The 136,183-nt window shown below is 33.7% G+C and overlaps 20 protein-coding genes, 1 long non-coding RNA gene and 1 pseudogene across 28 annotated transcripts; 13 read left to right on the plus strand and 9 right to left on the minus strand.

Moving 5' to 3' along the window:
• The first annotated feature begins 6,411 nt into the window (after positions 1-6,411).
• On the plus strand, positions 6,412-8,988 carry LOC125420408 (uncharacterized). Its single transcript, XM_060811502.1, has 6 exons — positions 6,412-7,155; positions 7,249-7,392; positions 7,558-7,908; positions 7,981-8,610; positions 8,709-8,804; positions 8,876-8,988. Exons 1-4 carry the CDS (start codon positions 6,451-6,453, stop codon positions 8,482-8,484), a joined length of 1,704 nt encoding a protein of 567 aa, XP_060667485.1. The 5' UTR covers positions 6,412-6,450; the 3' UTR covers positions 8,485-8,610; positions 8,709-8,804; positions 8,876-8,988.
• Positions 8,989-9,108: 120 nt separating this feature from the next.
• On the plus strand, positions 9,109-9,785 carry LOC132799546 (uncharacterized). The gene is made up of 2 exons (XM_060811628.1): positions 9,109-9,362; positions 9,465-9,785. Exons 1-2 carry the CDS (start codon positions 9,175-9,177, stop codon positions 9,601-9,603), a joined length of 327 nt encoding a protein of 108 aa, XP_060667611.1. The 5' UTR covers positions 9,109-9,174; the 3' UTR covers positions 9,604-9,785.
• Positions 9,786-16,170: 6,385 nt separating this feature from the next.
• LOC107426328 (ethylene response sensor 1) lies at positions 16,171-20,932 on the plus strand. Of its 2 annotated transcripts, XM_048480046.2 has the most exons (6): positions 16,171-16,466; positions 17,321-18,241; positions 18,900-19,268; positions 19,364-19,630; positions 19,830-19,957; positions 20,201-20,932. In XM_048480046.2, exons 2-6 carry the CDS (start codon positions 17,336-17,338, stop codon positions 20,427-20,429), a joined length of 1,899 nt encoding a protein of 632 aa, XP_048336003.1. In that variant the 5' UTR covers positions 16,171-16,466; positions 17,321-17,335; the 3' UTR covers positions 20,430-20,932.
• Positions 20,933-21,656: 724 nt separating this feature from the next.
• LOC107426273 (large ribosomal subunit protein eL19x) lies at positions 21,657-24,076 on the minus strand. The gene is made up of 5 exons (XM_016036396.4): positions 23,914-24,076; positions 23,024-23,146; positions 22,292-22,605; positions 21,952-22,025; positions 21,657-21,870 (listed from the first exon to the last, which is right to left on the minus strand). The coding sequence occupies exons 1-5, from the start codon at positions 24,023-24,025 to the stop codon at positions 21,846-21,848; spliced, it is 648 nt and encodes a 215-aa protein (XP_015891882.3). The 5' UTR covers positions 24,026-24,076; the 3' UTR covers positions 21,657-21,845.
• A 1,514-nt stretch (positions 24,077-25,590) lies between these two features.
• Positions 25,591-28,035, minus strand: LOC107426240 (subtilisin-like protease SBT1.5). The gene has a single exon (XM_016036360.4). It carries the CDS (start codon positions 27,994-27,996, stop codon positions 25,666-25,668), a length of 2,331 nt encoding a protein of 776 aa, XP_015891846.3. The 5' UTR covers positions 27,997-28,035; the 3' UTR covers positions 25,591-25,665.
• Positions 28,036-32,968: 4,933 nt separating this feature from the next.
• On the minus strand, positions 32,969-34,488 carry LOC107426263 (ethylene-responsive transcription factor ERF071). Its single transcript, XM_016036383.4, has 2 exons — positions 34,047-34,488; positions 32,969-33,949 (listed from the first exon to the last, which is right to left on the minus strand). The coding sequence occupies exons 1-2, from the start codon at positions 34,225-34,227 to the stop codon at positions 33,153-33,155; spliced, it is 978 nt and encodes a 325-aa protein (XP_015891869.3). The 5' UTR covers positions 34,228-34,488; the 3' UTR covers positions 32,969-33,152.
• A 2,961-nt stretch (positions 34,489-37,449) lies between these two features.
• LOC107426241 (protein SEED AND ROOT HAIR PROTECTIVE PROTEIN) lies at positions 37,450-38,756 on the plus strand. Its single transcript, XM_016036361.4, has 2 exons — positions 37,450-38,046; positions 38,179-38,756. Exons 1-2 carry the CDS (start codon positions 37,815-37,817, stop codon positions 38,517-38,519), a joined length of 573 nt encoding a protein of 190 aa, XP_015891847.3. The 5' UTR covers positions 37,450-37,814; the 3' UTR covers positions 38,520-38,756.
• Positions 38,757-40,362: 1,606 nt separating this feature from the next.
• On the plus strand, positions 40,363-41,426 carry LOC112492741 (protein SEED AND ROOT HAIR PROTECTIVE PROTEIN). Its single transcript, XM_060811627.1, has 2 exons — positions 40,363-40,717; positions 40,819-41,426. The coding sequence occupies exons 1-2, from the start codon at positions 40,399-40,401 to the stop codon at positions 41,175-41,177; spliced, it is 678 nt and encodes a 225-aa protein (XP_060667610.1). The 5' UTR covers positions 40,363-40,398; the 3' UTR covers positions 41,178-41,426.
• Positions 41,427-42,848: 1,422 nt separating this feature from the next.
• On the plus strand, positions 42,849-43,548 carry LOC107426242 (protein SEED AND ROOT HAIR PROTECTIVE PROTEIN). The gene is made up of 2 exons (XM_048480407.1): positions 42,849-43,047; positions 43,199-43,548. The coding sequence occupies exons 1-2, from the start codon at positions 42,849-42,851 to the stop codon at positions 43,546-43,548; spliced, it is 549 nt and encodes a 182-aa protein (XP_048336364.1).
• Positions 43,549-44,214: 666 nt separating this feature from the next.
• LOC107426353 (uncharacterized) lies at positions 44,215-45,939 on the plus strand. 2 transcript variants are annotated; one of them, XM_016036503.4, is made up of 2 exons: positions 44,215-45,018; positions 45,093-45,939. In XM_016036503.4, exons 1-2 carry the CDS (start codon positions 44,641-44,643, stop codon positions 45,822-45,824), a joined length of 1,110 nt encoding a protein of 369 aa, XP_015891989.3. In that variant the 5' UTR covers positions 44,215-44,640; the 3' UTR covers positions 45,825-45,939. The 2 variants fall into 2 exon arrangements, with proteins under 2 accessions (XP_015891989.3, XP_015891990.3); XM_016036504.4 differs by having other exon boundaries at positions 44,226-45,018; positions 45,102-45,939.
• Positions 45,825-53,045, minus strand: LOC107426352 (putative GTP diphosphokinase RSH1, chloroplastic). 2 transcript variants are annotated; one of them, XR_009640842.1, is made up of 25 exons: positions 52,653-53,045; positions 52,111-52,304; positions 51,340-51,519; positions 51,161-51,226; positions 50,959-51,051; positions 50,741-50,872; positions 50,556-50,657; positions 50,392-50,469; positions 50,236-50,307; positions 49,916-50,023; positions 49,669-49,766; positions 49,137-49,197; positions 48,968-49,030; positions 48,833-48,889; positions 48,658-48,759; positions 48,341-48,499; positions 48,115-48,246; positions 47,927-48,013; positions 47,778-47,849; positions 47,615-47,701; positions 47,111-47,543; positions 46,786-46,847; positions 46,625-46,693; positions 46,152-46,535; positions 45,825-45,948 (listed from the first exon to the last, which is right to left on the minus strand). XR_009640842.1 is itself a non-coding variant. In XM_016036502.4 (24 exons), exons 1-24 carry the CDS (start codon positions 52,675-52,677, stop codon positions 46,431-46,433), a joined length of 2,637 nt encoding a protein of 878 aa, XP_015891988.3. In that variant the 5' UTR covers positions 52,678-53,045; the 3' UTR covers positions 46,102-46,430. The 2 variants fall into 2 exon arrangements, 1 of the variants encoding a protein (XP_015891988.3); XM_016036502.4 differs by lacking the exon at positions 45,825-45,948 and having other exon boundaries at positions 46,102-46,535.
• A 3,688-nt stretch (positions 53,046-56,733) lies between these two features.
• LOC107426322 (exopolygalacturonase) lies at positions 56,734-59,424 on the minus strand. The gene is made up of 6 exons (XM_016036457.4): positions 59,420-59,424; positions 58,874-59,010; positions 58,261-58,575; positions 57,855-58,144; positions 57,519-57,735; positions 56,734-57,381 (listed from the first exon to the last, which is right to left on the minus strand). Exons 2-6 carry the CDS (start codon positions 58,877-58,879, stop codon positions 57,025-57,027), a joined length of 1,185 nt encoding a protein of 394 aa, XP_015891943.3. The 5' UTR covers positions 58,880-59,010; positions 59,420-59,424; the 3' UTR covers positions 56,734-57,024.
• A 3,426-nt stretch (positions 59,425-62,850) lies between these two features.
• On the plus strand, positions 62,851-69,874 carry LOC107426335 (sucrose synthase 2). Its single transcript, XM_016036481.4, has 15 exons — positions 62,851-63,135; positions 63,283-63,415; positions 64,333-64,484; positions 64,628-64,820; positions 65,118-65,236; positions 65,352-65,568; positions 65,791-65,886; positions 66,000-66,173; positions 66,770-66,886; positions 66,976-67,142; positions 67,381-67,605; positions 68,142-68,463; positions 68,545-68,789; positions 68,868-69,006; positions 69,493-69,874. The coding sequence occupies exons 1-15, from the start codon at positions 63,032-63,034 to the stop codon at positions 69,529-69,531; spliced, it is 2,442 nt and encodes an 813-aa protein (XP_015891967.3). The 5' UTR covers positions 62,851-63,031; the 3' UTR covers positions 69,532-69,874.
• Positions 69,875-70,567: 693 nt separating this feature from the next.
• LOC107426281 (endoglucanase 17) lies at positions 70,568-73,475 on the minus strand. Its single transcript, XM_016036407.4, has 8 exons — positions 72,972-73,475; positions 72,606-72,812; positions 72,310-72,510; positions 72,086-72,178; positions 71,830-71,991; positions 71,627-71,738; positions 71,348-71,511; positions 70,568-71,238 (listed from the first exon to the last, which is right to left on the minus strand). The coding sequence occupies exons 1-8, from the start codon at positions 73,215-73,217 to the stop codon at positions 70,906-70,908; spliced, it is 1,518 nt and encodes a 505-aa protein (XP_015891893.1). The 5' UTR covers positions 73,218-73,475; the 3' UTR covers positions 70,568-70,905.
• Positions 73,476-76,542: 3,067 nt separating this feature from the next.
• LOC107405035 (pectinesterase) lies at positions 76,543-80,963 on the minus strand. Its single transcript, XM_016012039.4, has 3 exons — positions 79,865-80,963; positions 79,558-79,718; positions 76,543-77,397 (listed from the first exon to the last, which is right to left on the minus strand). The coding sequence occupies exons 1-3, from the start codon at positions 80,707-80,709 to the stop codon at positions 76,703-76,705; spliced, it is 1,701 nt and encodes a 566-aa protein (XP_015867525.3). The 5' UTR covers positions 80,710-80,963; the 3' UTR covers positions 76,543-76,702.
• Positions 80,964-86,183: 5,220 nt separating this feature from the next.
• On the plus strand, positions 86,184-88,914 carry LOC107426316 (probable pectinesterase/pectinesterase inhibitor 41). The gene is made up of 2 exons (XM_016036452.4): positions 86,184-87,226; positions 87,948-88,914. The coding sequence occupies exons 1-2, from the start codon at positions 86,248-86,250 to the stop codon at positions 88,637-88,639; spliced, it is 1,671 nt and encodes a 556-aa protein (XP_015891938.3). The 5' UTR covers positions 86,184-86,247; the 3' UTR covers positions 88,640-88,914.
• A 3,682-nt stretch (positions 88,915-92,596) lies between these two features.
• Positions 92,597-94,720, plus strand: LOC107426244 (probable pectinesterase/pectinesterase inhibitor 41). The gene is made up of 2 exons (XM_016036365.4): positions 92,597-93,711; positions 93,815-94,720. The coding sequence occupies exons 1-2, from the start codon at positions 92,709-92,711 to the stop codon at positions 94,504-94,506; spliced, it is 1,695 nt and encodes a 564-aa protein (XP_015891851.3). The 5' UTR covers positions 92,597-92,708; the 3' UTR covers positions 94,507-94,720.
• Positions 94,721-104,589: 9,869 nt separating this feature from the next.
• On the minus strand, positions 104,590-105,135 carry LOC107426245 (putative invertase inhibitor). Its single transcript, XM_016036366.3, has one exon. It carries the CDS (start codon positions 105,133-105,135, stop codon positions 104,590-104,592), a length of 546 nt encoding a protein of 181 aa, XP_015891852.1.
• Positions 105,136-106,425: 1,290 nt separating this feature from the next.
• On the minus strand, positions 106,426-107,661 carry LOC107426317 (RING-H2 finger protein ATL64). Its single transcript, XM_016036453.4, has one exon. The coding sequence runs from the start codon at positions 107,423-107,425 to the stop codon at positions 106,643-106,645; it is 783 nt and encodes a 260-aa protein (XP_015891939.3). The 5' UTR covers positions 107,426-107,661; the 3' UTR covers positions 106,426-106,642.
• A 3,371-nt stretch (positions 107,662-111,032) lies between these two features.
• LOC107405034 (uncharacterized) lies at positions 111,033-112,869 on the plus strand. Of its 5 annotated transcripts, XR_009634126.1 has the most exons (4): positions 111,073-111,695; positions 112,159-112,397; positions 112,522-112,550; positions 112,651-112,869. It is a non-coding gene; the product is annotated as an uncharacterized LOC107405034 (long non-coding RNA). The 5 variants fall into 5 exon arrangements; XR_009634124.1 differs by having other exon boundaries at positions 111,074-111,695; positions 112,159-112,550; XR_009634123.1 differs by having other exon boundaries at positions 111,076-111,695; positions 112,522-112,869.
• A 3,592-nt stretch (positions 112,870-116,461) lies between these two features.
• Positions 116,462-118,805, plus strand: LOC107426249 (uncharacterized; annotated as a pseudogene).
• A 2,351-nt stretch (positions 118,806-121,156) lies between these two features.
• Positions 121,157-123,008, plus strand: LOC107426290 (uncharacterized). Its single transcript, XM_048481609.2, has 3 exons — positions 121,157-121,786; positions 122,099-122,337; positions 122,536-123,008. Exons 1-3 carry the CDS (start codon positions 121,322-121,324, stop codon positions 122,780-122,782), a joined length of 951 nt encoding a protein of 316 aa, XP_048337566.1. The 5' UTR covers positions 121,157-121,321; the 3' UTR covers positions 122,783-123,008.
• The last annotated feature ends 13,175 nt before the right edge of the window (positions 123,009-136,183 follow it).

Genomic DNA, 136,183 nt, shown 5'->3' on the forward strand with positions numbered 1-136,183 from the left:
CATGCAAGAAAGCGGTCTTCACATCTAGTTGCTCCAACTCTAAATCATGCATAGCAACTAGCGCTAACAAAGCACGAATAGAAGTATGTTTAATGACAGGGGAAAATATATCATTAAAATCAACTCCCTGTACCTGTGAATACCTCTTCGCTACTAGACGTGCTTTGTACCTCGCATCTTCAACACCAGGAATGCCTTCTTTCTTTTTGTAGACCCACTTGCATCCCACAATCTTCTTACCCTCTGGAGGTAATGCCAACTCCCAAGTGTGGTTCTTATGAAGCGACTCCACCTCTTCCTGCATAGCAATTAACCACTTTGCAGAATCCTCACATGAAATGGCTTCATAATAGTTGCAAGGATCACTGGGACTCTCGATCTCCTGTGCTGCAACACAAGCAAAAGTGACATAGTCAGCTAAACTAGAGGGCTTCTTGATCTCCCTGCGAGGTCTATCCTTGGCAATCGAATGCTCCTGCACCTCCTCAATTCTCTCTTCTTCCACATGAGTGGGTGTCTCAAATGGGCCTGAAACTGAACCATTCTGTGAAGTACTTACTTCCTCCACCCTAAACTCCACCTGCTTTGGCATACTGTCTGAAACAACGAGCTCCTTTTTCGGATGCAGCATTGCCATCTCATCAAACACAACATCCCTGCTAATCACAACCTTAGATGACTTTGGATCAGGAAGCCAAACTCTGTATCCTTTTACACCCTGCGGGTAACCAAGAAATATGCCCTTCTTCGATCTAGGCTCAAGCTTACCATCATTAACATGAACATAGGCAGGGCATCCAAACACCTTCAAATCTAAATAATTAGCAGGTTTTCCAGACCATACCTCTTCAGGAGTCTTGCAATCGATTGCTGCCGATGGAGAACGATTCACTAAGTAGCAAGCTGTAGCAGCTGCTTCTGCCCAAAATTCCTGTGCTAACCCAGAATTCGACAGCATGCATCGGACTTTCTCCATAAGAGTTCTGTTCATCCGCTCAGCCACACCATTTTGCTGCGGAGTTCCTCTAACTGTGAGATGTCTAACAATCCCTTCGTTTCTACAAAACTCATTGAAAACACCATCACAGAACTCCAATCCATTATCTGTACGAAGGCGCTTCACCCTTCTTTCCGTCTGCTTCTCTACCAAAGCTTTCCATTGCTTGAAGATAGCAAATACGTCATTCTTGTGCTTCAAAAAATATACCCAGACCTTCCTGGAGAAATCATCAATGAAGGTCAACATATATCTGCCACCGCCTTTAGAAGCAGTACGTGCGGGTCCCCAAAGATCTGAATGAATGTAGTCTAGAGTACCTTTGGTTTTGTGAATTCCAGTACTGAAGCTAACTCTCTTCTGCTTCCCAAACACACAATGTTCACAAAACTCCAACTTCGAGATACTCCAATCACCAAGCAAACTCCGTTTGCTCAACATCGCCAAACCTTTCTCACTCATATGGTCCAATCTCATATGCCACAAACGAGTAACATCCGAATCTGACATGGACATTGAAACAGCAGCCGACCCCATTACCACAGAACCCTGTAGCCTGTATAATGTACCAACCAGGATAGCTTTCATCACCACCAAAGCACCCTTCAGAACCCTCAAAACTCCACCTCCACCAGAAAAAGAACAACCAGACTTGTCCAAAGCAGATAAAGAAATTAAATTTTTAGACATATTTGGAACGTGACGTACCTCAAATAGTGTTCTGATAATTCCATCATGCATCTTCACCCTTACAGTTCCAATGCCGATGACACAGCAAGGATGATCATCTCCCATCAGCACAACACCTTTATCCACCGGAACATAAGAAGAGAACCAATCCCTATGGAGACAGATGTGAAATGAACAGGCTGAATCCAAAATCCATCCCTGCTTGCCCGAACTATCCTCAGTCACTGAATAAACATCTCCATCTTCAATTTCCTCATGTGCGACACTGGCTTCGGCATGTTCCTTACTCTTTTCATTATTTTTATTCTGAAGCTTACGACATTCAGTTTTGATGTGCCCCTTTTTCTTACAGTAGTGACAAATAAGGTTTCTGAACCTTGACTTCGATCTTGGCCGACTACCACCATTGTTATTTTGATCTCTAGATGATGTTCTACCTCTAACAATCAAACCCTCTCCTCCGGAACTCCCAAAATTATTGTTATCCGAACTGCTGGTCAACTCCTTATCAAACAACTCCTTAGAATATAAAGAAGCTTTCACGTCCTCCAATTTTAGGGTTTTATTACTGTAAATCAAAGTCTCCCTAAAATTTTTATACGATGGAGGTAAAGAACGCAGTAGCATTAGGGCCTGGTCTTCATCATCATATTTAATGTCCATGTTCGCCAGATCCAACAAAATAGTAGAAAAGTCATCTATGTATGTTTTAATAGATGTACCTTCAACCATAGAAAAGGTGTATAGACGGTGCTTCGCAATCAGTTTCGTTGTGAGATTCTTTATGATGTACAAAGATTCCAACTTGTCCCATAAGTCCTTTGTTGTCTTCTGATCAAGGACCTCCCTCAAAACTTCATTGGACAAGCATAGCTGAATGGTGGATAGGGCACGCTCATCAACCTCGGCTTTCTTTTCGGCATCCCACGAAGACGGCATCTGCTCCTTGCCAACCAACGCCTTGTGTAAACCGTTCTGTGTCAAAATCGCCTTCATCTTGACTTGCCACATGGAGAAACTCATGTTGCGCTCAAATTTCTCAATGTCGAACTTTGTTACCATGATCGAAAGAAAAAAAAAATTTCCCAAATAGATAGACGCGGCTCTGATACCACTTGTTACGGAATTGGGAGAAAAACAAATAGCAACGGAAACAAAGAAAACGAAGAACAAACACACAATTTACATGGAAACCCTTGACGGGAAAAACCACGGGCAGGGAGAAGCAAATCCAATATCGAAGGATTGGTACAAAGGTGAGCCAAATTTTGAGATACCCTAAAAACCCCAATTACAGCCGAACAAAAATATATATATATATATATAGTACGGAAGAAACCCTAAAATTGAACAGGTCCATACCTCGGCCCGAGACCGTAGCCCACCACTGAGCCCCAAATTTTTCTCCAAAATTAGTTTCACCAAATGGGTCGCACCGCGAGCTTTTCGGGTCGGGTCAACAAGAATTCGGGTCACTAACTCTAACATATATATATATATATATATGAAATATGAAGCACGTAAGGATAAGGATGGATGCTTATAATTTGCCAGCCAAGCGCCTCCACATAGGAACTAGTCAAACAGAACAAGTTTACATCCATCCGTGAGGCTGTATAATTAGCTAGATAGCTGCATATATATTCCATGATAGTTGCAACATACCAACCACTGTATCATTTATTTATCTTTCCCTAGGATAATATTTACATTCATGCCAATTTGGCCGACAAGAATTTCCTTAAGGAGATAGGATGGGATAGTCAGACATTGAAGGAAAAACAAGAGGTAAAGATTTAGGCCTTAAATGAAACATTTTTTGTATGGTTTTCTTTAATGTAAAGGAGAATTTTAACATATATTGCCAGAAAAATACTGGAATATGGCTAAGCACTCTGTCTTGTCAAAAATTAAGTCCATATATTAAAGAGCTTCTTGGTGCTATAATATTCAAAAGACAGCCTTTAGAATTGGTTGTGGGTGACCTACCACATGGTTTGTGATCAAGGTTTTTTTCTTTTCTTTTTTTTTAAACTATAATTGAATGATTTATTTGCATTTAGAGCATATTCAGCACTAAAATAAAATCAAAATAAGTTTACCGACATTAATCAAAAACTAATTATATCTATGAAAAGGACTCAACTCAAAAGTATTATTGGGTCTAAGGCCGTAAGCTACATATCTCGTGTGGCTCCAGATCGGGCTGGATGTCTTCGCTTATTGGACAAGGCTTAAAAATCTACCAAAGTTATAGGAGCCCAACTACAACACCTAACAGGCCCAAGACTAATGGGTGATCCAACCCAAGGAACGCTCTCTTTGTTTTAACTTGGTAACTAGCGCATCTAACAGGGGACCAAAATGTGACAAGGTTGCTAGATTTTTGGGCCCAAAAGATCAGAAAAACTAGTAGACGAAAAGAAAAGGGTTTTTTTCAAAAATAACCACCTTATAAATCATTTGTTGAAGAATAGCAAATTTTTTTTTTTTTTAAAAAGTAACCCACTTTTAAAATATCCGGACTAAAATACCCTCTATTACTAATTTTTCTTTTTATTTTTATTTTATTTTTTATCTCTTTTCGTCGACCAAAACACTTTTTCTGCTTTCCCTTTCCCTATTCTTTTTTGAAACACAGGAAGGTGCAGCGAACTGAGTAGAGGAAGAAGGATGTCGTTGAAGCTTCACACCGGTGAAAACCCTAGAAAATGGCGTTTCGCTTGGGAAGTCCAGTCTACATCCCAACCCTCCGATTGTTCCTCTTCGATTCGCACACTAACCCTTCGACTCAGTGTTAGAACCTCAAGGTCGGTGTAAGTCTCTCGCAGTCCTCGGTTCTGGTCAGCTGGTGCCAAGAAACCCAAATCTCGCTTAGGGTTCCAATACCAAGCATTTTGGTCGATTCCGAATCCCCTGTGAGTTTCAAGCTTCAATTCCATTTTGAATTTGCCTGACGACGTAGAAAATGCATCCTTCGATGCTTCGTCGAAGCTGATCTCTATGGATTCCGGTCGGATTGAAATTATTGCTCATTCTGTTTTGTTAAGTTCTTTGTTTGATTGCTGATAGCTGCGTGCTTTTTTATTACAGTTTTAGATGTTTAAATTGGCAAGTTAATGTGTGATAGTGTTTTTGACACTTTTACCATATTCTGTGTTTATCGATCTTTAGTGGTCTGTGGAAGAACAACCACCCGTCCTTTTTTTCCTTTTTTTCTTTTTTTTGTAATTTTCTTTTTTTTTCTTTTTTTTTTTCACATACTATGTATAATAAAGTGTATTCTTTTATCTTAAGGTTTGCTGGTTGGTTTGTTGGTTGGTTGGTTCAGATATAAAGAGTCTTTCGTCTTGTGGAGGACTTGACTTTTACTGCAGAAGTTGCTCCGTTAAATTGACCAGAAGTCCTCTCCGATTCGATCTTTGTCACTCTTTTAAATAAATGTGTTATAAAAAATAACGCGGGTATCTGAAATATCTATATGTATATCTATATATTTGTTGAAGGTTTTATGTGTTTTTGAGAATGTGTTAGTTTAATTACTTTATCATTAGGAGTTTAGTTAATAATATGGCTAGTAAATAAGAAAGTCAATAGCTGGCCATTCGGAAACAGGCTGCTTCAGTATTGGGAGTCTCATAAGAACAATATAAGTAGCAGCAGCAACTGAAGTTGGTATCTTAGCAAGCAAAAAAAAATTTTGGATTCCTTTGGTAAGAGAACCACAGTGGAAATTGCTTTTATTTGTACCAGCATAAAAAATTTCCGCACTGGCGGTCCATTGCCTGAACAACCAATTTCTTGTTGATGTCTTGTATCACCAGTTCACCACAATTGTTGCAATTTCACTTCCCATATGAATATATGAAATTGCCACCCATAATCAATCATTTGGAGATGGTGGATGATTTAGAGTATTTATGTGAACTTACGTGTAGGGAGGTTGATTTTTCTTTCTTGCAAGGCTATTGATTCACTTGTATCTAGGCTGCATTATTGTGATACTGATAGGTCATATTTAGGCAACCAGAACAGAGATTTTAACTGGAGTGTTAGTTGTTTTTCTTGGTGTTCATGTTGAGATCTGGCTTATGACTGGTTAGACATAACTAATTGTATGGATTATATTTGTTTAAAAGGGTTTATGCTTCTTGTGGTTTTTTTCTGTTGGTGGAAAATTTCCAAATTTCTCATATGCTCTTGTTCATATGCACATCTTACACATATAATATGCTAAATTTGATTGCTGCATGGTTACTAATATTGTGAAGTTGTGTTTTTGTTTGAATATAATGGGAGGTTTGAATGTGAAACCATAATATATCTATAGGTTATCTTTACGAAGCAATGTATAATGTACACTACTAATGTATAATGTATTATGCGCTGGTTTGAAAATCCCGTTAGGTGTATGTTATTTTGGTTCTGAAAAATTTTCCACCCCGAGGAAAATATTTTCTCTTTTTTTCCTCCTGGCGGGAATTTTTTTACTTCTGGAGGAAAAAATTTCCTCCAGGCGGAAAATGTTTTCCTCCTGGAGGAAATTTTTTCCGCCAGGCGAATTTCCTCCAAGAGGAAAACATTTTCCTCCTGGAGGAAATTTTTTCCTCCAGGCGGAAAACCTTTTCCTCCTGGAGGAAATGTTTTCCTCCAAGCGGAAAACCTTTTCCTCCAGGCGGAAAAATTGTCCTTCAGGCTTTTCTCGTGTCAGAAAAAACGTTTCCTCCATCTGTTATGTTTTGTTGTATTTGATTTGCAGATAAATGGATTCAGATTACCAACGAAGGTTTTGGGACTCGGAGATATCGAGGGCAAAGGTTAATTGTAGATCGAACTTCTGGAAAGCCGTGTCGGATATTAAGTTCAAACTGACTCCAACCCAAATAAAGAAGTTTGAGGATAGCTGTTTTGGCCACTTTTTGAAGGCCAACGAGATACAATTTAGTGGCCACATCGTCAACAGCATGCTGTATAGGCAATGTGTTTGCGACGACAAGGACTCTATGGTATTCAATTTTGGAGGGCGTGGTGCTAGATTTACACAGAGGGACTTCACCATAATTACAGGTCTACGGTTTGGTTACGAACCCAATAGGCAGGTTAACATCTCTACTCGTATTAGTGACACGTATTTTGGCGGAAAGCGAAAGGTCACTAATTCGGAGATAACCGAAGCTTTCCTGACTGCACAGTGTCAAGACAATGATGAAGCCGATGATGATAGATTGAAGTTGGCTTTATTATATTTCCTAGAGACGGTTCTTCTAGGCAAAGAAAGCATGGCCACCGCACCTCATAATCACTTGGAGATGGTGGACGATTTAGAGTACTTCAATAACTATCCATGGGGTACTTTATCGTATACTACCACCATTAGATCGTTGAAGAGTGCTTTTGAGCATAGAGAGTCCATCGCTTTAAAGAAGTCAAAGAGTTATAGTTTTTGTGGGTTTCCTTTGGCTTTCATGGTAAGTTTGTTACACTATTATTTAAAGTTTGTTACACTTGTATGTATGGTGTATATTTCGTTACTTATTGATTACTAATTAATTGTTTGACAGATTTGGGGTTTTGAGACAATTCCTTCGTTGGGTCAAGCATTCGGAAAGAAGTTGCCGGACATGGCATTCCCTCGAATTCTTAATTGGCATTTTTCACAAGTGCCAAGATTTGAGAAGGCCACTGAACTCTTCGATCATCGTGATGTAAGTCTATGAGTTCTTCCACTTATATGTACAAATATATATATATATATATATATAAATATACATTCCAACATAATAATATTATTTATACACTTTTGCAGTATTTGTATGAATATTAGTATTACTTGCTAATCACTTGATTATAATCCCTTTTGTCTTTTGCAGTATCCCGTTCATGGCTTAATGAATGTGACTGAAGTTGAGCATGCATATATCGGCAACTTGGCATTGGATGTACATCATGACAGTACTCCATACAATGTTGCACCTGCTGTTCGAGACAAGCCACCACAGGCAAGTCATGATGAAAAAGATGAAGGTATTCCACTTACAAGAAGTGGAATAAGTAAGAAACGGAAAGAGGCGTCTGTGGAAATTATGGGAAAAGGAGGGAGGCGGCGAATGGGACATAAGCCGACAGACCAGCCTTCTTCATCGACTGCAGGAGTTGCTGCTCATGTTCATGTTGAACCAACGACTCCATCCCAACCTCCAACGACTCCATCCCATGATGAGGTTTGAATAAATTGTATGAATGTTTATCTTTTTTTCATTATTGCAAGTATTAATAATTATTATTTCTTTTAGGTACCTTTGAGAGAGAGATTAACAATCCTTGAAGGCGAAGTGGCTAGTGTACGGCAAGACGTTAAGGATTTACGAATCGCCATGCTTAGAGAGTTTGCAAGTTTGGACACCAAGCTTGATAAGTTAATGAAGCACCAAGGAGTGGGAGTTAGTGCTGACGGGTTGGGAGATGGGATGGACGGTCAAGGGGATGAAAATAAAGGAGAGTATGGTCCCGATGCGACCCCCGTTGATAGACAGTCACAGCCATATGTTGACGACGATGCAGGACCAAGTGTTACGATTATTGAGAAAGTGTCTCCATCAAAGTTTCCTGCCGGGAGACGTGCAAGAAAGGTAGCAGCTGCTAAGCAAAACATAGATATTGGGAGGAGGGATAGGAAGGCGGCAGCAGCTATTACAACTCCTTATAGTGTCGGAGGCTTGCGAAAAAAACTACAGCGCACTTTACCTGGTGCATCTTCTACTTTGAAGTTCGACCCATACAAACCAGTACCTACGTGACTTGTAAAAAATTTTGACAAATTTATGAAGTCTGGTTGGGCATCAAAGGTTGATATGGACATTTTGACTGCGGGTAAAGACTTTTTCCAGTTGCTTATAAACAGTGAGAAGTGGCTGAATCACGATGTAAGTATCAAGATTTTTATTTTATAATTTGATAAATTCCATAGATAGTTGTTCAACTGCATGGATGTAATTTAAAATTAACTCGTCTTTCAATGCAGCATATGGAAGTCCTGCCTTACCTATTTCGTGTACGTGCCAATCAATTTCCTGATATTTTTTATCCTAGTTTTGAGGTGCTAGATGGAGGATTTTGGGTAAGTAACGGCCAGGTGTCCTATATGTGGCTATTGTGATTTTAGATAACTAATAAATTATTTTGTTGTAGGTATACATTGAGCAATGTCATGGAAAGTTCATCGACAATCCATCTAAGTTCCAATTCTCATACGCAATGCAAGAATATGTGCTGGGGATTCGAATGAAGAAGTCCAAGCCATGGAAATACGTAAATCATGTAATATATACATGTCCAAATTGTGTAATGTTAACTATTCATTTATTCATGTGCCTTCCTTTATTTATTGTGCTAACTGAAATTCTGTAATGTATTGACAATTGTTGATTCCACTAAACAAGCGCAACATACATTGGGTGGTAGGGCACGTGGACTTAAAAGAGCGTCGCATGACTGTATATGATTCAGATAAGGCTGGTAACCGATACAAGGGACAAATTTATTTCCAGAAATTATGCATAATGTTACCATATTTACTGCGGTCTGCATCCTTTTATGAGCAGCGGCCGGATCTTGTAGACTCCGTTGACGAGTTTACATGTGAATTGGCACAAAATACCCCTCAGCAAAGTAACGGGTAAAACCTCTTAATACTTACATGTTTGTTGAATAAATATTAACTATTGAATATGGTTCTAATAATACTAATATATGTTATAATAATTGTTTGTTTTTGTAGTGGTGACTGTGGCATATTTACACTCAAGACCATCGAATTCTTACATGCTAGATTACCATTGACATTCACACAAGATAACATGGAGTTCTTTAGGAAGAAGTATGCATATGAGGTTTACAACAAAAAACTTAGCATATGAGCTGCGTGGTGATGCTTTTTTCTTTCCTTTTTTCATGTTTATAGATGCATATTATTTATTATATTTGACTTTTAATTGTAAATATAATGGTGGCTTATAATGTTCATTTAACAAAGATAACAATGTGGTATTGATGTAATGATAAGTAATTGACCTTATAGGAAATGTGCCATGTTTATTTATTAGAATTCCGTTATGCACAAACGCCTTAAGAGCTCAATTTCAAATTTTAAAAAATTTTCCGCTTGTCGGAAATATTTCCTATAGGCCGAAAAATTTTCCTACTGGAGGAAAAATGGAGGAAAAACATTCCTCCAGTCGGAAATCCCATATGAAGAAAAATTGAAGCCTCTTGATAAATTTCCGCCAGGTGGAAAAATTTTCCTCCAAGCGGAAATAGTTTTCCTTCTGTTGGAAAACATTTCCTCCAAGCGGAAATCGTTGAATAATTTTTACTCCTATTAGAAACTAATTTCCTCCACTTGGAAAATCAATTTCTAATAGATTATATAAGTTAATAGTAGGGTAAAAAAAATTGGAAGTGGAGACAAATATTATATAAGATGAAGATGGAATTAACAAAAAATGTAGTGACATTTAAAATCAATAACCATTTTAAATAAAAATAAAATTGATATATGTTTGTTTTTATTTTCAAAATCATTTGGACATTTCATAAAATGATATGTAAACTAAAGATTGAAAATCAATTCCAGAAAGCATCTTTTCATTTAGGATTAAATTCAAAAAAAAAAAAAGATATGAAATAATTATCAAAACATATTAAACCATAACACTAAATTAAAACTTTCTAATTCGAAACATAAGACAATGGATTCGTACATCTCTGCCTATAATGTCCAACACCACCGCATCGGCTACATCTACGTCCAATAACATCTTCACCTTCGGATGGTATGCGTTGCATCCTCGGTCTACCGGCTCGCCTACGTGTCCATCTTGGTGGAAGAATAATGCGACTTGCCACGTCATCCGGGACATGCCACTGTTTTTCATCTAACAAATGATAAATGGACTCAGCATAAGCTGCACGATATGCATCCGCGGTGTAGTAATGAGAACACATGCCATAAGGAGCAATTTTTCGGTCTCTGCAAGCGGCAATACAATGATCACAAGGATATTGATCAAGATTGAAGACTTTGCATGAGCATGTTTTTGATTGGAGATTAACTGTACCCCTCAAACTCCCACCTTCCACAAGAAATTCATGCATATTAATGGCTTTCACACGTAGTCCGATGGACTCCAAATTTCGTAGTTTGAGTTGCTCTTCCATATGGTCAGTCACAGGCTTTGTCAATTTTGCACCTGCAGTACGTCGCTCATAAAACCACCTTTGCAGTAAATCCCGTATGTGCTCTATTAATGCTACTATTGGCATCTCTCTAGCATCTAGCAGAATGCCATTCAAGCTTTCTGCAATATTGGTGGTCATGATAGTGTACCTTCTACATGGACAAAGAGAACGTGCCCACCTTGTAGGGTCACATGATCGAATGTACTGGGCAGCCCTACTGTTTTTTGCCTCAATTTGCCCCATATAAAACTCAAAATCTTCAACCAAATATGCACTAGCTGCGAGCATGAAACATTGTATTATTGATTCATCTTTCGCATGTCCATTTGCTTTAATATTTCTGCTTATATGGTACGTGCACAACGCATGGTATGCATTGGGAAAAACTTTGCGTAATGCCCTTTCAATAGCGGGGTGTCTATCACTCACAAACACCAAATCTGGAAAATCTCCGATGGCATCCTTCAGGTTTTGGAAAAACCATGTATATGCTTGCTCGTTCTCTCCATCTCCAATGCCGAAAGCCAAAGGATATATTTGCTTATTGCCATCCATGCCCGATGCAATATACATGTACCCTTTGTATTTCCCTTTCAATGTAGTTGCATCAACAGCCAATACGGGTCTTATGTGGGATTTAAATCCCCTAATGCTTGCTCCAATCGCCATAAAGAAATATACAAAATTGTTATTATCGTCTGTTTTGATACGTGTAACAGTCCCAGGGTTCTTCGACACTAACTCAAAACAGTAGGCAGGTAACTTAGCAAAATTCTCCTCTGGAGATCCCCTAACACTGTTAAGTGCATACTCTTTACCTCTCCATGCTTTGTTGTAGCTTATATTCACCCCATATTTCTACAAAAAATCATGTTGAATTTCTTTGGGTTTGTAAACACGTGCAATACCTTCATATTTAGATTTGATACATTGCCCGATAACCCGGCTACTGGCTTGCTTGTGTTCTCGATGCACGATATCTAAGGAGCAACTGTGTACATTATCAAAAATTCTCACAACAAATATTTCTCCATTTTTAAATGTGGTTGCACATAGTCGCCATTTACAAGTATTTTCCAAGCATACAACCTCATACCGTTGTGTAGTTGATCGTGTCACCTTGAACTCCTTATTTTCTCGCATGCAATAGATACTCAGTTTATTCTGTAGGTCACGTTTGTTGCGAAATAATTGTCCAACTACTATGCTCTCACAGCCAGTGAACTTTGACGAAAATATGGCCATAGAACCACTTCTGTTGCTCGATGATATGTGGTCACTTGTAGCACGATGAACCCTAACATCATCAACTCCTTCATTGTTCATTTCAGGATGCATATCATTATCATTATCCGGTAACTCATGATCAAAATCTACATCATTATGACCAACATCATCCCCTGCTGCATTGTAATTCTCATCATGATCAATATGATGCAACTACTCATACTCCTCGTCGTTAGGAAACCGTTCAGCATAGTCACCTCCAACATCAACTCCTTCGTGAATGTTAAATGATGTCCGGGCCCCCCCACGAACATCAACTTGATCTCTAAACTGAGTTTCTTGAACCATAATTTCCTGAGATGTAGCCTGAATTGGTTCAGTACCGGAAGCTTGTGGTAGACGACCGCCAATTGGAGGACAAGAAAAAGAATGAAGATTACTCCCACTATCCGAAGCAAATGCTGTTTGATGAACATTTCTACATACATGTTCAACTTTTGAAATCACCTCAACATACAATGAAGGCCGCATCATTGTCATCCCTCCATTCCTCACTTCTTGAAGAAAGCATTTCACATCCCTATCACATCGTATTTCTGTAGGATCCAACTTTTCTGCACATCGTCCATATATCCATTTTAGCTTTAGCAAATATTCATTTCGATTTATCTCAATACAATTGAAAATCTCATCCTCTAACTCTGATTTTGTGCATCTCTTGCCGACGGAAACCATTACATTTTTACCATTTCGATATTCCCAATCACCACTATCATTTTGTACCAATGTTCCATTGTATAAAATCGCAATTACAATGTCATCATCTTCCATTTGACTACAAAATTAAATGAATAACGTTAAACTAAATCAATAAATATATAAAATTTTGAATAATATTAAACAAACATATTAACTGTATTAAAAAAGTTGATTCTGTTTTTTTTTTGGGGCCAAATATAGCTTTTTCCTACTGGCGGAAAATTGGCGGAAATTTGCGAAAACTGACAAACTGGAGGAAATTGGCGGAAATTCATCTTTTTCGCCAAATTTCCTCCGTTTTTACTGTTTTTCGCGATTTTTCAGTTTTACACAAAATTTCTCCCATTTTCAAACCATATGCCACCTAAAGTATCTTTAAAATCACATAGAACATCTCATAAATCAATTTCTTGCATACCCATATCAAATAAAAAGCTTAAAAAACCCTAAACTAATAAAACTTACAAGAAAAAATAGAAAGAGAAAAAACAAAAAAAACACATATTTCCTTACTTTCATCTAATAAGAAAAAAGACAAAATTTTTACCTGATTTTAGTTTGAGATATGAGAAAATACAAAAAAATGAGAGTGAGAGGCGATGAGATGCAAAGAGTTTAGAGAAACCCCACGAACAGTTTTGTATAAACCCCACCCCCACGAACGAACGGCTGTGTAGAAGAAAGGAAAGCTTTTGTGTAATTTTCAATTTTATCAAGGGTATTTTTGTCCCAAGGTGGCTAGTTTTTAAAAAAAAAAAAAAATTTTGCTATTTTTCTAAAATGGAGTTGTAAGGTGGCTATTCATGGGAAAAACCCCAAAAGAAAACTTGAGAAGGAACAAGGAAACAGCGGAAGGAAGCACCATGATCCATGGGAAAAAAGGCATTATCCTACAACAGCCAACAGCATCCTAACTGTGCTGCAGCTTTGGGCAGATATATGGGCGACCAAATGTTTTAGAAGTTCAGGGTCATAGCAAAAGAAGCTAAGGAAGCACATGCAGTTGAGTATTAAGCTAGCATGGTTAAGGAAACTTTGTTTCTCATCCATAATCCATTTAATGACAGTTGAATTTTGAAAAGAAAGTCGCAAGAACTTTGTTTCACCTCCCAGTACTTTTTATTGTTGTATATGTATTAGGTTACCAATAAGTGATGATATATTGCGCAAGGGGCAGTTTCTGATTCAAGGGCCAGATGTTACCATGCTTGAGATCTTAATATATATGTCGGTGCCTGTCCCTCCTAATAGAATTTTGAGACTGAAATCAAATTAGGATAGAGTAGTAAATCTATTGATTAAATAATAGGAAGATCAAACTGATAGAGATAAAGAACAATTGGAGTATGTTGAGGAAGATTGGATGATGGTATACAGTAATTTTGTAGTTTCAGAACGGTTTCAACTACAACTTTGAAAGTTTTTTGTTTACTAGATGCGCTGCAAGGCTGTTTCAGAATTGTATAAGAGATTTAATTAAATAGGTAAACAAACCACTCTCAGCCTAGACACTATGGGGACTAATCTTTATTTATTTATTTTTTTTTTTTTTCTGTCTTGGAGTCCTATATAATAAATAATCAACTAAAAGCATTTTCAGTTATGCTCCTTGTTTTAAAGAGCATAATTATTAAAATAAAACTTATGAAAAAATTTAAATGATTAAAAGTAAGATTTTTTATTAAATTTTTATAGTAATTTGTATAATAATTTTTTTTTATTTTACATTTTCTCATAAACAATTATATTTTATGTATTCTTTTTTTTTTCTCCTCCTATACGAAAACATTTTAAAAAATTACAATATAAAGTTATAATTAATAAATTAAATAAAATTATGCATAAAAATTATAAAATTATAAATAAATTCATTAAATATTTTACATAGAAAGTGAGTTTGATTTTCTATATTTAAATAACTAAATTTTATTTTTATTTTAGTTTTTTAATTTAAAAAAAATCCATTCAAATTATAAAAATAAGATGTAACTTTTTAAAATAAAAAATATAAAGCTTTTAAAAAGGTTTGTTGAAAATGCAATGGTTAAATTTGGATGATTTTGATTTGTTCGGTAGCACAATTTATTTGGCATGCCCTGCGTATTGCATATAAATTAAATTTGTACAGTTATATAATGAAAAACATTTGTTCATCCATTCATCTAGAAAAATAATACCAGCGCCACGTGGGAGATGGATGAAGAGGAAGTTTCAAGCTCCTTGGCAGGACAGGTGTTCGAGAAGACCCATTTTGATGCATCAAAATAATTATATATATATATATATATATTGAAAATATTTTCAACAAGCTATTTCCAACTGATCCTGGAATCTTTCTGTGCCAATGAATAACACAGAACTTTTAACTTTAGTAAAAAGCGTGGCATTTGAAAATTGAATTGAATAATTGTTATTATTGCCATTGATAAGATGGATTGGAAGTGAAGTGATGTATGATAAATAATGAGAAAAAAAAAAGCCATTGCCAGGCAGTGCGAGATGTACGTCAACCAAATGCACTGCATCTGACCCAACTTTTCTAGATTCAGAGGCTCAGGACCCTTTTGACCAGTTTTCTTGTATTTTTTAAATAAATTATATATATTTATATCTACTTTTTTTCCAAATCAACTTGCCACTGGGCATCTTTTTTTAACCTCTAAAAACAATTTCCAAAACTGTTTTTCAATCCTTTCAACCTATAGTTTCCGTTTGCCACTAAATCCAAAGCGTTTTGCAACCACCGCTTCTACCAAATTCTCAATGAAAATCAATCCTACCATATCCTTATTGTAAATTGCAGACCCAAAAAAATACCTAGCAAAACTAGTAATTTGTTTTGAGAATAAAAATTCTTTCTATTAATTTAGGAATTATAAGGGCATAGCTAACTTTTTTTTTTATCCCCTTTATAAAGAAGCCATATTAAACTTAAATTTAATGGAAAGGGGAAAGTTAAGGGGCTAAGTACGTAATTTGAGCTCCTAATTAGGTTAGTGGGTTGGTTCACAAAACCAATAACCAATGAAAGCAAAGGATAGGAACTAATCTATTAAGCACCCAAACCCATTAATTCAATGTTTCCTTTATAATCTTAAATAAATCGGAAAGGGAAAAAAAATTTACCAGAACAATAATAATATTCACACGTGTGATGAGGATTAAAAAGATTTAAAAGAAATATCTGAAAATCTAAAAAATTCAAGTTCCAATCCGAGTATCGTATTCAAAAATTAAATAAATTAAAAAAAAAAAAAAGCAAGTTCCAACCAAGTCCACGGCACGTACAAGGGGCTCTATGAATTCGTGCGTCGCCTTCTTGTCCGTGATGCTTTTGCCAATTTGCTTCTTTTCTCTCTCTCTCTCTTTTCAGCAAAGCCTTCCATTTTACTCTTCATTTGGCATCCGCCACTTCTTTTCTTCTTCTTTTTCTTCTTCTTCAAATGCTATTCAACGCCAACCACGTCCCGTCTTAGCAAAACCAGCATATGGATCAGATCATCTGCTCAATGCTTACTAATTGATTTCTGGCCCTTCACTCTGTCTTCTTAGCTTGGTAATAAAAAAAAATATATATATATATATATAATATTATTTTTTTTTGTTGTTCCTTTTTTTTTTTTTTCCGGTTCTTTTTATGTTTTATGTAGATGAATAAGCTTATAATGACGGTATTCTCTATGCGTTTGTATTGGGTTCTCGTTTCATTTATATACTTTGGAGGTTTAGCTGCTTATGTTTAACTAATTTTGGAACTCAACTTGTTAAAATAATCTTACTTTATTGTCAAAATTTTTAATTTTTCTGAAAATTTTGTGATTAGCCTCATTTATTTGCGTAAAAAGTGAAAATCTTTTAGCTTTATCAACGATTAACGGGAAAAAATATCATTTGTAAATTTATAAACTATGAGTGAATTTTTAGTGGGATTATTATCTTCCAAGGCTTTTTCAATTTTTTATTTAATAGTAATAATAATAATAATAATGATAAAAAATCTTCTTTCTAATGTTGATGAAAACCATGTCTTATTATAATTGTTTTGAGAATATTTCGGTGAAAAAAGAAGATATTTCTGTGATTTTAATTGAAACAACAACGTTCTGTAAAGAACGTCCTTGGAACATGCTCGAAGATCAAAGCATTTTTCATGGAATTGCTTATGCTGAAACATGTGAGGTCCTAAGGCTAAGTAAATAATGATAGTTTAACTTTAATGTACTACCATTTAATTACTCAAGATAAACGACTTTGTATAATTGCATAAGATTATCTTCAAGTAATTACAAATATATCCACTCTGTAAGCGAGGACAGACTTTATAGAAGGTTTATATTTAGAATAGTTATATCTACTTTGTTAAATTTTCTGACTGTTTGCTGTTATAAATCTATTTTCTGTCATTCTCAGATCTATTAAGACAGAATGGAGTCCTGTGATTGTATTGACACACAATGGCCCCCTGATGAACTTCTGGTGAAATATCAATACATATCCGACATCTTAATCGCCCTTGCATATTTCTCCATTCCCCTGGAGCTTATATATTTCGTTCAAAAATCTGCATTCTTCCCCTACAGATGGGTGCTTATGCAGTTTGGTGCTTTCATTGTCCTTTGTGGAGCAACCCACTTCATAAATTTGTGGACGTTCTCTATGCACTCTAAAGCTGTTGCTGTGGTGATGACAGTTGCAAAGATTTCATGTGCTATAGTTTCGTGTGCAACTGCATTAATGCTTGTTCACATTATACCTGACTTGTTAAGTGTCAAAACTCGGGAATTGTTTCTGAAGAACAAGGCTGAAGAGCTTGACAGGGAGATGGGCATTATTCTGACTCAAGAAGAAACTGGAAGGCATGTTAGAATGCTGACTCACGAAATTAGAAGCACACTCAACAGACATACGATATTGAACACCACTCTTGTTGAGCTTGGTAGGACTTTAGGCCTGGAGGAATGTGCATTGTGGATGCCATCCGAAACTGGTTCAAATCTACAACTTTCTCATACTCTAAATTACCAAATTCAAGTTGGGTCGTCTGTCCCAATAAACCTTCCCATAGTCAATGAAGTTTTCAATAGTGCTCAAGCAATGCGTATTCCCTACACCTGCCCACTGGCAAGAATCAGACCACTTGTGGGAAGATACGTGCCACCAGAGGTTGTCGCTGTGCGGGTACCACTTTTAAATCTCTCAAATTTCCAAATGAATGATTGGCCTGATCTCTCTGCAAAAAGCTATGCAATCATGGTTTTGATTCTTCCAACGGATGGTGCTAGAAAATGGAGGGACTACGAATTAGAACTTGTTGATGTTGTTGCAGACCAGGTTCTTTGCTTCTTTCCTTTTTGTTTTCCGCTGTATTAGATGTCATATTGGATCACTTTTTTTTCTTTCCTGATGCTTGCATAAAATTAAGTTTTAGTTGCTTTTTAGTTCTTGGATTAATTGTATAGTATTCCGCCATTAATTTCCATGACTTGTGTTATGGAAGATATCAATTGACATTTATTCCTTCATGATATACATATTTACTAAAAAAGTTTGTAGGAAAATTGTTTACTTGGGCTTGGGCTAGAGAGGTAAAAGATTCAGTTGTTGTTGTTAAGATAGGTTCTAAGTTCAGATCCCTCTTAATGAGGGTGAGAAAGAAACTAATGGAAGTACTTTAAGTCTTCGGAATGTTTGGTTGTTAATTATGCCATAGTTTTTCCTTATCCTTCTTTTTACTCCTGTGAAATTCCAATGTCTGGTTATAGCTATGAAGCTGGACTTTAATTATAGGTTTTTCTTTCTTGATTTGAATAATTTTCCATCTCTTTGTTTTTCACTGATTGTGTTCCTCTCTTCTGTTTTTCTGATCATAATCCATTTTATTTCTAACTTCTAATTCATGAAACATTTACCTAATATGCGAAATGCATTTGAAGAAACAGTTCCCAGAATAATATTCAATTAATGCTGATTTAACATTCTTTTCACATAGGTCGCAGTTGCTCTTTCACATGCAGCTATCTTGGAAGAGTCTATGCGAGCCCGTCAGCAGCTCGTGGACCAGAATCTTGCTTTAGATCGAGCTCGACGAGAAGCAGAAACAGCAATCCATGCTCGCAATGATTTCCTTTCAGTCATGAACCATGAAATGAGAACTCCGATGCATGCAATCATTGCATTGTCTTCACTTCTTTTAGAGACTGACCTAACTCCAGAGCAAAGGGTTATGATAGAGACAGTATTAAAAAGTAGTAACCTTTTGGCAACCCTTATTAATGATGTTTTAGATCTTTCTAGACTTGAAGATGGAAGCTTGGAATTAGATATTGGAACATTCAACCTTCATGGAGTTTTCAGAGAGGTAACCATTCAATGTTCTGGACTTCAACATAGACAAATAAATTCTTAAAAAGCCTTGTTTTTACGGCACTTACATGCAAAATCTTCTAATGGCAGGTTGTTAATTTGATTAAACCAGTTGCATCTGTAAAAAAGTTACCAGTGACTCTGATTCTGGCCCCAGATTTACCTTTCTCTGCTATTGGTGATGAGAAACGACTCATGCAAACTCTCTTAAATATTGTCGGTAATGCTGTGAAGTTTACAAAAGCAGGTTATGTTTCAATTATAGCATCTATTGCAAAACCAGAATCTATAAGAGAGTGGCGACCTCCTGAATTTTACCCAGTATCAAGTGAAGGCCACTTCTATGTTCAAGTTCAGGTTAATATCTATGCATTACAGTGAGAAAATTGTGTTTTCATGATGTTTCAGACTTCACTTTTTATGTTTAGAAGTATGATTTGGTGATTACAAGGAATTTTATTTACTTTATGAGCCACTGCCTCGCCTGGGTCTAACTCCTCTAGGTGCTTCATTATGTCATGTTCATTATTGATCCTTTCCATTTCTGTTGCTGCAGGTTAAGGATTCTGGTTGTGGAGTTTCCCATCAAGATATTCCAAATCTTTTCAACAAGTTTGCTCTGCCCCGAAGTGGATCAAGTAAGATCAATGGCAGTGCTGGACTCGGACTTGCCATTTCTAAACGGTAAATAGAAATTCTAAATCCTACCTTCAAAGATGGTTCTCCTAGAAATTATTTCTTTAATTGCCTCTTTTAACCGCAGTAGGTAGATGTGCAAACTCTTTGAAGATGGTTTTACTTTTAACCAATTTTCGATAGGGCATTGACCCTCCATGTAATCGAAGTTGTGATACACTAAATGCTAATGTCTTATGCTGAGCTTGTTTATTACTTTCTAAACTGAGTCATTGAAATTGTTGGAATTAGGTTCGTAAATCTCATGGGAGGTCATATATGGATTGAAAGCGAGGGAATTGACAGAGGGAGCACTGCTACGTTTATTGTGAAACTCGGCATATGCAACAATGAGCAACAGGTAGCAGCACCTAAAGGACGACCAAATCATGGTAGCGGCGATCTAGTTGGACATAAAGCAATCTTCAGAGATGGTGATGGATTACGTTTCTCTCATCCACGTTATCAAAGAAGTCTTTGAGTGGCAATGAGGGTGTACATCATGGAATATTAGTTCCATATGGGGGGATTTTGTTGTGTAGTAATTGGGGCTTCTAGCAAAGCACTATACGAATATCAGCAGACCCTGTACATAATTTTGGGATCAAGGCAAGGCCTGCTAACCATGCAACAAGTGCGTTGTTGATGGTATCTTCGACACATAATAATTCTTTTTGTCTAGTTTCCACCTTGTTTTTCTTCTTTGGATTAGCCAGGAAAATTGCTAGATTAGGCAAAAATAAATAAATAATCATTCTTTTGTAGAAATCAGAAATAAAAATATAAAAAAAAAACAAAAAACAAAAAACAAAAAAAAAAAAGAGAAAAGTGGACGCCATAGGACATCTCTGCTAAAATAATATTACGTTAGGACGTGGAAAAAAGACACCGTAAAAGGAAACTTACTATTATTTTCTATTTTATTATTGTAATTTCAAATAATTATAGCAAATTATATCTATTTATAAAAATCAATCTTATTTACATTGCATGCCTTTGTCTTCTCTCACTAAGATGACCTCTATAATATTTCTGAAAAATAACTATTGTAACTTATTTGGCCTAACTCAATATTTTTCCTTTCTTTTTTTTTTTCTTTTTTTTTTTTTTTCGCCTTTTCCTTTTTTTCTCATTTATAGACTTCCTCCTTCCGCAACGAACCATATTTCAGGGTGGAAGCCAAGTTCACGAATACGCGAAATTTTGAAAAACAAAGCCAAGCGTTGAAAACAACTTACTGTATTAGCAAGTATTTTTTTTTTTTTTTTTTTGGGGTTAAATTTAATGGATTAGCAAATATTATACACATAACACTCCAACCAAAAATATAACGATTTCGTTTAATCGCATTTCAAAATACACATTTTCGTTAACAAAAGTGAATCAAATTTTAGTGCTAAATACAAAGATCCCCTTTTTCACCAAGAATACCGTTCTCAATCTTTGACAACTATCGTCCGAAAAGGGGAAGGAAAAACCCAAAAAAAAAAAAAAAAAAAAAAAAAACCCCTTTTGACAAATTGTAAATTTTCTATTAATTTTTTATTTTAGATATTCTGCACATTCAGGATTTAGCTTCAGGCTTCAGCAAATCGACTGAGAATCACATGTATTTCACCCACAACATCTCCATAAATCAAATACTGTGATTCGATCGCAACTCAAAGTATCAAATTAACTAGAAAAAGAAGCCCAAAAAACCAATCAATAAGTAACAAAATAAATAAATTAAAATTATGCAGAGTACAGAGAATTTAAAACAATTTTCATCTAGGATGTAAAGTACTTTAAAACAAAGAACAAACATCGACTCTTCAAAACTACCCCTAGCAAAGAGACAAGGGAACATGGACCATCTAAAGTCATATATCCTCTCTGGTACATTTTCTTAAAGATTTCACTTCTTGGCTTTCTTAGATCCCCTGCAAGAACAACAAAGCACTTTAATCAAAAGACACAACAAAGAGCATCTCAAATATACATTTTGTATTGAATGCACTTACTGTGTAGGTTGAGATGCAGCAGTAACAGCAGGGGCAGTAGGTGTGGCTGCTGGTAACTTCTCTCCAGGTGGCCCCTGCGTAATAAAATAAAAAAGATTAGAAATGCAAGAACATAGATTTAGGCGAGTTTTTATCCACTTATCTCTAATGGAAAGTTGAGTCCATAAGAAATTTCAATGACTAAGATAAAAATGGACAGCCATTGCCCCCCATTGCACCTCACCTGAATGAATTTCACATAATGAAACCCAGAACTTCTATGAACAGATTGTAACAACATTCATATTCCTAGAGAGTCATTTACTTAAGCCTCAGATGTAACAGAATATAATAGCAATACCTGAGCCAGCCGTTCCTCCCTCCTAGCGATTTTCCGTTCCCTGCTAGCCTTGTTCTTAGCCCTCTTAGCCTCAAACTGATCGGACAAAGTCTTCTCTCGTGCCTTCTCAGCCTTTGACTTATGAATGCTCTCCATTAGAACACGTTTGTTCTTGAACACATTACCTTTAACCTTCATGTACATGTCATGGTACATGTGCTTATCTATCTTTTTGGCCTCTCTATACTTGCGAAGCAAGCGCCTCAGAACACGCATCCTCCTCATCCATAAGATTTTTGTTGGCAGCCTTGCTTCTCTTGTACCCTTACGCTTACCTAAATGAATTCAGAAAGAAAAAAAGGTTCATTAGCATGCATATCATACACAATTGGTGCTTCAATTCCAACAGAAAAATGCCACCCAGAACTAATTTGAGCTAAGCAAATCTATAACTGCTTTGAAGTATGTGCCAATGATTACTATTAGAGCTGATTCACAAGATATCCATTTACTTGCATGGTTGTATTAGGCAGTTTACTTATTTATAATTACCAGAAATCTGACTTGGATTCCACCAAAAGTTGGCTACTAAATATTGCACTCATGTGTAGATACTCTGCATGTAGTATATGCAATTAAAAGAGACTGTAGACAAATTACAGCAAAGTGCAATTATCCATATTTATCCCAGTTCAATTTCATCCTACTTCAACCCAAGTATGCACTTCTCATAACTACAAAAAATTAAATTACCATATCCTGAATGGCGTCCCTTTCTCTTTGCCTCCTTCATTCTGCGGGCACGAGAACGAGAGTGAATCTTGGTTGGCTTTCTGATGATGAAACCATCCTTGACCAACTTTCTAATATTTTGGCCTGCATTCAGCAATCACAGCATAAAGAGCCCCATAACATCAGAATCATTAATATGCTAAAGAAAAAGGAGAAAAAATCCAAATGAGGTACCATGGAATCTATGCCATCAAAACAGCATCCATATTTAAATTCAAACGAATATTATTTCCTCGTAACCACGTAATTTTAAACATAAGAAGATAACATTACTATTTTATTTTCAACTAATCAATAATAACACGAACTTGAACTGTACATACAAATTTAATCACATTTAACAAACCAAGCGCTTGAGATAAACCAGAAGCCAGAGTAAAAATGAAACCTTTACATTAACTTAAAATTAAAGAGCTGTTCAACATAAAAGCTGATCATAAATTCAAACACCCTTCAGATGAATATATATATATATATATATGCATAGATATATAACAGTTGGATCGAACTTTACAATCTTCCATGGTCAATCTTATATATTTAACCAAATATTAAAGCTGTGTGAAATTCAGACGGGCAAAGCAGTCAACAATCAAATCCTAGCTCCAATTAAAAAGAGATTTTATATCAAGACACACCCATTTGGCTAGTTAGAAACCAAACAAAATAATTACTACATAAGGACACAGACTTCTTCATTTCTTTTTAAACGGACACTAACTCTAAGCAAGAAACAGCGACTAATCAAACTTAAAGAGAATGGATCGGAAACAAGAGCAAATCGCAAAACAAATAAAAAATAATAATAATGCAAAATATGAAAAAAATGAACTGATATAGAGTGAACATACGTGAGTTAGCCATGGAGATTTCATTGACTTCATTGGGGTCCAGCCAAACTTTGCCTCGGCCGCACTTGAGAACACTAGCGGAAAGCCGCTTCTGCAGTTTCAGCGAAACCATCTCTCTCTTTCTCTCCCTGTGGCTTGGCAACTGCTCTAGCAGTAAAGGATGAGCTTTGTGGAAGAGAAGCTTTTATATATCGAGGAAACAACAAGATGTTTGGCGCTAGGGTTTCTAGACGGACGGTTGATCCACTTCGGGCATTATTTTAGATTTGGACACTAACGGCATACGATCTGTCCACGTTTTCTTTATTATTTGGGTGATGGGCCTCAAATAGCAGGATCTCACACGGTCCAGTTATCATATTGGGCCATGTGTCTCCAAAAGGCCACACACTAGTCCAGACCCCACTTGTTCACTTTTTAAGTTTTGAATTCCGAGTCTGTCACGGGTTGAATTTATTTATTTATTTATTTTTATTCAGTTTTGATAACTTCTTAATCTTTGTGTTTGACATAGTATTTTTTTTTTAATTAAGTATAAATTAAGACGTTATGAATTTTATTACTGTCGTAATCACTAATTATTATTTACTCAAAATGAATCAGAATTTGAATGCATATATGATTATTATAGAGTTTAGTTTTCTTCAATCACTAGCATCTTAGCTTGTCGATTGAAATAATTTGGTTTTCCAAAGTTTCATTAAATAGAAACACAAGCTCATATATCGCTTTCTGATTTTGCTAGTTACTGCTGAAAACTAACATTGCATATGTCCTTAAAACAATATCAAATTAACAAGGGAAAACTGATAATTATTCTAAGGAAGCAATTCATCCATCAACATTTGAATAGGACGTGCAATTTTCGAATTGATATTTTTTATTTACTCTGTCCAAACAACATTTGATTTGGAATTACCTATTAAGCAAACTCCCAGTTGACCTCAACAGCTGAATTCACGTTATGTTTACAGTCCGTCCACGTCAAGCATTCCAGACTCAGTACCCAATACACTACGTGCATCTTCACCCAAAATTGACTACAAAGATTCATTGTTGACCCTTCTCTGTGAATACCATCTTTTCAGGATCAACGCTCACGATTGCGTCTTCTGGGTTGGTGATTTTTGCGACGTAGGTTGATGCACCCTCATGCACGTACGTGATATTTAGGCAACCCTTTCATGCACTCTAACACATTCTTGGATAATGTACCTCTCTTTGAAACTCAGACAACAATGAAAAAGCCAGAAAACATATTAAATCTGCAAATGAGGAAAATTGGCCATGTGTCCACGCTAATGTTTTACAATTTTGACAAATCCCAATTAAAACGTTACGAAATTTATTGTCTTATTCAGTAATTATTATATATTTACTCGAATTAAAATTTGAAAGCATCTGACTATTATAGAGTTTGGTTTTCTAGAGTATAGCTTTTTGCATTTTGCATTTTGCTTCAATTACTAGCAACTTAATAATACCTTGTCAATTTAAAGTAATGTGTTTTTCCAAAGTTTCATTAACGCTACAGCTACATATATCATTTCCATGTTTGCTATCTACCGCTGAAAAGTAGCATTGCATGTCCTAGAAACTGGATATAATTAACAAGAAAAAACTGATAAGTACTGTAAGCAGGCATATTCATCCATCAATAAATGATTGGATTTGCAATTTTTTTGTAATATTCACATTTTTATTTAATTTACTCTGTCCAAATAACATTGCATTTTGGAATTACTAAACTAATCAAATATCCCAGTTGACCACTAGAGCTGAATTCACCTCATGTTTACCATCGGTCCACGTCAACATTCCAAACTCAGTACCCGACTCACTACGTGCTTCATGGCCCAAAATCTTAACACTAAAACTTCTCTTCTCACCCTTATTTGTGAATGCAATCTTTTCAGGTGCAATGCTCACAGTTGCATCTTCTGGGTTCATGACACTTGCCACGTATGTGGATGGACCATCGCACACGTGCGTAACTGTTCTAGTAACTGAAATCTCCCTTGTGGTGGAATTGGATCCGCCAAAAACCACCGAGATTGCTGGATAGTTCAGCTCCCACGGGCTGTCATTCCCAACAGCACATGTCACTTCTCTCCCTGTAATTACCTTGATTTGTTTGCTACTGTAATTTGAAGCACAGAGGAAGTTCACATAATCATCCGCCGTCAGATCATAAACCAAGCCAGGATCTACAGCTCTCTCCGGATCCACGTGTCCCGCACCAAAGTCGAACACCGTAGCTCTAGTACGGTGCCACTCATCCAGCAATGGTATACCGTCCTGATCGTGCGTGTACGCTGTGGTCATCATAGCTGATTTGATCATCGCCGGAGACCAGTCCGGGTGGGCCCCCTTTAACAAAACGGCTAAACCGGACACGTGTGGGCAGGACATTGATGTGCCCGAGATTATGTTAAACTTGGTACGCCTATGATCACCAGACATGGAAGAAGGCGGCAGATTATCGGGCCAGGAGGCTAGGATATTGACACCTGGCGCAATCACATCGGGTTTCAATACGTACGGAGAATTGCTGTTGGGGCCACGGGAGGAAAAGGAACCAACCATGGGTGCCGGTTTTACCCCTAAGAGGGTCCCGCGGAATTGAATGGTAGCCCTTGGATTATTGGACGATGTAATATAATTAAGAAGCGCCGCACGGGCTGATTCGGTGATTGACAACCCAGGGGTTAAATATGCATGGGCGCGTAAACCCTCTCCGATTGGCTCCACGTTGGCAATAATCGTGGCGACCCCACCAGACTCGTTGACCACGAGAGCTTGACCAATCGATGGAATCTGACCCAAGTCACATGCCACAATCTTCCCACGTACGAGGCTTTCGTCGAGCGTGTTAGGGGAGCAACGAGCCGCGTCTTGCACACTTTGGTTCGCTTTGGCTGCGGATCCGGCGTATATCAACGGAAAGTAATTTGTCTCCGACGGATGCTTCCCAGTGTACAGCGAAGTTCCGGCGATGACGTGGCCATCTTCCAGAGTTAAATAAGCTGGGAAATTCCTATCAAGCGTGCCTGCACCAACGGTGGTGATCCATGGGGCAATATTGGTCACAGATCCAGCGATAGGGATCGAATTGCCTGCTGAAGCGGAAACAACAATGCCTTTGTCCATGGCGGAGTAGGAGGATATTGCAATGGGGTCCGTATCATAGTAATCTGGATAGCCGCCGAGAGAGAGCGAAATGACGTTGACACCATCTTTGATGGCAGATTCCATGGCAGCAACTATGTCAGAATTGTAACAGCCCTTGGAACCGCACACCTTGTAGACAGCAAGTCTCGCTTTCGGTGCAATTCCTGATGAAGTGCCACGTGCATAACCAAATAAAGAGGCTCTGCCAACTCGTCGTCCCGCTGCTGTGGAAGCCGTGTGGGTTCCGTGGCCTATACCGTCTCGTGCTGATTTTATGTAGTATTCTTTGGCGCCCAAGTGTTCGATATAGCCCCTGGTAAAGTATCTTGCTCCGATAAGCTTCTTGTTGCATAGGGTTTTGGGAAATTCATCTCCTGGATCGCACTTCCCTTTCCAGTGAGAAGGGATTGGATCCAGGTCTCCATCGTAGAAACTACGGCTTTCAGGCCATACACCGGTGTCGAGGACTCCGATGATGGTGTTCGAACCCCAGTTGGACTCGTTAAGTATGCCATTTCTCCAGCTTGTTTCATCAAGTCCGAGAAACTCAGGTGTTCGAGTGGTGTGAAGTTGTCGAACCCTGTCAGGAAATACAGCAAGAATTTCAGGGCGTGTCTTTAGCTCTTCGGCTTGCAGTGTTGTCAGATTCGCGGAGAAACCATGGAAGATGGTATCGTAGACGTAGAGAAAGTAATTGGTATTTTGTACATAGTGTGAAATATTATAATTTTTGGAGGAATTCAGACTCTCAATTATGGACCTATACCAATCTTCCGCATCAGAATACTCTTGCGGTTTCAGGTCATTTTGGACGCTGGCAATGAAACACTGGGTGACATTGACATTGCTTTCGCAAGAAACAAGCAAGAAAGAGAATAAAAGAGTATAAACAATAACCCAAAGGAAACCCATTGAAGAAGATTAAAAGAAAGGGACAAAATAAATTAATGAGCTGATGATTTCTGTAGGAAGAATTAGATTGTATTTATAGTACTGGAAAACAAACGAGGTTACGAAATGCATCCTAGCTACTAGGCTACGTAGTAAGATAGAAAGAGACAAAAAAGAAAATTGTGTTTAATTAAGATAAGAATCATAGAGTTTGAAAAGGATCGATATACGAAGTCTACGTAGGATTAGATCAAAAAGTGGATGTGAACGAGAATTTGCATGACGACTTACGGCTAATCCATGCACAGTCATAGAAAGAATTAGGTAATCAATAATATATCTTAATATTGGAAGTATGTGCATTAATGCTAAGGATTATTTTATGCTTAGTACATGATGAGCTTTAGCTTGGTCATCATTCTGTGCAGAATATCATGAGAGAGTCTGATCCGTTGAAATTTGGTGTAAAGAAATATGCTAAGTTTAGCATTCTGAGTGGGGGTTTGGTGGAGCTTGCTTATCTTATGCATGGAAGGGAGTGTACCATGCCTGCATTCTGATTTCTAAAGCTAGCTGGCAGCATGTATAAATGGTTATTAATTTTTGTGGTATTTCGTATTTGGCTTCAACTTGTGGTGGTTAAATTAGAGCTTACATGGTCATGTGCACGAAAGGGACGTGGAATATTAATATGGTGTTTAAATTTAGATGTAAATGTGTCAAAATAGTTGGAAGGTTTTTCTAATAAACTTCAATCGAGGAAAGCCCGGTTATGACATCTTGTACATCTTGCTGGGAATAATGGTAACAATGGCATCCACTTTTGCTAAGCAGCTTTAAGAGACCAAAAGCTAGGCCATACTTGCATAAAAATTCAAATTTGGACTTGTTTGATTTTTTTTTTTTTTTTTAAATTTTGTTGGGTAACATTATTTTTGTCTCTTAAATTATTTAATTTATTATTAAGAATATTGTAATCGCAGTAAACTTGACATTATCGTTTCCACAAAGCACAAAAGCCTCGTGAATTATATATATATATATATATATATAGGATCGTTGATAACTTGATAAATTAGCTAGTGAAAATTTTATAATTTTATTTAGTTTTAGAATCCAATATTAATTTGTTGGAAAATGGAAGTAGTAGTCCGATTTTTTTGATGATGAGTTCTTCCTACAGCGCAATTTACCTTGCAAAATTCATGATCAAAATTAATGAATGTTGATGACCATAACGATCGAATTGGTTATGTTATTAAGGGTGCCTCATTGAGCAGGCTTTTTAAATCTGTGCGTACGCATTATGAGTTTTGTGATACCTCAGTTTCTATAGATGGTAATATATATGTTGCTTGCAAGAACCAATTTTATGTAGACTTACCTTCAAAATTAATTAACTAATTAGTTAATGGATTTATTTTTTTGGAACATAATAAATTCCTGAGTTTGAATGCAAATGGCGTCAATTAATATACTTAGATACGCATTTTGTGTATATATAAAAGAAATCAAAATCGGAACTTTTGTTTGACAAAATAATGGTTTCAGCCTTTGTTTGAAAAACTAATGGTTTTACCACTAAATATATTTAGCTTTGAATAAACAATAATTCTTTCTGTCAAACATCAATATTCCTAAATTCCCAATTGAGAGTACTATGCTTTTATATATAAATATAATATCTTTTTTAACAAAATGAACCACCAAGGTTTGTAATATTTGCAAAATAAAAGTCTTGTGTAATTTAAGTGTAGGATCAAGTAGTGGGCATGCATTTTTAAATGTTTATAAAATGGAAAACTATATTTACTTTTTTTATTATCCTATTTATCTTTTTAAATGTATGTTCAAGTGCAAATATATTTTTAAATATTATTTAATAATGTTAGAGTTATTAAAATATTTATCAATTTTATTTGCCATATTAGAACTAATGTATATTAAACTATACAAGTTTTGACATTTTATACCCTAAATTTTTTGCTGGCATTTTGTATCATGAACTTCATTTTTCATTGTACCATTACACCTAACAAACTTATCATTATCATATGATTGACATATGAGGTATAAAATGAGGGTGCAAATTTCAATTCTATATAATTTAGGACACAAAACGTAAAATTTTTCAAATAAAAAATTAATGAAAAATCAATAATTTTTTTCATTAAAAAGAATTATTATTCTTTTAATAAATTGGCAAAGTTTTAAAGGAATCCAAATTTAATTTTTGAAAAAAAAAATATTCGAATATTATAGTGATTCAAAAAAGTAAAAACTTATAAAAAAAAAATCAAGTATTTATAAAATCTAAAAGAAAACTTTGAAAGGTTATTTTTATAAATTATGTTATATTATTCATTACATGTACTTTTTCATATCTATATTTATTATTTCTTTTAAAAAATACTTTTAAGTTTTTCTAATATATAATTTTTTTTATAAAAGTTAGCTTTAAAAAAAATGATATTTTTAATGCTTATTCAAATTTTTTACTGCTCTTTATGGTTTTTTGGATATCCGTTTTATTTTTATAATATTTAAATAATAACTTGTACATGTTATAAATATTCTAAATAAAAAACGACCATAAAAAAGCATAAGTTATTTATTAGAACTAAAAATCGGAAAATTATTATTATAAAATATATTATTTTTTTCCCGTACACGTGTTTTTTATATTTATGTTTATTATTTAGAAAAAACATACATATAAGATTTTTAATATGTATTTTTTTATAAAACTTTTTCTTTTCTAAATAAAATATTTTGTAATGCATGTTCAAATTTTTTTTATTGGTCTTTATTTATTTGTTTTTTTAGGATTCTAGTTATGTAAAGATTTCGATTTTTTTATTTTAGGAAAATTACATTTAAATTTTTTTTATAAACTTCTTTAAATTATAATAGTATCATTCAAAAACTTTTTTTACTTTAATTAAATTTTTATTTAACATTTTTTGTATTTTTTACCTTAAATTATATAATATTTTATTGTATACCACTTTTTTCTTTTTTTTCCCATGTGCCAGTCCAAAAAAGGGGAAGGGGATTATAATGGTATAGCGAAAAATGAAGTTTAAGATGTAAAATGTCAAAAAAAATTAGGATGTGAAATATCAAAGAGTGTATATAAGATTGCATCTTAAACAATTATTTTTTAATTCATGTAATAAATTTGTTACAAAATTATCAAAAAAAAGGAGGAAGATGCAATGGTGTGTAAGAAAAAGTGAATTTCAGGATGCAATATAAAAAAAAAAAAAAAAAAAAAAAAAAAAAAAAAGAGAGCTTGCAAAGTACTGAAATGTATATGTCTATATCGTTTAATATTATTACTCACTAAAAAAAAAAAAATCACTAAATATTATTTTTAAGTTTTTATTAAAAGTTATACGAAATTGGTTTATAGTAAGTAAGCCTTTCACGTGATCACAAAATTATTGATTTGAAAAAAATTATCCTCCTTTTATAATTCAATAAAAATTTATTTTTCCTCTTTGAAATATTTTTTGAATTTCAAATTTATAAGGATGCTGTAAATTTATAATCCAAGTAATGTTCGGGTATATGATGTATCTTGCAAAACTTTTATTTATTTGTCTAATTTTTTTTTTTTTTTTTTTAAACGAGGTCCACGCGGAGTTATACTGTTATAGACACTATTTTTTTACAGTACAATTTAAAATAAAAGAAAAGGACATACCATACAATAGTACAAGCGCAGTACATTAAAAAATAGTACAAGTTTCAAAGCCTCGAATCAGTTGGCGCCCACCACGGTCGTTGTTTTGCAACAACGAAAAGCGGATTCTCGTCAACTCTCAAAACCAGCGGCGCTGCTGTTTTGGTTTTACAACTCACGCAAGCATCAACGAGTGCTGCATGTGCATTTTAGCCAGAAGGATCCTTTCCATTTTCTTATGAGTGGAGGATCTCAACTGTATTAGTCAAATTGTGGCATGTTAATAAAATTGGATTCAATGATTATATTTATGTTATATTATTATTGTTAAATATGAAATTAGTGAAGTTTTCTTTTCTGATTTAGAATTAAAAATAAAATTAATAAAATAAAGGCTATTTAAAATAGAATTCCAAGTTGATTAAAATAAACGAATAAAGTATAACAAAAATAATATATATATATGTCTATATAATACTTTCCTATTAATAATCATGTTTAAGTAATATTAAAAATTAAATAATAAAACAAGTAAAGACAAACAAAGATGATAAGAAAAGAAATTATAATTAAAAGGCGAAATATATACAATTTAGCATTCAGTGTAAGAGAATTTCTTTTCAATAAAATTTAGAAATTATATAAAATATTTCATGTATGCTTTTACTTTTTTATGTAAATATACGTTTCTTGTTACATGTTAAAAATTTGTAAAACTTAAACTTACATTATTAAAAAGTATTTTTAATTAATATTCACCATTTTTAATTATTTATAAATGATCACTTAGCAATTTAATTTTTGATAGTAAATTTTGATTATTTTATTTTAAATTATAAATTATAAAAAAATAATACTAATTAATAATTAATAAAAATATTTTTTATTTAAGAATGATGACATGGCACATTTAAACCGATTAGAATTGTATTGACATGTGACAATTTTACAAACTCAAATTGAAGTCTTACATTTCCGACAATCCCTGTCCATTTTAGCCACATTTTACATACTTTTCCTCCTACCACGTTAATCACACCGTCTTCTTCTAGACTTACCCTTTTTGGCCCCCTCTCGCTTTCTTCCGCTTCTATTTGATTCTTCCTTATCCCTTTTCTTGGTAATGTTTAGTGACTGCTGGTAAAGATGTTAAACAACACCCCACCCTCCCTCCCCCCCAACCCTAAAAAAAAAAAAAAAAAAAAAAAAAAAGAAAGAACAAAAAGCCAGCAATTCCTTCCGCTAAATTAAATAACGAATAACGAAAAATATATTGATATTTTAAAAATATCAAAATGGAGCTCATAAAATAATACAATTTCATATTATTAAAATTCACAAAGTTGTTCATTTGGTCTCTAACAATTAAGAAACATCAAATTCTTAAATTCTACAAAGAACTACTTACGGACCAAAATCATCGACTCCAATTTACAAAAACAACCAACAAAACAAAATAAAATGACGCAAAATATTATGAAGACGCTCGTCACAGAGCCGTTGAGTTATCAGATGAAGGAACGTCATCGTCATCGAAGCTCCAGAGATCACCAACTAGGCTTTCCTGCTGGGTCGGGTTCGGTGCTAAAGATTGGCCATCGAGATAGGGAATCTGATAGAACTTCATGTAGTTCTCGTAAGCCATTAGCTCCTCAGATAGCTTCTGAACCTCATTCTCGACCTGATTTTCCTCAGTTATCTCCAGCTTGGTCGGTTTTACTTCTTCCTCCTTCACCTTGGTTTCAGTATAACAACCATTATTGGCGGTCTGACCGCCACCAAGCAATCCCGTTGAAGCATAACCATCCTCTGAAACAGACCCTGAATTTTCATCCCCAGACATAACCATTGGCATGGTCGGATTCACACCTTCCATGGAATTGAACCCATTGCTGCAGGGAAATGTTCCAGTCTGATTCAGATCATAACCAAACCCAAAATCCAAACCTTCAGAGAAACTAGAATTGAAATTAGCCTTGCGAGGTGGTGGATACAGGGAAGGATTAGGATTTCGAAAATGGGTTTGATTAGGCTGAGATTTACGAATAACGTAGTTGTCATCCTCGTTGGGGAAGTTAACCTTGGCTTTCTTACCGCGGATTTTCCGAGCCTCCCTGTCGTAGGCTCTGGCTGCATCTTCAGCAGTATTAAAGGTACCGAGCCAAACTCGAACCCCTTTTCGTGGATCGCGAATCTCAGCCGCCCATTTCCCCCATGGACGCTGCCTTATTCCTCTGTACAGATTCTTCCTCTGCCTCTTAGCAGGCTTCTCTGTTTTCGCACCTTCTGTTTTATTTTATTTTATTTATAAACAACAAACCCAGTAAATACAAATTTAATAAATAAAAAAGAAAAAATAGAAGAAATCAACTTGAAGACGTACCTGAGGAAGGCATGGATCTTTTAGGGAAAGCAGAGTCATCGTGATTAAATGGGCTGACAAAGGGGTCGAAGATTCCATTGTTGAGCTTAGCGAAGCTTGAGTTGGGCCATATATCATTAGAGGTGACTCTACGGCCACGATTGCGAGGGATAAAGTCAGCGATAATGGCACCGCCACACATTCCGAAGCAAGATTGTTTTGAGGGAACTGTATGAGAGAGAGAGAGAGAGAGAGAGAATTGATTATTGTTGAACTACTGAGATGTAGAAACAGAAAGGGAGAGATGGATGAGAAAGATGGAAACAAACAAGGGTAGAAAAAACAGATCAAAAATTAGGAAGGGTTTTAGGGATGGGGAAGAAAGGAATAGATGGAAGCGGGCTTTTGTAGCCACCCGGCCAAAATGCTCTGGGACCTCCTAGATACCGAATCCTTCTAAGGAAATTTCTTCGGATTTACCTGCCTTGCATTGCACAGCTCGATGCTTATTTTAACCATATCGTATGTCCGGTCAACTTGCGTGACTGGAATTTCCCACTCGTGGAACGCCACATCGGATGGGGCCTATTTACATTAGACAACTCCGTTGGTAGGCCTTCCCCACTGGCCCCCACAATTTTATGTGCCAACTGGACTCCCTCGTATTCCCATCAATATTGAAATTGTAGTAGTAGAAGGAAAAAGTAAATTATAATAAAACTCCCCATTTATTTTATTATTAAAAAAATTACGGCTTTTTAATTATATAAATTTTAATTTTCGTTTATTCTTATCCCAAGTGGTTTCCATCCTTATCCGCATTCTATTATTAGTTTTGTAGTTTTTTCAATTATTATCATATTTTATTCCTCAAACATTCGAATTAGAGGAAGATTGACATTTGTGTTTAACATATATTAAATAGAAGCATTATATGCGAATTATGAAGAAGCCATATTGGATAGTGTTTGGCGTTGTATTAAAGATTTAATATTAATTTGACTATATATTCAACTGCACAGGCAGTCGAAAAGGGGTTGGTAAAGAGTTGGTCATAAATTGAAAGAGTTTAAAGGTGGGGTCAATGGTGATTAAAATTTTACACAAATTAATGCTTATAGGAACCAACTAATATTAAGTTTTATTACTGAAATCAGTGGACGGTAAACAGCTAAAGGCACATGGAATATACATCCAACTGGATGGTCATGGTCTATGTTGGGTGACTGACAAGTAACGATGGAGGATGTCAAAGGATGAGCTGGTCTCTATTTGAACACCAAACGTTCCCATAACACTACCACTGAACCAACCCCACCTTCCATATTTTAATTTCTCATGTGTATTTTATGGACCGTCTCAATCAATGTTTATATACTAATCGCCTAATTATTTTATTGTTTTCCTCCAATTCATCTTCGATTTTTCACCTCCGACATGTATGAGTGGATGTGAAAGCAAGTTAGGAGTTTGAAGGATGAAGGATTAAATCGAAAAGTTTCAAAATGATTTGATAAAATGGTCCAAAAGAAATATTATTGAAAATTACAAACAATGATTTTAGAAATTTTGAACCTTAAATTTTTATAATATTTTATTTTAAAATTTAGATCTTTGAATCTAAAAAATAATTTGATAAAAAATGGCATAAAAAAACTTAGGAAATTTAAAAATATTTTAGAAAATTTGGCTAATGAGTTACTCATCCTACAACCCCACTTATTTATGATTCAAATCCATATTTTTGAACGGGAGGGAAAAGGTGTTTCTTTTTGCCTATTGGCTAATCAGATTTATCAGCACAACAACAGAATGATACATTTAAAAATGATCGTGAAAAAAATTATATTTTCTCTAGAAATTGATTTCTTTAAAATAAATTATTAAAACATAAGTTTTTATTTTTTGTTTTATTTTATTTTTTCTTCTTTCAAATACAAATAAGGTTTAGATGGTCCCAAACCACGAACTTCCCTCTTACAACCAGGGTTGATAGGGTATATTATAGGATTGTGACAGGATTGATAGGGTATTATAGGGTTGTGAAATTAAAATATATATATATATATATATATTTTTTTTTTTTACCCTTTCACAAACGAAACTATCAAATTGAAAAAGCTAATATACAATATTTTATGATCATATATAATCCTTCCATATACCTTCTTTTTTTTTTTCTTTTTTTTTTTTTATAATAACAAATTTTTGACCATATCCCATGAGTGTTTTAGGGAACCATTCTCATATACCATTCCACATCATCATCATCATCCTAATTTTTTTTTTTTTTTTTTTGTTTTGTTGTGTTGCTCGTCCTTATCCATTTTCTTCTTGGATTAAGGTTCATAACTATCCCAAGAATTACGAATGTATGATTCTGGCGCATAACCATTCAAAGTAACATGATAATTAAGTTATTTGGCATTTAATTTGATTATATGTCAAATATAATTTGATTAGCAATCAAGTTCAATTTGACTTCAAATTGTATTCCATTAAATTAAATGAATTAAATTATTAATTTATTAGTAACAATCTAAAAACCTTTTTGAGTTGTCGGCCAAATTGAGTGGACTTAGATGATTTAATTGGACTAAATGCCCATTTTAAATTAGTTGGGTTAAAATCCAGTTTGGAGGACCTTGGGCTTAATGGTTGAAACCATATATATTGGGCTGAATGGTTGAAAACATTTCGCATTTTATTTATATTTTCTTAAATGTTATTAGTAGTAATATTAAATTATTTACAACACATTAATTAAACAATATTAAATTATTTAGTATATATTAACTAAACAATATAAATATCTTAAAATAATTAGATTCAATGTATTTTTGACCTTTAAAAATAATTTCAATATTCATATGTATGTAATTACCCAAAAATATATATATATTCATATGTATATATAATTTATATACATGAATTATTTAATTATTTTAAATATAATTTTACTTTCTTGTAATTTTTTAATAATTTTTTTAAGGTTAGATATTTTGTTAATTAAACATTCTTCATCAAAAATAATTTTATTTAAAACAATTTAACAAAATTTGTTAAAAAACAATTATACTTTACTTGGATAGATTAATTTTTTTTTTTTTTGGTTTCTATTAGAAACAACAAATCAAGTTTTGATATTAAAAATATGGTTAGTTATGGTTAGTTGAACAACTTAATATTATTTAGTTGATACGTACAGAACAATGCTAACAATTCGATTAATGTGTACTAAACAATTTAATATTGTTTAACTGAAATATACTAAAAATCTATAAAATAAAATAAAATAAAATAAAATAAAATCATATAATAAAATGCAATTGGATAAAGCAAAAGCGGTTGTGTAAAAAGAAGAATCACATCTTAGCACTTAAGGTCTCCAAAGCACTTATATGCGGCATGATGATGGGTTGGGTTTGGTTGAATGCGAGTATTCTCGAGTCCCCTGACCCTCTTTTTTTGTGTGTTGATGAAAATCCTTGCAGTTTTAAATAACAAAACAACAGAGTTTGTGGAAGGCATTTTTGGTGGAATAAACGATCGTACGTGCGACGTGTCCATGGAACGGAAGTGTCAAACAAATATGGATTCGATTCCTCTGGAAAATCGTGCAACCAATTACGTCTTAATTATCAGCAATATATATACTCTTTGATTCTATCCCCTATTCCCGGCCTTTATATAAGAATAAGGTAATAATCTCCAACACCATCAACCCAATATCATTATTAACCATCACATCTTTGATCTCACACCCAAAACATTCGAAATATTGTAGCCATGGCACTCTCTCGCCTCCTAGTTTCTATGCTTCTCTCTTCGTTACTAGTAATAGCCTCTGCTACCAATTATGATCAATATCCTCCACAAGGACCAAAATCAGACTACTCTGACAATGACAATTACAATCCAAAACTGCCCCTCCTCACCAACGAACTATTACCCACCGATCAAATTGCTTTTCAAGGCTTTATTTCATGCAAATTGGGCATCAAAGACCTCCCACTTAAAGGTAAAACACAAAAACAGAAAAAAAAATTAAATCATAGGTTCTTGAATTTATGTTATCATACAAGCCCTGCCCAATATATGTCTAGCTTAATTAGCTAGAAGTTTCTTATATACATATTGATTTTCGTCGCAGGAGCTTTGGCAAGGATTACATGCCTGGTTGAGGATAAGAATGGATACGAGAGAACTTTATCTACCTTGAGTTGTCCAACTGACGCCACAGGTTTCTTCTTTGCAACGCTTTCGGCTTCAGAGCTTGAAGAAAAGACTAAGCTCACGGCTTGCAAGGCAATCCTTGAAGAATCTCCATTGAAGACTTGTAACTTCCCTACTGATATTAACAATGGAATTACTGGCTATCAAGTTAAGCTTGATTCATATCGCTCTCTCCTTGACAAGAACATGAAGATTTTCTCTCTTCCCGCTTTCTTCTACACTACCTCTGAACCTAAACCAGACCCTAATGGTTACTGAGACATATACGTTTTTTCATTGATCATGCCCTCGTTTTTCTTTTTCTTTTTAATATTCATTATATAGGGCTGGGGAATTTAAGCAAAGGGAAGGGAAGGAAATATGTTTTTGTTGGTCAATGTTAATTTTGTTAGTTTCATTGTGTTGTATTTTCTGCCATTTGAGAGATTGTGTAATAAGCTCTGCTGATGCATTAATATTATTTGTTTGTCATCTTCGATGTGCACATTTGAGCTATAGTCCTAATAACAATTTGCGAATTGCTTTCATTTTCTGTTAATAACATTGTGTAGTATTTAATTAAGTTAATGCGGCTCTAATTAGCTAGTAATCGGCAAGCTTTGAAGAACTAATTACGATATTTAAATATAGAGGACATAGCTAGCTTGAAATTAAGGAAATATCAGGAAATCTCAATTCTCAAGTACTGTCGAAAAGTTTGTCAAATGTTGAAAGTAGTTCCGTTTGTGCTATTGAGAAAATGTTTTTCCAAAATATTAATGATTAATTATATCTGCACATCTTGTTAGTTAACTAAATTTCAAATACTTTGATCAAATTAATAGACAACTTATAATTTATTGGGTATCAATACCTGTTCGCAACTTATATTCACACTTCAATTTACAAATTTTAAAGGTTCTATACATGAAAATTTATGAGTTTTTTTTTTTTTTTTGGTTAAATTTCTAAGTAATATGTTCAAATCTACAACTCTAAGATTCAAATTTAATCTCAGTACCTGCCACATTATCAAACAATGTAATGCATCATATGGATATATGAAGGTCCCAGATTAAACAAGGATTGCAGAAGAGTATAAATATAAAGTACTTCTGATTTAAAAAGAAGAAGTATAATGAATTTAAGTTAAACTAGAAGAAGAAGAAGAAATATGCATTTAGAAGAATAAGAAATTTATTAAGTTATAAGTTAATTTATTAAGAAAAGGAAAGTAAAGCTCAGAAGAACTTTTCCATTTAACTAAGCTATTATGTCCCACACCAATTTAATTTATTAAGGCTACGTTTGTCAAGAAAACTGTTTTTAAAAGTATTCAGATAATTGTAAAGAAATGCTCCTAACCCTCCAAAAACTATTCTAACCAAAGTCTAAGAAAAAAGGAAAATAAAACTCAGAAGTACTTTTCCATTTAATTCAGCGATTATGTCCCAGGTTGCTTACTCCCAAATTTCGCTCGCTCAAATATTGATTGTTATGTCCGTTTTACCTCCATGTTGTTGATACGGAATTATATTTAAAAAAGAATATTATTGTCATTAAATATTGACAGAAACAAACAATACAGAATTATATTTAAAAAAGAATATTATTGCCATTAAATATTGAAAGAAACAAACAAATTTTTAGTTCTAAAATGAAGTGATCAAACAAAAAAAAAAAAGTTCTAAAATGAAAAAAAGATAAAGAATACAATATTTTCATACATCACCACACCAAATGGAGGCTATAATCAATTGTGAGGTATGGAGTGGAGCAACAATAATTGTTGTGGCTTGACTTTTAGTCCAGGATACTAGATGCACGTAGGAAAACCTTGGAGTTTTTGCTGTTGAAGTGTGTATATATGTATATATATATATATATATATATATATTATGAGTATCTACCTGTTTCCAATCTCATTGGCTTCATCTTCGTGGTAAGCATACTCATGAATATCATTAAGTATTGAAAATTTCACCAATCATGCATCCAACTTAGTGTCTATAGAATTAAATTGTTTAATTATATAATTAATTAATTGGACTGTCCTAGCTCTCTAGCTCCCTATAAAAACCCATGAGACCTGCCTTTCACTTCACCAATCTCCATCACTCTCTGTGTCTTTCTCTGTTTTTGTATCATCAAATTAGCAATGGCTTCCTCTAGCTTGTACATTTGCACTGTGCTTCTCTTGTCCTTGCTAGTCATTTCTTCTGCCACCGACTATGGATATACCTATACTCCAACCCCACAAACCAAGCCAGAAGAAAATTACAAGACTTTGCCAAAGCCTGAAGAGAAAGACAAGTTTTCTCCTTACAAGAAGCCTGGAGATGATAGTGAAACAAAACCATACTATGGTCAGGAACCAAATCCAGAAGGAAAAGAAAAACTAGTGGATCTCCCAAACATCTTTGACGTTCAAGGGCTTGTTTTATGTAAAAAAGGGTCCAAATATTTCCCACTTAAAGGTGCATTTTAGTAATCATTAATTCTATTTTTGTTAATATCATTGACATTTTTTTGTTAATTAATTACTAGTTTATAATATAAATTATAACTATACGTACAGGGGCTGTTGCAAGGATTTCATGTGATGGTGTTGATGAGGAGGGGTATAAGAGAAGTGATTTCTACACATTTAGTGGTGCTTCCGATGAGAATGGCTATTTCTTTGCAACTGTATGTCCCTCACAACTTGAGAAGAACTGGAAGCTCAAGAAGTGCAAGGTGTTCCTTGACAAGGAGCACTCGAGCTTAGACGCTGACTGCAATGTTCCAATTGATGTTAATAAAGCCATTACCGGTGTTCCACTTGCCTCTATCAATTATCGAATCCTCCATGACAACATCAATCTCTACTCTGTTGGTCCATTCTTCTGCACTCCATCAGAACCTAATCCTTCAGTCCCCTATGATGGTGGTTATTAATTTATTATAATAATTCTTTTTGCGTTTACTTTTTACAAATTTGTTTAAGGTTTTACACTCTCCCCTATGTTTGGGAGGGTTTGAATTGAGTTTTCAACTACTAATAAGTTTGAGAGTGATATTCATGTAATTTGCTTTTAAAGATTTTATCTTTTGTTTGTCCTTTGTCTTGTTCATTTTTCCACCTAATGTAACTTATTCTTCTTCTATTGGAATTATATGTGAATTTTATTTTTGGAACAGAATGAGAAGTGATAAAGCCTTATAAGATTATTGGCAGCTCATTAATTTTTGTTGTAGCGTGCATGATTATATTAACCATTAGATATTAGATAGTCTCCTAGTTTAAAATGTAGATGGACTTCTAATATGTAAGTAAATTGTATACAGCAACAAAAAGCAATTTCTAACTGTTAATGTTATACTGAATTCTCCCCATCCCAATATCAAAAAAGAATAAAATAAAATGCTAATGTTGTACTTTGAGAACTATTTCTTATAAGAAGAGTGAATAAATATTCACGGAGGCCAGAGCACAAAAATTTAAAGCTTATTTCACACGTAAAAAAAACAAGAACAAAAAGAGAGAAAATAATGACATGCTTAGGCTGTAAACAGAGAGAGCTGGAAAAATATTATATTAGAGAACAGGGTAGCAAGATGTTGGAAAATTGTTGGCAGAAATAGGGGAAAAAAAAACAATGTCTGGAACATGAGATTTCTAGCACCCTAGTTGCATATTTGATGCTATATATATGGTAATTTATTTTTCACAAACTAATAAAATTTACTATGTTTTACGGAAAAGAATTATAAATCTAACCCAAAGGAGTGAAAATATGCATGACAGCATTTGCCTCTCCTGCTACTATTAGCATTTTCCTCATTATGCCACCATCAAAGACATGGTAGATGTACAATAACCAACAAGTGCCAGGATTATTGTATCCTGCATGATGCATCCTCTCTTGTAACGTCTTTTTTCTTAAAAAATTAAACAAAACAAAAAAAATTTAAAAAAAAACTGTTTATTTTCTCAAATATGCGTTAATTCAATTAGAATTTTATTAGCTAAAGATGTAAATCAAATGATTCACTTTGATATTCGTATTGTAAGTTCCAATCATGCTTTTGGAGTAGTCTGTGCGTGGTGCATTTGCCAAAAGGAAAATGCAGGGCATGTAATTAGACATCAATGTTTCAACTCCTAATTATTGAATATTGATAATAATATAAGAGGTAGCTACTCCATATTAATAATTAATTTTGACAAATCGTCAAAAGAGATGCATTGTATTTGTATACAGACTAATGAAACAGAAATCTTCCTGGATACAATTTTAATTGTTCGCATGACTTAGTAAGTAATACTGCATTGTTTCTTTATGAAACCTGGAAATTTTTTAATACTATATATCTTCACAGGTTCCTTTCGAATCCCATATGCATATATCGTGCCACCAAGTTCTGTATGTAAAATATTCAACCAAACCCCTATAAAAAGGCCTTTGTAAGAAAAAAAAAAAAAAAAAAAGAAAAAGAAAAAGAAAAAAGAAACTATAAAAAGATCAAGCAGACAGCTTAAGCAATTCACTACCCCTCTCAATTCCTTTGTCAATTCTCTCTTGAGTCCTGAGCTATAAAAATCCATATTTAATTACTTGGCAATCAATGGCTCTTAACCATTTGTTTTTCACAATCTCTTTGCTTCTTCCACTAATGTCATCACTTTTGGTTATAGCTTCCACAACCGATGGTACTGGTTATGTCCCTAGACCATACTCTGAGACTACCAAGTTGGAAAATACCATGTTAGGCATTCAAGGAATGGTTTATTGCAAAGCAGCCTCCAAATCCATTCCTATTGAAGGTATGTAATTTCTACAATCCTATTCCTAGCTATATCAGGTTCTTTATTTACTCTTGAAGAAAAACACATATGTCTTTGAAGCATATAAATATATATATATATATATATATATAAATGGTGATTAGATTGAGAATTAAATTTGTTAATGCAGGAGCGGTGGTGAGGATTTCCTGTGATAGCGTGGATAATTATGGGTTGGAAAAAGCAGAAGATGTCTCGTTTTTAAGTGGTGTAACAAATAAAGAGGGTTATTACTTGGCAACACTATCTGCTTCAGAGATTGAAAGCAATAAAAAGCTTACAAAGTGCAAAGCTTTCCTTGAGCTCTCTTCATCAGACACTTGTAATGTCCCAACAGATGAAAACAATGGGATTTCTGGTGCGTCCTTTGCTTATTGTCGCCTCCTCAACAACAACAAGATCAAATTGTGCACTATAGCCAGGCCTTTCTATTTCACCTCATCATCAGAACCTAATAAAACAATTTCTAATGGTTATTAATTTGTAACACTTTGTTTTACCGAGTGGCCTGGGTGAAAGAGATTGGGGTTGCAATTTGTATTTGTTCTTATTTGGACGGGTAAATCAGCTTTATTATATTGATTGCCAATTTCAACTTTTTTATTTTATTTTTTATTTTTTTTTATTTGCTAAAGGAACTTGTTTGACTTTCCTGGAAAAGAGAACAAAGGAAAATATATTTGCACTTCGAGAGCAATAAAAACTTATATTCATCCACTAAGAACAAATATGAACACAGATAAACATCAATTTTCTCACTCGGATATGATCGTCTCTGAAAACAAAACCCCATATCGTCCATATTTTGGTTTGAAATCAAATTCTGTTTTTATTTTGCTTTCCTTCATTTACTTTATTATTATCATTATTATTTCGCACGCACTTTGCTCCATTATTATTATTATTATTATTATTATTATTATTACTTACGAATCACACTTGGCTCCAATTGCTTGTTAATAGAGAATTAAATATTTATCATATTACAAAATGATGAAAAAAGTCGCAGCGTATGGTGTACCAGCAACGTTGGTTTCTACCTTTTCTTGTCAAAAGATAAAGAAAATATAATATATATATATATATATATATATTTACACTCGATAGCTCTGGAATCATTATTTTATATTATGGTAGATTGATGTCAGCGGAAATATTGGACCGACTAACAGCACTGGGCCAGCAGGTTCTCGCCAATTGCGGGTTATACAGAGACAAGCGCTTAAGCCTCAATGGCCTGTGGGCGGGTGAAACAAAAATAATCACGGCGATGTGGGATTAGCAGAATCTTCCAGGGCGAACGTGGTGTAAGCAAAGAAGGTGCCAAGTAACAAATCTGTCCAAAAAGAAGTCCGGTTCAAACTCCGAGTTTGATACTTAGGCTCACTCCCTTCAAAGTCAATCCCAACAAACATCATCGTCATAAACTTGTTTTAACATCTTACTAAACAAAAACCTTCACCTTCTCTCTTCTCCCAACAAATTAAAAAAGATTATCAAACAAACACGCCCCACATCACTCACTGATCTTTTTTCTTCTTCTTTTTTTCGACCTTTTTTGTTAAGATAAAAATGGAGAAGAGAAGCAGGAGCGAGGCAAAAAAGAAGACAGGTACAGCAAGCGGTGGCTATGGCGGTGGTGGAATTGGAGGGCTAATTGTGGTGGGCGGAGCTTTGGCTATTACTGGTTTAGTAGCTGCTTTTACTATTATCAAGAAACGTAGGAAGGATGTCAGTATGAATTCTTCAACAAAACCCAATCATCCATCCAAAGACCCCACCACCACCAACAACAACAACAGCAACCCCAAAACTGAAGATCAAGAAAACCAAGGACTACTTTATCTTGTTCAAACTTCTTCACTCTGTCTTGCTGATCCTGAAGACTCAACAACCTCTGCAACTGTTAATTCTTGCGAGTTGATCCCTCCTACCCCTAGTTTGAGTCAGGTAATTTTATTCCCTTATTGGGCTCCTAATCCATTTAGTAGTTTACAATTTATTTACTTTTTTTTAATGCCAAGTTGGTGCAGGAAGAGAAAAGTATAACTGAAATAGATGGAGGAGAACAGATATCAGATATCCTACTTTCTGGTGATTCACATGAAGAAAATATTCAAGGGGACGATGACAAGAATTACTTTGAGGAGCGCACAATACCACTAGAAACCCCAGAAGGAGAGAAGAAAGAAAATGAAGCATCTCTCAGTGCTTTGGAGATAGAAGACGCTCTACATATGCATGCAGTTGAAGACAAAGAAGGGGATGATAATGAAAAAGAAGACAAAGAAGAAGAAGAAGATATCATGGAGAAAGTTGAAGAAAATTCAGAAGGCACAGGGCAGTCTTCCATTGAATTGAATACCGACACAGTTTGGCCAGCAGAATCAATAGAGGGCATGGCCATATTAGAAGAAGAAAAACAAGCAGAGAGGATTGCAGAAAAACATGAAACAAGCAAAGCGGGAAAGCAAGATTATCTCAATAGAAGCAGCAATGATAATGTCCACAATGATGATTGTGATCCGAATGAGCAGAAAAGGAAAGAATTAAAGGCCAAACTTTGGCAAAAGAACGAGACTCTGGCAATCAAGGAAGCAACAGTAAATTCATCTAAGTTGCGGGTCTGGTTTTTGTCCATGTTAATGCTAGTGCTGCTCTTGCTTTCATTTTCTTTCGCCCCCCATAAAGCTTTGTCTATGGTTCTTTCCTTGTTCAGTGACATTCAGAGCACTGTCACAAACCGTTCAAGATAAATTTGGAGAGCAAAATAAAACATTGAAGGTTCTGAGATAGTTTGCTCTTCCAGTTTTCAGACCTGTAGTGCTCTGCTTTGCTAGAATTTAATCATGTAGCAAACATTAATCTTTACTTCTTGACCTGAAATTATACAATCGAGAAAACCGATCCTATTATCAATATTTGAATTTATCAATATGGCTCTCCCTAGCCTCCCATCTATTGAAGAAGCAAAATGCATAAACAATTAAGAGAGGAAAGCCAGTAAAAGTAAATCTAGACACCAAAAAAATATAGCAGAAAAAAAGAAAAGAATATATATTTGTATAGCACAAGATTCGTACAACATCTGTATAAGTGTCTCGCCAGCCTCTCCTCCCCCAAGTATCTTCTTTACAAAACGTATACTAACTCTTTAACTGTGCACTCTTCAGGCCTATATACAGAACACTGAATTATATTTGCCTGCTGCATGTTTATTTGGTTGCGAGTATCTAATGAATTGATGAAATGAAGCTGTTAATCCACAATCTAATCTTCACGGATTCTATCTCAATTTCCAAGGACAAAACTTCATAGCCAAACCTGCTACTTCTGGATGAATTACGAGTTCCACAAATTAATTAGCACTCAAGAAAATGGGAATTATCAATTGAGCGTGGCCAGCTGCAACCCATAGACCATCCCAAAACACCAAGGACGTGATCAATGCTTGAGCAAGCACTAACCTGAGAGAGAAACAATTAATGTCAGGATCAACACGATTTAAAATGTTGAAGAAATAATGGACCTGAGAGATGGTGGACTGATACAATACCAAACTTTCAAGGTTCCCTTCAACATGAAATAACATTGCAGCTATTCCTCTTCCCCCATCAATCTCAGCCTGACATCCATGGCAAAGGTGTTTATAAACTATGAACGATAAACAATTAGAGGTCAATAATTATGTCATCTGGCTAATTTTCAACCACTCACCAAACAAGAACAAATTGAAATCCCAGCAGCTGCCAAAACTGCTGTGACCTCAGCGATCATGCCTGAAATCATTGGATAATCACAATGAATATACGATTTATTTTAGGCTAATATACGAGCCTAAAAGTCTTAATGAAAGACAAATGGAAAGATTTTAAATCTCGATGCTGTTTAGTGGAATCACAATTAGGATGTGTCATAAGATGTTCCCAAAAACAAAGTTTTAATGTTGCAAATTGACTTCACATTTAGGATGTTAATTAGCATCAATATTCCATTAATAATTTCACCATATGGCAAACAAGTGCAGTCTTTGATTACACACCTTTTCGATCTATGCATACCACAGAAAGCCATAGGATGGAATGCCCCTCAATATTGTGCCAAGATGCCACCTTGCTGGCTTGCCAGCTTTGTAAACCAGGCAAGACCTCTTTGTACATTGGAATATTAGCTTGTATCATCCTGGAAACACCATTTCCCTGCAACAATTCCCCTTCAACATTCAAACTTGCATGCTGAATATGTTTATTATGTTTCCCATTGATCTTAGGATGCCTAGCACTTCCATTTTTACTGTGGAAGGAACCTTCAAAGTATACTGTATTTGTGATGATTTTATCCCACATGGGTTTAAAATCCTTGGAGATATCTGGCAGCTCCTCTGCTTCACTCTCCTCTTCAGAATCAGCTATGAAGACATTAACTGTATCTGCCGTTATTTCAGCAGCAGAGAGTGCTGCTTGCTCTCTTAAGAACTATACACAAGATGGAAATTTGACATTAGCCATATAACAATTGAAATCATAATTACAGCAAGGAAACCTACCTTCATAATTTTGTGCCTGGCACTACGAGTTTTTGCATGTTGTAGCCACTGCTTATGCCTCTGAAAAGCTGATTTTCCAGAAAGTGACTGGAAAAACTAGAACAACGTGAGCATTTAATATAAAGGGGATTTAAGAACAGGATGTTGGTTGGTAACTACTGACATTGTAGGTGATTATCTCCACAACTTCCGCATTTGCAAGCACATGCATGGGAGAAACAAGATTGCCATTGACCTGCACCAGAAAAATTCAGGTAATATGACTCAGATTCTTTGCCCTCCTTAATTCATGAGTAAAAGTAAGAAGATCACCTTTGCAGCCACCATTTTATTGCCAATTTCAGTGTGTATCATGTATGCATAGTCAATAACAGTTGCTCCTTTAGGCAGATTTTTAATCTGCAGAAATTGCAAAGCTAACTGTCAAGATGCTGATGCAGAACCTTGTTATATAGAAAGTTCTACATACTCTATTAAATCCAATTAAACAGCATATTTACCTCTCCCCTTGGAGTAAATACAAAGACACGACTACCTAATAGATCTCTTGTAATTGTGTCTACAAACTCCCTAGAGCTCATGTTGCCAACAAACTCCTCTTGCCATTCTCTGATTGCATTGAGCCAACCAATCTGGAATAAACAAAGGACTTTGTCAATAAAATTAGCATAGAATTCCAAAGACTTGAAAGGGCTCGTTGAGGCGATTAGTAACATGCATGTATACCCTGAGTGCAATGTTTGCATTATTGAGACAAACAGTCTTCCCTCTTGAACTTCTACCATTAGGCATAGCATGTCCAACTAAACCAGTAACAAATACTCTCCCACTATAATGAGCAGCAATGCCTCTCTCAGCTATCAGATCCATCTCTTCAGTTCTGATCTGCCATAGGATAATAAAACAAATGTATAAATAAATAGCATCATGACTAGGATAATAAAACAAATGTATAAATAAATAGCATCATGACAAGTAATAACTCAAACTGATAATAATAAGTAAAAACGCTCCACGAAATGAAATTAAGAATCTATGACTACCTGCACTTCTAGCCGAAATGTGCTCTCATAAAGGAAAGGAATTACGGTTGTATGGAGGCTCTGATACCCATTGGGTTTTGGGGTTGCAATATAGTCTTTCATCTGTGACAATCTGTTAGAAATTTTGATGGTTATTTAAAGAATTATTCTTCATAAGAAAAAGAGGTATACGTACATCACGAGGAATAGGAGTCCATATTCCATGGACCAACCCAAGAACATGGTAACAAATCTGCAAAGAAGACAAGATAGAAATACTTCAGAAGGCAGCAAAGGGCAACCAATCTCTTCGGCATGAACAAGATCTTACCTGCTGCGGAGTGCACAACGGCCCAACCCCAATGCATGTCTTTGGTTTTATAATAAGACGAAGCTGGTAATAACCAACAGAAAGTTTCAAGTCAATACGGGTATGTTAATCATCATAAAAAATTCCCCAAAAATTATTTCAAATTAGTCAAGCAAATATCAGAATGAACCTGTGCAATTTGGTTAACTTCATTAATCGAACAGTTAGACTTGAGCACAGCTTTATAGATGCTGCAGGTAAATAACAATAAGCCACTCAATATAGTGATAAATATCCATTTCCTTGTAACTTTCTATCATATAAGGCCAAAAAGAAATATCTAATGGCATTTCAAATAGGAAGTGTAACTTCAGCAAGTGCATAAGGGAAATGGAATTTTATTACAACATCCACATAAGTTGCAGGCCATATTTATGCTGTTTTCAAGATCCCAGAGATTTTGCAAATAAAATATCATATGCATCCTCCCCATGTAACTTACTGTTGGCCATATGGAAAAACATGAAATAAGTTGACCTCTTAAAACAGCAAGAGATTGTCTAACCAACTACATAATCATAAATGGAGAAAACCTAACAGACAACAAACCAATAATTCTAAGTAAACAATGATAACAGACATGATTCTAAGAATGAGTTCAGAAATCTTAAAGTGCCTTTAAGAAAGCAAATAAAATTGCACATATAAGATCAGGGCTTGACCTGTAAGGTTCCTTACATACAGAGCGAACTTCAGTTTTCACAGTCAATAGGTCTAAGAACTGATCATCCTCCACCTTTTTTCTCAGTATCTTGTTTGCCTAGCACAAAAAGGTTCCATTAGCAAAATTGATTAACTACAAAATATTGGAGAGCTCAACTTGGCAGTCTCCGTGTAGGGCCAAAAGGTCAACCATAAAATCAATACTATACAAATATGCATTATGGCAAAGAATTAAGAAAGTGTTACCTCCTCAATTTCTTTCTCATGCTCTTTATAAAGGTCCACAACTCTTCTCTTGACTTTAGCATAGTCTTCAGCATTTTTGTACATGAAGGAAAGATTTTCAAGTTCTGACTGCAATACATTATCAGCAGATTCTCTGGATTAGTATAGGAGCATCCTCAGAATGAACAAAAGTTGGATATGGGAAAGGAGTTTGTCATCAATATTGTTCTATGAAATTTTGGGACTTTGGATAATAGATGATGCATCTTCGTTCAATGCCTGATAAGGGAGGCACTGAAATAAATAGAAAATAGAAATCGAAGTGTAACATAATGGTATACTTTGATTTGGTACATCCCAAGCAACTTGGCCAGAGGAGCAAAGACTTGCAATGTCTCCCTTGCAATGCTGGTCTGAACACAAATATAAAATAATATCAGATATAACATTAAAAAGAGATATTGATAATGAAATAATCTTAATGAATAACACACCACCTGCTTATGTGGAGGCATATGTGAAAGAGTACGCATGTTATGTAACCTATCGGCCAGTTTGACGATGATAACGCGTACCTGGAACAGAGACCATTTTAGCTTCCAAATGGCTATCACAATAGATAACACAAAAAAGTGCTGAAAAGGATAGTGGTGGAGATTACCTCTTCAGTCATGGCTAGAAACATCTGCCGCAGGTCATCAGCTTTTACATCTTGTGCAGAATCATTTTCATTCTTACACTTTAATTTTCCCAGCTTAGATACCTAAGAACAAAAGAGATAAGGCTGAAACCAGTCCACAGCAATCTGGAGGCTTGTCCAATATGGGATTAGATCTATAAAGGCACCTTAGTTTCTCCTTCTACAATGCGGCGCACGATGGCACCAAATTCCTCCTCTATTCTTTCAAAAGTCACAATATTGGTATCCTCAACTGTGTCATGCAGTAATCCAGCAGCAATGGATTCCCAATCCAATTCCTAGAAGAATAGTCAAAATGAAATTAATCATTGATCACAAATTGCAACAGCTATCAAACATGGTTATATTAAGTTTGTTAACTCACAAGTTCTCCTAGAATCCGTGCAACTTCAACTGGATGAATGATAAAGGGTTCTCCACTACGTCTTTTTTGACCATCATGAGCCTCAAAAGCCAGCTGGACAACCAAAACACCAATTTTGAGTTTTGGAAACAAAAACCACTGAGGAATAATCAGTTTGGTAAAATGAGCATGTTGGAATTTTCTTGTGTAGTTGAGAGCTAACCTTAAGAGCATTATGGACCAAATCCAGCTCTTTAGGTGAAAGGTATGAAATCGTGGGCTTAAGATCCTGAGGTAACCAGATGACAGAAGATATAACTAAAGCCATCAAAGACAGTACACTGTTTGCAGGTTAACAATTGTCGTAGAGCAATGTAAGGTTTGACAATTATGAGACCCTACCTCCCATAAACTTTCAGGAGAAACATCATCAGAAGTGTCTGAAAAGAATGATGAAGAACAGCACAACTGCCATCTTTTACAAGCAACATGAAGTAAACTTGATCTAAAAAGTTTTCCAAGGAGCACAAGATCTGGAGTATCTGTACCAGACCAACCTCCTGCATTAGAGGACTCGCATCTCTGGCAAGAGTACAATATTGAGCAAACCCCATAAGTAATATCCAAGAAACCTAAAATAAGCAACAAACTCCTAGAACTATTTATAAGTAGTTTATAAGGCTATTCAATCCCCATAGTCCTTACCTAAATCTCCCTTTTATCACAGAGTGTGACAGATAAAAAGATAAAGCTAAAGCTCGAACCTAAATAAAAATCTTGCCCCTGGATCCCAGTTCCATAATTAAGTTCTTCTTTCCTCCAACTGGAACGCAGAGGAAAACTTAGAAAACAAAATATTTACCATACAAATTTTAAAATAGTTTATAATTATGTTCCCATTGAGTTTTTCAAATGTAATCAAAGCGACTACCCTTCTTGGTAATCTCTAAGCTTCTTTTATTCCTCAAAGTTTTAACTACGATATTAATATACTGCATTAGTTTACCTCCTAACAAGTAATAAACGAGATATAAATAGAGCTGGAAAAACTTAGATATATATATATATATATATATAGATGCACATGGATGAAATCCATAAGAGTATAGGCTTCAGAAAATCAGAAAATAAATCCGGAAGCAACAAAATCCAAGGAAAATCCAGAGGACTTACATAGTTAATCCGGGTTTTTCTTCCATTCCGTGCGTTGGATGACAAAGAAGATTGGGAAGGAGGATGAGCCGTGCTGGCAAGGAAGCCCGTCAAGGCCCTCGGAGCTTTCCACGCACAGGATAGGATACTGCAGTCATATCTCCCACTCCCATCCCCTTTCCATAACTTACATGCGTTCACACATTCTAAAGAAACTACAAGAATCCATACAAACAACCACGCTCAAAAAATCAAAACTTAACCATTTCCATATAATTGAAGTAGTATAATTCCTAATGCTCTGCTTAGATACTCAGTGAAAAGCATAAAGCAAATCAAGAATCTCACTTTTTCCTGCTATTGTTTTATTTGTTGTAAAAGAGCAAAAGAGAGAATATCAGACTGAACTCCAGAAAAAAGAGTAGTGGTGGGGCTAAGTCCACTAGGTTTTCGCAATTGCAAGTCCTAAAATGATGGTAACGCAATACTAAGAATCCTAATTTTGTTATTAGCTTTGCAACATTTTTCTCAGCAGCCAAACGAAGAGAAGGATAAATACATACCAGACATGGAAGGAGCAGAGGCCATTTGTATTGGAAGAGAGCAATCTCATTGAGTCGAACTGAGCATTAAACAACCTCGCAAAAACGCCAACCCAGAAACCCCAGAGAGAAGCTCGATAGAGAAAAGTAACAGAAATTCAAAGCCAGCGAACAAAATCGAAAGGCTTATGTAGAGAGCGTCTTGTTGAGCTAAGAATCAGAGAGATTCTCATTAAACTTCGAATCGGAGAACGTTGCCCTGTGTCTGCGAAACGTTCGGCTTTCAGACAAACAAGCTGCGAATTAAAACGTAGAATTTGGCCAAAAGAGATAATTTGGAGAGAGAGAGAGAGAGAGAGATAGAGAGCGAGGGAGAGAGAGATATCAAGCTTTAGCCAAGGCCACACAATGCTGTTTGATATAGATATTTTTTATTTTTATTAAAATATTTCTCTCCCTTTATTATTTTTGTTAATATTTGATTTATTTTTCTTTTTGCTTTTGAGGTCGACTAAATGGACAATGCTGGGGTGCGGAGAGAACAAACTAGCCTCTTACCCCAGACCAAACCAATGACACGTCAGTGTATACATCATAGCAAGATTTTATATGATTGATTTTAAATTATAGCATGAGTCATGACTAGTAAACAAAGGAATATCTAAATTTATATATATATATATATATGTTTGATATATATAAAAAAGTGAAAATAATTATTAAAAAATATAGAGAAAAAATGTGAAAATAAATACGAGAATGTGAAAATCATAATAGATTGTTGGTGTTAGTGAGCCTAAACTTGTTCAATATTTTAATACTAGCTAAGTAGCTGTATTCAAATTGCAATCAACGTTGAGTGAGAAAATTAAACCTCTTCCAAAATTGTAAGTCACTCTAATATCAAGAATAAACATTAATAATTAATTATATATTATGACACTTAAGGCGTGGTGCTTATTAAATTGAATTCAAAGTTTTTTCTTTTGTAATTTACAATTTTGTTTTTCCTATATGTAAATCAGTCATCATGATCGCTTTGATTTCATCAAGTGTAAAGAGTTTGAGGGTCAGGGAATCTAAAAAGTTTTTTTTTTTTTTTTAAATCTAAAAGTTAAGTGGAGTAATTATTTTGTCATGATATTAGTAGTAATGAAACTTGGTTTAACCAAAAAATAATTATAGAAAATCGTAGAAGCAGATAACAGGTAAGGATCGTGAGAATAATTACGAAAATTTGTTACTATCTTTAATTTCTTTATTTACCCCAGAATCTAAAAGTACGGTTTCTCTGTAGTAATATTAATAATTAGGTGGCTTTTGCTTTTCAGTTTACTTAGAAAGATTAATTTGAAAGGAAATCATAAATTAAACAATCAGGTTATTCTCATTGAATTTAGATAATTAATTATTAAAAATCTGACGAGCAAAGCTTGAAGAAAGTACTGTATTTCAGCCAAAAAAAAAAAAAAAAACCAAAAGTACTGTATAGATGTTAAGAATTTTAATACAACACCATTTATATATTTGATCAGATTCATAGGAAGGATTTATTTCTGTCATATCTTTGCCTTACCTTAAATTTATTTTATTCATTTTTTTTTTCCATATGGCTTTAAATTAAACATAAAAAATAATTCCATTATCACTTCTCATTTGAAATAAATCTTGTTAATCTCGATTAGAAGTTAACAACCTTAGCTATCTTGGTCAGCATATATAAAATATATTTTTTATCAAATAAAATACAAAATTATTGGTTCGAGATAGCAAAATGAAAATAATTTTGTAATTTATATGTGAAAATGAAAATAATTTTGTAAGTTATGTGTGAAAGATTAATAAAATATATAGCATATATAACTTTCAGCCGCTCATTAGATACGTACGTGTGTCAGAGAGAGAGAGAGAGAGAGAGAGAGAGAGAGAGAGCAGTCTTTCCACGTCAAAAAATTGTGCACTTTCCCTATATGATGGCTTGCATATCCACTGTAGTAAATTTGTTTATATATATGTATTTACTTTTGCAACCATATTGTATTGGAAGCTCGACTGAATTTGATGATCAAAGTACCCAAAAAAAAAAAAAAAAGTGCATGAGTAATATTTGATAAAAGATACCGTTTTAGGAGAGCTGGTGTGGCTAATTTGAGGTGGCATTTACATTGGATAGGAATGATAATTTGTATTTGCGTATCATATTAGTGCTAACCCATTTAATAATTATGTTTAATATGAACATAATACATTTATTAATCATATCAGATATAAAATACTAACATGATCTATTTATAAATAAATCAATACGACATAACTGTATAATATGATTATTTTAATAGATCTTATTAACATATTAACTTATTAATTTGTTAATTTGAATACTCTACTAATTTAAAAATCCAGCACTTTATTTGAAAATGATTTAAAAATAATAATTAAAAAAACAACATAAAAGCAATTTAAGCATTTAAAATATCTCAAAAAATTAAAATACAATATTTAAATTTAATAGGACATATACCATCTAATTATTTAAGCAAATTTATATAAAATAAAAAATCAAAATGCTAAGAATCTTAGGCCACGTTAGATAAGTCTCAAAACATTAACATTAATGTTTCAGTGTCCACAAATGCTAATAATGCTATTATGCCAACACTTATAATATAAAATAAAATAAATCCAAACTTATTTATTTCCTATTGTTTTGAATCATACTATCATATCATGACTCAAATTGCTACTATATAACTATATGAGAAGGACAAGTTTCACATATATATATATATATATATATACGCTCTGCAAGAGCAAGAATATACTTTTGCCTCAACATATATAGCATCTGCTTTAGTTCGCTCGTGCTAATGGTCATATGGAATTAATATGTGAATAAAAATAAAAAATCATATTGAATATATATATTTCTTTTCTTATTTTATAAGTTTTTTTATTCTAGTTTGGAATATATAAATACAAATAGTATGTGTTCCTGGGAACTAATTAATTAATGGGTCGTCACGCCACCAAATGCTCTCACCAAACCAAATATTTGTTTTTGCCTGAGAACTAAGGCGAGGAAAATTGATGAATAACATAAGAGCTTATTCAGGTAAGTTTAATTGGTTTTGTAGTTTTGTATAGAGACCCGGATGTAACTAGGATGTCTTCGATTCCTTTCCCATATAGTACTGAAAATACAGGCAAGCCCATCAATTTGAGTTAATTAATTTATTTGTATAAATAATTAATTCAAATAATATATTGTTACGGAATTGGGAGAAAAAATAACTAGCAACGGAAACAAAGAAAGCAAAGAACAAACACACAATTTACGTGGAAACCCTTGACGGGAAAAACCACGGGCAGGGAGAAACAAATCCAATATCGAAAGATTGGTACAAAGGTGAGCTAAATTTCGTGATACTCTAAAAAAAACCCCAAATTACAGTCGAAAACCAAAAATATATAGTACAGAAGAAACCCTATCGGCCCGAGACCTCCGCTTCCACCACAGAATCCCAAATTTTTCTCCAAAATTAGTTTCACCAAATGGGTCGCACCGCGAGCTTTTCGGGTCGGATCAACAAGAATTCGAGTCACTAACTCTAACATATATATTCCTAGGCACTTTTAGATTTTACTATAAATAATCCATGTTAAAGATACAGAACTTGAGCTGATTTACATGCAGAAGAGCATAAAAGTTGCTAATTAACTTACGTGTTCGGAATTTTATGACAACAAGGGATAAAAGTTGAGATTCTCCATCTCATTTGCATGAAAGCGATCCAAATCTATACATGTACGGTAGCAGCAAGCTAGAATGATCTGACGCGGATGACATATGAAATACCGGGAATCTTTTGTCCTTTGCGACACCGTAGCGACGCTCGATGTCCAACTCAGCCTGGTCGGTACGTGCACTAAGGTATTACAATTAAATTGCAAATTAAGTCTATCGATCTTTCTTGTTCGTTTCCTTACTGTTTGGTTCCACAAAATATTTTCTCTTTTTCATCATCTCAAGCCATGAATTTCATTTCGTCCAAATTCTACATACGATTTATAATTATATTATATTGTTGAATCATGCACGTTAAAAAATAAAAATAAAAATTCGGTCCACAATTAATTTGGGAAAACTCAATCGACTCACCAAAATTTGCAGCTTAATTACATGTGTGTACTGTAAGTGTGCCGGCACGGTCATGCATGTGTAGATATACAATGTTTTGTTTTTTTTGTTTTTTTAAAAGAAAAAAAGAAAAAAAAGAAGACTAATTAAAAATATCTTAAAATTTTCATTTTTCATTTTTAATTTGTGGACATCGAATTTGATTTGATGTCAAACTAATTAAAAAGAAGAAACTGATAAGGGGACAAAATTTAACTAACTAGGGCTGGCTTCAGGGGGTTTGGTGTCTGGGGCTGCAGGGGGTTTGGCGTCAGGGGCTGCAGGAGCTTTGGCGTCAGGGGCTGCAGGGGCTTCGGCGCCTGGGGCCGCTGGGGCTGAACCGCTGCAAGGTGGTGGATTTTGCACACCCGAATGAGTAGTTTTGGCATTTGCACACGACGACGAAACCGTTGCCATTTTAGCTTTAGATCCTCCGTACCTCATATCGATGTTTGCCAACTCTACGCCTTCGCAGGGCATCGCTGAACTGCATGCTAATGTTACGGCCACGTTTGTCACCGATGTTCCCTTGAAGTTCCTGAAATGAACATCGCTCACCTTCCACTTCGATGGCTGCAAAAATTAATCAACAGCCAAAAAAAAAAAAAAAAAGAATAAAATAAAAAACCCAATGAAAAATTTTCTTCAATAACAGATCAAATTAAGCTCTCAAGAAATACTATAGAAAGAAAGATTAAATAAATAAATACCTCCGCGTTATTTCGTCCATAATCTTGATCAAGGATAATAGGGTTTTTGACATTGTCAACTATGATATCTTCGTAGACGATTGTGGTTGCTGTACCAGTGGTTTTCCCAGACCAAGTTTTGATTCTGGCACCGTACATTGTGTTTCGTAAAGTGCAGTTTTTCACATAAATATTACTCACACTCTTATCAGTCGGATACTTGCCAAGGCTGCCAACACTGTAGCCAAATATGCATCAATGGATCGACCGAAAACATTTACATACGTCTGATATTATTGTATATTAATGTATAATAAAAAAAAATTAAATGAAAGATATTGAATTAATTAAAATTACCTAATGCCATGGCCGGGGTTACAAGTGGTGTTAAAGACGGTGATATTGTGAGTGCCTTGTCCGATGGCAACACAATCATCGCCGGTTCCGATGACGCAGCTGGTTATATTGACAAAACTGGAGGTGCTCAGATGAATGCCATCGGTGTTAGGGCTCTCCCCATCAGCACTAATTTTGACATCATGGAATGTAAAGTTGTTGCATGCATACGTGTAGGTGTGGAACAATTGGCTGTTCAACGATGTTATCCCCTCCACAACACTGTTGTTCACCCTATTGAACTTCAGCGACTGCAAATATACAAATATGTATATATATATATATACACAAATAGATTCAACACATCAATTTATTAATTGATTAGTGGTTGATTAATTAATTTAATTAAATTAAATTTACTACTTACAGTGGGGAGAGGGGCACAATTGGGGTTTAACTTGCAGTCGTTATATTTCCAAAGAGTGGCACCCTGGCCATCAAAAGTTCCAGAACCGGTGATAGTCAGGCCGTCGATATGTTCAAAGGAGAACCATTCGGGGGATGAATATTCACTTATATCTGTTATGGCTTTCACGGTTCCCTGAACTTCAATTACTATCGGTTGTGGGCCTTTGCATGGACCTTGAAATACCACAGGCCCAACCAAAAATTCCCCTTTCGGAATCACCATCTTTGCTGCACCTGCATTTTTACATGCTAGATTCCAAGTCTGCATAAATGCCTACGCAATAAACATACTCAATAAATTCTACACGTTAATCAAAATCTTTCTTTCTTTCTTAATTACGACCCTGTTTCTTTTTTTTTCTTTTTTTTATTAAATACAAAATTGTTCGTTACTAAAAGAAATTATATTTTATTCCCAAAAAAAAAAAAAATGTTTCCTGTTATAACAAGCTGTAATAACGGAAACTAAACAAAAGCTGATTATTCAAGCAAAATTAACTTTTCTTTATATTAACATATTTACCCAGGGAGTTAGCAAATTGAAATCCCATTTTGAATATTATCATTATTACCTCCATATTATCGGTTGTGCCATCGGCAACAGCACCGTGGGCCGTGACATCAAAAATTGTAGGGCCGCTAGGGTCCGCGGCAGCAAGGCCTCGACGTGTACTTGCAGTTGTATAATGGTTGCCTTGGCTCGATGCACCTAAGGCCACATTACAAAACAAAGCAAAGCTCAGGACAATAAAACCTGCCTCAATATCATATTTTCTTGCTATTCCCATGATTGCATCACCTTTATCGTGTATGTAATCTAATTTTCTTTATTTCTTTATTTTTTTTTTCAAACGTTTGTCTCTTTCTTGAAAAAAAGTAACTATGATCATATAGCGTTATTTTGAATTTATGCTTGGGGGTATAATCCTAATTTTAGAAGTTTTCCAGCTTAAAAGAAGGAAAAACTGCGATATTTAATTATCTTTAATTAGTGAATCTAATTTTCTTTTCCTTTTTTTTTTTTTTTAAATGTTATCTTTTGGAGGTAAATCTAATTTAGTAATTGACCCTCCATTTGTAACCATTAAATCTCTTGTAATTAATAGAGAACCAAAGACCTTGTTTGCTATATTAAACCTGTCTAATCCTTAATTTGCCGCCCGTATTTGTCTCAGCAACAACCAGGCACCATATCTCCTTACATTAGTCATTGGCTCGTCAACAACCAATGCGATTCCTTTCTCCAAATGCCCCTGAAAGAAAGAAATTGATAAAATGTAAATTTATAAATTTTGTGCAGTGTATATATGTTCATATATCACAACGAAATGCATTCTCAATTAAATATAATTAAGTTGTAAACTTATATAGACTTACAATTTTTTTTTTCTTATTAGCAGTAAAATGTTATAACATGAGAAATTAATTAAGATTGAGGAAGATAAAATTTACATTGATATATCTTTAATTATTTCTACTGGTAATTAAATTAATTGAAAAGTCCAAACATATTTTACACGAATTATCCGTATCCCTTCATCCATCGACCTAAAATTAACCTTCTGCATCCTATAATGGGACCAACCTATCCGTAAATCATGGAAATTTGGCATGCTAATAGATTACCTATTCCTCTACCCATTGGTATATTTATATTTATATATATTTATATATATAGAGCTAAGCCTAAGTTTTTTTGGATGACGGGTGACACATTATTAGTAACTACTCTGGATTAACTATGTTTTTGGGAGTCTAGTGTATATTTGGAAGCATTGGAGAGAGAGAGAGATAGCCAGAACGTAGGAGCTGGAGTTACTAATCACATAATTGCATAAATATTAATTAGTAAACAAATTGACTATGGTACTACTTCTAGCTAGCTAACTAGCATATATTAATTAACAGAGATTCCAAAATTGGTGATTTTGTTGAGGCGGCTTCTTGCTACGATTCTCCACAACTGCAGATATTCCTCCCCAAATGTTTGGGCATGCAGCTTGATGGCTATATCGTTAACAACTTGTCTGGTTGATGGAATGGCGGATGAAGAAACTGATGATTTTGATGAAGAAGAGGCCTTTTGTCATGATCTTTGCCCCTGCTCTGCTCTTGTCTTACAGGGAAAAACTCCCCCACCAATCAATTAATACAAAAGCTTAGGCTTCCATTCCATTAACATGACTTGCCAGGTGATCATCAGCTGAGGGAGCCATTTCACCGAAAACTCTCTACCTAACTAATCAAAGCATCTAACTACTGTATATCTCAAAACTGTGTCAACCAAATGCTAGTCACTAGTGCTGAGTCTTGGGAAATCCTGTCCCTTTTATAGGATTGTTTTTCTTGCCCACCATCTAGCAGTCCTTAATATGAGTCAGCTTCCAAACTCTTTCAAGAAATTAAAGGGGCGAAGATTTTTTGATAAAATATTCCCTTAATTTCGCTGATGGTTACTACCATTGCGCGATTGACGTGCCGACCTCTCCCACCTATAATTGTAAAGGGAAGAATAATATTGGGGGATGTGAAGGAATGTTTAGCGCATATCCCATTTTCATTTTAATGGGACACTGTTCTTGATATGTGAAAGATCTATAATAGCTCTATCCAATTCCATTTGTTACCTAAAGAAAAGAAAAAGCTCTATCCAAATCTATTGCCTTGGAACTTTGTGATAAAATATTTTTGATATGGTCTTTTTGTGCATATGAGATCATGAGTATTAAGGGATAATTTCCTTTCCTCTCTCTCATCATTGGGTCATTTGAAAAGAAAATTTCCTTTTTCCCTTCTATCCTTATATCTGTGCCACTTGTTTCCTTGCTTTATGCATGGATTGGTGGGAGATTAGGTAGATAATTGTTTATTACTACATTACCGGTTAAAACTCTAGCTTATCCAGTAAATTAGACCATCTCTGTGCTCTGAATGATCATTTCGTCTCTTAGGGCCCATGGCTATCAATATCACACCTTAGTCATTCTCTTCAAATTATTGGTCCTTGTATTCTTCTTCCTATGTTCCGAACGGCACTTCGTTTTCACCCCTTTCCATTCATGTAATCTTCAACATAAGGATGTATAAAGCTCACGTATTGGCCCATTGCTTTTGCTTTTGGATGTATATAAAGCAAAACTGGAAAAAAAAAAAGAAAGGAAAAAAAGCAGGTATTTTGCTCGACATCCATTAACTGGTGCGAACTAAGTAGTTCTATTTTAGTAGTAACATGAACATCTAAAAAGCACATAATAGTTGATTTCATTAACTACTACTGCTGCTGCCACTACTACTACTACTACTAATAATAAAGAAGCACATAGTTGAAGTCCCAATCGTTATGACCCTTGTGAATTATTAGTTTTGTCAATAAAAAAACAGCTGTGGATAGGGATCCAAAGATGCTCATAGAAATTATTACAAAGAAAAAAAAAAAAAAAGATGCTGATAGAAATATTATATTATTTCTAGTATAATAATAATTCACTAAAAAAAATAGTATAATAACAACAATTTTTTCCTCGTACAATAATCTAGTGCCGCACATAGATTCTAATAATTAATTAGAACAATGGGTGAAAGTGGTGGAAATAGGTCGTACTGTACAAAATAAAAAACGTTATTAGGGCCAAGTGGGCTTACAATTTTAAGATGTTTAGAGTGGATCTAGATTTTCCGGACATGGTTTACGGTTTGCCCACACTCATACAATGGGCACACTTAATACCGGACAAAAAGGAATAAAAATAAAAAATAAAAATAATAATATCAGGGGTGTTAATTGTAATTTCAATTTAGCAGATGAAAAATTATCCGAAAATCTTGCGCCAAACAGAAACGACAAACGTGGATGCACTGAAGGGAATAATGGAAGAGAGCGATTGGGCGAGGAGCCAATCCTCTTATCCTCTTTAGCTCAACGACGTAGACGTGGAAGAATTTTAAGGCGTGTTTGGCTGGTTTATTTCAATGCCACAAGCACTTTTTCAAAAACTTGAATATTTTTAAAAAAGTACTTTTAGTGTTCATAAACAATTTTAATCAAAATTAACGAAAAATATTGTTTTCAAAAAGTATTTTTTTAAAGAACAAAAACAAATGCAAAAGCAAAAACAATAACCAAACAACTGCAAACAAAGTTTAATCTAATTATATTTTTCAAGCCCAGACCGGACTTAAGTACCGCATTAATGCAGACATAAGCATACAAAATCGATAGTGATTTGGGATCATTATATATGCATATATATTATATTCCATCATTCGTAATAAATAAGAATATCTAATGGATTATATAATAAATAAGAATATCTAATGGATACCCATAAAGCTCATCAGTCATCACCATCGTAACCATGTATATAATAATCCAAAAAAAAATAAAAAAATCATAACCATGGATACGTGGACAGCATCGTATAGACACGATTAAAATTAGAAAAACGGTATTGGTGATCTGTCACTCTCGGAACAAAAACAGTTCAAACACGACTTGTACATCCTTGCAGAATCACGGTGCTCAAGATATTCACCAACACCCCAGCATATGTTTTTCCGCCATGGCCCATGAATTTATGGGTTCTTTTCATTAATATTATAAATAGGGGTCTGTGTTGTCGAACTCCAAAGCGTAACCACGTCACAAATTCGCTCTGGTTTTCTTGAATGCTCGCCGAGACTTGTACAAAGCAACCAGCAAACGCAGCTGAGTGAGGCTCCAAAATTCGATCATGGCCGACCCTAAACCTAAGCTAGCTCGTATGCCCAGCATTAGAGAGCGTGTCGAGGACACCCTCTCTGCTCATCGCAATGAACTCGTTTCTCTTCTTTCCAGGTTCATTTCAATTTCCACCTCCACATCGAGAGCTTTTTTCTTTTTTCTTTTCTTTTTTCTTTTTTTTCTTTTTTCTTTTTTTTCTTTTGATTCTTAGCTTTGCTTGGTTTGTGAGAAAACTGTGGTGATAGCGTGATTGTTTTCAAGGTATGTGGCGCAAGGAAAAGGAATTTTGCAACCGCATCACTTGATCGATGAGGTGGACAATGTCATTAGCGATGACCAAGCAAGGCTGAAGCTCAGTGACGGTCCGTTTGGAGAAGTCATAAGATCCGCACAGGTCGATTTTCCTTCTGCTGCTTTTTGGCTGAGTTCCGTTATTGTCCTGATTCAGAGTTTTTAATCTCTTTACCATTATTTTTGTTTTTAACTCTTGAATTATGTTTTTTCTTTTTTTTCTTTTTTTGGAAAAAACTTGAATTAAGTTGATTATAAATTTATAATCAAGTTTTTATAGATCCCAAATTTATAAATACGTTGATTATAATATATTATAATAATTAGGTTTTTCTGAATGAAGACAATTTTAATGTCTTTTTTTTTAAAAAAAAAAAAAAATCAGTGCTCTGTTTCGCTGATTATGAGATTGTGGATACTGGTGTTTAAAGAAGTGCTGTAGTACTTTCCTTTTGCTTTATTGTGTTGTCGCTGTGATGAAGCATAGAATTGATTTTCTTAATTTGCAAATTTTTCCGACTTAAATAATCTAAGTTGAAGTCGATGTATGTTTGTGTATTTTTTGGGACGTCAACTTCGACTATGATGGCGACTAAATGTTCATTTTATTAAACTTTTGTTCAAGTTATTCAATTATTTTGATTTGTTATTTCCTGAAGGTCTATGAAGTTTTCAATGTATATTTTGGAAAAAACACTTCCAAAACTCAAAACCAAACTATTAGTTATTAACATTTTGGAGTTTTGTGTTTTTGATACTTCATTAGCAGCAATCGATTGTAGATGTAGAGGAAATTGTAAAAAAATGAAGAAATGCATAAAACTAGTCTCAATCAGCTGCTATTTATTTTCCAACCATGATGATTTTGCAATGGAGAGGGAGATGGTCATCCATCGAACTGTTACTATCATAGTAATTGAAGTTTCTATGTATGTGTGAACCACATAATAGACTAATTTATTTTCTAAATTGGTTTTGTTTAACTCTTTATAATTGAAATAACGTACATTTTGTTCGCAGGAAGCGATTGTCCTGCCTCCATTTGTGGCTATAGCTGTTCGGCCAAGACCTGGTGTTTGGGAATATGTTCGTGTTAATGTCTATGAGCTCAGTGTTGAACAATTGAGTGTTTCTGAATATCTTCATTTCAAAGAAGAACTTGTTGATGGGGAGTAAGCGACTTTTTCTAGTCTACTGATGCTTACTGTTTTCTGAAAAAGAAAAAAACAAAAAAATTGTTATGTTTTTTTCTTATCTAATAGCCATACAAGTGTTTCCTTACTCAGGATTTGCTTTTTCTTCTCTTTTGGTTTAGGACTAGCGATAATTTTGTACTTGAGCTCGATTTTGAGCCATTCAATGCAAGTTTTCCTCGCCCCACCCGATCTTCATCCATTGGCAATGGTGTTCAATTCCTTAACCGCCACCTTTCTTCAAGGATGTTTCGTAGCAAAGACTCCTTGGAACCATTACTTGATTTCCTTCGAGCACACAAATATAAAGGACATGTAAGTCTCTAAGCAAGGCATTTCCTTTCAACATGATTTTGTATCTGTGATAAACATCACAATATTGCTAAGTTGTACAGTTATCCCAAATTCCATAACAATTGAATTTGTCAATACCTTAAGCTATTAGTATTTTATCAGTGAGTTCTATATTGCTAGTTCTTACATAGGAGTTGTTTTATAGAGAACCTTTTATGCATATCCTTCACAATAGAACATACAGAAGTATTTGAAATATTTTTTTTCTTTTGTTTCTGAACTTTTCATAGCCATAAATAAATTGATTGTTTTGTGTAGGCGTTAATGTTGAATGATCGTATACCAAGCATATCCCGACTTCAGTCTGCTTTATCCAAGGCTGAGGATTATCTTTCTAAGCTTTCACCTCAGACACCGTATTCTGAGTTTGAATATTCGTAAGTTTCTCTAGAAGTACGATTCTTAAATCATTGTTTCTCCCTAATGGGACTGCATAAATAAACACGTATGCAGACCTTTATAACCTCTTTGTTTCTTGTCACTTGCATTTAGACTACAAGGAATGGGTTTTGAGAAAGGTTGGGGAGATACTGCAGCACGGGTGTTGGAGATGATGCATCTTCTCTCAGATATCCTTCAGGCTCCTGATCCTTCAATATTGGAGACATTCCTTGGAAGAGTACCTATGGTATTTAATGTTGTTATTTTGTCTCCACATGGATACTTTGGGCAAGCAAATGTTTTAGGTTTGCCTGACACTGGTGGGCAGGTATTTTTTATTTTTTATTATTTTTTTTTCCCCCTTTTGTGACACTTGATAATGTCTGTGCTACTCGCATGAATACTCTTTCTTTTGCTTTTTTCTTGTTTTCATACTTCTTAACCTTTTGTTGTTGATAAAGATAAAAGCTTTTGTTACAATTTGCTTGATTTGGCGATTATTAGCCATAAATGCTCTAAATATGACTTTTTACATGAATCTGATCCGTAGGTTGTTTATATACTGGATCAAGTACGTGCTCTGGAAAGCGAGATGCTTCTTAGAATTCAGAAGCAAGGATTGGATATTACTCCTCGAATTCTAATTGTAAGTGTCAATCATAAATCATGTTGGTTTCTCCAGTTGATTTAACATTTTTAATAATTATGTCATCACATTTTCTCCTTGTAAATATATTAAAATTTTCACTGGCTATCCAGGTTACCAGGTTAATACCTGATGCAAAAGGGACTACATGCAATCAACGTCTAGAAAGGGTCAGTGGAACAGAATACACACATATTTTGCGAGTTCCTTTCAGATCAGAGAAAGGAATTCTTCGTAAGTGGATCTCAAGGTTTGATGTATGGCCTTATCTAGAGACCTTTGCAGAGGTAAGCCTGTATAATGTCTAAAAGTTATGCAATTCTTCTTATCTATTTATGTTTGTACTTGATTATTAACACCTATATTGCATATTAAATGTTTCTAACATTTTTTTTTTTTTTTCAATTGAAACTTTAAATCTGCATAGTGGAAAATATTAGCACATTTGTAGATGCTTAAGATATGTTTACTTTATTAGTCATACCATATCTCCTTACCAAAATTGTTGTCACATTAAATACCGTGTTACCATCAACCACTTTTCTGTTACTATACACTGCCAACTATCGATTGCTGTAGTTCTCCATCCTTGTTGGACCTATTTTAGTAGTTCATCTTAATGGTGTTAATTTGCGATGGTCTGCTAGCCATGTTATTTTCTGTTATGCACTGCAATGCCACTTCCTATAACCATTATCACCTCCATTTGGCATAAACTAGCACCTTACCTTTGCATTTGCGTAATTAATATAATATAAATAATAAATAGTCTGCTTATATTCTCTTCTTTTTTCAACTGAATATATATATATATATATATATATATTCATATTCTTTTTGGTTCTTTTAATTTAGTTGTTGTCCTTATTTGTCATGTCACCAGGATGCAGCTAGTGAAATTGCTGCTGAGTTGCAGGCATTTCCTGATTTTATAATTGGAAACTACAGTGATGGCAATCTTGTTGCATCTTTGTTGGCTTATAAAATGGGAGTTACTCAGGTTGGTTCTTTATCTTGTCCCTCTTTTGTTTGGAAAATGGAAACTCTATACTAAATTTTATCTACAAATTTTGGTTTTGACCTGTGCAGTGCACCATTGCACATGCATTGGAGAAAACAAAATATCCAGATTCAGATATATACTGGAAAAAATTCGAGGATAAATACCACTTCTCATGTCAATTCACTGCTGACCTAATAGCCATGAATAATGCAGATTTTATAATCACCAGCACATATCAAGAGATTGCAGGAACGTACGTCTCTTCCTTATGCTGTGTTATCTGTTTTCTTACATGTTTCAGATTGTCATCATCATAATTCATCACTATGTTCTTTGTTTCTTTCATTAATAAAACAAGGGTATGTGAATCATTTCTACCTTGGAAAGTTCAAATAGCTGGAATTGCTGATGCAACTTCATATTTTCGGTGTAGATGTTAGTTTAGGGTTCCTAGTTATCTGAGTTGTTTTCGATTTTATCGTCATTCTCAGGAAGAATACTGTTGGACAGTATGAGAGCCACTCAGCCTTCACTCTTCCTGGCCTCTATCGAGTTGTTCATGGTATCGATGTTTTTGATCCAAAGTTCAATATTGTATCTCCTGGAGCAGATATGTGCATTTATTTCCCTTACTCTGAGAAGCAGAAAAGACTTACCGCACTACATGGTTCCATAGAAAAAATGCTATATGGTTCCGAGCAGAACGATGAATATATGTGAGTTTCTTCATGATCTTGCACATTTCATACTTTACATTTTAATTTTAGTAGGAAATAATGCTTTCACCAGCGTTGATCTTGCAATTTTCTGCATATGTACTTGTGTGCTTGTTATTATAAGATCACTGCAAATTGTATTATTTTAAACCATAACATGCAAGGATCACAAATATATTGGCATATTAGTGTGTAATTTTGTGCGAATCTCCCTGGTTTCAGCTGGTTCTGCTGTAAATTACATGTAATAAAAATGTGCACAAACCATGAAGAATATATTATTTTTAAAGTTATTTCCCCAGTGTTGCTCATGAAAAATAAAAATTGTGGAGTTGCTGAATTAGCTGCTTTATCATCCAGAATTATTAACTTTTGTTTTTAAAAATGTTATGAGAACAATTCTGCCATAAAGCTGTAGTTCTCTTTGTTACTTGGTTATATTAAAATGATTTAAGAGTTAAATTCATCTTGTATAACTATGACAGTATTAGTAATCAAGTTGGTTAACAAAATAATCTTTGATTTAATTGTTGCAGTGGCTTATTGAGTGATCAATCCAAGCCCATAATCTTTTCCATGGCAAGGCTGGATAGGGTGAAGAATATAACAGGGTTGGTTGAGTGCTATGCTAAGAATGGAAAACTGAGGGAACTAGCAAACCTCGTTGTTGTAGCTGGCTACAATGATGTGAAGAAGTCAAAAGACAGAGAAGAAATTGCAGAAATTGAGAAGATGCATGACCTTATTAAGATGTACAACTTACATGGTCATTTTCGGTGGATATCAGCCCAAACTAACCGAGCACGTAATGGTGAACTGTATCGTTACATAGCTGACACAAAAGGTGTTTTTGTCCAGGTATGTAATGCCATTGCGCCATTAAAGTGTTGTATATAAGATGTACTTTTGTCCTAAGCTCCCTTTAATTTTTAATTGCAGCCTGCTTTCTATGAAGCCTTTGGACTCACTGTCGTGGAGGCCATGACATGTGGCCTTCCAACATTTGCCACTTGCCATGGTGGACCTGCTGAGATTATCGAGGATGGCATTTCTGGATTCCATATTGATCCTTACCATCCTGATCATACTTCTCAACTTCTGGTAGAATTCTATGAAAAGTGCAAGGAGGATCCTAGCTACTGGAATAAAATCTCAGAAGCAGGCCTTCAAAGAATATATGAAAGGTTGTTGTATCTTGATATAACTAATATTTTTTCTTTACGATGTTTATTTCGATTTACTTAAACCTTGGGATATTGTAGGTATACATGGAAGATTTACTCTGAAAGGCTAATGACTTTGGCGGGTGTATATGGTTTCTGGAAATATGTTTCAAAGCTTGAGAGGCGTGAGACCCGAAGATATCTTGAGATGTTCTATATTCTTAAATTCCGTGATTTGGTGAGTACTTAAATCTTTGCTTCCTTTGTCCATGTAAAGATTATACTCCCTTTTTTTTTTTTTTTTTTGGAGAAAAGCTGCATTTATAGCACCAGAAAAAACCTCAAAGATGAGGAGTTACACATCAAAAGCAAGTCATGGTTTAATCAACCATTAGCTGGTCAAATAACATGGGTAAAACCCCATTAGAAAGAACATTCAAAAATAAAATGTTGTTGTTTCTGGAAAAGAAAGCTTAGCTATAGAGTCAGCAGTCATACGTAACTCTCTGGCACTCCACACTCCGCTCAAGGTTCCATGAGGGCTTTGAAAATCTTTGCTTTAAGAAGAATTCATTTTAGTTGTCCCAACCAGTTGGTTCATCATTTGAGCGTAGTTCTTTCACTGTCAGTTGTAAACGTCTACTGATCTTTTGGCACCGTTTATGCTCGAGGTCCTCAGGCGTAATATGATTGAGGCATAATATGATTTACTGTATTTTTTCAGGCAAAGTCTGTTCCTCATGTAAGTGAAGATCCACATTAAAGCTATGAAAAGTATCCAGCTGTGTTGCTCATAAGCCCGAGACTTCACATGGTAATAGGAGCATATACATAAATAAAATTTTGCTTGTATGGGTATAGAAATCCATCTTTCTTTGTTGTATGGGTGTGAGCTGTGACTTGTGAAGCCCCTTTTTCATATTAAATACCAGAAATAAGATTCATCCAGGCTGATCTGAGTGTATATTTTTTCCCTTTAAAAATTCCATCCCTTCCATGTAAAACTAACAAAAATGTTAAAAAAACCTTGCTGATGGTGCATACTTCCATCAATCTTGGACTGCTGTTTTGCCGAATCACATGAATTTCATTATTTTCTATGGTAATTAGTTGAAACCTTGGTTACAATATCTAGCGAGGGTTCGATTTGTAACACTAAAAAACTACAGAATCCAGTATGGTTGATGAAGTTTTGTTCTTTTGTGGGGCCACCACGTTGATGAGTACTGAAATTCGAATTCCATAATGTAGAAACTCTTTTGAGGGAAAAGAAAAAGAGGACCTTGATCCCATTGTAGTTCATAGGACAGTGGGAATGTCTTCTGGTTTCTGCTCACTCGATGTAAAATTTAAATCAGTCACAGTGGTGGTTCTTTTCATATCTCGTTGTCAGAAAGACAAGCTAGGCCAGTTCTGACACATCAGACAAGGCTGCAAATGTAGCAGCTTTTTTGACTATTTGATCCACATCCTCCGAACAAGATCACATGCTACACAAAATCTACTTTTACTCTCTCGTCTTTCGCACACTTTCAACGGTCAAATACTCTTTAACCACCAACGGTAAATTATCAATTACTAACATTATTTATTGGCTGACACTTTGCTTGTATGATGGGATATAAGATAATGTGCTATTCTCTATTTTTCTTTCCTCCTTTTTTGTTTTTTGGTGAATGTGTAATTCTCTATTTCTCGAAAATCGAGGGAAAGTGCAAAGGATAACATTTTTTTAAGTGCCGTTTTTGTGGACCCACTCCTCATTTTCTTATTTATTTCTGTTTTTCCAGTACCGGTGATTAAAAGCGAATTTTAAATAGGATAATACTAGAAGACATATTGCAAGTTCCGAAAATGGAGTAACATTACATGGTAGAAAGCCTTTAGAAGGCCAATGCCATATAGAACAGGCCAAATAACCATTACTAAAAATACGCCGTTCCTGGCACGAAGCCTAAAACCTAAAAACCTAAAACTGTAACAATATTCGTTTCTATATAATATGAATCAAGGCCATCTACGCCTTGACCATTGTGCTTCAATGTTTGGGGCACGAGCCTTGCGTCTCGACCCTATCACCATGGCACTTACAGGTAATTGAAAGAAAGACACCTAATAAATTGGAGATAATGGTTTACTAGAGCTGCCCAAATGAGTGGGCTAGGTAGGCCAGTGTTCCTACGAGTGGTGCGTTAATGTAAGTCGCGGGCTCTGATTGCTCATAATCTGACCGTTCATCCGGGAATCGATCGTGCTGATCGGGGCCACCAACGATTGCACCAATTAAGATGTTGGGGTTAGGAGATTGGGATTTCATGAAACTAAAGCCTGCGGAGCACTGGATCTTGGCAGGGTGGGAAGCAATGGACGGTAGTGATGAGCCCCTGTGGTGTATCCTTTGTGGGTATCTGGGGCCATATCCCACCATGTAGGACATTCTCAAAGGGTTGTCTCCTAGCAGATAGTCCACCTGGCAAGCATATCATTTTCAAGGTTTTAAAAATAAATAAAAAACAGATTTAACTAATTAAACGGAGGAGGAAGGAATGTCTTTGAATAATAAATATATATAACCTAACCTGTTTCTTGGCAATGCTTCGAAGCCTCTTTGGGGTAATAATAGTCCCATCGCAATTAACTACCTGGTGGGCAGAGGTTAAGTACTTGGCATAGGTCAAGAGCAGGAAAGAAGTAGAGGTCACATACTGCATATTGCTATCACTCATCTTGAACAGAAGTCCACCTGCAACAAAATACCAAAATTAGCCGTTATACCCTAAAGCAGGACCACAAGGAAAGAAGAAACATCAGAGCTACAGAGAGAGAGAGAGAGAGAGAGAGAGAGAGAGAGAGAGGACCTGGCGTGTATTGGGTAGAAGAAAAGGGGGCTCCAGGGATAATAGAACAGATGAAATTATCTGCATGGCCTTTGTAATCATGGAGGGATTTTAACTTTTGGACTAGAAATGCCTGCAAAATAGGCAAAAAGCCCAGGCCTTCAAATTTAAGAACCTAAACTTACATTAACTAAGCAATGGTAATGAATGGATTAGAATAGGACCTTGGAAAGAAGAATTCTTGCTCCAACATGCTTGTTGTCCCACCCGAAGGTGTTGTCATACTCGGCAGCACCAAGAATCTGTCCATTAACTTGGATGTAGTCAAGGTAGGTAGGGTTCTTGGTGGCCTTATGCAGCCAAGCAGCACCCCATAGTAGTTCATCCTAGCATTTTTTAGACCCATAGAAAACGTTACCTTTAGCATCCTCAGGAAAAAAAAAAAAATGTAAAGGAAATTAGAAGAATGAAAAACTTTACCTGATAACCAGAGTAAGAGCAATAGAAGGGGCACACAATCTTCTTCAATCCGTAGCTGTAGGGTCCTCTATACTTATCCGCAAACTGGAACACCTATAACCCAAGTGTAACATTTATTTAAGATTTTGGTGAAATTCGGAGCAATGCTTTTTTGAGTTTTAGTCTGTGTTTTGTATTAAAAATAATAATAATAATAACTGGGTTTTCTCTGGTTGATTATTTACCCTAATTGCCCTCCGGACCAGAAGTTTGGAGTAAGTGGGGTCACTTCTTCTGAAGACTAGTGAAGCAGAAGCAAGAGCCGCAGCAGTTTCTGCTGCCACGTCGGAACCAGGGGTGTTTTTGTCTATCTTGAAAACACTTCTTGGGGTATCCATGTCTTCTGGTCTCTCCCAGCAAGAATGGTCCTTGTTCGCTTCACCCACCTGCAAAAACAACAAACATTTTGTTCAAGTTTTCCAAAACAAAAATGAAACACAAACATAAACTGGAAACCCAAAAAAGCAGACAGAACGAGAACCTGTACAAAAATGGTGTCAGGGTAAGCAGTGGCTTTGAGGAGGTAATCAGTAGCCCAACGAATGGCCTCTTTAGCATTTCCCAGTTCACCTTTCATCAACCCACCAAACTCAATAACACTCCAAGAAAGCATGGTGGTAGTGAAAGCCATGGGAAACCCAAACTTCACATTATCCCCTGCATCATAGTACCCTCCAACCAAATCAACCTGCATTTCATTTTGTGTGCCAAAACCAAATAAAATTATTAAAAAAAATAAAAAAAAATTAAAGCCTTTTAGATTTTCTCTACGCAAACAAAGAAAAACCAACGTAATGTTAAGTAGAAGCAAATAAGAAAAAAAGGAATGGTAAATTTTTCTACATACATGCATTGCAGAGCCATCAGAGAGGCCAGAGTCCCTCCTCCAAGTGATCCTCTGGTTAGAAGGGAGTTTTCCAGACCTTTGGCCTTCAAAGAAGAGGATAGATTTAGTGAGAGCATCTCTGTAGTTGTGACTGGCAAAGCGAGGATGGTGAAAGTGGTGGTTTTGGTGGGCAGGGAAGGCATTGCAGAGGAGCAGAGTAGTGGAGAAGAGGAACAGAAGTGTGAAAGATGGAAGATGGAAAGCCATCTTGAGACTGCACAAAGTAATGCAAACCCAACCAACCAACCAACCAACCAACCAACAAGCAAAGTTGCAACTGCAAACGGCAGTGTGAGAAAACAGAGACCTCCCTTTGTATTTATAGTACTTCAAAAAAAAAAGCTGCTTCGTTAACGTCCTGCTTGGTTAGGAATTATGGTCATAATTAACTCCACTTCCTCCAATGGCAAGCTACCTTTTCAATAAACAAGTATATTTATTTCACCGTGGGAACCATTAGACCTTTGAAATTGTGTAATGTCCAATTCAGGGTTGCCATATGCCCATGTGTAAAGGCATCCAGGAGCATTTATTTTCCATTCAGTGCTGGTCACAAAGTCACATGGGAACTACATGTTCAATAAAGATCGTTTAATTTGTCTAAATAGCAATTTTACTTCACTTCCATATGCCTGCCAAGCGAAAAATGCAAGATTTTTATTTTTTTATGGTTACCAAAGTAACTTTTTCAGTTATGATTAAGTTTAATATTTAGTCAGTAGGAATGAAAGAAAATATAGTTAGATGTATTCAATAAGATGATTAAAAATGGAAGGAAACGAAAAGGTAGAAATCTTGAGCCATTATGCTGTTGGATACGATGAAAACAAAAAAGAACTATAGAAAAGATCAATCATATCAAAGTTACTCTTAAATAAAGAATTAAAAATTATTTTTCCGGTTAAAAAAGAAAAAAAAATGTTTATTTAAAAATCTAGATAGATATATATCTTTTAGAAGCTAATGCAATCAGCACCACAATTATAATTTTATGGTTTCAAATTCAAATTGAGATCTTCTATCTCTATTCTTTTATTCTCGTTAGTTTTTTCACCTAGTAATATTTAAAAAAATCAATTATATCAAAGTTACTCTTAAATAACAAATTAAAAATTTTTCCGATAGAAAAAAAAAATATATATTTAAAAAATCTAGATAGATATATATCTTTTAAAAGATTATATCAATTTTTTCTACAAATTAGCATCACAACCTGTCAAGCCTTAATCCAATACCACAATCATAATTTTATAATTTCAATTTCAAATAGGAATCTTCTATCTCCATTTCTTATCCTTGTTACTTTTTAATATAGTAATATAATATTATTTCATTTAAAAAGTAGTTATTCGCTTTTTAATCTAGTTTATTTTGTATCATTACTAAAGCTCTCCTAAACGATGAGGGGATGGAATATCCTTATCCAACCGATTCAAGGTAAAGTTAGCAGAAGGTGAGAGAAACATGTTCAGTAGAGCATGTGTTGTTTTTCAGAAAGTTTCCACCAAGTGACATAAGATTACAAGCTTAGCTTGACCTTTTTAGCAGTTTGGCTTAGTTTCTCATATTTCATTTGAAGCTGGAACTGAATTAGTTTCCCATAATTTAGATGTAGAAACTCTAACATTGATGGGGTCGATGTTTGAACTCACAAAATGCTTGTCGGATAAAGATGGTGTAAAAAAACGTGGGTTTGCTGTGGAAAATCTTTGAGTTCACTGAGTAAGTCACAAAAGGCTCAATAAAGGTCCATGCACAAGCATCTTATTCGTTTGGATAGGGTTATTGAATCAAGAATTATGGACAAGCCGAGCAAGTTCTTGTTCTATCCCCATTTCACAATATCATTTAGACCTTGCTCGTGGTACGTCCACAATTGAATAACCATTTTTATATATTTAATAACATTCTTTTTCCTTTATTTTATTCCATCTTAAATATTTTTACCACATTTTTAAAGCCGTTTGAAGTTAACTCGGGAACATTTGATAAAGACAACTGAGAGACTTCCAAATAATACCGGACAACCATAATGCAATGGATCTGAGCTTTAATTCACCCAAAAAACAAAAAAAAAAAGCTTTTATATACAAAAAGCTTCTGGTAAACAAATTTAGACCGTTGTTACTTTCTAAATCAAATCTGTATTTAACTGACGAATCACATACCAATATACAGTCATTGTTTCTAACTCAGATTCTGAGTTTGATCAAGGAATTAGTGTAACTTCAAAATCATGAAATTTGCTATCAATAACGTGGGGATCAAAAAAGTTATTGTTCTGAGCTCCAAATCCAAAGCGGCTAAATTATTTTATCCTGAAGTTTCTTTTTTTTTTTTTTGGTTTGAATGATTGGACTGAAGTTTGTATGACACAAAGGGTACAGCATTATTTGTTGGGCATTGTAAGCTTCCGCTTTTGATAATTATCTGCTTGATGGGTTAGAAAAAGAAAATGCGAATCAGAGAGGATCCGAGATTGTTACAGAAAGAATGGCAAAGAGAAGGAAAACAAAGGAAACAATAAAAAGTAGCACCAGCCACCAAGAGAAGATGGTTTTGGATAAAATTTAATAAACTTGAAAGAATAAAAATGTTTGAATGTCTTGGATAAAGGGAAATAATAATTGAGAAAGGGAATATGGAAAAATAAAACTTTCGAGTCAGAAGGGAATGGCCCAGATTTGACACCTGTGGCATGTTTCTGAAGTAGCTTATTCATACCATCATGTGCCCCTCTGGTACTCTTGCACATGCTAAAGAATTAAATCATGTTCATTTTCTTATTTGCTTCTCTGTAAAAGTGAGAAATATAAAAACTTGTACTAAAAAATCGAGATGCAGCAGAAGCAAGAAAGCTGACACCATAAGACTTTCTTCTTGGAGGAGAACTTGGAAAATACAATCTTTTATGAGATGGAAAGGGAATGAATGCGTTTTCAATTTCTTCTCTGGAATTATAATCCTAAAATGCTCTCAATCCCATGTTTGTTAGTGTTAAATCTTACAATTACAAGATTGAGAATGCCATGTGATGTGGGATTAAAACCATTAAGAAATACGTGAAGAAAAGTTGGGATTGTTTATTAATTTTACAAATGAAAGAAACGCTAGCCAAAAAAAAAAAAAATGTAGGTATAAATTGAATCTGAAAGCTGAACGTGCAGGCATGTGCGACTACTATAATGATTGTCATGGCGACCTCTTTCAAAGTGTTTCTGGATTTCATCCTCTACGTTTTGCATCCCGCGATTTGCGGATTTTGTGGCCGGAGGTGTTATCATTGCTGATGGACTCTGGCATATTGACATCCTATGGGCCTTTTTTGAGACTTGGGCCCAATTCCGAAATGTATTTTTATTTCTTTTTCCTTTTTTATTTTTTTCATTTTAAACAAGCCTTCTTTTTTCAGATAATAGAAATCTTTTTCAACCATTCTACAACTTCTCCATTACAAATAATAGCCTTCCCTAAACTAACCAGAATTCTATTTCTGGTATGCACGAAAAGGGTATTCTTCATAATCAAAACGTAATTAATTTTGAAAGTATATTTATCCTCGTTCGGGGATTTAGAATATAACCCATCATACAGATGCTTAAATTATTTAATCATTAATTGCTAAATGAGGCTAATACCCCAAATAAAATATAATAACACAGAGTAAAAGGAATTAGCTAGAAGCAAGACCTTCAGTTTAAACCAGTAAAATAAGGAATATTGGTAGAATTTAGCCACTCGGTTCCTTGAATAAACGACCCAACTGTGAACTGACTAGCCTCGGTGGAGCTATTAATAACCCTGTAACCAGGCCAAGTAACTCTAGCACTTGTATTAGAACCCGGTCCTCTGTTCAAATACTCTCCATAATAAAGAGTGGTCAAGGCAAAGGTGGAATTCCATTCCAACCATCCAGCTGGGTCCACCAAATCATCAATGTACGATCTCAAAAACACTGTCCTCGAATACTCCTTCCACGGACGGCCCAGATACGTTTTGAAAGACGATTTAACAGGGATCAAATCAGCTGCGGCCGTGACTTTGGAGTTCAAGATAGAAATCCCAGTGTTTTGGTTTGGGTCCTCTCTGCCCTGAGCAGTGAAAATGTTCTTCTGGTTGTCGTTTGGTTTTCGTGCGTATAAATTGCAGTTTTGGAAAACCACTGCTGCGTTGCCGAAGATGAAATCTATTGTGCCGTAGATGTCGCATTCGCGATAGAATTGGCGAAGAGAGTGAACGTAGAGAGTGTCTTGGTAGCCAACGAAGCTGCATTGGTAGAAGGCTGAGAGATCTGACCCACTTCTTAACGCCACCGCTTGGTGTTTACTCGGCCCCGCTGAGTTCTCGAAGGTTACGCCTTTCGCGAGGAACCCGTTTCCTACCACCGCTGCAAAACAAAAACCAAACAAATCTCTGGGTTTTAGCCAAATTTTGGGTTTGTTTTGGATCTGGGTACACACTGCCCAATCCAGTTTCAATGGGCTTAGTGGACTGCGGCCCAATGGAATCTACTAGAAATGGTCCAAATAAGGAGAGAAATGGTTGACTTCTGTTTAGAGTTTAGACAAGGAATGCAATGCTGAATCGACTACCGGTTTTTTCATTAGTTTGGGCTGAAATTTTCATTTCTAATAATAAACGTTAAAGATTGTTTTTATTAATATTGAGAAGTATGTACATGTACTTGAGGAGTATTTTCGTAATTGCATCACTGAATGAGTATAAATTTGTTATGCACAAGTTAAAGTACTAAGGGCTTTTAACGTGTGAGTTTTAATCATTTCACTTCTCTCAGCAGTGGTCCAGTGGAATTTTTATGCTTGAGTGGAACCAGCTGACATGCATATTATATCTATCTCTATGATTTCTCTAACCTCTATTGGATGATGACCACTTTCATTCCAAATCTTCTTCATTGAAAAACAAAATCATTTCCAGTTGAAGACATCCTCATTATCCCCCAAAATAAAAGGTTCAAATTATAATTTTTGAAAGTTTGCAAGTGGATCTCCTAGTGGGAGACAAAATCAACCGAGAGACCTAGCTATCATGTGAAGTTGAAAACTTGAAAATCTGAACTATATGATACTCTAATAAATTAAGAATTTTGATACGTTATTAAATCTTACTCGATCTTTTGTGTTATATATATATATATATATATATTTATTTATTTATTTATTTATTTCACAAACAAGTTATAACGACCAATATATTTATTAGAGGGAAAATATATATATATATATATATATATAAATAAAGTTAAAAAGACATATACATTTTTCTCCGACAAATTAAATGCTCTTTACGCGGTTCTATAATTCCCACTGGACACGGAAAATGTGGGACCTCTTTTTGGTCCACCGACGCTCATGCTGGCTAAAAAAAATCAAATACGGTATTTAATTAGATCTGTGATGGGTCTAATTAATGAGATTCAATGTTTTTCTTCTTTTTGGAAAACTAATGAGATTCAATATTAACCCCCCAAAAAAAAAAAAAAAAAGAGAGAGAGATTCAATGCTGTATCAATTATTTTGATTCATTAATCTATGAGGATTCAGGTTCAATTAATCATACTCGAAAATGCACCTTCTAATTAAGTTAAAAAAATCTACCTTCAACGGCCTTCTTTCATCAAAATTGACCGATAGATGATTGCCAAATGCCCAAAACTCAAAGTGCCAAACCTCAATTCAGGTAGAGGATTGCCAAATGCCCAAAAACTCAAAAAGCCAAGCCTCAATTCAAAGTTCAAACAACAGACCTCAATCAATCAAGAAGATTGCCTAATACAAAGCATGCAACGGGGGGAGTGCTAGTATTTACTCCGCGTGTGTCATGATGTGGGCACATGCTTTTCCCTACCATATACACTTTTTCTTCACCTTTTTTTTTTTTCCTCGTGGGCTACCGGGTATGCCCAATTTGACTTTATCTGTGTGGTTGAACATAGTGCTCAGACTTTACAGTTAAGGACAAGAAAAAGAAGAAAAGGCCATCCCTATTTCAAGTGGACAATAATCTCTGTACTAATTGGGGTTTATCTAAATCTGGATTTTGACATAATAACTTTTCAGCTGATCACTGGAACAATATAGATCGACTAGAAACCCCATCATGATGAGCCCCCTAATAAAGTTTTACTTATTATGTTATACGAATTTATTTTAGAATACTTGAATAAAGTTTTAGAAACTGTTCGCTAATTAACACGGCACATTAATCATTCACTTACTATTAGTAATCTGTTTAGATCATTTCTTGGCTTTTTGTGGCATGAGTATCTTACAGGGGTAGGTCCCCTGTAGTGCACGTGCACTGCATAAGCCATTTTGGGACCTAGGACACGTGTCCTATAGTCACAGCATTGCTTGCTGCTTACTACAAAGCTAATCTAATTTAAATACTTTCAAATCAAATTGCAGTACGTTGCCATCAAACCAAATAAAAAATTCCATAAAAGGAAACAAAAATTCAAATCTCTCTCCGTCTAATTTCAGATAATAAAACAAAAAGAAAAAAGAAGGGCAAAAGAAAAACTCACCGACAGTGGCAGAACGGAAAGTAGTCCAGCCATCGACCACATTCCTACTGGCTTTCACGACTGTCTTGCCTATGCCATCTCCCAAGAACATCAAATTGGTCTTCTTCCTCGGAACCTCCACATTCTCTAAATAAGCTCCGGCTTTTATGTATATCACAAACCTCATTAACACAACATTGTCCATTGGGGATCACTAAATTAGTACTATTTTCGAGTATGAAAATGAAATATATAAGAAATAAAATTTGTACACTTTATAATATGATATGAAAAAATAATAATAATAATCATAAATAAATAAATAAACCTGGTTGTGCTAGAGTTCGGAGCTGCTTCCACAGCTTCGCTAATGGTGGTGAAATTACCTGTGCCGTCCTTAGCTACCAGTAGATTGTATTTGGTCGCATTCACAGAAGACTGAAGCAGTTTCCGATCTTTGGATGAAACCCAAGTAGGAAAACCATTTTTCATGCTTCCGTATGCCTCAGGGAACACCACGGAACTAGATTTATTATGTCCTCCGGCTAGTTTCTTAAGCAGAGCAAGAGAGTTGCTTACGTGGTTAGAGATGTTGTACAAGTTGTTATCTATAAAGTTTCTTACATTTCCTCTGCTGTAAGCAAACCCATCGAGGCAGGTGTACTGGTTGGTCATAGCACCGCTTAACAGAGTCTGCAAGTCATGGTAGTGCTTTGAGGCCGTTTTCTTGGAGTTGAGATCAGAGATTGCGAGATTGAGCTCGGCAATGGTGTCTTGGAGGAGCTCGAGACAGTCATCGATGGCCCTTTTCTGACGGGGGTCGAGCTTTGTGAGCTGCCTTTCTATTTTTGTGCAGTTGTAGGCGGAGACCTTTACTTCATTCACTGTGAGGTTTACAGTGGAGGAGATGATCTGTGGGAGCGATTTGGAAGAGAGATCAGGGAAAGAAGCGAGGGTCGAAACGCAGAGTTGTGGGTACAATGTGCCTTGGCATGTGGAATGTGCTATTTGCATTTGGATGTGTTTGTGGATGTGTAATTTTGGTGCTTCTTGGGTGGTGGTTTTTGGAGTGTTTCTCAAATTGGTTTGTGAAAATAGAAAAATGAAGACAATAACAGAAGTGGGCAAGAAAGTAAGCAAGAGACTCTTTGGTCTTCCCCTGAGATTATACATGGTTATTGGACTTGGGAGGAGAAAACAGAGTCCAAAATATGAGGCAAAGGCAAAGAAAAGGCAATGGGTGATGATATAAATAGGCAGATTATAAGTAGGAGTAATTAGCACTCGATCTCTCACAAGGACGGCATGAAAAGAAGCTTTATTCAAGTTGGGGTACAAAAGTACACTGGTAGGAGTGTATTAAGGGATGTGACTAAATTACAAATAATACCTTCCTATACTATGTTTTTTCATTCTTTTTTTTTCTTTTTTCTTTTTTTTTTGAAAGGAGATGGATATGCTATGGGTTTGTGCCGTGTGCGTAACACTTGGTTTGCAGAACGAAATGCGCATATATATTTTTGTCTTAACGCGAGGATATTTGATAGAGGCTTGGCTTACGCTTCTGTTTTTCCAAATACTCTGGATTTTCTCTTAGCAAAAAAACAAGCATTTTTGGATTTTTCTCACGGTTCCAGATTTCTTAATTAGAATAAATTTAAGTTTGACTTCTCTCGAAAATCGGAGGTTTTGAAGATTTAAAATCCAACCAAAAAAAATAAAAAATAAAAAATAAAAAAAGCTAGCTCCACTCTTCTATGCAAATTATTATTTCCATTTTGCAATGAGTAGACACATTATATATACCAATGCCCATGACCGTAGTTGTAGAATAGATCAAAAAATGTCTAGGAAGAAGCAAGGGCAATTATGAAACTGTATAGTGTTCACTCCCTAATGTAAGTCTTCTACCGTGTTAAGAATTCTATTAGCAAAAACAAAGGAAAGAAATATATAAAAATGATTGGCCCACATTTGATCATCTACTGAAAAAAGTAACTTTTTGATCTCAAAATCAACAAATGATTACATTTTTTTTTTTTAAACTATACTATTTTTAAAACCAAATCAAATTAAAAGATAGACTTTCTAAATCATATATGGTTAAATAATCCCTAAGGGTTTTTTACTTCATTTTTATACTAATACCTCCCTTTCATTACAAGGAACAGACATCATTTTCCATTTAAATAAGTAGAAAATATGTCCAAAATCTCATGTAACTTTCTCACAAATTTTTGACAAATTAATTATTCTGAATGTTGTCTATGCATCTTAACTGGCTTTAAGTATGGTTGTTCTTCTTTTCAGCAATTATGAAAAGGTCTTCCACCGACAGGTCGTCTTATTTGGGTGGTAGATTTCAATTTTCAAAAACTGACTGACTGTGCCTAATTACTAATTTTGATTTCTGAATTAATCATATAATATTCAATTTGCATGTCAAAATCCAACTGTTTTACATAATAGTAATCGATATCAAAGTCTTCTACTTATATTCCTAGAAAATAAGGCAGAAAATTATGCTATGCTTTTTCTGGCCATTGAAGCAAGACAATTTCAATTATAAAGAAAGCATCCCATATGATATGAAGTTGACCCTCCATGGCTATTGGATAAGGAGGAATTGGTTGAACGTCTATATATGGTTCTTTAATAATCACAAAAGGGGTCCAAGCACATCCATTTTCAACTTATGCTACAATTTCACATCTGGGAATCTAATAATTGTACCATGAAGTCCTTTTGAGTTGTATTGGAATGTTTGGATTATCGGCTAAATCGTACCAAAAATGGGTTTTTGTCCTCTGAATTTAATGACGCATACAAGGAAAATCTTCCAATTTGGTCCTTGTGAATTATGAATTCCTTCCCAAAATGAATAGAAAATGAAAAATTCAGTTGAACATTGAAGCACTGAAATGGCAACTGGGGATGGACACTGCAAAATGGGATAGAAGTGGTCGATGCTGGCCAGGTAGAATAATGACTGATATATATTGGTAATAATAGATTTCCACATTGATGCAGTCCATGTATTAACGTGGGCCATGTGATCACCTTTAACTCGCTTACTTCTGGACCCTACATATCAAATGGATGGATTGATCACCACTGTAGGATATTTTTGGTTCAAACAAAAGAAAAGCACAAAGTTTATATCTTTACCGAATTACTGTGATTGTTTTCGTAGGTTGATGAAAACGAAACCTGCTTGATATGAGCCTGAATACAAACTGGCTGACAAGCAGTAAATATGGTTTTCTGTGTCCTACATATTAGGCTTCTATTGAAAAGGTAAATGTGTTGACCAAGATGAACTTTTATTTTTGTTCTTTGTTTATTTCTTCAATAATCAAAGTGGTTTAAATAAAAGTAAAATAGCTTACCAGAAATCGGAACAACTTTATTGAAAGTCAATGAGATCTTGAAGAAAAACTAGATCAATTTTTCTGAAAGTAAATCCAGAACTATGAGAGAACATTAATTGAGCGCAACAGGTGCTATATGCTAAGCAAGTCTATTTGGTAGAGAACGTGTTATTAATTAATTTTTGTAATTATTTTAATTAAGGTTAAAACTTCCTGTCTTAACATGACCCCTAACGGCCAAGCTCCACATTTCTTTTGCTTGGACGGTCAAGCTTGATTCTACAGTCAGAATTCATTAATGACCAACTCAGACACACTTAATTTGATAGGTTCAAAGTTAATTTTTAGCAGGATTAAATAATACATCTGCACATCTTTTGAATACAATCCCAGTTACCTTTTTATTGAACATTTTACTTCTTATCATATACTTCCACGAGGCATGGTTTCACCATGACAATTTTTATGTGCTAACATAAAAGGTTTTTAATTATTATTATTATTATTATTATTTTATTTTTGAGAGGAAGAGGAGAATGTGTAAATTTTAACATCTTGACCTTTTCTCAAGAACGATGATCAGGCCCACTGATACAATCAAAAGAGAAACTAAACCCCAAAGTTTTACTCCTTTAGTGTTTTTGGGCTGTATGATTTAAGTCGACCCAATCCAATAATTACGTAGAAAGACCCATGCTCCAAAAAGGGTTAGTTCTTTTTATTTTTCTATTATTTTTCTAAAATGCGTTCACACGCATTTAAAAAATACATTGAACTCTTTACTATTCAGTATTACAGGGACTAAACAAAAAGATTGTTTCAAAAGCTAACAGGCTAACTCCAATTAATTCTTAATTTTGAAGGAGATTTTACGTTTACCACACGTGTAGATAGTATTAATCATACAATATTTCTATCCTATGTTTTTCTCAAAATCTTTTAATTATTTTGAGTAAGTTGCTTTGAAATATAAAACTTCATATTTTCGAACATCAGTATGTTATGAGAAAATTGATGAGGATTTTTCTTATTTTTTATTTTTGGAAAAAATAAGCTTTTCCTCGGCATACAATTTACAAAGTAATTAACTTATTTTATGCAGTTATATATATATATATATATATACAAACATAACTTATTCTGTGTAGCAATTTAGTTTAGAAAACAGTAGAATACCAAAAGTCCTTCGTATACCATAAAATGGATTTGTATAGCTCCCATATTGTTAGGTATTTGTATTTAATTGATAGATATTCCAAATTGGTTTGTTGGTGATCAATGGAGGCAAAAGTTAGGCCAACGGCCGACAAAACAACTAGGTACATTAAAAAACTTCCCATTTTTAGTATTCTATATTTATATCAACTCTCCGCCTTAATTTCTTTGAAAATTCCACACCAAGACGAATAAAACGCAAGTCTTAAGGAACCTATTGCCGTATTGGAAGTTGTCTGACAAACACATTGCAATTTGGTTATTTGCATCCTAAATTTCAATAGCATTGAACGCATTTTTCAATGTTGCATTTCTTCTTGGATTTGTACTCTTTTATTATTTTAACTCACGTGTTGTGGACCCATAAATACAAATTAATTAATTAAAAGGGAATTCGGCCCAATACCCATATTTGAAAGCCATTAACGAAAAGTACCCTCCCATTCTTAATCTTTTTTGTTTTGCTTCGATGTATCTATTCTACCTTTAATAAAAATTAAAAATAACGTGAAAGTTCTTTTTTTTTTTTTTTTTGGTTTTTTTCCTTGTTTTTTCTCAAACCCTAGATCCTAAATTTCATCTTCTGCAACTAAATATCCCTTGCAATTTTGGAGGAGGAAGACAAAAGAAAAAAAATGGAGCAAGAGAACCAAGGCAAACAGCAAGTAAGAAAAAAGCAAAAAAGAAAAAGCAGTGACTGCAACAAAAATGTCTTTCCAAGATTGGTGCAGGGCTCGCATAAATTGTTACTTTGGCAGGGACAAAGTGGATGAGTTTACATGGAGGAGGGCACACTGTTTGGAGCAGTCGAAGGAGTATGACGACATCAAGAGTGAGATTGAGAATCGGAAGTAATAGTAGTGATTACATGACTAGCAACCCTTGATTAATTCCTATCTTCTGCACATAGGTTGATAATAGCTTTGGTGAGCTTTTGATTTAATTGAGAAACCTGAAAATTCATCTAAAATAATTATGGAAACATGAAAGGTCATGTGTTTATAATGTGCACTTTTTTTTTTTTTTCTTTTCGTTTGAATTGTCTTTTAAACTGCATTATGCTAATTAAACTTCATATATTCCCTTGTAGAAACTATATAAAATCTAGCAAATCAAATAATGCTACTTAGCATTGTCCATCTGCCATGATTGTCTAAATATCTACGAATTATTTGGCTCAATTGAATTTCCTCTTTCTCTTTTTCTTTTCTTCATATTTCGTTCGGATTCAGCAAAAAAATAGAATATTTTTTTATTTTAATTTTTTTTTAACATTTGAAAAAGATAATTTAGAAATATTAAAATAATAAAAAATAAAATAAAAAAATTTAGAACCAAACGGTAGATATCTTTAAGGACCTTCAAATAGAAATATTGGATCAAATTTCCTTTAATTAAACATTAAATCGAGCGGACTCTGATGTTGATTCTAAGCAGGTCCCCATGTTTATGGACCATAGTCCATTACAGGCTAAATCAAAAAGCCGCTAAAATTTTGGGCCATTCAATAGATTTTATTTAGTGGGCTACAAATACAGGCTGTTGAAGCCCATAAGGTCTTATTTTCAGAGGCAAATACATATAGATTAGGGACCTAAGCTCGTGTATTGTTAATATTTTATTGTAATAACAATAATAATAACGACGACAAGTATAATAAATAACAATAAATTTCAAACAGGACGGGCAAGAAGGCATATGTAATTGTACAAAAAATTATTATATTCTCACAGGGAGTTGGTTCAACAGAGAAGTCAAACATATCATAAACTGTGTTAACACCATAATTAAAATTAAACTCAAAGTGGAATTTGCCAAAACAACCGAGTAAACGAGAAAAGAAAATATTCTAGACATTTGACAAAGGGTTTTATACTCATTGAGAGAAGGGGTGGTTTGACATTCTGCAAATTGGACTCCAGGTAATGGATTGACGCCAACCTCAGCCTTGGCAGATAATAAACCACCATCACATTCCTAATTGTTTAACTATTCAAATTAATTCCCTATATAAACCCAATTACCCAATGCAATGCTCTTCACCTCTCTCTTTTCCTTGAAACAATTAGCAATCTAGCTAGCTACTTATATACATACCAGTTTTGAAATAGGTATACTAGTTTCCATGGCTTCCAAACTCTTCCTAATTCTCACAAAACTCTTTGTTTTTCTTCTACTTTCAGCCATAGCCAAACCATCTCTAGGAGAATCTCCTTCAAAAAGGCCAGTAACACCAGGAACTGTTTGCAACTTTACCCTATACCCTTCCTGGTGCAAAACTGTGCTTCCCTACCGTACCACCAACAATGTCTATGACTATGGACGGTTTTTGGTGCGACAGTCATTATCTCAGTCCTATAGCTTCCTAAACTTGGTGAACAAATACCTCAAACGCCCCTCCACTTTGTCAAAGGCAACAAAAGCTGCTCTAGAGGATTGCCAATTCCTTACAGGCCTGAACATCGAATACTTAGTTAGCTCCCTTGAAACTGTGAATAGGTCAAACCAAACTCTCCCTGCTATGAAAGCCGACGACACTCATTCCATGCTTAGTGCTACTTTAACCAACCACCAAACCTGCTGGGATGGGTTACAAGCCGCGGCTTCATCGGGGACTGTGAAGAATGACCTTTCGATTCCACTCTTGAATGATACCAAGCTTTTCAGTGTTTCTCTAGCAATTTACACCAAAGGCTGGGTGCCTGAGGAAGAGGTGGGGATCACTACACAACCCGGGAGGAAATTACTTGGACTTGCAAAGAAACATTCGAGGCTAACGAAGGCGGCTTACGGGGCGGTGAAGGGGAGGAAGCTGGTTGAGATAGGAAATAATGTGTTGGTGAGGGACATGGTGACTGTGAGTCAAGATGGGAGTGGCAACTTCACCACCATCAATGATGCCATTGCTGCTGCTCCAAACAACTCCGCAGCTTCGGAAGGATACTTCGTGATATATGCCAAGGCCGGGGTTTATGAGGAGTATGTGTCCATTGCTAAGAAGAAGAAGTACTTGATGATGATCGGAGATGGTATCAGCCAGACTATCATCACTGGCAACAGAAGTGTTGAAGATGGCTGGACAACTTTCAATTCCGCAACATTCGGTAAGACCACACCACTTCTACTTAACCAAAAGTCTAGCATGCCTAATATTCCAATTATTCATAATCTGTCTATTTGGGAAAAAAGGTACACAAAATATTATTTCATTATAAATCATTGTCAATTAATACATGAGTAGATATTGAAATATATGAAGAAAGTTATATATAATAATTAAAAACATGACAATTATAATTACAAACAATTTGCCAAAAGCTTTTTTTTAATTATTAAAGAATTAATTTCGATAAAAGCTAATAATTCTGAACACTATTGATATGATGTTATCTTATTTAAAAATATTAAAAACTAAATCAAATAAATTAATTAAAAATTAAAAATTTCTTTTTAAAATAAAGTGAAATTTTATAATTATGATAGGAAAATGAAAAAGATAAGATCTTTATGATATTTTTTTTTATACAAAATATTAATAAATTCACCAAACAATATATTCTGGACTGAACTTATTAACATGTATAAACACTATTGATATGATGCTATCTTATTTAAAAATATTAAAAAATAAATTAATTGAAAATAAATAAATGTTTTTTAAGATAAATTGAAATTTTATCTGATAAAATTGATGACAGAAAATGAGAGTATAAGATCTCTATCCGATTTTCTTTTTCTACAGAATATTTATAAATTAACCAAACATTAATACGGTGTGGTATGGATGTATTAACATTGTGCATAAATTGTTGTTGAATGTTGCAGCTGTAACCGCACCTGGGTTCGTGGCAGTGAACATAACATTCCGCAACACAGCCGGGGCAATCAAACACCAGGCAGTGGCATTACGAAACGGTGCGGATTTGTCCGCATTCTATAGCTGCAGCTTTGAAGGGTACCAAGACACCCTCTACACACATTCCCTCAGACAATTCTACAGAGAATGCGACATTTACGGAACCGTGGATTTCATATTCGGAAATGCTGCGGTTGTTTTCCAAAACTGCAATATATATCCACGCCTTCCAATGACTAACCAATTCAATGCCATCACGGCTCAAGGGCGATCTGATCCAAATCAAAACACAGGTATTTCCATTCACAATTGTACCATTAGAGCCTCTGATGATTTGGCTTCCAGCGAAGGAAGCATACAAACCTTTCTTGGGAGGCCATGGAAGCAGTATTCATGGACTGTTTACCTGCAATCTTATATTGATAGTTTGGTCGATACTAGTGGTTGGAAAGAATGGAATGGAGATTTTGCGCTGAGCACGTTGTATTACGCCGAGTATGATAACAAAGGGCCTGGATCAAACACCACCAACAGAGTTACATGGTCTGGGTTCCAAGTGATTAATGACACTGATGCTGCTAATGCTACCGTCTCCAATTTCATCTTGGGGGATAATTGGCTGCCTTCAACTGGAGTGCCTTATTTTGGTGGTCTAATTTGAGAAAATCCATGCCAAAAGGTTGCATTTATTAATTTGGAGAGTTTATCTCAACTTAATATATGTATTACGAGATCATTATTTTAGTTTTTAGATGGCCAATTTCTGTTGAGCCAGTTTTAAATGTCAAGGGAATGTTCTTTTACAACTAATTAAAGACAAAATAAATGCATAAAATCATAGTTCAGTACTAATGTAAGATTATTTTATATCTTTTAAATGAATTAAAATTTTATTTATTAATTAGGTGGAGTGGAGAACTGTGGGTTATAAGACTAATAATGGGGGTGCATATGAAAAGAACATTAGGTGTATTTTTTTCTTTTTTTGGATAAAAATTTGTTTGAAATACTATTTTTTCAATATGATAGTGTTTGGATATGGATAAAGAGAGGTTGGTATTTTAGCGAATATAAATTCTTCATCGTGACGGCGAGGTAGGCTAAGCTGGCAGCTAGCTTAGTTGGTTTGGTATTTTGACTGCAATTGTTTGTATTCTGGGTCCTAATTAAAACTGCTGACTGAAATCACTTTTTCAAGGTAAGACAAATAATGAAAAGACGGTTGGATGATATGAAATTCAAAACCTATGGAAATTGGGTGCATGGTGGCTTCACGAAATTAGTATTTAATAGTTAGGAATGATAATTAAAGAATTAGAATCACTCTTTGAAAAAATATACTAATTGAGTATATGTGATCAGTGAAGAAAAATTAGTCTATTTAATTTTTTTTTTTTACGATAACTAAAGAATTAAAATTATTTTTAAAAAAAATACTAATTGAATATATGTGATCATTAAAGAAAAGATTAATCTACTTAAATTTTTTTTATTTTATTTTTTATTTTATTTTTTACAATTTTATAACAATGTGATCATGACAAAAAAATTAGTGTATTTAAACTATTTTTATTTTTATTTTTTTGACAATTTTATAACATCTACTCAAACTTTTTTGTGGAAATACATATAGGACTTCAAAGGTCCACGTAATTCGTCAATGGCATATAAATTTTTAATAAGTTCAATAGTCAATATATCCTTTAAAACTTTCTCCGACAACCAATAAATAGACGCGTGACTAGTTGGCCAAAATTTCACTTGTTCCTCGTCCATACTAATTAAGATAGTTCAACATTTACAACACATATATGTAGGTTCCTTGGCTTACTTTTTGACATCGAAGCTCTCCTCCAAAACTTGCCTATCTAATTTGTAATAATATACGTAAAAGTTGGGGCAAATTGTTATCAATCAAAATTAAAACCACACTGAATTGAGAGGGTTCAACTCCAAAATTACTCTCTTTATGAGTCCTATTGCCCACCTTCAAGATCTTGAAAAAATAATAATAATATATATATATATATATATATAATAACGATAAAATGAAGAAAAATCACCGACTTCTATATTGCATAAAGCTCACATAAGAGATGTTAGCTACGGAAAACACGCTGCCATCGCCAGCCTGTTTACAAAAAAAAATAAAAAATAATAAAATAAAATATTTAAAAACTACCTCCTTCGGTCCATGATTTAAAACGGATATCCAACCATAAATTTATTTTTATTTTTCTATATATGCATAGAGACTTACATTTAATAGTAATAGAAGTGTCATTTGGTATATTTTTGATCATGTCGAACATCTAGAAGATTGATAGGAAAAATTATAATAGTACCAAAAAAAAAAAAAAAAAAAAGGAAAAATTATAAACATATCACTGGTATTTGGACCAGGAAACATTATTATGAGATATCCACAATATAATTAGTTTAATTAAAACAAGTGGAAACAATTATATGAGTTAAAAAAATTATAAAGTGGAAATTTCGTTCCTATTGCATCACATGTTCCTGTGCTGAGTTCCGAGGCTTGATGTACATAGTTTTCTAGAATATAAAGTTAATTTCGAATACTTCCCGACCTAGATAGACCTAACTTCTAAGGTACGTACTTTTGTGACAATGAAAGCTAGCTATAAACACCAAACCTCCATAGCTAAAGTCTGCATCCACCGTATTCATGTCTGCCTATTTATATGTCTAAAAAGAATAACTTCGAAGTTTGAAACGCGTTTTTATTTTGGGTCAAAGCTTGTACCGTCCAAATCATATTTGACTTAACCAGTAGCAAATTCGTCATTTAATTAATTATTTATTTTATTGGATAATGATATGTGCACGGCTACCGCAAGCTTCAATATTTTGTTTCTCTTTTACTGAAAACCCTTCATTTTGCTGGTTTTAATTTGTGTTAAGATACCTACTACCATATTAGATCATACTATCAACCGCGACAATTATTTGGGTGTGTATATAGACTCAAAATATCTATATATTTTCAGTATAATGTTTTTTTTTTTTTTTTTTTGGGTCTCTTCCTGGACAAACAGGCCAGTGGCTTTTAAGCAATTATTTTCCTCGGTAATGACCCTTCGAATCCCCCCACCTCTATCTATATATATATATATATATATATATATATATATATTAACAGTTCATGTATACAGGACTGCTTGGATTGTTAATTACGATTATCACTTTATTATACGTTTGTACCTAGATTAGTTAATTTCTTGAGAATACAACATGTAGAACATGCTATATCTCCTTTGCAAGTCATATATATATACCGGGCCATATTTTCACCAAAAAAATATACAATATACCGGGCCATATATATAAAGCAAAGAATAGATATATTATTTTTTAGAAAACATTGGGTTTGCTTCATGTCAATAGTCGCATTGTCTGGCCATGTTGATGCAATAATGAAAGTACATAGCAAACTGATCGTAATTTGTTTTCTCTGTTTGAACTTTTTGGTTCTCTGGTTGTAAAGCACACACTAATCTCCTTCCCTTTTATGATTGTTAGAACCCAAACAAACGTAAACGGGGTCGCAAGTCTTTTGATTGTTTTTGACTACGTGCATAATTCCAAACTCAATTGCTCTCCATAATGCAGAAAATTCTCAATAAAATCCCACCGTCACCCATCCAACACGTACTATCCTACTTTTTCACCTTTTTCCCCTTTTCCTTTTCCTTTTCCATACCCATCCAAAAAAATTATTTTTAGTCCCATTTGGTAGGTATATAAGAGATCATATCGGCAAATAGATTACCACTAAATAATTAAACATTATTAAAAGAAGTTAAAGCACTGATTTCTTTCATTAGTCCACTGAGTATGCGTTGAACCTGTCAGCTTCTAGTTGGTGAAATTTGTTCCCAAAATAATCAAACGAATCTTTGCATGAATAAATGGAGGAATTAATTTCATCGTTGCAGGCCACCACTTCCCTCATGCCAAAAAATAAATTATATGCACCTGATAGTGAAAGGTCCAATCTATAAAAATAACTCGAAATCATTTCGTTTGGTCCATGTGTATACATATAAAATTTCATACTAACTGCTCCGCCAAATAATAATAAGAAACAAACCACTAATATTAAAGAATGATAATAGAGTAGAAATTTTGGCGAATGAGACAAAATGTCTACATGGCCTTTTTGTGTCTTATATGTATATTAAGCCTGATATAAAACATTTGACTAAAACCGTTGACAAATTGAAATTTATGTAAATATTCCAGTGGAAAGCAAATCACCCAAAGCCTAGATATTAATTCTTGCATTCAACTTACATATATATAATTAGGAAATCTTCATATAAATCCACTAATTAATTTATTAGCATTTATTTAACAGCTTGGCTCTTCCTCATCTTCCTCTTCCTCTGTTCTTCATGGCAACCTACATTTACATCGACTTCAAGAACAACGCGCTTTCTACATTCTTACAGGTTGACTTTGCACAAAATTGCAATTCCGTCATTACATTCTCTATCCCAACTACTTAATATTAACTATTCAGCAAAAGAGGAAAAAAAAAAAAATATATATATATATATATTAAGCTAATCATTCATCTGACCCCTCAGGGCCCTGCTCTCATCCACTATATAGTAAACCAATTTCCTAGCCATAGCCAATACACAATCTCAGAACTTCAAAGTCTCTTTTTTTTTTTTTCTCTCTTATTCTTCTGGCCAAAAGACATGGCTTCTAAGCTAGTCTTCCTCATCACAGCTTCATTTTTCATCTTCTTTTTATCCTTTGCCTCTGTATCCTCTGCTAATAACTCCACAACAACCCCTGTGTCCTCAGGAACCATTTGCAAGTCCACCCCCGATCCTTCTTATTGCAAATCTGAGCTCCTTGCATCACAAAATGCCAATGTCTACAACTACGGTCGGACTTCCGTCCGGAAATCGATATCGCAGGCCTTTAAGTTCGTTAACTTGGTGGACAAGCATCTTCGTCGGAGATCGGTATTATCCACGACGGCAATTCGTGCTCTCGAGGATTGCCGGTTGCTTGCCGGGCTAAACATTGATTTCTTGTCAAGTTGTTATGAAACCCTTAAAAAAACCAGCGGAGTTCTTCCTGTTTTAAAAGCCGAAGATGTTCAATCCATGCTTAGCGCAATCTTGACCAACCAGCAAACTTGTTTGGATGGCATACAAGCCACCGCTTCGTCTTGGAGCCTGAAAAATGGTATTTCAGCTCCACTTGCTAACGATACAAAGCTTTATAGCCTCTCTCTTGCTTTGTTCACCAAAGGTTGGGTGCCTAAGAAAAAGAAACTGACTTCTTGGCATCCGAGTAAGAAACAGCAGGGCTTCAAAAATGGACGCTTGCCGTTGAAAATGTCCAGCCAAAGCCGAGCCATTTACGAGTCGGTGAGCCGTAGAAAACTTCTCCAAGATGCAGGGGAAGAAGATCAGCAGGTTTTGGTGAATACAATTGTGACGGTGAATAATGACGGAACCGGAAACTTCACCACAATCAATGACGCTATTGCTTCGGCTCCAAACAACTCTCTATCCACTGACGGTTATTACTTGATTTATATATCCGCCGGTGTTTACGAAGAGTATGTTTCTGTTGCTAAAAACAAGAAGTACTTGATGATGATCGGTGACGGTATCAACAAGACTATCATCACCGGCAATCGCAGCGTCGTAGATGGCTGGACTACTTTCAACTCTGCAACATTTGGTAACTAGCTGATTAACTACTCTTCCAATGTCAATGTAAAAAAAATCTGTAGTAACAAAAATCGTGATAATCTTACACTTTTAGCATCGATTTTGTTTTGCAGCTGTTGTGGCGTCGAATTTCGTGGCGGTGAACATAACATTTCGGAACACTGCCGGAGCAATCAAGCATCAAGCTGTTGCAGTTCGAAGTGGAGGAGATTTGTCGACATTCTATAGTTGCAGTTTCGAAGGATACCAAGACACACTTTATACACATTCTTTGAGACAATTCTACAGAGAATGTGACATATACGGGACGGTGGATTTCATATTTGGAAATGCTGCAGTTGTTTTCCAAAACTGCCATTTATATCCTCGCCTTCCATTGAGTAACCAATTTAATGCAATCACGGCTCAAGGTCGAACCGACCCGAATCAAAATACGGGTACTTCCATTCACAATTGTACTATTAAAGCTGCTGATGACTTGGCTAACAGCAATAGTAGTTTCCGAACATATCTTGGTAGGCCATGGAAACAGTATTCAAGGACTGTTTATATGCAATCTTTCATGGATAGGTCTATCGATCCCACTGGTTGGCGTGAATGGGATGGAGATTTTGCTCTCAACACCTTGTATTATGCTGAGTTTAATAATACAGGACCCGGATCAGACACCAGCAACAGAGTTAAATGGACCGGTTACCAAGTGATTAATGCTACTGATGCTGCTAATTTTACGGTGTCCAATTTCTTGGGAGTTGGTTTGTTCGATGACACGGGAGTGCCTTACATTAGTGGCTTAATTGAATAATTGTTTGGGAAATTTGTACGAATTCTACTTTTTGTTCTTTCATTTTTTTTTTTTGGGGTAATTGTTTAATTGAAGTAATAAGGGAATGGGAAAATCTCAATCTCAAGCTTTTCAACATGTAAAGCTTGGGTTTCCAGAAATTTTCTGTTATTTTGATCCATAAAATGTGTCATATATTAAGATTCTAAATTACCAAAAGCGCTGCAAAAGACCTTCCTTTCTACTAATTATGTGCATGCAGATACTGTTGACTGATCCCTTTTCTCTCTCTTCAAATTAATTAATTATTTCTGTTATAGCTAAAATGTTTTTAACCTTTAGAGGTAAAAACTGAAGACTGAATAATTTAACATATTGTTATATTTTTTATTTCGAATTTAATCCGTTATAGGATCGGTAGAAAATAGAATACGATTATTTAATTGAAAAACAAATAACATGAGGCACAGCTAAATTGAAGATTGAATATTTGAACTGATTGTTTAATTCAGTCGTCCAGATATTATATATACTATAATAATATCAAATTGTCTTTTTTAGATGTGTATCTTTAGCTTTATTCTCTACGAAAAAGAAAACAGAAAACGGGGAAAAGAAAAAATTTAATAAAAAAAAAACTAATTAGAGTACTTATTCCTGGTTTGACGTGAGAAGCCTTGCCAGCTGTACAGCGTGTGCAACATTTGTCCTTTATGTAAATTTTCCGGACTCCTATTGCCTCTGCCACTTGCCACTTTTTATTTACCAGGTCGGGGTTTTGTAAATAAATATATATACATATATAGATTCATTTTAGGAGCACAACTCCATTCTCTCAAGGAGTGGGACCCACATGCCCTGGCACCACAACGGATTTATACATATAATAGCGTTGACGTGGATTTAATCGGTCAACGTTGGACATTGAATAACGTTGCAGACTTTTATTTATTTATCACATTTCATCAGTGAGAATATAATTAAAATTAATTAGATTTATGCTAGTTGTAAGGTTTTTCTCAGGATTGGATTTTCTGTCCCTATTACCTATCTCCTTTCTGTCTCACCAATGGATAATTAACAGTCATTTAATAAAATTTCGGATGGTATTATTATTATTATGTTTTTTCTTTTTTTCTTTTTTTTCTCTGCCATGTGAGGAAACCTTGGTGAAGTGGAAGACTGTCAACAGAACCTAGAAAAATTATGATTGCCTTGTTTTAAAGTAGAGATGAGGATAATGAAGGTAGTAAGAGGCGTAAGCATGCAAAAGTAAGGAGTATATGAGGGATCTGAATCATCTCGTGAAAGGAAGATCAGAAATCTTTCTTATGGTTCTTATACAAGTTAAGAATAAACTAGTGACGATACAAAACAAATTAGAAAGTGTTTAAGTGCTAAAATCAATATTGATTGAGATTAAATATTGATTTGCTTTTAGCTTTCCCTGTGCCCTTCATCTAGGTCATGGGAAATAGCATTCAAAATGTTAGAATGGCTTGGCCGTTGTTTTGGGGTTTTATTGAATTGATGGGAAATGGCAATTGGGTGTAGGCAATAAAAAAATAAGGAGCATATGAGGAATATTGATTCTTTGATGAAAGGAAGATGAGAAAATCTTCTTGATTTGGATACACAATGTTTTTTTTAATGAGTTTTTCCGAATAAGAATTGGGGATTCAAGAAAACTATGCCTTTACCGAACAAATTTTACTTTTCATGAAATGCCAACTTTCAATTAAAAATAAAAAAATAAAGAAGAAGAAAGAAAGAAAAAGAAACTACCAGCAAGAAATACTATGCAAAAATAGCAATTTAGCGATACCAAGATTGCGACGTAATAAAAAAATGCACAATAAAACCTCGCTTAATAAAATACTAAGCGACACACTTTCCACGGCGTCGCTAAATACAAGAAAATTGAGATATGACGATATAAAATTAGCGACGCTATGAAACAAAATGAATTGAAGATCGCTAAAAACAAAAATAAGCGATGTTGATTTTCGGTGTCGCCGAATATATGACTCAACAGCTTCGGCTTTGGTTGTTTTATTCATTGTTTTTTTATTTTATTAGTTCTTTGATTGTGTTTCAATGATAGTTTAATTGATATTACAAGTTACAATCCTAATAAATTACTTTTTTCACTTTATTTTGAAGGAACAAGCGACGCATCAATAGCATAAAAAATTGCTAGATATTTCAAGTGACTCATTCACTGAAAAAGAGTCATCATATCCATACTTTACATTGCCAATACTCATAAACATTTTTTGTTAGCAGCGACGCATTTAATCAAAACAGTATCATCTGTTACTTCTTTTCCTTTTGCCCTTTAATTATTTTATATATTTAATTTATCTATAAATAAATATTGAAAATATTTATTAATATGTAAAGGGATATTCTTTTTTCTTCAATAATTTGCAAGTATTTAAATTGTATTTTTGTTTTTTCAAAAAAAGGGAACAAATTAAAAAAAAAAAAAAAAGGGAACAAGCGACGCAAGTCCCCCTTATTGCGTCGCCTGTTGACTTTTATGATTATTTTTATTATTATTCTCTAATTATTTTGTTTCTCAAGTAAAATTTATTTTTTGTTTTAATTTGTAAGTCTTTAAATTGTATTTTTGTCTTTAAAAAAAGGAGAACAAATTAAAAAAAAAAATGGAACAAGTGATGCAATTCCCCCTGATTGCGTTGTCTGTTGCCTTTCATAATTATTTTTATTGTTGCTCTTTAATTTTTTTGTTTCTAAAGTACAGTTTATTTTTTGTGTAAATTTGTAAGTTTTTAAATTGTATTTTTGTTTTTTTTAAAAATTAAACAAATTAAAAAAAAAATTGGAACAGGCGACGCAATTCCCATTGATTGCATTGTCTATTGTCTTTTATGATTATTTTTATTATTGTTCTCTAATTATTTTGTTTCTCAAGTACAATTTATTTTCTGTTTAAATTTGAAAGTTTTTAAGTTTTATTTTCTTTAAAAAAAAGGAACAAACTAAAAAATAAAAAAAATTGGAACAAGCGACGGAATTCCCATTCTCCCTGATTGCATTGCCTGTTACCTGATATGATTATTTTTATTGTTGTTCTCTAATTATTTTGTTTCTCAAATGCAGTTTATTTTCTTTTTAAATTTGTAAGTCTTTAAATTTTATTTTTGTCTTTATAAAAAAAGAGAACAAATTAAAAAAAAAAGGAACAGGCGACGCAATTCCCCTTTATTTCGTCGTCTCTTGCCTTTTATAATTATTTTTATTGTTGCTCTCTAATTTTTTTGTTTCTCAAGTATAGTTTATTTTCTGTGTAAATTTGTAAGTTTTTAAATTGTATTTTTATTTTTTTAAAAAAAAATTAAAAAAAAATTGGAACAGGCGACGCAATTCCCATTGATTGTGTCGCCTATTGTCTTTTGTGATTATTTTTATTGTTGTTATCTAATTATTTTGTTTCTCAAGTATAGTTTATTTTTTGTTTAAATTTACAAGTTTTTAAATTTTATTTTCTTTAAAAAAAAGCGGGAACAAATTAAAAAAAAAAATTTGGAACATGCAGCACAATTCCCCCTGATAGCGGCGCTTGTTGCCTGATATGATTATTTTTATTGTTGTTCTCTAATTATTTTGTTTTTCAAGTACAGTTTATTTTCTCTTTAAATTGTATTTTTGTCTTTAAAAAAATGGGAACAAGTTAAAAAAAATGAAACAGGCGATGCAATTCCCCCTGATTGCGTCGTCTGTTGCCTTTTATAAGTATTTTTATTGTTACTCTCTAATTTTTTTGTTTCTCAACTACAATTTATTTTCTGTGTAAATTTGCAAGTTTTTAAATTTTATTTTCTTTACAAAAAAGGGCAACAAATTAAAAAAAAAAAATGGAACAGGCGATGCAATTCCCCCTGATTGCATCGCCTGTTGCCTGATATGATTATTTTTATTATTGTTCTCTAATTATTTTGTTTCTCAAGTGCAGTTTATTTTCTGTTTAAATTTGTAAGTTTTTAAATTGTATTTTTATTTTTTAAAAAAAAGGGAACAAATTAAAAAAAAAATGGAACAGGTGATGCAATTCTCCCTAATTGCGTCGTTTGTTGCCTTGTATAATTATTTTTATTGTTGCTCTCTAATTTTTTTTTTTCTCAAGTACAATTTATTTTTTGTGTAAATTTGTAAGTCTTTAAATTGTATTTTAGCTTTTTTGTTAAAAGAAAACAAATTAAAAAAAAAAAATTGGAATAGGCGACAAAATTCCCATTGATTGCATTGCCTATTTCCATTTATGATTTTTTTTTATTGTTATTCTCTAATTATTTTATTTCTCAAGTACAGTTTATTTTCTATTTAAATTTACAAGTTTTTAAATTTTATTTTCTTTAAAAAAAGGGGAACAAATTAAAAAAAAAAAAATTGGAACAGGCCACGCAATTCCCCCTGATTGTGTCATCTGTTACCTGATATGATTATTTTTATTGTTGCTCTCTAATTATTTTGTTTCTCAAGTGCAGTTTGTTTTCTGTTTAAATTTGTAATTCTTTAAATTGTATTTTTTTTAAAAAAAATTAGAACAAAATAAAAAAAAAATTTGGAACAGGCGACGTAATTCCCCTTGATAGCGTCTCCTGTTTCCTCATATAATAATTTTATTATTTTAAAATTAATAATTTAATAAATAGTTAATACATATTTAATTGATATGAAATAAAAATGTAAGAAATTTAATTATTTTGAAAATTTTACTAGATAGAAATGTGAGAAAAAATTATTAAACAATTTCTTTAATTTATTTGTACTTCTATGATATAATGTATAAATTAATAATATATAAGTTATTTATACTTATAAAAATAATTTTATAAATAAAAATTATTTTTAAGAAAATTTTTTTTTCAATAATTGTGTCATTAAAGACTTGAAAAATTATTTAAAAAGCTTTTTTTTTTTTATGTAAAAGGGTAATGAAAAATTATTTAAAACACTTTTTTATGTTTAAAAACTAATAAGAGACTTTTTTTTAATAATTCGTCTCCTTTTATCGCATTTAGCGACTCTTTTTTAAAAATACGTCGCCTATTCCTATATTTAGCAATGAATCTGGAAATTATAACCTCAGAAAAACATCACCTATTTCAGTCTTTAGCGATTTTTTTTTTTTTTCAACTTGAAAGTTATTTTTTAGTTTTGTCAAATTAGAATTATTTGATAGACAAGTTCATACAAAATAATTGATAGACAATAAAATTCAAATAAATATTGACATAAGAATCTAATATTTCAAATAAATCAAATATTAACTCATATAGTAATTTTATTATTTTAAAATTAATAATTTAATAAATAGTTAATACATATTTAATAGATAGGAAATAAAATGTAATAAATTTAATTATTTTGAAAATTTTAATAGATAGAAATATGAGGCAAAGTTATTAAGCAATTCCTTTAATTTATTTGTGTTTATATGATAAATTACTTATTATATTTCTATGATATAATTTATAAATTAATAATATATCAATTATTTATGCTTATAAAAATAATTTTATAAATAAAAAATTATATAAATAAAAAATTATTTTTAAGTTATTTTTTCTCAATAATTGTGTCATTAAAGACTTGAAAAATTATTTAAAAATTTTTTTTTATGTTAAAAAGGTAATGAAAAATTATTTAAAAAATATTTTTATGTTTAAAAACTAACAACAGATTTTTTTTTAACAATGCGTCACCTTTTATCGCATTTCATGACTCTATTTTAAAAATGCGTCATCTATTCCTACATTTAGCAACGAATCTGAAAATTATAACCTCAGAAAAACATCGTCTATTCCAGCCTTTAGCGACCTTTTTTTTTTTTTTTTCCAACTTGAAAGTTACTTTTTAGTTTTGTCGAATTAGAATTATTTGATAAATAAATTCATACAAAATAATTAATAGACAATAAAATTCAAATAAATATTGGCATAAGAATCTAATATTTCAAATAAATCAAATATTAACTCATATAGTAATTTTATTATTTTAAAATTAATAATTTGATAAATAGTTAACATATATTTAATAGATAGGAAATAAAATGTAATAAATTTCATTATTTTGAAAATTTTAATAGATAGAAATATGAGGCAAAATTATTAAGCAATTACTTTAATTTATTTGTGTTTCTATGATAAGTTATTTGTTATATTTCTATGACATAATGTATAAATTAATAATATATCAATTATTTTTAAGTGATTTCTTCTCAATAATTGTGTCATGAAAGACCTGAAAAATTATTTAAAAAGCTTTTTTATGTTAAAAAGGTAACGACAAATTATTTTAAAAAACTTTTTTATGTTTAAAAATTAATAAGAGATTTTTTTTAACAATGCGTCGCCTTTTATCGCATTTAGCGATTCTTTTCTAAAAACACATCGCCTATTATTATATGTAGCAATGAATCTGGAAATTATAACCTTAGAAAAGCATTGCCTATTCCAACCTTTAACGATCTTTTTTTTTTTTTTTTTCCAACTTGAAAGTTACTTTTTAGTTTTGTCAAATTAGGATTATTTGATAAATAAATTCATATAAAATAATTGATAGACAATAAAATTCAAATAAATATTGGCATAAGAATCTAATATTAAACTCATATAGTAATTTTATTATTTTAAAATTAATAATTTGACAAATAGTTAATACATATTTAATAGATAGGAAATAAAATGTAGTAAATTTAATTATTTTGAAAATTTTAATAAATAGAAATATGAGGCAAAATTACTAAACAATTTCTTTAATTTATGTGTGTTTCTATGATAAATTACTTGTTATATTTCTATGACATAATGCATAAATAAATAATATATAAATTATTTTTGCTTATAAAAATAATTTTATAAATAAAAATTATCTTTAAGTATTTTTTCTCAATAATTGTGTCATTAAAGACTTGAAAAATTATTTAAAAAGTTTTTTTATGTTAAAAAAGTAATGAAAAATTATTTAAAAAACTTTTTTATATTTAAAAACTAATAAAATACTTTTTTTTAACAATATGTCGCCTTTTATCGCATTCAGCGACTCTTTTTCTAAAAACGCATCATCTAGTCCTATTATTAGCGACGAATCTGGAAATTATGATCTTAGAAAAGCGTCGCCTATTCCAGTTTTTAGCGACGTTTGTTTTTTTTCCAACTTGAAAGTTTTTTTTTTTAGTTTTGTCAAATTATAATTATTTGATAGATAAATTCATACAAAATAATTGATAAAAATAAAATTTAAATAAATATTGGCATAAGAATCTAATATTTCAAATAAATGAAATATTAACTCATATAATAATTTTATTGTTTGAAAATTAATAATCTAATAAATAGTTAATATATTTAATAGATAGCAAATAAAAATATTGTGATAAATTTAATTATTTTGAAAATTTTAATAGAAAGTTAATAAAAATATGAATCAAATATAATAAAATATTAATCAAATATATTAATTATTTTCTTATTAAATTTTCAAGTATTTTAAATAGTATTTTTGTTATTTAAAAAAGAGAACAGACGACGCAATGTTTTACGAATGCATCGCCTATTTCTTTTTTTTTTTTGACTTTTATTGTTTAACTATTTTTTTTTATATTTTTAGTTTTTAACTATTTTCAATGTTTATTTGTAGATGAAAAATAAAAAAATAACGAAAGTAAATTAATAACTATTAAAAAAGAAAAAAAAAGTATCTAGCGACTCTTTTTGCTTTTTATGCATCGACTATTCGATCAAATTAAGGAACAAAAAATAAAACTTAGAACAGGATTTTAAAGTAAATAAACTGTACATGGAAAACAAAATAATTAAATTACCACTTTGGTAATTTTTTTTCATATATATAAGAAATATTTTCAGTATTTATTTTTAGATGAAGAATAAAAAACTAATTAAAAACAAAAAAAAATAATGGCACTGATGGAAGAAGCGACACTTTAAGATGTAAATGCATCACCTGTTCTTTTAATTTTAAAAAGAAAAAAAAGAATCTTAAAAAGGGTTTTAAAATTTTACGCGCCTGTTCTAAAAATTTTTGGAGCATTTTAAAATTTTATGTGTGCCTTTGAATCTTTTTTCTTTTCTAAAACTACATCAAGTACATTACCAAATAGATGTTATATTTGAAAGCAACCTAAGTGAGACTTGAAGAGTAGGATATTTCGGGTTTCATTTTTCATTTGCCTACATTGCCGTCGGGAAGCTGGGTTTCTCTGTTTCACCCTCGTAGTTAGCTGGATTTTTTGTTTCTTCATCTCCATTGTTTAGGTGAGTTTCTTTTTTCTTTGTGGTTGGCGGTGACATGTGGTGGGTTGAGTTTTTTTTTTTTTTTTTTTTTTTTCTTCATTTTAACTGCAGGTTAGGTTCGTTGGGTTTCTTAATCTTGTTTTTGTAGATATTTTGTTTATAATATTGCTTGACATTGTTTTGTTAAGTTCAACAAGTATTTTATGTTGAAGATCTTGAAGATGGTCTGTTGTTTCAACTCCACCACAACATCGTACTTTTGTTGAAGAAGAATTGGTTGAAGAAGATGTTCTTAACAATACTACGATGATTCACAATCCATTTTTTATACAATTGCCAAGTATCGATGAAAATGATAATAAGGATGAATGTAAGAGGAACTATATTCATAATATGCCTTGCCAAATCTTAAGAACAATGGTAATATTCTTTAAATTTTCATTTACTAAATTACTTTTTAATAATTAATATTAATTTATTTATTTTGCATAAATATTAATAATTTTTTTTAACTTTTTCATATGCAGTATGAGAGTATAATATCGTCAACAAGAGAATGTCAACTTCCATCTCAATGACTATGCATTCATAGAAGTTTAATTAATATTATTTTTGCTTTTGCATATACAATAGTTTACCAAATTGTAAAAATATTTTATGACATACTATTTAATTTATTTGATAATTATTTTGTTATGAAAATGTTTACTTTAAATTTTTGTATTCTAATTATTTTAACTAAAGCTAATTTTTATTTTTTTTATATTTATCATTTTTTACTAAATTTTAACAAAATTACAACAAGCAAATTAAAAAAAAAAAAAGGCGATGTACAAGAAGAAAATTGACGCTAAAAAGACTTGTAGCGACGCATAATAACAACATGGTCTCCATTTTCGACCTTTAGTGACGCTCTAGACTTGCATCCTTGTTTTTAGTGATGCTTTTATTTAAATATATAGCGATGCAAAACAAAAAGTTGCTAAAGGTTAAACATATATGAAATTAGTAACACGTAGTTGTAAGTAAACAGCGATGTATAACTACACAAGTAGCTAAAAATTCACAAATTAGCGACGCATACGTTTACATAAAACAGCAACGAAGTGTAACAAGTCACATAAATGTATTATCGGTGTTTCTTCCATATTAGCGACGTATGACTTTACATAAAACAGCGACAAAATTTAAACGTGTCGCTAAAAATGCTAATAAGTAGCGACGTAGAAATTTAGAATCGCGAATTCTTCTATGTTTAGCGTCGCAAGTCTCTTTACATTTAGCGACTTTGTTTTGTACTTAAGTAACTTTATTACTGCGTTGCCGTTGGTATAATGTTTTTAGCGACAAAACGTTAGGCGCCGTGGTGAACTGCATCTCTGTTTATTTCATTTTACGTATTTAATTGCATCACTAATCAACACGATTCGGATAGTGAAATTAAAGGAGGTTTGAATTTTTTTTAACGACATACCTATTTTTCATTGGAGAGACAAGGAAGGTGACAGATAACTAGGGACAGAGGACCTTGATCTGTTTTCTCATATTGGCTCTTTAAATATTTCACCACAGCAAGTTGAGAAAGCATCCAAGAAATTAACAATTTCTGTATCAACTGGTTAAATAAACTACCCTACTATATGCAAAGGGGTTATATCAGAAATTAAGTTGATAAAAAATCCATAACTAGCATCATCTTAAAATACTAAGAAATAGAACATGATTGATATATAACCATTTGCAAGGAGAAGACATTATATATGCAATGCATGCATGCACATACTATAGAAAGTGAAAATAATTGAAAAAAAAAAAAATCTAATCACTTTTCAGCTAAGACCTTGACAATTGCCAAAACATTGTTGCATAACTGGCGAAATATTTGATTTTTCTCAACCATCGCCGGCTCTTTGCCTTTCAACGCAGATTCACATTGATCAGCATCACTGATTGCAACTTTAACCCAAACTTCTACATCCTTATAAGCTTTCGTCAACAGCGCGGCGATGGAGTCGTCAAGCTGTTCGGCAGCGTCCAAATAATGGTCCAAGCATTCTCCGTAGCCGTCCTGAATGGTGGGTTCCAAAGTGGTGTCCTTGAATAAAAGCTTGGCGTGCTCGGAGATGTCGGATGCATTAGAGGATGCGAGCCTAAGTGCGATCAAAGCTAGGCCTAGCATATCAGCATCATGGGTATTTGGATCCGCCTCAAGGGTCGTCACACATAGATCTCTCTGACCCGCATGCTGGCAAGCGGTTTCAATTAGGTTGGTCCCAGTGGCGTTGCTTTCATTGGCGAAAACACTTTGTGACGAACAAGAGAGGAAACAGAGAGATGAGAGGAATAAAGAAATGATGACGGGCTTCATTGTTTTTTCTCTGTTTCTTCTTTTTTTCCAATTTTAAAAAGATGGTGTAGTAGTGGCAGTGAATATGAATATGAATTAATAACAGAGGTTTTTTTATTTTTTTATTATTTGGATGGAAATAGGAATTAATGCGGAGGAATGTTTCGTAGACAATTGGTTTGAGCGGATAACCTTTCAATAGGCGTTTTATAAGGGTCTACTCAACACGTTTTGTGCATCGTTTTACCTGCTTTAACTGCTTTTTTGTTTTCACTCATTTTTGACCGTGAATCTATGATCAAGTCTAACAAACTGATGAACTCGGATTGCACTTACACGACGATAACAGATCTGATCAATTCTATAAATACACTTAATTTTTTGTTTCAAGGATAAGAACTTAAAATATGGTTGTTCGATATGATATATTTGACATTGAAAACGTAACGTTTTTTTATCATTCTTGATCTAGAAGCATTATTAAACAGGACCCTATAAGACTATACTTCGCTATGTGATCCTAGAAAAACAGGACCCTATAAGACTATACTTCGCTATGTGATCCTAGAAACCAATTTTGTTTTTATAGTTTTTACACCCTGATACGTACATAACCATTTTGAATAAGGCACACCGGGCTTGGCCTTGTAATGGAGGCTCAGAAGAGAACTATTCCGAAGCCCATAAAGGAAAATATCTATATAGAATCTTATATGTAAAATATAATAATGAAATTAAAATTAAATCACCCACAATCAACCCAAAAAAGACATTTTCAATTTGTAGGTTTATAATGTCTTTTCTTAAATAACATATGCATGGACTCACTTTGCAACGACTTCAGTATTTCTAACATATATCTTTTAATATTTCCCAACACATAGTCTTGATTTGTTTGGATCCTTAAATGTTTTAAATCTAAAACCTCTTTAAGATTTTTGAACCAATATCACCGTTCTTTCCAAACGCTTAAATCATGATAAGTGGATCATCATTACATTACATTTACATTAGTCCTAACATATTGGAAGCATATTATACATCATAATTAGCGAACTGCACTTTCATTTACATTTGGATTTTTATATGAAAGTGTTTGTCTTCAATTTTGCATTAAATTTTCTGAACTAACTTTGTATGGTGCAGTAAATAAAATATTGAATTAGCTAGGATAAATAAAATATTGAATTAGCTGGGACTGCAACAGAAACATTGCAAATACTGCCAAAAGAAAAGGTAAGTAGAGAGAGTCAGTTCCAGTTGAGCGTTGGGAGCAAGACTCAAAAAGTGTATAGTTAAACGCCACGTATATGCAAACAACAGCCACGTTTCATAAATGTCGGCTCACATCGAATCGAAACCAGAATCCCAGTCCAGTTCTCAGATTCAATTTCCGATGAACTGTCTGTCGGATTCCGGTCTCAATCAGAATCTCACATACAGTATTGCGATTTAAAAACTCTGGCGCTACGGATTCCGGTCTCAATCAGAATCTCACATACAGTATTGCGATTTAAAAACTCTGGCGCTATATGCTCCAGATCCTCTTCAATTGTATTATCCGATGCGCCGGCGATTTTGACCTGTGGCTTCCAAATTCATGTGAACCTAAACCCATCTCGTCCATACTCCTTACTCTCGTACAAGGAACCTCCACAGCAACACTCTCCAGCTCCATTGGCTTTCTCCGACACCACTCCGAAGATAAAACCTCCGGCATCGAAGATTCCGAAGAACCCCTTAGCTCAGCTTCAACCTCTGGTTGTTCATTGACTGTGATTATGGTCTGTGTCGAGGTTTCGGGTAGATGAACCGGAAAATCAGAACGAACCGGAGCTCTGCAAAGAGGGCAATTGGAGTGGGATTGAAACCAGGCGTCGATGCATTGGACGTGAAACGCGTGTTTGCAATTGGGCAACACACGGCCCTGTTCTTCGTCTTCGAATTGGGACAAACAGACGACGCATTCAAGAAGTGCTACAGGGTGGTGGTCACGATGATGAGAAGTGGTGGTAATGGAGTAGATGAAGGTAGGGAGGGTTTTGATGACGGAGAGATCTAAGCCCTCATGAGGAGAAAGTGAAACAGAGTCTGTGGTGGTTGGAAAAACAGGGTGAGAGAACAGTTCGGTTGGTCGGCGGCGGCGGTGGTGGCCGATACGACGTCGGCGGCGGTAAAGAAACCAACGGGCATGGCTTTTGAAGCAAACTATAAGGAATACAACGAAGAAGATAGCGATGCCGGAGCAGAGCATAATCCTACCATTAACAGCGTAGTTTACAGGTCCTTCGATATCTGTGCTACTGTCCATTTCTAGTCTCTGTGTGCTTCTGAAAGAAAGAGAGAAATTGATTATGGAGAGAAGTGACAGGAGAAGAGGAAGGTTCCTATAAATTTGAGCTGATATGGCCGGGTTTGTGACTTGCTTATTTGTGAGTTGCTTAATAGCTCGTTTCAGCTATTGACAGATGGCGCGAGCTTTGCAGTTTCCCTCTTCGGCGTATTTTTCTTTTGCAAATCACTGTTTGTGATGGGTGCACAATTTAAAGATGGAGGAAATTTACTTTCTTTGGATATTGGTGTAAAACTGCAAATAATATTGGACCGTCTTGCTTTTGGTCATTATATTTTTTCGCCCAAACTATATAATTCAATAACGATACAAAATCTGAAAATAATAAAAAATAAAATAACATAAAATTCAAAGGATGATAGCTTATTATTATTATTATTATTATTTATTTGGAGTGATAGTTTTTATAAAATTTTCTTTAAATAAGGATATCTTCAACTTTTTTAAATTTAAAATAAACACCCTTAGTTATTTAATATAGTTTGATTTTAAAATCTCATATATACATATATACAAACATTTTAATTTTTTTTTTCTATTTTAAAGAATCGTACATATATATATATATATATATATATTTTTTTTTTTTAATTTTGATAGCCTTTTTAAATTTAATAATTAAAATAAAAAGTGAAATTAAACTTTCTAAAATATAAAATGTTAAACTCATATCTTATATAAAAAGTTTTAGTAATTAAATTCATTTATTGTTATATAAGTTTATATGTACAAATTACAATTAAATTTACTAATTATAATTTCATATATATTTTTTAAAAATTATTATGTCCCTATAGGGGGGAAAAAAATAAATTATAATTATTTCAAAAATTATACTCTTAAATAAAAAAAAAAGGGCTCTAATGATAAAGCTTTTTGGAGTGTGTGTGGCTGGTAAGTCATACCATATTGTTATTACGGAATTAGTATTTCTCACAAACAATTATTATAATTAAATTAATTATGTAGTTTATATGATCGCATTAATCAACATGTACAATTGTATATATAGCTCTTTGCGTTGTTTTCGGTGGCACTCAGCCAAGTAAGTTTATCTAACGTACGACCAGTAACTGGACTAAACTAGCCTCGTATCTTTAATTTAATTTCCATTCGTAGGAAACCTTATCTGATTGATTCTTTTGGTATTATTATTGTTTCTACGATAAAAGTTTTGAACGTACACCCACGTACTAAATGCTCTCTAACGTTAACTTTCTTAATTAATAAAAGTCAATAATTATAAAAGGTGAGTGCCGTAGTAACATAAATCACGAATTCAATCACTTATTTGACTCTACCCCTCCTCTCAAATTAAGCATTTAATTCTGATCATGTGCTCCGGTATGAGCCAAAAAATTCCTTAATTTTTTTTTTCTTCCAAAAAGAAGTTCCTTAATTTTAGAGTTATATATAGAGGGCATTTTTAGCAAGTTTCTAAGAAAATAAACGATTAAGTGAATATATAATAATCCACTGTCATACTAGAATAAGGTTTTTTTTTTTTTTTTTTGGGATGTTGTGTATAGGAGGATTCGAATTTTGGATACAAATGAATTAATGATTTTACCATGTGATCATTTTCACGGGAACATCAGGTAAGTTTGAATATTTTTATTGTGTATGCTCTTAGGTGTGACAGTAGCGACATACAAAAGCCAGTGACCAAAGCAAGTTGCCAAAAGCATTGCAATACGTATGGCTTCAAGTGTATATTACCTTTTCCATGTCATATATCATTTTAAACTAGGGGATTAAATTTTTAACGATATTTAAGAGTTATATACAGTTAGCTTTTTTCTTCATAATTAATTTAATAATCGATCTAACATGTGCGTAAAGTTAATCAACATTATAATTATGTTACATACACGTAACAGAGAAAAAAATCTTCCACTATGTAAGGATAGTGGACCAGTTATAGATGTTGGCCTGGTTTTTGGCATGGATCATATATTCTTTTCAATCCAAAATGTTAATACGAGAAGGACAAAAGGATTCACTGAAGATAGTGACAACTTCCAATTAAGTAGCTTTACACTCTTTCAATCAACAATCAAAGATGCAATATAAGCAATAATTTTTTTTTGGCTATCTTGAATTTATTACCTTCTAATTGTAACCTTACGTAAGCTTATTAACTTAGTTAACATACCTTTTTCTTTTTAAAATATAAACTATGGTAACTTGATTTAAAAAAAAAGAAAAAAAAAAAGAAGGAACTTTACATTTATCAATTAATTAAATGATTTTGAAACAATTAATAAATGTGATTTTTTTTTTAATTCTTTATTTATTATTATTATTATTATTATTTTGGGGTTAGAATAGAAGCCTTTCAACTTATATCATCTTACATTGTGGACCGACTTCGGCTGGGGTTACCCATTGGCAGAGTGTGAAGCTCGGCCTAATCCTGGATGAGGCCCTGGCCCTAGCCCAATTATAAATTTTCATGAATCTTACAACGTCCGATTTGGGCTCGTCTTGTGTGGAAATGGAATGAGACACGCTTACTTGCATTGAATTTGAGCCCATTTTTTTTATTTTTCCATTATCTCCTTGACAAATTTCGTTTATGCCGACTTTATTTGTAGAAGAAAGAAAGAAACTAAAAATTCTAAAAGATAGAAGAAAATTTATATTAAAAATTCTTGAACTTACAACATTAATTATCCAACAATTTACTCCAAATCGTTCTATAAAAAGAGAAAAAAAAAAAATGGTCACAAATGATGGCATAAAAAGTGGCATCAATTGGAACATAACATGTACAATGAGGATGCAAGATATGTATATATATATATATTTACCGGACTTTTTTACTTTATTTTATGTTATTTTTTACCAGAATTTGTTGTAATAAAATGTGTGCGTCACTTTGATCCATATGTAAGTTTGAGGAAAGTTACATGCACATCATGATTTGAGCAAGATATTTTGAAGCCTGCCCAAGTTTCTTTGAAGCGGATAATACAAGTTAGACCACAAAATGAACTTAAAAGCAACACCAATAAAAGTAATTAAAAAAAAAAAAAAAAACAACGTCATGCATACATAGCTATAATGTCAAATGATAAATTGTCGACTACTCTTGTCTCTTCTTCTTCCTTTTTTTAATTTTTTTAATTATATTTAATTTGGGTGATTGTCAACTACTCTTGTCAATTACAAGGCTAATAAAATATCTAGTTGCACCATGAGCAAATTATCCTTATTTTCGAGTCTTGCAAAACGATGAGACCCACACAATGGGACTCTCATGGAAGGCACCTACTTGTGAGATTTTAGAGTTACCCACACAATGGGACTCTCATGGAAGGCACCTACTTGTGAGATTTTGGAGTTAGACTTTAGGGAAATTTTTTCCTGCTTCTAAAGAATATTCCATTCAAATCCTCCATTAATTTTTCAGATGTAAAAATATCAATTAGCACCCTATAATGGATGTGAGTAATATAGCTGAGAATGGTGTGAAACAAACAACAATGAAGAAAAATAATAATTTTTTTAAACATAATAAAAGATATATTTTAAAATTGAAGAATGAAATTGTGTGGTGGAACCCAAATAAATAGTGCAATAAATAATTTCCTTTACCCATCAGAGGTTATTAAATATATATAATTTTTTTCGTAGACAAAAAAATTATAGGTTATATCGAAAGGAATCTCTGCCTATGTCACACTCACATGACAATGAAATAAACTGTTGAACAGAAACGGTTTCCTCTTTCAGTGGAACTTCAACACAAAGAAGAAAGAATGGAACAGATACAGCACTCAACAATTACAACAAATGGGATAATAAACATGCACATCGCCTCAATCGGAACAGGTCCGCCAGTGCTCTTGCTTCACGGCTTCCCCGAGCTCTGGTTCTCGTGGCACCACCAGCTCCTCTCCCTCTCCTCCCTCGGTTACCGTGCTATTGCTCCGGCTTCCTGCACTGCCCCATACATTGTGGGAGCTCTGGTGAGCCTTCTTGACCATCTGGATATCGACCAGGTCTTCTTGGTGGGCCAGGACTGGGGAGCTGTGATCGCTTGGTATTTCAGCTTGTTCAGGCCCGACAGGGTCAAGGCCGTCATTAACTCGGGCATCGCTTACTTTTTTTTTTTTTTAGGTGAATATTGAGCATCCCTTACTTGCCAAGGAACCCAGCAGTCAAATTTGTTAAGGGCTTCAGGGCTCTGTTTGGCGATGATTACTGTTTCTGCAGGTTTCAGGTGCTTAAGAAATTGCTTTCGCTTATATTACTAGTTGCCAAATTTTTAATTGATTATTTTTTTCATATATATATATATATATATATAATCATATATGTTGTTCTGCTTCAATTATTCACTGCCTAAGGCTTATGTTGTTTAAGCTGATCAATATTGTTAGCAAAAAATAAAAAAAAGCTGATCAATATTAATGCAACTGGCTAGTCAATCCCAAAATATTACTTTAATAGATTACTATTCCAATTGTTTCTATTGGATTTTTTTTTTTTTTTTTTTTTTTTTTTTTTGTTGCTTCTAATCAAAGCCTTTTTTAGATCTCATATCTCTCTGTTCCTTTGGAAGTCTAATTGTTTTCTTAATTCATTGTAATATAAGTTGACTTTCCCTTCCTTTTTCCCTTTGTTAAATCATTTCAGTAATTGTGTTACAAACTAATTATTGAATTGTGCTTCCATTAATTTAGGAACCTGGAGAGGCTGAAAAAGATTTTGCTTCTTAAGATACAAGAATACTGTTCAAGAAATTCTTAACAACTTTTGGTCCAGTTCCTCTATACATATCCAAAGAATTAGAGTTCAGAGGTTTAAAAGCTCCAGATGCTTTGCCCTCTTGGCTGTCGGAAGATGACATCGATTACCATGCCACCAAATTCGACAAAACCGGCTTCACTGGAGGATTGAACTATTATCGATCGTGTGATCTGTATGCATTTTCTTACAGCTAATTTTACTGAATATGACATAAGTTATAGCTTATCATACAATATGGTTCTTTTTTCTTTTCTTTATTTATTTATTTATTTATTTTTTGGTATACAATATGTTAGGCAACAGTAATACAGAGAAATGGGGATGAGTAAGCATATCCTAAACTTAAATCATTTCACTTTCATATTAATTTCATCATTTTGTTTGTGGTTTCAAAACTTGGGATCTCACAACAGCATGGACTGCAGCACAAATCAAACTGCCGGTGAAGTTCATCCTGGGGGATCAAGATCTCGCATACAATATTTCGGGCATCAAGTAATATATCCAGTGAAGAAAATATCGATGTCGATAGAAATATGGAGGGTATGATTTTACTGAAATGTCAATGGAAACATCAATATTCATGGAAATATTGATAAAGTTGTCGAAACTGTAAATTTTTAATTTAGAATACAAATTTTTACATATGAAAGATAATTAATATAGTAAAATAATATAAAAATACAATAATTAGAATATAATAATAATAAAATATTTTATAAATATTACAAATTATTTATAAGTGAATAAATTATAATATTAATTAACACCAAAATATAGAAAATTTAACAGGTAATAGTAAGATAAAAGAAATTCTCAAATATAATCCCTAATACATTATCAATACTAAAAAGAATTCTTTGGTTTTTCAAATTGATGATTATATCTCGATGTGTCGCAAGTATAACAATAGACATTCCAACTCATCATATTAGAGAAATTTTCCATATAATTGTGGATGTGCCAAGTATATCCCTCTCTATCAATCCCAACCAACTGTTGAAATAGAGGGTAATGTGGATTTATCCAAAAAGGAATATAACATTCATTTTTTATTACTTTTCTACTCTCATTTCACTTTAAAATTTTTTTTTTCCCTTTCTATGTCCTCTCCTACTCAATTAACATTATGAAAATCCATAAACATCAAATCCAATAATCAACAATTTCTACATTTTCATTCACATTTTCCACAATTGCACTTTCATTAACATTTAAAAAAAAAAAAAAGTCAATAACAAAAAAAGAGAAAAAATTCCAGTGTCTTCCTCCTCTCTGGCTATCCCCTTTCCTTTCAGCTCTCTTTCCCTTCAAATCTTTCCCTTTCGATCACAACATACAAACACAAACACACCAGTTCTTGGCTGGCGTTTTCCACCAACAAAAGGAAATTTCCACCGATTTTTGAAGATTTCGGCAACTTCCTTCGATTCCTGCGACAAATCAACGGTACTCCTGACAGAAACTTCTTCCCCACTATCGATGTCCACGGTGGTCAGCAACCAAAATTATCACCGATTTCTCGTCAGTTTCGGTGACTTTTGTTTCATTGAATATATCCACAATGGCGGGTTCAACAGAAACGTACCCTTCTTGCAAGAAGTGGTTGTAATGGAGAAGTGGCTCACTTTATCAACCAAGAAAAACCAGACCAAGTCACCGCTCACATTTACAAATTCACCAAGTTTTGAACCCCATCTGCAAGATCAGCACCATAATAAATTTTCCCTCTTTGTATCTTGTGTAAGATTTTCCTTTGCCGAATCTATTCGGCTGCTGTTTTCTTCTTACTTATTGAAATGGTGCATTATTATTTCTTCGTGATTTTCTAAGTTGTTGCTTCTAAGTTTCTAACAGTAACGGATTATAAACAAATGCACTTAGCTAGCATGCTTAAATTATAACGAAGAGATTTGGATGCTCTTCTCTCTCATTTATACTGTTCAATCCCAAAGTTGAGTACTTTCCCTTACTTTTTCTTGTAAAAATTAGGAAACTTGAATGTCCTAATTCCTTATTATTATTATTACTATTATGAAGAATGTTGAATGATATGCATCAAAACCTCACTAAACTTTGTATACTATTTTTGAAATCCTAAAAAAACGTAAATTATATATTGTGAATAGAAAAGTATATAATATTGCGATAGTTACAAAAACAACTGCTGTATTTTAAACCTAGCTCCAATTTGGTGAATGTGGTACATACTATATAGAAGCATAGAACTCACCATCCATATCAAGCTATCAAAATCCAAAAATTATGGTAATTTCACATTTTAATAGGGTGTCTAAGGTTCCTTTTGCGGCCGTGAAATAAAGTCACTTTGTGCTGGGCCGGACATGGAACAAACTTGACATGCACTAACAATGAGCAACCTATATTATTGCCGATTCCTAAAAAAATTATAAAAAAATAAAAACCATGCAGGCCGGTTTAAGGCATAGGAGACCCATGTTAGGGCCCCATTTCATTGGACCTGATAAAAAAATCCTTATATATATATATATATATATATATATATATATATATATATATATATATATGTATACAGTCCGTTTTTGGTGCAGATGGTCCTCATGCGGACCACAGTATTGGTGACGATTTTCAAAGAAACCGTCGTTAATACTATGAAAAACCGTCACTAATACTGCGGTTCTCATGCGGACCGTCCTCACCATAGAATTTCCGTATACATATAAATAAATATATATATATATATATATAATATGTATTAAATAAAATATAATTATTAATTTATTTTGGAAATATAAGAATTTTGATTTAAAAAGAATTTAAAATTATCTCTAATTGATTATGTAATTTTAGATGAATTTTAATTGATTATTTATTATTATAATTATTTTTAATATTTTTTTTGAAAAATAACATCAATTAGGTTTAATTAAATATTTTATATTCTATAATTGATTATAATTTAATAATTAAAAAAAAAAAGAGAAAAACATATTAAATACTTATCTTATTTATGCACTTTTTCTCATTTGTTTATTATACATTTTTTATCATTTTGCTCACTTATTTACATTATTTCTCATTCACTCATATTCTATATTTGTTTAATGTTAATATCCAACCTATATCATTTACAATTTTGATGCAAATGGTTCTAAAATAAAAGGTAAGCTTGTAAGTTTTTATTTATTCTAATGAATTTATATTGTTCATTCTCATAATAGTTTTAATTTTTGTTAGTTTTCTATGAATTTATGATTTTAGTTATTTACTAGTTGTTTTTGCTGTTCCTAAAAAACTATACTTTATATTCCTCTAGTTTTTGCTTTCATTTTATTTTCTTTATATCTTAATTCAAATAAATTAATTAGATTTATTTTGAGAACTAAAACTTCAAAAGAAATTTTAAATTATTTTTCCTATGCATAGATTTATTATTTTTTGTTCATACAACTTCAATGGAAAGGAATTTTTTAAATTGAAATTAGTAAAATTTATTTATGTTCAACTATATCTTAGAAAGATTAGACATATAGTAATTTTATCAATTGAGAGATATTTATTATCGAATCCTGAATATAAAAATTTAATTAATGATTTTACATCTAAAAAAGCCAAAAAAATAAAATTTTTCTATCAGAAAATCTATTTTATAAAAAATAATATTTAATTAAGATCCCAAATATTGTTTTTCACCTAGCCTCAAAACTTGTTGAGACAGCCAGAAACCATGTGTTATCGCAGCCACTCCCCCCTCCCTCTCTTCCACCAACCAAAAAGAAGAAGAAAAAAAAAATGGAACAGATTATAGAGTGGAAGAGATTGATGATAGTTGCAAATCAGCTCACACAATTGACTATTAAAACATTTATTTTAGTCGTATCTAATTGAAAGAAAGAAAGCAAAGAAATTCCAAATCATGGTACCTTATGGATTTTGATCTACATGTTTATCCCAAAATTTGAATTAAGTAGTCTCTAATATCTCTTTTAAGTGTGATGGCTAATTTTTATCACAATAATTCATAATGATTAAAAAAAAAAAAAATCGTTGAACCAGCTGAAAGCAATGAATGTGGTTCAAGTCAAGTGTATATATTATAATGGAACACCTTCGGATAATTTAAATTTGTCCCGATTTGGAAATTTCGTTTAGTGCACTCCTTGTCTTTGAAAAAAGAAGGGAAACAAATCCAATAAGAAGAACGAAGCATGAGAAAGGAGAAATCTGGTTAATTCAAAAATTAATCCCAGTCTTACAAACTAATTGCGCTTATTAAGTACCTGGAGAGGCTGAAGAGGATATTGCTTTTTTATGATATCAAAACGCTGTCCAATAAAAACTTTACATCGTTTGGTCCACCTCCTCTACCCATACCCAATGGCTTAAGAGCTTTAAAAGCTAGTGATGCCTTGCCCTCTTAGCTGTCCGAAGATGACATCAATGATTATGTAGCTCAATTCAACAAGACTGGCTTCATGGAAACCTACCAAGTGATAACTTTCAATATCACATAAACTATGATCAATTGCAGATATTCTAAGACACAAATCTCACAAATGTTGGCATAAAATATAATAAGAGATATATTTTAAATTTGAAGAATGTAATCATCTTTTAAGTGCAATGATATTAACCCTTCTTACCTAGTGGAACCCGAATAGATTGTGCAATAAATAATTTCCTTTACCCATCAGAGATCATTAAATTTTTTTTATTTTAAAATAATGGGTTATATATATCACATTCACATGGCAATGAACTAAGTTATTAAACTGAAACGGTTTACTCATTCAATAGAGCTTCAGCAGAAAGAAGAAAGAATGGAAAAGATACAGCACTCAACGATTAAAACAAATGGGATAAACATGCACATCGCCACAATTGGAACAGGTCCGCCTGTGCTCTTGCTTCACGGCTTCCCGGAGCTCTGGTACTCGTGGCGCCACCAGCTTCTCTCCCTCTCCTCTCTCGGTTACCGTGCTATTGCTCCGGACCTCCGGGGCTTCGGCGACTCCGACGCCCCCCCATCTCCGGTTCCCTACACTACCCCATACACTGTGGGCGATCTCGTGGGCCTCCTTGACCATCTGGGTATCGACCAGGTCTTCTTGGTGGGCCACGACTGGGGAGCTGCGATCGCGTGGTATTTCAGCTTGTTCAGGCCCGACAGGGTCAAGGCCGTCATTAACTTGAGCGTCCCTTACTTCCCAAGGAACCCAGCAGTCAAATTTGTTGAGGGCTTCAGAGCTCAGTTTGGCGATGATTACTGTTTCGGCAGGTTTCAGGTGTTTAAGAAATTGCTTTCTCTTATATTACTAGTTGCCAAAATTTTAATTGATTATATAATATATATAATCATATATATTGTTCTGCCTCAATTATTCTCTGCCTAAGGCTTATGTTGTTTAAGCTGATCAATATTGTCAGCAAAAAATAAAAAAATAAAAAAAGCTGATCAATATTAATGCAACTGGTTAGTCAATCCCAAAATATTACTTTATAGATTACTATTCCTATTCCGATTCCTATTGTTTCTATTGGTTTTTTTGTTGTTGCTTCTAATCAAAGCGTTTTTGAGATCTCAGATCTCTCTGTTCCTTTGGAAGCTTAATTGTTTTCTTAATTCATTGTAATATAAGTTGACTTTCCCTTCCTTTTTTCCTTTGTTAAATCATTTCAGTAATTGTGTTACAAACTAATTATTGAATTGTGCTTTAATTTAGGAACCTGGAGAGGCTGAAAAAGATTTTGCTTCTCAAGATACCAGAATACTGTTCGAGAAATTCTTAACAAATTTTGGACCAGGTCCTCTATACATATCCAAAGAATTAGGATTCAGAGGTTTAAAGCTCCAGATACCTTGCCCTCTTGGCTGTCGGAAGATGACATCGATTACTATGCCACCAAATTCGACAAAACCGGCTTCACTGGAGGATTGAACTATTATCGATCGTATGATCTGTATGCATTTTCTTACAGCTACTTTTACTGAATATGACATAAACTATAATTTATCATACAATATGGTTCTCATAAACTATAATTTATCATACAATATGGTTCTTCTTTTATTTTTTGGTATACAATATGTTAGGCAACAGTAATACGGAGATATGGGGATGAGTAAGCTTATGCTATACTTAAACCATTTCACTTTCATATCAATTTCATCATTTTGTTTGTGGTCTCAGAACTTGGGATCTCACAGCAGCATGGACTGGAGCACAAATCAAAGTGCCGGCGAAGTTCATCGTGGGGGATCAAGATATGGTGTACAATATTCCGGGCACCAAGGAATATATCCACAATGGCGGGTTCAACAGAGACGTACCCTTCTTGCAAGAAGTGGTTGTAATGGAAGGAGTGGGTCACTTTATCAACCAAGAAAAACCAGACCAAGTCACCGCTCACATTTACGAATTCATCAAGAAGTTCTGAACCCCATCTTAGAGATCAGCACCATAATAAATTTTCTCTCTTTGTATCTTGTATCAGATTTTCCTTTGCCGACTCTATTCGGCTGCTGTTTTCTTCTTAATTATTGAAATAGTGCATTATTATTTTAAATTATCTAATTGATTATTTATTTTTATATGAATTTTAATTGATTATTTATTATGAAAATTATCTTTAATTATTTTTATTTATGAAAAATAACGCCAATTAAATTTAATTAAATATTTTATATTTGATTATATTTTAATAATAATAAAAAAAACATATTAAATATTCCTCTTATTTATGCTTTTTTTTATTTGTTTATGCGTTTTTTCTCATTTTGCTCACTTATTTTATTTTTTTTATTCTCTCATCTTTTATATTTGTTTAATATTTATATCCAATCTATATCATTTACAATTTTGATGCAAATGACTTTAAAATAAAAGATAAACTTGTAAGTTATTATTTATTTTAATAAATTTATATTGTTCATTTACATAATAATTTGAATTTTTGTTTGTTTTCTATGAATTTATGATTTTAGTTACTTATTAGTTATTTTTACTGTTCATAAAAAACTAGACTTTGTATTCATCTAGTTTTTCCTTTCATCTTTTTCTTTATATCTTAATTGAAATAAATTAATTAGATTTATTTTGCGAACTAAAATTTAATTATTTTTTTATGCATAAATTTATTGTTTTTTACTTGTGCAGAAAGAAAATTTTCAAAATTGAAATTAATAAAATTTTATTTATGTTCAACTATATTTCAAGAAGATTAAACAATTAGCAATTTTATCAATTGAGAAATATTTGTTATCAAATCTTAAATATAAAAATTTAATTAGTAATTTTACATCTAAAAAAGTCAAATATATATATATATATATAGATTTTATATAAAAAAAAAAAATCTATTTTATAAAAAATAATATTTGGTTAAGATCCCCAATATTGTTTTTTGCGTAGGGCTTAAAACTTGTTGAGACGGCCTTGAAACCGTGTGTTATCGCAACCACTCCCCCCTCCCTCTCTTGCACCAACCAAAAAGAAGAAGAAAAAAAGTAAAAATAGAATAAAAAATACAAAAAGAGCCAACATATTCCAAAAAAGAAAATAAATTAAAGTTACAAAAATAATAAAAAAAATGGAACAGATTATAAAGTGGAAGAAATTGATGATAGTAGCAAATCAGCTTACTCAATTGACTCTTAAAACATTTATTTTAGTCGTATCTAATTAAAAGAAAGAAAGCAAAGAAACTCCAAATCATGGTGCCTTATGGATTTTGATCTACATGTTTATCTAAAATTTGAATTAAGTAGTCTCTTGTCTCCCTTTTAATCTTTAAAAAGATTAAAGTGTGACGGCTAATTTTTATCACAATAATTCATAATGATTAAAAAAAAAAAAAAAACAAATCATTCAACCAGCTGAAAGCAATGAATGGGGTTCAAGTCAACTATATATATATATTATAATGTATAGCCATCGAATAATTTGAATTTGTCCCGATTTGGAAATTTCGTTTAGTGCACTCAATTGTCTGTGAAAAAAGAAGGAAAGCAAATCCAATAACAAGAACGAAGCATGAGAAAGGAGAAATCTGGTCAACAGGAAAATGGAGAAGATAGAGGGGTACCTTTCTGTTTTACTTTTTTCAACTCATCAATTCAAAAATTAATCCCAGTCTTACAAACTAATTGCGCTTATTAGGTACCTGGAGAGGCTGAAGAGGATTTTGCTTTGATGATATCAAAAAAACGCCGTCCAATAAAAACTTTACATTGTTTGGTCCACGTCCTCTACTCATGCCCAATGGCTTAAGAGCTTTAAAAGCTAGTGATACCTTGCCCCCTTAGCTGTCCGAAGATGACAGCAATGATTATGTAGCTCAATTCAACAAGAATGGCTTCATGGAAACCTACCAAGTGTAACTTTCGATATCACATAAACTATGATCAATTGCAGATATTCTAAGACATTAAAGTAAGCCTTTCAATTTTTATCATCTTACATTGTTGACTGACTTTGGCAGGGCTTACCCATTGACTGAGTGTGGAACTTTGCCTAATCCTAGATGAGGCCCTGGCCTTAGCCCAATTATAATTCGCCATGAATCTTACAACGTTTGATTCGGGCTGGACTTTGTTGGAAATGGAATGAGACACGCTTAATTGCATTGAATTTGAGTCCATTTTTTGATTTTTGATTTATTTATTTATTTTTTGTTTTCTTGAAAAATTTGGTTTAAACTGACTTTATTTGTAGAAGAAAGAAAGAAGATAAGAATTCTAAAAGATAGAAGAAAATTTCTATTAAAATTCTTGAGTTTACAACATTAATTATCCAACAATTTACTCCAAATCAATTTACAAAAAGAGGGGGGGAAAAAAAAAAGTCACAAATGTCGGCATAAAACATGGTAAGAGATATATTTTAAATTTGAAGAATGTAATCATGTTTTAAGTGCAACGATATTAACCCTTCTTACCTAGTGGAACCCGAATAAATTGTGCAATAAAGTCAGAGATTATTAGATATTTTTTTAAAAAAATTCATAGGCTATATATATATATATATATATATATCACACTCACATGGCAATGAACTTAGTTATTAAACTGAAACGGTTACTCTTTCAGTAGAGCTTCAGCAGAAAGAAGAAAGAATGGAAAAGATACAGCACTCAACGATTAAAACAAATGGAATAAACATGCACATTGCCTCAATCGGAACAGGTCCGCCGGTGCTCTTGCTTCACGGCTTCCCCGAGCTCTGGTACTCGTGGCGCCACCAGCTTCTCTCCCTCTCCTCCCTCGGTTACCGTGTTATTGCTCCGGATCTCCGGGGCTTCGGCGACTCCGACGCCCCCCCATCTCCGGCTTCCTACACTACCCCATACATTGTGGGCGATCTCGTGGGCCTTCTTGACCATCTGGATATCGACCAGGTCTTCTTGGTCGGCCATGACTGGGGAGCTACGATCGCTTGGCATTTCGGCTTGTTCAGGCCTGACAGGATCAAGGCCCTGATTAACTTGAGCGTGCAATACAGGCCAAGGAACCCAGCAGTCAAATTTGTTGAGGGCTTCAGGGCTTTGTTTGGCGATGATTACTATTTCTGCAGGTTTCAGGTGTTTAAGAAGTTGCTTTCGTTTATATTACTAACTGCCCAATTTTCAATTGATCATATTATATATATATATAATGCAACTGGCTAGTTAATCCCAAAATATTACTTTATAGATCAATATTCCTATTGTTTCTATTGGTTTTTTTCTTGCTTCTAATCAAAGCGTTTTTTATCTCTCTGTTGCTTTTGAAGCCTAATTGTTTTCTTAATTCATTGTAATATAAGTTAACCTTCCCTTGCTTTTTTCCTTTGTTAAATCGTTTCAGTAATTGTGTTACAAACTAATTATTGAATTGTGCTTCCATTAATATAGGAACCTGGAGAGGCTGAAAAGGAGTTTGCTTCTCAAGATACTAGAATACTGTTCAAGAAATTCTTAACAAATTTTGGACCAGGTCCTCTATACATATCCAAAGAATTAGGACTCAGAGGTGTAAAAGCTCCAGATACCTTGCCCTCTTGGCTGTCGGAAGATGACATCGATTACTATGCCACCAAATTCGACAAGACCGGCTTCACTGGAGGATTGAACTACTATCGATCGTTTGATCTGTATGCAATTTCTTACAGCTACTTTACTGAATATGACATAAACTATAATTTATCATACAGTAGTTTTTTTTTGTTTTTTTTTGGGTGTGCAATATGTTACGCAACAGTAATACTGAAGTACGTGGATGAGTAAGCTTATGCTATTCTTAAACCATTTCACTTTCATAATCAATTTCATCATTTTGTTTGGGGTTTCAGAACTTGGGATCTCACAGCAGCATGGACTGGAGCACAAATCAAAGTGCCGGCGAAGTTCATCGTGGGGGATCAAGATCTCGCGTACAATATTCCGGGCGTCAAGGAATATATCCACAATGGCGGCTTCAACAGAGACGTACCCTTCTTGCAAGAAGTGGTTGTAATGGAAGGAGTGGGTCACTTTATCAACCAAGAAAAACCAGACCAAGTCACCGCTCACATTTACGAATTCATCAAGAAGTTCTGAACCCCACCTGCGACATCAGCATCATAATAAAGTTTCACTCTTTGTATCTTGTATGAGATTTTCTTTTGCCGAATCTATTCGGCTGCTGTTTTCTTCTTAATTATTGAAATGGTTCATTAATAAAGTTTCCCTCTTTGTATCTTGTATGAGATTTTCTTTTGCCGAATCTATTCGGTTGCTGTTTTCATCTTAATTATTGAAATGGTGCATTATTATTTCCTCGTGATTTTCTAAGTTGTTGCTTCTAAGTTTCTAACAGTAACGGATTATAAACAAATGCAATTAGCTAGCATGCTTAAATTATAACAAAGATATTTGGATGCTCTTCTCTCTCATTTATACTGTTCAATCCTAATGTTCTGTACTCTCCACTACTTTTTCTTGTAAAAATTAGGAAACTTGAATGTCCTACTTCCTTATTATTATTATTATTATTACTATTATGAAGAATATTGAATGATATGCATCAAAACCTCACTAAACTTTTTATACTGTTTTTGAAATCCCCAAAAAACGTAAATTATATATTGTGAATAGAAAAGTATATTATATTGCGATAGTTACAAAAACAACTGCTGTATTTTAAACCTAGCTCCAATTTGGTGAACGTACGTGGTACATACTATATAGAAGCAAAGCTATCAAAATCCAAAAATTATGTCATTTTACATTTTAAAAGGGTGTATGAAGTTCCTTTTTGCCGTGCAAATAGAATAAGGCGAGAGATGAAGTCACTTTGTGCTGGACCAGACATGGAACAAACTTGACATGCATTAACAATGAGCCAACCTATATTATTCCAGAAAAGAAAATAAATTAAAGTTACAAAAATAAAAAATAAAAATGGAACAGATTATAGAGTTGAAGAAAATGATGATAGTAGCTAATCATCTTACTCAATTGACTATTAAAATATTTATTTTAGTCGTATCTAATTGAGAGAAAGAAAGCAAAGAAATTCCAAATCATGATGCCTTATAATGGATTTTGATCCACATGTTTAACCAAAATTTGAATTAAGTAGTCTCTTGTCTCCTTTTTAATCTTTAAAAAGATTAAAGTGTGACTGCTAATTTTTATCACAATAATTCATAATGATTTTTCTTTTTATTTTTTAAAATTCATTGGACCAGCTGAAAGTAATGATTTTGGTTCAATTGTATATGTTATAATGGAACGCCATCAGATAATTTGGATTTGTCCCGATTCGGAAATTTTGTTTAGTGCACTCACTGTCTTTGAAAAAAGAGGGAAAGCAAATCCAATAACAAGAACGAAGCATGGGAAAGGAGAAATCTGGTCATCAGAAAAATGGAGAAGATAGAGCATTCAACTATTACTCCCAATGGCATAAAAATGGACATTGCGTCAATTGGAACTGGTCACAAGGTAGTGCTTTTCCTCCATGTCTTCCCTGCCCCTGGTATACGTGGCACCACCAGCTCCTCTCCCTCTCCTCCTTTGGTTACCGTGCTATTGCTCTGAACCACGACGGCGACTCCGACGCACCACCATCGCCTGAATCTTATGTTATAAATTTTATGGATCTAAATACACATAATAAATTCCATAAATCATAAATTACTAACCTCCAAACGTAACCATTGATAAATTAGATCTTTAATCCTGCAAAATAGAAACAACGTAAAGTAGTGCCTATGGACACACTACTCTCAAACCACTCTCAGATTTCTGAAAACCCTAATCTCCAAAATACTGTATGGTATATCACATGTTTGCTTGCCCTAGACCCTTTAAATAGTCTCTGCAAGTCAGACTTATCCATTAATTTTGACACACATAAAATAATAATAATTTGATAATATAATTATATTAGAAAAAATATGGATAAGTCAATGGGCTTATAAAGAGAGTTGGTCCTCCAGTCCAATAGATCAAATGGAGTCTTATAGAGAGTGTGTGACCAAGGGCCCTACTATAAAATAATAAAATAAGTCAGTCTCATTAATGGCATAAATAGGCCTTGTAAGTAAGTAATTGATTATGCCAAGTCCACAAATATTAATTTAATTCAACATTCTCCCACTTGGACTGCATAATCATCATCATATAAAATCCAAACTCACTTACTATAAAATCTCCCGAACCATAATGCCATTTCATCCAAATATATAGTATACCGACAGGGCACAATAATATACTAGACTAGGCAGTAGAGATTCTCTCAGTAAATCTCCCAAAACAAGATACCATTTCAACTGAGCACTTTGCATGCCATAAACTCAGTCTAGGTACTAGAGATTTACCTAACCATGTGCAATCCCCCAACACACAAAACCATTTCATTTAAGCACATTGCGTATCGACAGGATACAACAATATACCCAAACTAGGTAATAGGGATTCACCATGGCACCTGTGGATCAACATACACATATACATAGACTAATAGTCTTAACAGGCCTGTAAATACAAGGAGCAATAATATGTGTAATAAATCATCTCACAAATAAATAATGATCCACATATATCAATGTATTAAAATATTCAAAGAAATAAATAATACTCAACATGGATATTACTACAGAAAACATAACAAACTCCCACTGACCCACAGCAGTCTCAACTGCCTAACAATCCCATACGGGACACATGCTCCTCAAATATGCCTACCGGTAAAGCCTTGGTCAGTGGATCTGCCACCATGCTATAAGTCGGCATGTGAACAACAGTAATGAGGCCCTCTTCAACTTTCTCCTTTACCACAAAATATTTCACATCAATGTACTTCGCACCAGGAGTACCTTTTAAATTATTGGAGAAAGACACCGCTGCAGTATTATTACAATACATCATAATAGGCCTCTCAATGGAGTCAACTACTTCTAAATCACGGATAAAATTCCGTAGCCAAACTGCATGACGGGTAGCCTCATAAGATGCCACATATTCTGCCTCCATAGTCGAGGATGCTGTCACTGACTGCTTGGCACTCCGCCAAGACACAGCACCTCCTGCCATGATAAATATATAACCAGTGGTAGATTTCTTATCATCCACCAACCTTTATAGTCTGCATCACTATAACCCACTACTTCAAGAGAGTTGGTGCGACGATATGTTAACATATGATCTTTAGTACCCTGAAGATACCTAAAGACCTTCTTAACTGCTTGGTAATGAATAGGACCAGGATTGCTCATAAATCTACCAAGCACACCCACAGCAAAAGCTATATCAGGCCGTGTACATACTTGAGCATACATCAAACTACCTACTGCTGAAGAATAGCGAACATTCTTCATTGCCATCCTTTCTCTATCATTCTTGGGACACTGATCTTTAGAAAACTTTTCAACTTTCGTAACCGGTACACTTCCAGGAGAACAATTATGCATATCAAATCTCTTAAGAATGCTATCAATATAAGCTCTCTGAGACAATTGCACTACATAATTAGTCCTATCTCGAACAATCTTGATGCCCAAAACAAAAGAAGCCTCACCAAGATCTTTCATATCAAAATGGTTGCACAACATCTGCTTTGTCTCAGCTAATAGGTCAGTGTCATTAGTAGCCAAAAGTATGTCATCAACATACAATACTAGAAATATAAAACTGCTCCCACTGACCTTCATATATATGCATCTATCAACAACATTCTCTTTAAAGCCATTTTGGGTGACAACCTCATCAAATATAAGATACCATTGTCTTGAAGCTTGCTTAAGACCATAAATAGATTTCTTAAACTTACAAACCAAATTACCATTCCCCGTTTGTTGGAAACCAACTGGTTGAACCATATATACATCCTCATATAAATCACCATTCAGAAAAGCAGTTCTGACATCCATCTGATGCAACTCCAGATCATAATGCGCCACAATCGCCATAATGATTCTAAAAGAATCCTTTGTGGATACAGGAGAGAAAGTCTCTGTATAATCAATTCCTTCCTTCTGGCTAAACCCTTTAGCTACAAGTCTAGCCTTATACCTCTCCACTTGACCATTGGAGTCATTTTTAGTCTTAAAGACCCATTTGCACCCAATAGGCTTGCTACCCTCTGGTAACTCAACCAAATCCCAAACTCCATTTGATGCCATGGATTTCATTTCATCTTCCATTGCATCCAACCAAAAATTTGAATTTGAACTGCTTATGGCCTCCTCATAAGTGACTGGATCTAAATCATCACTTATGTCAAACTCATGTTCCTGCAAGTAAACCTCATAGTCATCAGGAATAGCTGATCTCCTAGTCCTTTGTGACCTCCTCAAGGGTACATCAGCATCTGCAATAGCTGGAATATCCTGCTCTTCAACAATGAGTTCATTCTGACCAACTACTGGTTCATCAACTACTGGATCAACAATATCTCTATCAGGAACAACTATACTGGGAATGAAAACACTTTCTTCTCTAAATTGAGATTCCCTTGGACCATTACTATCACCAAACCCAAAATCATCTTCAAAATAAATGGCCTTGTCTGATTCCACGATCCTGGTGGTGTGAGAAGGACAAAAGAATCTTGAACCCCTAGATCCTATACAATAGCTAACAAAATATCCACTAATGGTTTTAGGATCCAACTTCTTAATTTGGGGATTATAAATCCTTACTTCAGCTTTGCAACCCCATATTCGAAAATGGTGCAAATTAGGCTTTCTTCCTGACCACAACTCAAAAGGTGTCTTAGGAACGGACTTACTTGGAACTTGATTCAAAATATAAGCCGCTGTCCTTAAAGCCTCTGCCCACAAATAATCTGGCAACCTAGAATTTGCCAACATAGACCGCACCATATCCAACAAAGTTCTATTCCTTCTCTCAGCTATGCCATTTTGTTGAGGTGTACCAGGCATCGTATATTGCGCATCAATGCCACACTCACGCAAATAAATAGCAAAAGGCCCTGGGTTCCTTCCAGTCTCATCATATCTACCATAAAACTCACCACCTCTATCAGACCTTATAGTTTTTATTTTCTTATTCTTTTGAAGCTCCATTTTTACCTTAAACTCTTTAAAGGCAACTAAAGAATCTGATTTCTCACGAATAAGCTCAACATGTCCACAACGAGAGTAATCGTCAATGAAGGTAATAAAATATCTATAACCACCCAAAGCAGTTGGTGTAAAAGGTCCACATATGTCAGTGTGGATTAACTCCAAAACATCTTCACACCTAGCTAACTTATCCTTTCTTACCTTGGCAGTTAACTTCCCTTTCACACATTCAACACAAGTCAATAGATCAGAGAAATCAAGATTAGAAAGTATCCCATCCTTCACTAACCTTTCCATTCTGTGCCTAGAAATATGTCCCAAACGTTTATGCCATAACGTTGAGGAATTGTCATTAACTCTTGGGCGTTTGGAAGCAATAATAGAATTAATAGAGAAATTGAGACCATTATTAAATAAATCAAGCTTATATAAATTGCCACATAAAGTTCCAAAACCAACAACTTTACCATCCTTAAATAATTCAACTTTGTTATTTCCAAACAAAAAACTATAACCTTGACTATCCAAAACAGAAATAGATAACAAGTTCTTTCTTATTGAAGGTACATAAGAAACTTCTTGCAACTCCAAAGCATATCCAGTGGCAAGCTTCAACTTGATTGTTCCCACAATGTCCACCTTCACTCTTGAGCTATCTCCCATATAAACATGCTGCTCAAGATTGGTTGGGCCCCTTCGGCTTATAATCCCCTGCAATGAATTAGTAACATGAATTGTAGCTCCAGTATCTAACCACCAAGAATTCATAGGCACATCGATAATATTGGTCTCAATCATTAAAATATTACCTTTCTTCTCTTACTTTCCTTTTAAGGTCCAACAGTCTATCTTCTTCTGCCCAACTTTATTGTAGTATCCACACCTTCCATTGAAGTACTCTTTCCTTTCTCTAATATGAAAGCCACCATCCCTCGGCCCTTTAGGCTTCATACCAGAAAACTTCTTCCTATTGGGGTTAAAACCCTGCCCAGGCTTGAAACCTTGTCCTGGCTTGAATCCTTGTCCCTTCTTTTGGAAAAACTTCTTAGACTTATCTACCTGATGTGAAACCATAGCAACAGACCTAGACTTACTTAATTTAATATCATCCTCTTCCTTGACAAGGATAGTAGTCAATTCCTCCAAACTACAACCTTCTTTCTTAGTATTCAAACTCGACCTTATATTATCAAACTGTGATGGAAGACTCCTCATTATAGAATAGGTCAAGAACTCCTCTCCATTGTCCATCTTAAGGTCCTTAAGCTTATTATAATAGAAGGAAAGTAACATAATATGGTCCCTTACTCCTTTAATACCATCATATTTGGTATTACTCAATAGGTCCAAATAATGATGCTTCTCATTCATATCAAACTTGATAAACTTCTTTCCTATCTCTTCAAGAAGTCCCTTTGCAGTATCCACTTTAGGAATACTAGCATATATGGCCTTGTCCATGTAATTCTCCATCATCATCATACAGCACTTATTACAGTGTTTCCAATCCTCATAAAATTTCTTAGCTGCTACAGTACTCTCATCAGTCGGAATCTCTGGTGGATCTATCTCCAAAGCCAAATCCAATTTCATGAAGGTCAAATTCATAACTAAGGTTTTCTTCCATTTATGATAATTTGTCCCATCCAATTTCATCATGGCAGTTATGGGCATAAGATTTGGGGTGCTACTAGCTGTAAAAATAGTAAACAATAAGACATTCAAAAATTTAAGACAATTCAATTACTATTTTCCAGCCCCTCAACACAAAAACACAAACATAAATATCGCTTAGGGTTTTTGTAGCACTAAAGATACCCTTACGCGGGCTAGGGACAGTCAACCAAATAACCACAATCAAATGCATTAAACTGAATCACCGACAGGGCAACTCAGAATCTGCAATATATGGCATTTAATTAACTTCCACTGCCATTCCAGGCATCATACAAAACAACTAGAACTACCGACATGGTAGCTTAATTACCTGCATAGATCCTGGTTAATAAGTGGGAGAAAAATAACATATTGGCAATTTCATGAAATAGGCAAATATAAAACATCCCATCCACTATGCCAATATACATTACATTGGTATACATAATGCAGATAAAATAAGTCTCACGACAGGTGAGTACCTAAAATCCCACACTACTATACCAACTAGGCACAAAGCCTCTTTGGGTAGGCTCACACAATCCAATTTTCCAACCATAAATAGTTAATTTAATTTAATAAAATTGGAATGTGATAATTAAACAAATAAATAAACAATAAATAATAAATTGAACAATTGAAAAATTAATTAATAAATAAACAACAAATAAATCAATTAAAAAAAATAAGGTTTTTTTTTTTGGCCTACAGACGTCATCTGCTGATGTCAGCAAACGACGTGTCGTGCTGACATCAGCAGATGACGTCAGCAGTCACCCAAAACGACACGTCGTTTCTCTTTTCTTCTTCACCCAACCGGGTCACGGGTGACCCGGTTCCAGTCCAAACGGGTCACGCGACCCGCTATTCTTACCCGACCATATCTCACCGTTCCGGCCACCGTTTCCGACGATACCGGCGGCGTTAGTTTCGTCTTCCCTTGGGCAACGTTTCCCACAAATAAATTTGATTCAAAATCAACCCAAAATAAACATCCAAGCAAGGTTTATATCCGGCCAAAACACAAACAAACACCCATGGAAACACAAGAAATTCCAGCAAATTTTAGGCAAAATTGGTGCCGTTTGTTTCGTGTATTCTTGGGAAACTTTTTCCCCAAATCAATTTGGTCCAAAACCCAGAAAATTATAACACCCAAGCATGTGAAATTCAATCGCCGAAAACCCAGTTTTTTTTTATTTTTTTATTTTTTTTATTATTTTTTATTTTTTAAATTTTAGAACAAACAAAAATCGACCATGAGTATCTATATATATATATATATACGTAAATATGTTTAATAGAATACATAATTTTGAATCTCAAAATTTACATATGTATACAATTCAAGAAAAGAAAAGAAAAGAAAAAATTAATGTAAAGCAACGTGTATATATATATATATATATATATCTAGAACACTGATAATAATGGCCAAAACACAAATCAATATTCACATGCTAACTGTGATAAACTACAAAGAAATTTACAATGCATATTAACCCCTGCTCTGATACCAATTGTTAGAAATTTTATGGATCTAAATATACATAATAAATTCCATAAATCATAAATTACTAACCTCCAAACGCAGCCATTGATAAATTAGATCTTTAATTCTGCAAAATAGAAACAACGTAAAGTAGTGCCTATGGACACACTACTCTCAAACCACTCTCAGATTTCTGAAAACCCTAATCTCCAAAATACTGTATGGTATATCACATGTTTGCTTGCCCTAGACCCTTTAAATAATCTCTACAAGTCAGACTTATCCATTAATTTTGACACACATAAAATAATAATAATTTGATAATATAATTATATTAGGAAAAATATAGATAAGTCAATGGGCTTATAAAGAGAGTTGGTCCTCCAGTCCAATAGGCCAACTGGAGTCTTATAGAGAGTGTGTGACCAAAGGCCCTATTACAAAATAATAAAATAAACCAGTCCCATTAATGGCATAAATAGGCCCTGTAAGTGAGTAATTGATTATGCCAAGTCCACAAATATTAATTTAATTCAACATCTTACACAACCCTCCACATTGTCAACGACGTTATTGGGCTTCTCAATCATCTGGGTCTCGACCAGGTGTCCGAAGATGACATTAATTATTATGCAGCTTAGTTCAACATGACTGGCTTCACTGGAGGATTAAAATATTATCGATCGTTTGATCTGTATGTTTCTTAATTGCATTAATGCTGCCCTTCTATTGAGTATCACATAAACAATGATCAATTGCAGATATTCTAAAACATTAAAGTAAGCCAATTTTTTTTTTTTGGGCGATTTTGGACTAGCAAGAAGTTCCTTTTTTTGCAATGGTTACTTGTAGAAATGAATTAGAATGCATTAAGTTACATTGGATATCGCGTATTTAAGAATTCATAGTCTAATAAAATTCTTAAAAATCAAGAAATATTTCTCATATATATGTACAAGATAGACTTTGTATACTGAGTTGGGGATGAGTAAGCATACTGTTAAACTTTACCCATTTCACTCCATGATTTATAAAGGTATGGTTTTGTTTATGGTTTCAGAACTTGGGAGCTAACAGCGGCATGGACTGTGGCACAAATCAAAGTGCCAGCGAAGTTCATAGATCAGTATATCGTCTACATTCCGGGCATTAAGGATTATATACACGATTGCAAGTTTCAGAGGGACGTGCCCTTGTTAGAACAAGAGGTTGTAATGGAAGGAGTTTCTTACTTCATCCACCAACAAAAACCAGAGGAAATCACCACCCTAATAAAGTTCCTCTCTTTTGTATGTATCCTGTATTTGAATTTCCTTCACCAGATCCATTGCAAAAAATATTGACTGGCTTATATTCCATTGCAAAAAAAATTGAAATTCAGAATACAAAAGGAGAAATTGTTGTTTTGGTAATTTTGCATTTTAAGAATGTGTATGACACTGTTTTCGCAGTGCAAATAGAGCAACACAAACTGTTATTGAATCAATTTGAGCCATGCCGGACTTGGAATGAATGCGACACATATTAACAATGAGCCGACCTAAACAAATATAAATCAGAGGAAAGCAAAACCGTATAGATTACAGAATTGGACAAAATGACTGAATTTCATCAAATCAACTTATTACTCAACATAGACTATTAACATATTGACTATAGTCACAAGCAACTGAAAAAAAAAAAATATATATATATATATATATATATATATAAAATAAAAAAGAGCAAGAAATTCCAAAACATGAATGATGCAAATTAATGGATTTGATTAACATCTGATTTTATTATGCTTTAAATAACATCAATTGGGTTCCGGTAAAAAAAAAAAAAAAGTGGTTATATTAAGATCTAAATTCCAAAACTTGGATTAAATATTCCAACAATACTAATGACATCAAATTATTAGCAACAAAAATATTTATTAAATAGAAAAAACATCGATTTTGCTGTTACACAAACACAGTAAAAATTGATGTTTTTTCTAAAAATATCGATTTTGGTGCAGATCCGCATGTGGATAGATCACACTATATTTAGTAAATAAATTTAAAAAACATTTTATATATCTAAATATATATATATTTTTTAAAAATATCACATTACTTTTATATAGAGATTTTGTAAAAATAATAATAATAATCAACGTCGCTGCAAATAATGAATTTGGTTAGGTGTTTACTCAAACGTCGCTGGATATCCTGCTTTATAAATTTTTGTACGAATTTTTACATGAAATATTTAATAAAAGTCTTCATGCTAACTTTTGCCTAGGGGCCTCGATAATGGCTGGGACGGCCCTGTATCAAGGAGTATTTATTCTGCTATTACATAGGTTTCTTAAATAAATATCTTTAAAACTAAATAATTGCTGAATTTGTACTACAGGAACATGCAGGAGTTGTTGAACAAGATTTTTCTTCTGAAGAAATTACAACACTAATTAAGAAATTTTTTACAAACTTTTGGTCCACATCACCGAAGAATAAGATTCGGAGGTTTAAAGGCTCAAGATACCGAGCTATTTTGGCTATTGGAAGATGATGTCAATTTGTATGGTACCAAATTCAATAAGACAGCCTTCGCTGGAGGACTGAACTATCATCCAGCTTTGAATCTTTAATTGAATATGAGATAAATTAACAATCATGGTCATTCTAAATTATGAGAGAGTGAAAGACATCAGTCAACAATCCATTCGCTATTAAGCATATACAAAGATCTTTTGGTAAAAATAGAAAAGGCAGATCCTAGATGCATATATAATCCAAAAAATCAAATTTGTTTTGTGGGTGCAGTCCTGCAGAACTTGGGAGGTAAGAACTGCATGGAAAGGCGCACAAATCATAGTGCCAGTGAAGTTCATTGTGGGAGAGCTAGATATCATGTGCAATATCCCAGGCATGAAGGAACATATTCACAATAGTGACTTCAAGAAAGACGTCCCCTTGTTACAACAAGTGGTTGTAATGGAAGAAATGGCTCATTTTATCAACCAAGAAAAGCCAGAGGAAATCACCAGTCACATTTCCGATTTCATCAACAACTTCTAAATATCTATTTGTGTTCCTCATTAATTGTATCTTGTACAAGATTTTCCTTGTCAGATTCGGTTTAATTCTTGCTGTTTAATTTTCTTCTAAATTACTTATTTAATTGCACTGATCTTGCATTCTCTTTTTTAAAAAAATTACTCTTTTATAATTTTGAATGGAATAAAAGCAATATTATGATAATATATATCTTTTGGTGCCACTGAGATGTGCCATTAAGTAATTTTGGGTGATTTCCCACACCCCCCCACCCCAAACCCAAAAAAAAAAAAAAAAAAGTAATTTTGGGTGATTTGGCAGAGTGATCCGAATATTAATAACTTTCAACTTTAATCTGCTTTTTAGCTGTTTTCTCTTCCAGATTTTCATACTTCTTTTTCATGATGATTTTTTTTGGGGGGTAAATAAATAAATAAGTATATATATATGTATAAATATATATATATATATTTTTTTTGGTATAACTCCTTGTGGGTGCATGATGATGATAATGGTTGATAGGAATTCAATGAATTTCCCACTTTTAACATTTTCCAGTAATTAATTACCGTATGATTTTATTCTTCTTTTTTTTTTTCTAAATTTCTCAACATTTAAAATCATTAAGAAGGACATTGTATTTAATGCTTGGAGTATAGTATGTCTTCAGAAGTCAGCGAAAGTGAATATGGTTAAGGATCAATTTTCTTCCTTTATGAACAAAAACTAACATTAATCAAAGTACAACGTACCATACCATAGCATTATATTCATGAGATTTGCAATAAATTGTTGCAGAATGCAGCAAATCCATTTATTTAACATATTATACAATTAATCTGAGATAAAAAAATGTATTATACAATTAATCAAAACAAAAAAAAAATTAAAACAAATAACATTCCTGTAATTTGTTAATTATAACAGAATGTGTGGGTCACTTTTATCCATAAGTAAGTTTGAGGAAATCAACATCCATGTCAAGATTTGAACAGGATATTTCGAAGCCTGCCCAAGTTTCTTTTTTAAGCAGATAATACAAGTTGGACGACAAAATGAACTTAAAAGCAACACCAGTAAAAGTAATAAAAATAAAAATAAAAAAGACAACAGACATACATAGATATATTATCAAATGATAATTGTCAACCACTCATCAATAAGGCTATTAAAATATATAGTCGTTCCTTGAGCAAATTTTCGTCATTTACTTGTCTCCCAGAAAGAAGAGAGCCACACAATTGAGACTTGGGAGCTATACTATGGGAAATTTTTTCTCCTCCTAAGGAATATTCCATTCAAATCCTGAAAGCTTTTGCAGCCGTTGTATCCTGGGAGACGTTCGCTACAAAACTCCTGCACCGGTGGGTGTAAAACGTCTTAAAGACACTGTGGTATCATACAGGCTTCGGTCAACCTTTCTAGAAAGTAGATCAATTTCAAAAACCTACAGGTTCTAAAATGCTTTATTTATTTTGTATTTATTTTTATTTATTTTGTATTAAATTGTCCACATGTATTTACATATATTCATCTATGATATTTTCCCAACAATCTTAAGACGTTTTATTAATTTTTATATATGTAAATATAATGTGGAAATTTAAGTTGTTTATTATGTTATTGTTTACTGTGTATATATTGCATTTTTATGCTTATATATATATATTGATTAAATATTTCCATGTGTGTTTCACCGTTGAAACAAGAGAAGAAAAAAAAAATTTATTAAACCCGTGGGTATAAAAAATTATAGGTAATTATTAATTTTTTGTTTTTGATCAAAAATCTTTCTAAAATTGAATTGCCCATAAATTTTTAAACATTTTGGTGTATTTTTGGTAATTTTTTGGCCAGTAGGAGAGTGGAAAAGAGAAGGAAAATTGTTGCTGGGTCGTATGACCCGTTTACCAAAGAAACCGGGTCAAAATGACCCGGTTGAAGGTTGAAGAAGAAAAGTAATAGGGTTTGGGCTGTATCTGAAAGGCTGGGCCAGTTTTTCTAATGTTATTGGGTCAGGCCCAGTTCTAAAGCCCAGACCAGGTTAGAATAGGCTACTGTTCAACCCAGGACCCAGCCCGATTGAGATCAAGGCCCAAGAAAACCGGTCCAATGGCAAATGGGCTTATCACGTGTCGCCAAAACAATAAGCCATGTGTCGCCCAACGGGTGGAACACGTGTCGACCTGACACAGATGACACGTGTCTCATTCTCAGACAGCCACGTTTCATGCTCTGGATAGTCCAC

The sequence above is a fragment of the Ziziphus jujuba genome, chromosome 9 (assembly GCF_031755915.1).
Source record: "Ziziphus jujuba cultivar Dongzao chromosome 9, ASM3175591v1".
In the NCBI taxonomy this organism is placed as follows: Eukaryota; Viridiplantae; Streptophyta; class Magnoliopsida; order Rosales; family Rhamnaceae; genus Ziziphus; species Ziziphus jujuba.

Bases quoted from the DNA above. Each gene is read 5' to 3' on its own strand.
- LOC107426273 (XM_016036396.4), bottom strand. From the start codon at position 24,025: ATGGTTTCGCTGAAACTGCAGAAGCGGCTTTCCGCTAGTGTTCTCAAG. The intron at 22,026-22,291 runs GTATTGCTATTA...TTTATTACGCAG, and splicing joins GGGAGGAACGGCTGGCTCAG to GGGCCACCTGGAGAGAAGTT. The intron at 21,871-21,951 runs GTAAGTGCATTC...TTGTTCTTGCAG, and splicing joins GCTGCATCTCAACCTACACA to GGGATCTAAGAAAGCCAAGA.
- LOC107426290 (XM_048481609.2), top strand. From the start codon at position 121,322: ATGGAAAAGATACAGCACTCAACGATTAAAACAAATGGAATAAACATG. The intron at 121,787-122,098 runs GTGTTTAAGAAG...CCATTAATATAG, and splicing joins ACTATTTCTGCAGGTTTCAG to GAACCTGGAGAGGCTGAAAA. The intron at 122,338-122,535 runs GTATGCAATTTC...TTGGGGTTTCAG, and splicing joins TACTATCGATCGTTTGATCT to AACTTGGGATCTCACAGCAG.
- LOC107426317 (XM_016036453.4), bottom strand. From the start codon at position 107,425: ATGGACAGTAGCACAGATATCGAAGGACCTGTAAACTACGCTGTTAAT.
- LOC107426328 (XM_048480046.2), top strand. From the start codon at position 17,336: ATGGAGTCCTGTGATTGTATTGACACACAATGGCCCCCTGATGAACTT. The intron at 18,242-18,899 runs GTTCTTTGCTTC...CTTTTCACATAG, and splicing joins TTGATGTTGTTGCAGACCAG to GTCGCAGTTGCTCTTTCACA. The intron at 19,958-20,200 runs GTAAATAGAAAT...TGTTGGAATTAG, and splicing joins GGACTTGCCATTTCTAAACG to GTTCGTAAATCTCATGGGAG.
- LOC125420408 (XM_060811502.1), top strand. From the start codon at position 6,451: ATGGATTCAGATTACCAACGAAGGTTTTGGGACTCGGAGATATCGAGG. The intron at 7,393-7,557 runs GTAAGTCTATGA...TGTCTTTTGCAG, and splicing joins AACTCTTCGATCATCGTGAT to TATCCCGTTCATGGCTTAAT. The intron at 7,909-7,980 runs GTTTGAATAAAT...TATTTCTTTTAG, and splicing joins CGACTCCATCCCATGATGAG to GTACCTTTGAGAGAGAGATT.
- LOC112492741 (XM_060811627.1), top strand. From the start codon at position 40,399: ATGGCTTCCTCTAGCTTGTACATTTGCACTGTGCTTCTCTTGTCCTTG. The intron at 40,718-40,818 runs GTGCATTTTAGT...CTATACGTACAG, and splicing joins CAAATATTTCCCACTTAAAG to GGGCTGTTGCAAGGATTTCA.
- LOC107426352 (XM_016036502.4), bottom strand. From the start codon at position 52,677: ATGGCCTCTGCTCCTTCCATGTCTG. The intron at 50,658-50,740 runs GTGCCTTTATAG...TTTTGTTCTTAG, and splicing joins TTGTAGAAGGAGAAACTAAG to GTATCTAAGCTGGGAAAATT. The intron at 49,767-49,915 runs GTAACACTTTCT...TTTTTGTGCTAG, and splicing joins ATGAGAAAGAAATTGAGGAG to GCAAACAAGATACTGAGAAA.
- LOC132799546 (XM_060811628.1), top strand. From the start codon at position 9,175: ATGACTGTATATGATTCAGATAAGGCTGGTAACCGATACAAGGGACAA. The intron at 9,363-9,464 runs GTAAAACCTCTT...TTGTTTTTGTAG, and splicing joins ACCCCTCAGCAAAGTAACGG to TGGTGACTGTGGCATATTTA.
- LOC107426244 (XM_016036365.4), top strand. From the start codon at position 92,709: ATGGCTTCTAAGCTAGTCTTCCTCATCACAGCTTCATTTTTCATCTTC. The intron at 93,712-93,814 runs GTAACTAGCTGA...TTTGTTTTGCAG, and splicing joins TTTCAACTCTGCAACATTTG to CTGTTGTGGCGTCGAATTTC.
- LOC107405035 (XM_016012039.4), bottom strand. From the start codon at position 80,709: ATGTATAATCTCAGGGGAAGACCAAAGAGTCTCTTGCTTACTTTCTTG. The intron at 79,719-79,864 runs GTTTATTTATTT...TGTGTTAATGAG, and splicing joins CCGAACTCTAGCACAACCAG to GTTTGTGATATACATAAAAG. The intron at 77,398-79,557 runs GTGAGTTTTTCT...TTTGTTTTGCAG, and splicing joins TTTCCGTTCTGCCACTGTCG to CGGTGGTAGGAAACGGGTTC.
- LOC107426316 (XM_016036452.4), top strand. From the start codon at position 86,248: ATGGCTTCCAAACTCTTCCTAATTCTCACAAAACTCTTTGTTTTTCTT. The intron at 87,227-87,947 runs GTAAGACCACAC...TGAATGTTGCAG, and splicing joins TTTCAATTCCGCAACATTCG to CTGTAACCGCACCTGGGTTC.
- LOC107426240 (XM_016036360.4), bottom strand. From the start codon at position 27,996: ATGGGTTTCCTTTGGGTTATTGTTTATACTCTTTTATTCTCTTTCTTG.
- LOC107426241 (XM_016036361.4), top strand. From the start codon at position 37,815: ATGGCACTCTCTCGCCTCCTAGTTTCTATGCTTCTCTCTTCGTTACTA. The intron at 38,047-38,178 runs GTAAAACACAAA...TTTTCGTCGCAG, and splicing joins CAAAGACCTCCCACTTAAAG to GAGCTTTGGCAAGGATTACA.
- LOC107426335 (XM_016036481.4), top strand. From the start codon at position 63,032: ATGGCCGACCCTAAACCTAAGCTAGCTCGTATGCCCAGCATTAGAGAG. The intron at 65,569-65,790 runs GTATTTTTTATT...TCTGATCCGTAG, and splicing joins TGCCTGACACTGGTGGGCAG to GTTGTTTATATACTGGATCA. The intron at 66,887-66,975 runs GTTGGTTCTTTA...TGACCTGTGCAG, and splicing joins ATAAAATGGGAGTTACTCAG to TGCACCATTGCACATGCATT.
- LOC107426353 (XM_016036503.4), top strand. From the start codon at position 44,641: ATGGAGAAGAGAAGCAGGAGCGAGGCAAAAAAGAAGACAGGTACAGCA. The intron at 45,019-45,092 runs GTAATTTTATTC...TTTAATGCCAAG, and splicing joins CTACCCCTAGTTTGAGTCAG to TTGGTGCAGGAAGAGAAAAG.
- LOC107426322 (XM_016036457.4), bottom strand. The intron at 58,145-58,260 runs GTAAGTAGTAAA...GTATATTTGCAG, and splicing joins ATTGTGCCCCTCTCCCCACT to TCGCTGAAGTTCAATAGGGT. The intron at 57,736-57,854 runs GTAATTTTAATT...ATTTGGCTACAG, and splicing joins AACCCCGGCCATGGCATTAG to TGTTGGCAGCCTTGGCAAGT.
- LOC107426242 (XM_048480407.1), top strand. From the start codon at position 42,849: ATGGCTCTTAACCATTTGTTTTTCACAATCTCTTTGCTTCTTCCACTA. The intron at 43,048-43,198 runs GTATGTAATTTC...TTGTTAATGCAG, and splicing joins CAAATCCATTCCTATTGAAG to GAGCGGTGGTGAGGATTTCC.
- LOC107426245 (XM_016036366.3), bottom strand. From the start codon at position 105,135: ATGAAGCCCGTCATCATTTCTTTATTCCTCTCATCTCTCTGTTTCCTC.
- LOC107426263 (XM_016036383.4), bottom strand. From the start codon at position 34,227: ATGTGTGGCGGTGCCATTATCGCTGACTTTATCCCTCGCAATCGTGGC. The intron at 33,950-34,046 runs GTACGTCTTCAA...AAAATAAAACAG, and splicing joins AAGATCCATGCCTTCCTCAG to AAGGTGCGAAAACAGAGAAG.
- LOC107426281 (XM_016036407.4), bottom strand. From the start codon at position 73,217: ATGGCTTTCCATCTTCCATCTTTCACACTTCTGTTCCTCTTCTCCACT. The intron at 71,739-71,829 runs GTCCTATTCTAA...CCTATTTTGCAG, and splicing joins CAAGAATTCTTCTTTCCAAG to GCATTTCTAGTCCAAAAGTT. The intron at 71,239-71,347 runs GTTAGGTTATAT...TATGCTTGCCAG, and splicing joins GAAGCATTGCCAAGAAACAG to GTGGACTATCTGCTAGGAGA.